At 41.5% G+C, this 144179-nt stretch overlaps 3 long non-coding RNA genes across 8 annotated transcripts; 1 reads left to right on the top strand and 2 right to left on the bottom strand.

Moving 5' to 3' along the window:
- Positions 1 to 17425: 17425 nt before the first annotated feature.
- Positions 17426 to 53437, bottom strand: LOC128141449 (uncharacterized). 2 transcript variants are annotated; one of them, XR_008235042.1, is made up of 3 exons: positions 52715 to 53437; positions 27357 to 27516; positions 17426 to 22899 (listed from the first exon to the last, which is right to left on the bottom strand). It is a non-coding gene; the product is annotated as an uncharacterized LOC128141449 (long non-coding RNA). The 2 variants fall into 2 exon arrangements; XR_008235041.1 differs by lacking the exon at positions 52715 to 53437 and adding an exon at positions 29525 to 35661.
- Positions 53438 to 57280: 3843 nt separating this feature from the next.
- On the top strand, positions 57281 to 137101 carry LOC128141448 (uncharacterized). The gene is made up of 5 exons (XR_008235040.1): positions 57281 to 57637; positions 84787 to 84836; positions 115379 to 115469; positions 132552 to 132646; positions 134074 to 137101. It is a non-coding gene; the product is annotated as an uncharacterized LOC128141448 (long non-coding RNA).
- LOC128141447 (uncharacterized) lies at positions 62823 to 107897 on the bottom strand. Of its 5 annotated transcripts, XR_008235038.1 has the most exons (7): positions 107748 to 107896; positions 106227 to 106349; positions 102927 to 103001; positions 100224 to 100294; positions 97035 to 97457; positions 74337 to 74488; positions 62823 to 62887 (listed from the first exon to the last, which is right to left on the bottom strand). It is a non-coding gene; the product is annotated as an uncharacterized LOC128141447 (long non-coding RNA). The 5 variants fall into 5 exon arrangements; XR_008235037.1 differs by lacking the exons at positions 62823 to 62887; positions 74337 to 74488 and adding an exon at positions 81949 to 82521; XR_008235039.1 differs by lacking the exons at positions 62823 to 62887; positions 74337 to 74488 and adding an exon at positions 93304 to 93778.
- Positions 137102 to 144179: the final 7078 nt, after the last annotated feature.

Genomic DNA, 144179 nt, shown 5'->3' with positions numbered 1-144179 from the left:
AAGAAACAGGAATGACAGAGAGCTGATTTGGTTTTGAAAATGTTAAAATCCTTGCCTGGAAATAACTTTTTTTTTTTTTCATTTGGAGTTTTTCTTTTTGGCATTAACTTGGTCTCATATTCAGTGTCATGATGGAATTCAATGTTGAAGGATCTCAATTCCATCTCCTTGGGTTTTACATGTGTAACACCTAAGTGAGGAGCGCCTCGTGCATGCCAGCTGACTTAGAAAGGGTGACTTGGAATTTTTCACGTTCAGTCTTTTTATTCTTTTTACACTTCTCTGTTCTCATCTCCTTCCCCTCAGCGTATTTCCTGTTTCCTCATCCTGTAATGGTTATGTACACTTAAACAGTGGATCAAACACCTTTTGAGCTGTTGTTGTCAAGTTTTATTAACAATTCCCACATCGTTTCCTGTTTTCATTCTGATACCCCAGCACAGGTCTGCATGAGAGAGCAGTGTAGCTGGTCAATACCTACCCTGAACTGCTGGTAGATCATTCTCTTCACAGAGCATCGTCCATCCCAAAAGATATTAAAAAGATGTTTCTGCAGCCATAAACTTAGTAGGCATTAAAGGAATCATTTCACCCACCCACAGAGTTCAGCCAGCTTTGAGGGAGATGCAATAAACTTTAAATATAGCAAGGCTGGACGTGGACCTAGGCCAGGGAATAGCAAAGGATGTTGCATGTGCCTGAAAACACAGGGGAGGTGTATGTTGGTAGAAAGTCTTTTCCCAGCCTGGCGTAGGCACGATGCCTTTCACAAAAAATGGCAAAAAATGCTATTTCGTTCCTGCAGGCTGCAGAACCTCAATACCAAGTCCCATTCCTGAGCTTACACTTCCAACAGTGCAATGTCCCAAAGAGCACTGAAGACAGGCACTAATAAATTTAAGAGAATAAATAAAGTTTCCATCAACTTCAAAGCAGCAACTGCAAGAACAAGACTTCTTGAAAGTGCCAAGGTCTGCTAATACCATACTTAGCCTGCAAGATGCCCCAGTCTATAAGTATGTAACACCGTAGTAAAACTGATTGACTAGTTGGCACCAAGCAGTGACTTTATGGAGGTTGTTACATTGCTCTCCCATGTAATCTCCCTGAAAAATACAGCAATATTTCTCTATGGAAATACAAATTATGTGTGTCAGTAGGAGGGAACAAACTGAGTGCTTTGTGTTAGCCAGCAATATTAAAAGCAGCGGACACATCAAGGCGCATTCAGAATATGTCAGACAGTGACTGAAAGCAGTAGGGAAAAAAAGCCTACGTTCTCCCACATCAAGCTTCAACAGGGTTTGAGGGAGGGGAGGGGACCTTTAAATGGTTTGAGGCTTAAAAAGAAGCCAAATCACAAGAGAAAGCAATTTCAGATCCAGTATGTCTGTTTCTAACCCAAAGTCTGTGTAAAAGAAGGAACAGAGAAGTGTGTTTTTCACAATTTTCTCTTGTGGTGTTTTGCTAAGGCTGTTACTTCACAGGATGTTCTATTGTCTTCACTGCCACGATGCGCAGAAATACCCTGCAAAGCCACTGTGGGCTCTGATACAGTGCCTGGCGACATGAAAGATGTGTTTTTGCTTTCAAGACCAACAGACTGAAAATCAATATCTGAGAGCTTTGCCACCCACACCTGGCAGACAACCTTCCTGGTTCAATGAGATTTTAATGTAAAGGAGAAAAACCACTAAGCCCACTGCATCCAGGTTGGTGTTTGTTGGACTCCTGAAGTCCTCTTGCTAAAGAAATCCCAAGATTCAACTATAATTGTGCTCTTTTTTGGTTCCCAAAGTGCTTTATATGAACCCAGGGTGGGGGGTGGAAAGAGGTCCACTGGCTTTTCAAGCTTTTATTTACTGTGCTGGAGCCAAGCTATTTTTCCAAAAATATTCACAGCTGGGATCGCTGCGTAGTCAGGGGCTAGGACTACAAGAGAAAGCAGCAAAGCATTTCTGCAAAAGTCATCAGCACAGACCTGGCACTCCACGACGGTCAGCAGCAATCACATCTTTGCTCTGGTGGCCTGAAATGAAGGTCCAGCATTGGAGAGCAGGAAGCCCAGACCTTGTACCACAGAAAACAAGATCCCTTTGTGCTCCTTAACCCAAGGGGGACCTGGTTTTCCCCATTCCCCATGAAGAAAGGCCCTGAAAGAGTGGTAGGTAGAGATGGGAAAGGGCTGATGTCCAAAGATCTGGGACTATGCTGCAAGAGAAGGAGCAGACCTAGGGCTACGCTTACCTCCACCGAGACCTATGGCCACCATCCGTCTGCACACCCGTAGCGAGCGGCAGCTTAGGTCGAAGTGGGCATTTCCAGCTGCGTGACTTTGGGCAGGTAAGGAAAGCAAGCCCTGCTCATGTCAGGCTCCCTCTCGAGCCAAAACCAAAAGGTCCTCGTGAAGAATAACTTCGATAGCCCCTTGAAGACCCAAATCTACCTCCATGGACACGTCCTTCTCCCCACCAACTGGCCCATGAGCTGGCTGGGATGAATCCTGCCCGGAGCCTGCCCGCCGTGCAGGACCCTGCAAGGGCCAGGTTGCCACCCCTGGCTGTGCCTGGGCAGCCCAGGAAGAAGTCCAGGTCCCCCCTGGGCTTCGTGGAGACCTCCAGCAGGCAGGTGAGACAGGCTGGGGGGCTTCTGGGAATCCCGGGTCCGGGGGCTAGGTCAGACCTCTGCGTTAACAACGCTGTCACCATACCCCAGCTTCACTGCTAGCCCACCTGGAGAGGCCGACGTTGGAGAAGACCACCCATCACCATCAAGACCCCTCCATCACCGCTATGCAAATCTGTCCTGCAGCGCGCCGCTGCCGCGAGCATCCCCACCAGCCCCCTGACCTTTATTTCCACCCCATGCCTCCAAGGACCGGGGCTTTCTTAGCTCAGGCAGCCCTCCTTTGGCAGGTCTTTTCCCCAAAACCGCTTGGCTCAGCATGTTCCCGCAGCCAAGGAGCCGTGCCTCTCCCCGGGCAGACCCCGTGGCAGGGTGGGCTTGGCAGAGCTCTCCCCCCCCAGCGCTTGAAAGCAGTGTAGGGTTTGCAGCTCTCAAATGTCTGCGATGCCAAGTGTTTTGCAGATAGCTAGCAGCGCAGATCCCAGAGAAGCTGTTGGGTTTGTCTGCTTGCCCTTCCCACTGGTCGTGCCTATGTGCGCTACAGCCCGCTCCAGTTCGGGACACTAAACGTACAACAAAACTCTCAAAGAGGGGCGAGATGAGCCAAAGTGCCGAAATAACACCCCTATGTGAGCGAGCTTGCATTCAGTTTTAAGGCAGCTACGTTTTGCAACAGGGGGTTAAAGGCATGGGGGGAGGTTAGTCTGTGTCATAAAATGTCAGTAAGCTTTTTAAACAACCACCAGAAAAAGTCTTTTTGGTTTTTTTTTACACCTACAGAGTCTTATACGTTGTCTTTTAGACGCCCCAAAAATTCCCCTTAGCACTTTTATCATTCAGCATCACTCCAGAGTTTAGTCAGCCAAACCATACCCTTTTCCAGTCTTAGATAAACTGCATCTTGAAAACAGCACAGACACTAATATCACATCGTCCTAGAGCTGAGCCACATGTGAAATCTCTATCCTGTTTTTCTACAGAGATGAGTAAGATTTTCCTGTGTAATTAATATATAATATCTTTCTGTGTATTTGTGTAAATATATAGAGCAAAGATACCACTGTAAAGATAACAATTTGCCAAAGCGCTTTTTGCATTCTTTCAAATGTGGTTATTTTACTTGCAGTTTACTGCATTTTAGTCATGTTTTGACATTTGAAGATTTTTCACCGAAAATAGACCTAGTACTAATAACAGAACCAGACATAAAACTCATAGTAATAGGGAGCAGCAGTAAACAACAGATTTACTATTTATTGCATACATTTGTTATGTATTAATGTAATAGAGTATTTAAGTAAAATGGAAATAATTCTAGTATTTTTATAACGAGGCTAAAATACATAAAGTTACTTGCACACATTTAACAGTAACAGTAATTATCATTGATATGCATTTTTGGACAGATATGTATTTTTGGACAGCCACTTTCAGACATGTCACCCTCTTAAAGATAACAGATCTACATCTATGAATAAGTCCTGCATATTGTGAGGAAGGCTGAAAATTCTCTAACAGCACAGAGGTGAAGAATAATTTACAAAGACATAAGAAGACAAAGTCCTGATTGAAAGAAGCTTATGTTCCTAGGTGTTTAGAGCCAATTTTCTGTTTTCCGCTAGCCCATTGCCACCGAGATCTGCAAAGAATTGGGAATTCTGTCAGTCTTGGATTCAATTCTTATTTAATAATCCAACAATTGACCTAGAACGACCAAGCAAAGCAAAATATTCAATTTATCAAGTGTTTTTACGAAATAAGAGTTGCCTCATGATAAGTTGAGATGGAGGACCTTACGGAATAGCATGCTTTCAACGAACAGCAGGATAAAATTTTCACTGATTCATGAGCAGCAAATAGGGGGCATAGAAAGCCCAGAATATGCAGAAATATGGACAACCAGCTCTATCTCTGGGACAGGAGGCATTTGTTCAAATGCATTCATTTATAGCGGGAGGCTTTTTCGTGTTACTTTTCCTTGGGCTTTCCTGGAAGTGTGGTCCTTCTAATCTCTTGCGGCGAGAGCAATTTTTTTTTAAAGCAACATCTGAAGCACTGCAGCCGGGAAGGTCACGGGGAGGCTGTTTGGCTGCTCGGCTTAGCCAAGCCGGGCTCAGCCAGCGAGACACTAACTCGGCTCCGCTGCTTTGAGCAAGGGCCTTCCTCCTCTTCCTTCCCCCTTTTAGACAGCCCTTGTGCCTCCCAGCTTGAAGTTTTCATATTCAAAATAAGGCTGCTTGCAGTCGCAGCTGCAGCTGCAGTCACCAGGACACCTGCTCCCAGCAGTGCCAGCCCTTTGCTTTCTGTCCTTTGGGCGGCCTTCTGCAAAGCCATACAGCCCATTTATGCCCCCCGGTATCTATTGTCCCCCTTTGCTAACTGTAGGACACATTAAGGTAGCGCAATTCATTACGCCCGTCTTTCTGTTTTGCTCTAAAACCTGAGCAATTACAGCAAGCAAAACAGTTGAGCAACGTACCATTGCCTTGGCTCTCGCCCTCTGTTCTCGCCTTTTTTAGGATTCATTTAATTCTTCGTTAACAGATGCAGGCACAAAGCCGCCCGCGTGCCCCATGGCTGCAGCCCATGTGTGCCAGCAGGTTGCCGCATCCCATGGCACGCTCCTGCCAGGAGCATCCCACCAAGGGCAGGTTCAGGCACGGAGGCCGACCAGATCTGCCGGAGGAGCACGATGTGGAAAGGGAAAGAGCATCTCCCAGGAAAGGTTTGGGAGTTTGAATTTTTTGCCAGCTTGGCTTCAAATAATTAGCACTGCTCGGGAACACAAGCTGCGCCATCAGTAGGGAGTCGTCTGGTTACACGCACTGAGGTTTTTTTCCACATCTGCTAGCAGCATCCAAGATCCCAATGCAAAGCACTGCTCTCCCGCACACACCCCGCCAGGGCTGGGCAATAGTGCAGGACTCCCTGGGCTCAGCAGTGGGCAGGAGCTGGCCATGGAGCCGGCTGGCACATGGAATGGCCACCGTCCTCCTGAATCGGGAGGAAAAAGCCAAAAAAAAAAAAAAAAAGAAAAAAGGCCATTTATTTCAGAAAGGCAGATCTAAACATTCCCTTTTCCCCTTCTTCCCCACCTCGGCACGGCCCCATCCTCAGAGCGAGGGTGAGGAGGGGTCCCGTGCGGTGGGACGTGCTGCAAGAAGCATGGGCACAACACAAATGTCTTCTCAATGAAGAGCATCTGCCCTACTTGCACCGCACTGTTGAGCCGTCAGATGTGCCTGTGTCATATGGAAACTAGGTTAAATGAAAGGGGTGTAGCTCGGTGAACCTTCATTTCAGCATTGTTTCCTACCTGCTGGGTCAAGATCCGAAGGTTTTGGTCATTTCTGGTCCAGATAGGAGTAGGTCCGCAGGAGGTTTGTCTGAGTGTGAGCTAAGGCAGGAATTTGGGATTTGGGCTGCTGCGAGGAAAAAAGACACCATCCTGGAAAATAAGCCTTATCAGCCTAAAAGTGCTACTGTGTGTGCAGTTTGTTGTGTTTTTAGCTGCCACACCAAAGCCAGCCTTCCCAAAGGATGCGTCAGAGCCTCAAGCGGTAAAGCTGCCCATACCCCACCTTTCCAACCGCTCCAAGTCTCCCTGTCACAAAAATAAATATTTCAGATAAAGCCCACATTGTGCTGGGGGCAGGTGATTCCCCCCACCCCGCTGCCGGTGCAGGCACAGTCCCCATCCCTCGCCCCTCACCTCCCCGGGGCAGTGGCAGCTCTCGCATCCCCTTTCTGCCCAGGGACAGGGACCACCTTCCCAAAATCCACAGTTAACGACCCCCAGGGACACGCCACACCACGACGTTAAAAATACCATTGCGTTAAAAGACGTGGGAGAGCCGTGAGCGACCTGAACCGTAACTCCGGGCAGGTTATTCGTGACTGACTCCTACACGGGCCAGATCTTACTCAGCAAACAGGGGACGGGGGCCCAGGCTGCACTTTCACACGCAGTTCAGCTCAGCAAGAGTGAGAAAGGGTGCTTTATTCATTGTGGCAATGAAACGGTAAACAGCTTTCTCTGGTGATATTGCACCCACCGTGCTTTCGGCAATCCCCATTTACACTGGGAGAGCAGGGAGAGGGGGCTCGTGCAGCCCCGCGCCTGTCTTTAGAGGGAATATTGCCCTGCAAAAGGTGATCTGAAGTTTAACTGAGCAGAATTTAATCTTAAAAAAAACCTTGCAGCAGCCAAAGCCAGTTTGCAATTACTAAACATCACTATCGGGATCCTCTTTGCTCTTCAGACCATCAGGAGACACTCTCCCACTGACTTTCAGGTGGTGGATATGAGCCGGGTCAGTAAGTTGCTTTACACTGTCTGTAAACTCAGGTTTTATTGCAGGTGAGACATTTAAATGCTGCTTGTTCATGCTGAACGCCGATGACATTGTGTTGCGCTATTTGTTTTTCCACATGTATCCGTAGTGTGGCCATCGGCACCAATTTTGGTTTTCATGGTCTGGGTTACAGCTTTTCTTTGCTTTCCTCCTCCAAACTGTGCTCGGTGGTACCAGCAGCTATTTAAAAACAAGCCCATCAGCAGATTCACAATATTATCATCTCACCTCTGTACCCTTCTTTTCCTTTCCCAAAACCTCCGGCTAACATGCTGCTTACTACATCTAGAGAAGAGGAGAAAATTGTCCGTTCGCGTTCGAAGCCCAAATACCAACTGAAAAGATTCCGCGATATTAAAAATTATGTTTACAATGTGATAACAGCATTTTCCCAGTGTGAATGGTACTGGTAATCATAAAAGCAAACACCTTAGGCCATCTCTATCGAGCGCAGCTTACAGTATTGGTCCCGGGGGAGCGCGAGTACTCCAGTGCTCGGCGGAGGAGCTCTGGTATAACATATCCACTGACCTGCACTTGAACCCACCACTTGCTGTTTTCCTCTTATAATCTAAATCTGGAAACGCGCTGTCTGGTCAGTAGCGTACTACCAAATCATTCAGCGAAATGCTCTAGATGCCATAAAAGCGTGCCTGCGCTTGCAGCGCCGGAGCAAAACGCACTTGGAAAATACAGCCCGAGCGCAGCTTGCAATCGCCGGCGGCCCATGTGCTGCCGCGGAGGCACCTTTGTAATGCAGCCAGGCAGCAGCTGTGTGCATTGCAGACATTGTGGGTGGCTGTCTGTCTGTCCGTCTGTCTGCGCGCTCAACAGCTGTCCCTGCCGCCGCGCTCGAGCCAGCCACCGGCCTCCCCGGAGAGCGAGCACCCTGTTTTGCTCAGCCGGAGCCGACGGTCGGAGCATCCCGTGAGAACGGTGCCGCTCGTCGCACCCCATCCTCCTCAGTGGGGGTTTGGTTTTTTTTTGGGGGGGGTGTGCGGCAGCCTCTGCCAGCGGCTAGACGAGAGTGGGCAGCCTGCGTGCGGCGGTCGCCGCTGGGTAACTTGATGGGCCGCCGCGGCCGGCTTCGCAAAAAAAATGACCGCAGACACCGACTATTTTGTGGACATATTTGCGCTAAAAAATACCAGGTGGTAAGCTGCAGCTTTGGAGTTTTGCCCTTTTTGTTCCCCAGCCCTGAAGTTTAGTCAAATCCATCCCCTTCGGTGAGCCTGCACGTTTGCTGCCTTCCAGAAAATCCTGTGCGTCGACGCTGCTCGCACCGACCTCACGCGCGTGTTTATGACTTCGGAGTTTGCAAAGGGTGCTATGAATCCCTCCATAAACCTTCTTGCCTTATGCCATTGGGTAAGAAAAACAGCCTTTAGTTTTTGTTACCAAAAAAAAGTTCAAAAGCCTTCATTCCCATCAGTGGAGGGATGCTCTTGGCCACGTTTGTAGAAGCCCCCGGCTCGCAGCGTGAGGGGGCTGGGGCAGGCCAGCGTCCCAGAAACATGAACCTTCAGAACCGCGTCTTCTCGCTGCAATTCAGAAACCGCTGTAGCAGCCGTAGAGGCCACCGAAGGCTTGGATGAGCACCGAGGACGCTGGCAGTCGGAGGGAACAAAGTGCGTGACCTCACCTAAAACCGCCTGAAATCACTCTGCGTCTTTCTATTGACTTCAGTCATCTTCGCCTCCCTCCCCGAATGAGTATCAAGGATCCCCACATGTTAGGCAAGTGAGATGCATGCACTGACAGCCATAATGGTTGTAAAAGCGCTTACTTATGTTTAGATATTTTTAACTTTTCTAGAAGAGGCTGACGCTCTCCGTGAGTCGTCATGGGTTTGCTTCTGGGGTGTTTTCCAGTTTCGTAGCAGAAAATCCCCACCAGCCGTTTCAAGCGCTCCTGTGAGAAGGGAGTATTTTTCAGTGTGAAGTGTTTTTTTCAGGCTGTATATTGCATTGACACTTGAACAACATTAAGCAAACTGTCGACTCTTCTTAAGCTGTAATGCATCACTTAAAGCTTTTAAGCAGGACCATACACTTTCTTCGCTCATTCTGATTAAAATACTGGATTTTTTTAAAGCTGTACAATATGCAGGAAAGCACCAACTGTGCAAGCGAAACCTTCTTTTTCCTTCCCAGGGTGACTGGATGAGCTGTACTGAATTTTCCGTGCGGGCGATGCGCTCTGGCTGCAGGGGCAGGGCTGTGACCCCTTTGGGCACAGGGGGTGGCAGGGCTGGGCACACAGAGGTCTGAATCCTCAGGACTATTTTGGGAGTACGCAAAACATGAATGTAGAGCCTGATTTTAAAAATAGCATCTTCTTTACAACTGTCAAGACTGAAGCTCCTGCTCAGGACAGAGGGATTGCAATGAAGCCAGTGAAGGTTAAGCAGCTTCAGCGCAGGACCTGGAAACTATAGCTCTAAACCCTTCAGCAACACCTGACTAAAAAGAGAATAGAACTTCCTACAGGTTTAATGTCATACTGAAGGGGATTTTTCCTAGGCTTGGAAGAGCAAGGGAAGGTGGAAAAACGAACAGGCTTTTTAATAAATCTTTGTCTGATTTTTTTTGGGGGGGGGTTCGCATCAAAAAAATCACCCTGCTTCTTTCCTCTCCCCTTTTCTGGCAAAGCAGATCTGTTGTCCCAAAGAGGGGCAGGCACGGGCTAGGTATGGGGGCGGCTGGGCAAGCCTTCCTCATCGCCCGGCTGAGGTCCTTTCTCAGCCATGAGGCTGCTCTACTGTGTGCAGAAAAGCCTCTTAAAACTAAACTGAAAAGGGGAAAGGAAAACTGAGTTACACAGAGGTTTTCTGTCCCGCTTGCTCCCTTTGACCAAGCAGAGGGGAGAGGCAGGCAGAAGAGAAAACAAGCTCAGAGGAGCCTCGGCAGATGCTTTTCTGCTGTCTCAAAACCCCCCTTGGCATTTCCTGGTGCAGTGGAGATATCTCAGAGCTCATCTCCAGTGGCAGCACAAACACCATGTGTCTCAGCGAGCCTGACGCCTGTGCACAGCTTCGTGATATTGGAGTTGCTCCACTTAGATAACAGCAAACAACAAGCACTGGTACCCATGCGTCTCAGCACGCCTTCAGGGCTCGGCAAGGGGGACACGGGACCTCTCTGGGGACGTCTTTATCCTTTGAAGAAACCAACTAAGAAGCCAAAGGAGACAGGTAGATCTGCTGCTTCCAGTGAGGCTGCGGGCCAACACTAGAAGCAAACCTAAATGATAAATCACATACTGCATGAAATTATTAAATCCTACACTGCATGAAGAAGTATATGTTAAGAAGTGTCGAGAAAAAGTTATTTTCGTTACCCACCGAGGACCATCTATCTAGCCACTGATAGACTTTGGAAGTTGTTTCATCAGCACTTGCCAGACACCCACTTCTCTTATCAGACCTTTGCTCCCAGGGAGCGCGGGGCTGGGAGAGCCCTCCTGTGCTCACAACTTTTTCTTGGATCACAATGAATTCTTTATATTTACAGAATCTTTATTAGCCTCTGGAGGCCCCAGATAAAGACAAAAGACCATAAAAACATCCATAGGAGGTCAGACCAAAGGTGCCTCTAGCCCAATATCCCATCTCTAATGCTGGCAATAGCAGATGCCTAGGGAAGAGTACGAGACTAGGGCAAGCCTATAATAAAACAACCGCGATATACTCTGTCAACCTCCAGCGATTTGGAGGTCAGGGACTTCCTGACCTAGATACGGTATGTTTGTGTTTGGAGGCAGAGAAGGATTTGAACCTCTCTTCCAAGCATTTGAATGCTACAGGAAAAAAACACTTAACCCAGCTGGTGAGAGAAATAAACGTTCACTATAAATACAAAGCTGGTGGAAGCAGACCAAAAGTGCATTTCCAGGCCCAAGACATTACCTCCAAGAAAACACTCAGCTTTCTGAGGGCCAAGAAGCATCTTTTAGCCTTAGAGGCTCCCGCTGCTCGGCATTCCTGGGGCAGCGCTCACCCAGACCCCCTTCTCCTTCCAGCTTATCCCCCAGGAGAAAATGGGGAGGATGAAGAGCTCTCAGCAACACGTAGGACTGGGGCATTCGAAGCCTTCCTATTCAATAACTCAACCAGATGCTAAAGGTTCTTCTCAAGAAAGAGCGGGTCGGGTAGGTGTTTCCTTCAGGCATCAGACCAAAACGGTGTATCATACTGAAACATGGTGGGCAAGCGAATTATTTACTGGCCAGAGCACAGCTGTCATCCCAGCTGCAGTTAACGCAAGGAAGTAGTTGCGGCATTGAAGCCAAGGGGCCATCACGGTGGCCCGAACACTGGCCATCGGGCAATGCCCACGCACTAGCGAGGATGCACCGACAGTGCCCTGGGGCCACGCAGCCCCAGCAAAACGCTGCCACGCCGCAACCAGCAGCGTCCGGACCCAAGTCACGGGGACAGCCACCACAATAGGTCTGGGTAGCGGCAACGAGAAAAAAAAAAAACAAGCGCGTGTCCCTCCGCCACATGAAAGGCTGCGCAAACATCCATTCCCCTGCAACATTTCTGCAGGGCCCTGGCGCTCGCATGAAAGAATAACTGCGCTCCACTCTCCTCTGTCAGCCACCACATCCCCTATTGAAATCATTTCCTGTTTTATTTTTGAGATTGCTGCTGTCATAAGCTGTTGCCGGCGTGGGGGTGGGGATGGGAAGGTGGTGCCGGCCCAGCGAGAACAATAACCGGCTGGACGAGGGGTCAGCGCCGCGGCGGCTCTGCCAGACGGCATGGTGGCGGAGGGAAAGCCGTGAGGAGGACGGGAAGGGTGATGCTCGTCGCTTCATAGCATCTCTCCTGGAAAAAAAAAAAATCAAGGAAAACGGGCTTGATAGGACACGGGGAGAGGGCCTCATCCAGTGCTTTGACTACGGAGGCGATGTTTCAGATCCTTGTGGTGCAAGGCAAAAAAAGCTGCGAGGGACAAGGGTACCTGTTTGAGGATGAGCCTCTGTAATTGGAACAGAGATACAACATGCAAATCCAAATTCTAGCAGCAAGATCACAGCCGGCGTAGCTGTCCCCTCTCCTTCTGGTAGGCATAGCGGAAAAAGTCAAAAAAGGGAACTTCAGCTGAAAATGCTGCTAAATGATAGCGTTAAGCTACAACAGCTGCGTTATTGCTAGTACTACCTTTGCCCCTAGGTCCCAGGTTCATGTTCGATTTACACTGGGACAAGTCTGTTGGTCCATCATACACTCCCGTGGGTTTTTTTCATTTGTCTTAAAAATATACAAAGCGAGTGGCATGGTTTGAACGAGGTGAGGGTCAGATGGGAAGGCAGAACTGAAATTAGTAACAACCCAGCTGCTGGAAATTATTTCGCAGGCTCTGGAACAAACTACTCAGTTTCACTAGGGGCCACTGTGCAGCACAGGATCGGCCCTTTCCACAGGGCTGGTGAGAAGGACCAGCATCACGTCATGGGCATGACTCAGGGCGGGGGGATGAGGGGGCTTATGTTCTGGTGCAACAAATTGATTTGCAAAAAGCCAAGATTTTTGCTCGAAGGAACTTTTTAAAAATTCACCAGCAATCCCTTTCCAAAGCCAAACTGCAAAATTTAGCTTTTTTTTTTTTAATGCCAGAACTCATGTAATTTTCATGGCTGTGAATCAGAACATCTTCATTCTTGTGGCATGTTTTTCACTTTTATGAACACTAATTTCACTACATTTTTAGAGTGGTGACTTTAGCCACAGCGTGGCTGCTGCTAAGTTCCCACGGCTACCAGTAGGACTTTTATGTGGGAAATCTGTGGGCAGCAGGGAGCCTCCCTGTTTGTATCAATATGAACTTCCCAAGCACATCAGACTGACATTTTCTCAGCCCGAGAGCCGGAGCACACATGCTCTCACTTAGAGCTCTCTTTTCCTAAGCTGAAGGACATGTGTGATCATTTTAATTTCGACAGTTTTCTAGTAGGCCTTTAGCACACACAGAAATCCTGCCCAAACGAAGTTTTTTTTTGCTTCAGCCGGCAGAAGCCCAATCCTACAAACTGCTGAGTGCCGGTTGTAAGGCGCTAAGGGACTCGAGCAAACACCGGGAGACGTACGGAGCATCCTTCCAGCTTACGTGCTCCACGCGTGCCAGAGACCCTCCGCGCTGCGGAGGCATCCGTGTTCCCTCTCCACCATCAGAGCTCAGGCTGTCGGTGCTGGCCGGTCATCGCTGTCACAGCCATCCCGCAAAAGTTTCCCAGCCTTTCACTCCGTGGCTACACATTCCAGAGATGACCAGACACATAAACACATCTCCTGTACTTGCATACTGGAGCAGTTTCTGCAGCTGGGTAGTAAGTCGAAGAGCACATTAAAAGCGTATATATTGTCTCCCCCGGTTGAAAAAAAAAGTTGATTTTTCCATCCTCAGAACATAAAAATGCAGTGGGAGGGCAATGGCCGAATTGCATGGCTTCAGCTTTATTAAAGATAAAATATTGCAGGGAAAAATCAGCTGTGGTGGGACGCTGTATTTAGTCGACGTTTAGAGAAGAGCACACAACCCACATACACAACAGGACCACGCTCGGTGATCGTATCTCTCTATTGCTTCCGATTTGCAGAACTGCAACCACAGTAATTGTGGAAAGGTTTCAGGTCCATAATCACTAATGATGGACATCCGTACTCAGGAACGCGAGGCACTGGGAAGCAGAAACCCTCAATCAATTGTTTATCACTTCAGCCAAAAAGGCTGATTTCTTTGTCAGTGAGAGATGCTCCAGCTTTGCATGAAGTTGAAGCCAAAAGAAATCTCCAAGCCCTGATCCTTCAAAACACTCACAGCTCCTCGTTTTTGATCTAAAGTGTCCAACTCCTTTATGAACCCATCCTTTGGCAGCCACTGCAACTTTCACTCCTCATACCTGGCTGCAGGTGAAACCCGCATGACACTGCTCTGGCCATCCTCATCAATGTCATGCCACGTGTCCCACGTGAAGAAGTCAGGAATATTGTGAGATACACTGCTCTTCAGCTAGCAGTGAGAATGTCAACGTAGAATTTAGAGGGCTTGAAATGGAAAAGAAAATAAAAAGCCGAAGGTACTTTTACTGTTGTCGCAGCCAGGATAGTCTAGGGCTGTAAGTGAGGTGAGGTTTGCGGAAAGAGGTAATACCTTTCCGGAGACCAACAGATACATTTGGGGGAAAAATAAATAACCTTCCTCTAGCTCAAAACTATCGCTGCTAGGCTTTGAAGTTCTCCAACTCTGACTACTAAAACCTGGAAACTGTTTCCCCAAGCAGGATGAGAGCCCGTCAGCGTGACAGTCGTGCTCGCCATCGGCTTGCAGCGGCACAGGGAGCGTGTGCGGAGCTGCGGAGCAAAGCGCGGGGCTGTGCCGTCGCTTCGGGATCAGAGGGAGCCCTGGGCACCCCGAACACCCGCGACCTGGGGCAGCAGTGGGGAGAGGCGCGGCCTCCCCAGCCGCTCGCTAAATGGCGACTTTAGCGATGCTACGTTTGGGCAGTGCTTTATTTAAAAGGCCCGGGCCAATGAGATTTTTTTTAGGAACAGAAGTGTTGGAGAGTGTACAGCAAAATCCAGAAGCTGAGGTGCACCGGGAAGATTTAACACAGGACAATTGTTTAATATATCTCTTATAAGATGGATTGAGCCATCTGCATTCTCCCTTATTCTCGTTATCTCGGATAAGGAGACCGGTAGCGCATCCCAGGTCTGTTTCAATCCTCTTTCAGTGTTAAGTCAGAAAGAGAAAGGTGCAGAGACAGCACATCTGGAGCAAAATCCCCGCTGAAAATCCTCACCAAAGGCTAGCGTAACCACTAGTGCAAGAACACCAAAAAGGTTTCTCTGTTGTCTATAACTTAGCCCCATTTTGTGAGGCAGTTTCAGCGTCGGCATGTGCACATCTGTGCCCTTCCCGTTTGAAAAGTGACTGAACTCCTTGGCCAAAGAAGCCAAATGCAACAAATATCTCAAAGTTACCAGCATTTCTAAAAGCCACATGAAAATAATTGGCCAAATAAAAGAAAGGAGACCCGTACACAACCTCTATAAGCACTTGGACTGAAAGTGGGGCTGTGGTATGAACCTATGCGTTATTATGTCCCCCGACACCCACTGCAGGGGGAAGGAGCTATAACACTTCAACAGGGAGAACGGCTTCAACACCAGTTTGTGCTCACGCATTATACACATCCAGCAGTCCCCACGTTTGAGCTGTTCCTTACTGACATTAAAAGCATGCTCATTTTCAGGGTACGGGGCTGGAGTTGGGGTTTTGCTGGGGACTTCACCCCATTGAGTCCCTCTCTACTGACTCCCCGGCTGCAGATGACATCTGCGGGCAGGAGGCATGTGTGGAGGTGACCCGAGTGTCCGGCTGGTGAGAGGGGCTACAAAATGAGAAATATGCACAGGGAAAAAGGGGAGCAGCAAAAACAGGGCAGAAGAGAAGATGGAGGGGTGCAGGAGATTGGTACTTTGGTCTCACTCTGCAAAACTTGTAAGGACTTTTTGGTGTCGAGTCATATGAAGGGAAAGTGGGTGGCTCTAGAGAGACAGTAAAAATGAGATTAACTCACCTACCAAATTCTCAGTCGTCATCCTCTTATGACCACTGCCAGGAAGTATGAATAACCAATCTAAATTTAAATAGAACAAAAAGGAAAATACTATACAGTGTGACTAGTCCACGAAGAAACCATGAATTTGCTCTTTTAATAATTAAAAGTGACCCAGCGAGTTTTCCAGAGCAATCATCTCTTGTTCATGGAATAAAAGGCTATCATCTTCACTGCCCATGTATGCAGAGCATGCCGCATTATCTGCCCAGATAATTGCATTATTTTGCCTGTTTGGATGAAATTACATTTTGTGAGAGTGACAAAGTAATTCCCCAAGCACCAGTTATTTTTCTGCTTAGAAAATACCATGTAAAATTCTTCCATTCATGGAAGAATTGAAATGCTTTAACTACCTACTTGCTCATATTTTGTAAATTATGGAAGAAAAAAAAGTTCATTGCCACTGCCAGCAGGAGACAAATGTTTCACTGCATTTGACCAGGGCTGACAAAATTTCCACTCCAAGCCCATTTGAGTTCAGCTTGGGACATGCCTTACAGACTTCTGCTTTTACTTTTTGCTGTGCAGAACCAGTATACTCCTACAGCTTCAGCTAGCACTGTGCATGCTTTGACCTTCAAAACCAGATTTCTAGATATCTTCACCCTTGGCTATTTTTAATGCATTTGCTTCACTGAATATGAGAAATGTCATTAATATCTGCCTCTCGAGAGTTCTCCACCGGATCACGTCTGAAACGTAGCTCTCCGGGAGCTATTTGGAGAAAGACTTCACCACTCTTAATCCCTTGCAGCACAACTTCTTCACGCAGGTCGGTGAGAGTAAATACTGTGCAAAATGAGTGAAGGTGGCAGGAGTGAGTTTCCAGGCAAACCCCCCCTGTGAGTCAAACCGTCCCCCAGCCACCACACAAAATCACCCCGACAGAGGTGAGATTGCGCGAAAGTCACGAAGGGCTTCGGCTCCTCAACATCCGAGAGTGTTTTTCTCGGACGTGAGTGTGGTCCCAGATCTGAAGTCCATTAAAGCCTTTCAATCCCTCCGGATTTGGCTTTAGGAAGGAAGGGCAGTTTCCAGCGTTGGGTTGGACTGCAGGTATTGAAGCAACCCAAGTCATTGTGGCGTTGGCCCCGCTGTGATGGAAACAACGAAGGAAGCAGAGCTGAAGGGACTTCTGAGAAATGTCACAAACCAGTTAACCGGCCAGGAATTGAACAACCTATCAAGCAATATGGAAAGAGGCTGGTTCCTAGAGATATGCCGCATACAGCCATTTTGTTCATGCAGCGTCTTTCAGTGCTCCAGTAATCAGAGCCATACATAAGGGTTACACTACTGGACAAGAAAAAATATATCCTCTAACAATGTCCATAAATTAGAGGCATAATCAAAGTAAAAAAATTGCGTCTCTTTGTTGCTGTACCACTATGCACAACAGCTCTCGACTGAAAATTAATAACGTATTGCTTACCGTGCCTATATACTGAATCTCAACAATTCTAATTTCATGTTAAAATCACTAGCCTTTGCCTTTTATCAGATAGAGAAAACGGAAATTAGCACTCTCTTTTTCATGTTTCAGAACAAAAGTAAGAGCTTTGAAGTTCTGTATTTGTGAAAGAAACCGTCGTGGCCTGTTAAAACAAGCTTTTGGTACAGAAAAGGTTAACTAATTTGGTTTCCCCGATAAGTTTATCTATGATCAGAACTGAGTCATACAGAAAATACTCCTACAAGATTTGACCTTTTACTTGTATCCCACACTGAGATAATATTATACTTAAAATGGATATCAATAAGAACTTTGTTTTAAAAAGTATATTTAAAATAAATTACTTTTAAATAACAGAAACTGTTTTCAATTAGCCCTGTTAAAGGAAATCAACTAGAAAGTTATGTATGCTTTTTTATTTTCTTTATATAAATTATACCCAGGAGTCCTATGATAGCAGCACTGTACAAACTATGCACTACCTTTATATTTATTTCTTATCAAAATAAACTTAACAAATTAGATTTGTTTTTACAGCACTTTATATCCAATAATGACAATGTTGTATTGGTCCCAGGATAAAAACAATGAAAGTAGCAGCTGAATGGTATTTTTATTAAGAGTTAACAAAAATGTCTTGTGCAAACAGAGTGTATAAAGAAAATTAATTCCATAATTCCTCACGATGAAGGCGTCCTTCTCTTTTTTTCTTTTTTTCTCACAATATCAATCTCATTTGGAAAGATCATTTCGAGGGGAAAACTTTAAGTTTTAGGATGACTTACTCAGCAAAATGATATGGCTGAACTTAAACATTGCTAGGATTTAATATTAGGACCTGGCAAATGTTTTGATAACTTAATACTTTTTAAAAGAAAACTTGTTTGTTACTGAAGATTTTGGGAGCCCAGAAGAAATATAATCTAAAAAAATAACAGAGCTAAAGATCCAAAGAGATGTTTCTTCTTTTTCCCAATTTTTTCCATTTCCTCTACCTTGAACTGGTTCCTCTATGCTAGCATTTTAGAGGCCTTTTTATTGGTGGCAGATTCAAACATCTCTGAGATACTCACCGTACGACTCAGCAAGAGTCCACGTTTTCCTCCAGCAGTGGAAAAATGGCAGGGCTAATAGTCTGGGGTTTGTTACTAAAAATGAGTCCTTATACAAAAAAAAAAAAATTAAAACATTGTTTAGAACATGTGGTTTGCTGCTATTAAGTTAACAGTGGAAAATCTCATTGCTTTTAAAGTTAATTTTATTTTGTGGTGGGATTGTTCTCTAGGCTGAAGCAGAGTTTCTCTTAAGCAGAGCCTCTAATCCTACCTTACAGTCTTCTGTTCAGCAAGTCACTCTTTGCATAGCTTGCCTAGATGCATGTTTTAAGTCAAAGTGCTGAATTAAAAGTAAAAAAAAAAAAAAAAGAGAAGAAAAAGAACTTTTTCCCACACGTGCCTCCAGGGCTGCTAGCAGGCACTCGTGTGCCATCTTCTCCAGCTCTTGCTCTGACTAGAGGAGTTCTCCAGTGAAGATCTTGGGTTAAAGGTGCTCTTTGAGCAGTGCTAGCCAAGTTTCTGCCTCTAATGAAAGATTAGATCTGCTGAGTGCTCTGATGGGGTAAATTAGAGGTTGGACAAATTCTGATGCCAGCTCCACGCAGGAAGCACCATGGAGAAGCAGAGGTATAAGAAAGGTGTAACATGATTTCTTGGACCAAGGGTTCTGAAAATCAAAGTGCCAAACAGAGAAGAAAATAGAAGACTCTAAAGGTTTCTAGTTCGTGTTTCTTTTAAAAATTGGGAAGCACATAATCTGACTTCTGACTTTTCATTGAGGCTATAATGATTTGCAATAACAGAGAACCAAATCTGCAATTTGAGGAGAAAATCACCCCAAGGCAGAAGCCTTGCTTACAGCTTGTGTGCTCTATATGCATATACATACCCTACTTACAAGTTACTATGACTCAAATCTGAAACTCTCATGGTTTAAAATACCAAGTGAGATTCAGAGTCACATAATATTTACCTTCCACCAACAGCCCAATGGTATTTTTCAGTAACATAGGCTCACACCATATAAAATTCACTCTTGTGCAGAGGTGAGCCATTATATTGTAAATTCCACTCACAATAATCCATGTGTAACTCAGTCTGTGAGCTGTATTTCAAGATATCCTTAAACCTTCAAAGCCAGCCATTCCCCTTGCACTCTGCACTTTCCTAGGTACCATTTCACCACGAAAATTTGACATATGAGTAAGCAAGCTATATGCACACAAGATCACTGATTGTCTGATATTCTTTTTTTTTATTATTCTGAACATCACTCTAGTTCTTCTCGACAAAGTTGCCAAAGTCAGAGATCTACATCTAGAAGCTGACTCACTTAGCCCCACTGCTGCTGATGCCTTGCTTCTCCGTCAGTAATAATTTTGGAAGCTCAGGAGTCCAGTCCCTCAATATTTTGGGGGGAAAGAAAAGGGATCAGCTGCCCAGCAAACAAAGGAGCCCTGACCAGTCTGAACTTATACACACTCACCAACTAAAAGTATCTCTGTCTCAGTGCAGTTCATAGGTTCATTTCAAGCCAGTTGCACTAAAATTTTACAAAAAGCAAAAGCAGAGCAGAGGATTGTTTGTTGCTTCACTATAAATAAGAGTGCCTTGGGAGGAGGGGTTTGATCTTCACAAGGACATGAGCACCTGCAGCTCCGGCACTAGCGAGGAAGAGCAGCAGGTGTTCAGCATCCTGAAACTACCAGAAAATCAAGAAAACTTGAAACACATGAATCCTCAGATGACCTCACAGAGGTGAAGTGACTCCTGCCATTTTGGGACTGGGTGCCATTTAGAGCATTGTTAGAGATTTAGGAAATGAGTTCAGAGCTGGATACAACTATAAAAAACATACGGGCTGGGATTTGGCTCTTACCCCAAATCCCTTGTTTTACAGATGAACAAAAGGTAAATGTTACTAGCCTGGGGCTGAGAAAATTGCGTCCCTTAGCAGATATCTAAAGTATCAGCCGAGACAGAGAGGGACACCTTGCTCAGACGGAGGGTGATGCTTTAGAGCTGCAGCATTCATCTGTGCCACGGGGTAGTGAAACCAACTCATTTTTGACATCTCGCACATCTGCAATTGAAAAGTGAACTTGCAGAAAGGGGTTATTTCAAGAGCTGAGTGAAACTAGCTTGTTCAGTTTGCAGTGTTTTTGTGTTAACTTTCTGATGTTTTGCTTCGTATAGTTCTATGCCCCGGGAGTTTTGCTTTGAGTTTTAGCTTCAAACAAAGCAAAACTGATTGTAAACCACCATATTTTGACTTTTCATGTTGAAACTATATCTCACCCAGAAAATTTCAAAAGCCAAAGTGCAGAGTACCAGTAGCCTGGGGTGTAGCTCAGCCTGTGTTCAAGCTGTCAGAGCGAGGGTCAGAGACAAGCTTTCCCTACATGCAGCGATGTTGAGACCTGACTTTTCTGTGCAGTCCCATGTCTGGATAAAACTACTCAAAACCACCCAATTTTATGTAGTTTCTTCCAGGAATAACAGGCAAAGCCATCCCAGAGTTGTCAGATTAAACTAACATTAAATAGTGGCAAATTAGTAATTGTTATTTTTAGTAGATTTGTTTCTAGCTAGGTCCAATAAAATTATTATAAAGGTTTGCTAAAACAGGAATCCAGAGGTACAGATAGCACTATTTACTGCTAAATGAATGCTGTTTGCTTACCTTTATCTTAACAGACACGATTTGTCAGAAGCAGTATGGTAGTGTCCAGAAACACCTTCCTGAAGGAAGCTTTGAAGAAACACCTACTTAAACATACTTTTATTTTATCCTCTTGCCACATTTATTTTCTTAGCAGCCCTTCAGCCCAACGGTTAACACATTGGATTACCATTCTTAATGGCCACAGAAAATCATTCCTGTCTAATTTACAAGAGCACTTATTATCATATTTCCATGGTCATCATTTAACTTTCCACTATATTAATAACCAAGACCGATTTTACCTAGCAAGCAACCTAAACCCTCTAACTTGACAAAAATATCGCGGGCTTATTTCTCTTTCTAACCATCAAAGAAGGTCACTACGACGACTCTGGGTATCAGCATTTTTCCTGTGTGATTTGCTTATACCAGGCAAACCCTCTAGACCTACATTTTTTCCTTTTTTGAATTTCTGCTTAACCAATAGGATCAACAGGTCCCCTTCTCTGTGGGTGGTGATAATGTCAGTACACCACTGCCCAAATAACCTTTCTCTATAGGGAAATGCTAACATTTAATTCTTTAAATTTAAACCACATGTATTTTGGTCTCATAACTGCACTCTGTATTAACTGCCTTTTGTTATTAATTTGTATCACTAAAAATCTTAAAGAAACCAGTTATTTAAATTGGAACTGTTAAGTGCAGTAGACATCTAAAATCTGTGTATGAGCTATAATACATCAAAATATTTAAATAGTAACCAAATATTTTACCTAACCATTGTAAACACATTTTCAGAATTAATAATGACACAGCTCTGCATATGTTCAGTGTAAAGCTATGTCTCGGAAGAGCTGTTCTTTTCAGCCCATTTCAGGAAACATAAGCAATGGCTTTCAAATGGTTTCTATACCTTACCTTCATCTTATCCAGAAACTAAAAGTGTCGTTTAAGTGCTGTCTACGTGCGACCTCCACTAAGAAGAGCAAATTATGTGCAGGTTGACCACATCCAGTTTTCCTCCTGGTGCTCTCTGGAAGAGGCACTGCCACTGTGTACATTCTTTGCATACGTTGCTGTAGGGTGACCACAAATACACAGCTGCCAGTGGAGTAAAAATACTGGTATTTGGGACAAATACTCAGGGACTTCTTGTTCAAACAACACAAACCACAGTTGGGATAAAGTGTAACCGTTTCCCCAAACTAAATTGTTCCTTGGTAAAATTTAACATGACTGCAAATATTAAAAAATGAATAGACAGATTAGCTCTAAAACTGCAATTATATTAAAAATTAGGGTGGGTGGAAGGACTGTATAAAATTTTGAAGTGTTTTCTGTAACCTCTAGAAATGAAATAGTTTATTTAATGCTTACACATATGATTTAGATAATATTTACATAGTTCTATACTTATAGACATTATTTTAATTATACATTTCACGTTTCATCATACAGTTGTGTTATTTCATACATATAAAACTGTAAACTTTGATGTTGCAGATAACAGACTTTAGATATAAGCACATTGTCTTTTGAACAGCATTTTTTAAAACATGTACCACCTCCCAGGTACAAATTCATGCTGCCTTTTTTTTTTAAAAATCTGAGTTCTGTAGCTAATTCCATAAACTAGATGTTTCACTACCCAGAATACACTTTAGTTCCCTGGACGAACATTAATAAAAGGAACGTCTTTTCCCAATCTGGCTGGGGGAGCTTACTGGGACTGGTAAATTATATCAAAAATAACAGTCATCTGAGATGGTTCCAATAACTCCAGAGATATTCTGTGGGCTTGGTCGCAAATTTCAGGGTGCTTAGGTTCTAGCTCTCCAAGGCTTCCCGCAATGCGCATTCTTTCCCGTTTCACAATCTTTCAATTAATTCCTGATCCATAAACTTTTATCACATGCCCTGGCATTTGGTAAAAACATTAAAAATGCCATTATACCCTTCTTAAGGGACAAACCGTTCCCAGTTCCCTGTAGGAGTCTTCCTCCACCTTTGTGCAGGCTCAGATTCCCAGTGATCAGTGAAATGAATGACACCAAGAGTGTATCTGTTTCTTGTTTCAAACAGCCATTGCTAGCCATGCCTTGGGGGTTCATCCTGAAAGAGATTGATAAAGACATAAAAAAAAAAAAAAGAGTACCTGAAAACAGTTCTTCTGCTTCATTTGCAAACTGTAAAATAATATTGTACACTACTAAATCAGATTTTATGACTGCTTTGTAAGTCACCCTACATCATGCCTTTTTCCTGTAACGATTTCATTTTTTAAACTTCAGCAAAAGTAGTCCAAATTCCTACTGAGCATAATGCTAGTGACTGATTTAAAAGAGCTCATGGGAAAGTGTTCTCTGTCTATACAATCCAAATTAATGCCTGTGGTTAATTTTATCTAGAATTTGCTACCTTGCTTTAATTTTATTTTGAGTTATATATTTATTTTATACATAAACAATATATATTTTCATATATTACATACAACGAATTGTTCTTGTTATAAAAGAAAATTCAGCAACGCTTAACCCCACATTGTACAATTCATATATAACTACACTAACTAATATATTCAAGGTTTTTAACTTCCCTCTGATTCAGTAGACCATCAAAAATGGACCTGATTAACACAGGTTTCTAATTGCCTATGAAATTAATGCAAGTATTCCTCTAATTCCCTCTGAGTGCCCTGGTACCTGAAATTACCACTTTCTTCAGCGAAATTAGTTTGCTGCATCATGCCCAAAACTGAGGAATTAAGCTTACTTTTGCCAGACTCCCAACAGTCCTGAACCTCAGACCGCTCCTTTCCTGATGAGAAGCCCCAGATTTCTGGCCAGGACCTTTCGTGGTGCGTACCCTCAGCAATAGCAGCTCCCAGCTCACGCACAGGTTCGGCTCCGCCACCATAATTCAAAACAGACTCTTGATAGCATCCCGTTAAACACAATAACTCTGTACTTGTTAGATATGAAATTACTTTCCTGCCTCTATGTCTTGTTAAACTTAAATAAAACACCTTAGGTGGAATTACCTTCACAGCTGCGCTATCTTTAATTTTGTTAAGCATTTGTAGAGGCATGCTACCTTTTACAGCATTTATCTAAAGGAGAAAGTCAGATGCCTAAAAGAAGGTACCTAATGCCTGCTGGAATACCCTGGAGTGTCCAGGATATCTGTGCAGGGCTGGCAGATATGATGTGGGACCTACAGGAGACCCGCGCCTTTGAACTGGCAGTGAGAGGCCAGGTGGGATCCCCAGGGGCTCTAAAATGACCCAGGAGGTCTATGTTTGGGCACATGCATTTCTTCTAAAATTAATAAAATAAAACACTACAATTAAAAAACAAAAAAGACTAAACAAAATTTTATATGATTTCACTTAACTAAAAACACGAAAAAAACCCGTAAAAACTCCAGAGAAATAATTTTGCCTACATCTCATACTTTACTGTATAAAAACCTGTGGGACATCATCACCGCCTGTTATCTAGGTTCTATAAAAATAAAGGGCATAATGAACTAGTCACATTCACAATACTTTCATACATTCTAACCACTACATTTTCAAAGTTAAATACTGAAAAAGTCAGAAAACACTAATACAGGCTTCACGCAAACCCAAGATTACAGCTTTTAGCTATTTTAGAGTGAAGTTTTTAATTCTAAATTTATATACTATTTTTTCTCATTCGGTAATTGAGTGCTGAAACTGTTCACGAGAAAAGCATTGTCACATTTGTAGTTAAATAACATCTTGAAAAAGATATGGCTGCCTACAGTACGATTATTTTACATCACTTTGTTGCAATTATAAATTCTAAAAAACATAAAATTAATTCCCACTTTAATGTGCTTCTCACAGCCAAGCCTTGGAGCTTGTTCTCCTGTTTTTCTTCAAGCAAATTTCCCTTTGATTCCCAGAAAAGTTTTGGTGGAGCATCATATCACAGTAAGCAAATAGTCCTTTGTAGTAGCACTTCTAGAAATGGCTGAGGAGAAGACAAACCTGGCTGGACTTGTCAACTGGAAGATGACCACAACGAAGATACAAGAAAGGCAGATACAGCGCTAAGATGCATCAGGTGAAGCATTTCTAGTAGGGTGTGGAAGCTGTTGCTTTAATGTTGCATGCAAGGCAACAACGAAGGATGCACACTTCTGCTTGCCTTTCTTTAAAAAAGATCAATTTAACTTAAAGTAATGCCGGGGGATGGAAGACTAAGCTTCTGAAAGAAATCTGTGCAAATGTTATTGGTTCAGTCTGGGATGCTCAGGCCCAAACTTCCCAGCTACATGCTGATGCAAATGGTAGGGGGAGGGGCCCCCACAACCCCCCCAGCCCACAGTCTGCTCTCGGGGAAGGTCAGCGTTGGGTGAGAGGAGCCATCCTGGCAGGCTGTGCCTGGCACGCTGGACCACAGCCTAGCACCTCCGGCTTACTAAAATCGAGCCTGAAAGGGAGTGTCGTTGATTTTCCTAAACACATCAGCACGGAGAAAACCTCACTAGAGGGGAAAAAACTATTTAATGTAAAAGGACAATATAGGCATGGGGACCCTGGATAAATTTAGGCTGAAAGATAGCAAAATATTTATAATCATCAGAGCTGTGATGGGTTGGAACAAACTTCCAGTAGGATATAGGGTGGGCAAGACACCTTCCGCACGGATTTCATCATAAGTTTGTTTTTAACAGCCAGAAGACTAGGTGCAGTAGACCAGGACCTCTCAGCGATGAACCAGCAGGGTCTTGGTTCTTTATAACTCAGCCATAGCTTTCTCACTGTGATTACGAGAAATCAAAAAGAACCTCTTCGTATCAAAGGAGGCTGCAGCTAATACCCAGATGAGCACTTAAAGGAAAACATAAATATTATAACAGACATTAAAATGGTTATGTGATTATTTTCTGCTTGAGGCTCATTTATGGAGTAGAAAGTGAAATACTACTTTTGGTCACTTCAGACTAAATCCCAAGCAATTCTACTGATTTCAGTTAGCTTCAATGAGATTACTTCAAGTTTACCTTGAAGTAAATGAGATCTGAATTCAACACCTTAATTCTGTTTCCTTTGGGGGAACTAAAGCCGAAAGCCCATCATAAAGACTGATGAGTATCACTGATTTTATAGTCATGGGGGGTGAGTAAGCAGTGGTGAAGATATCACAGAGAACAGTAAAAAGCAGACATTTAATTAGACATTGGTTTGCCTTACCCATCGTCTGCCCTTTGTTGGTTATATGTCAGGATTACATGCTGCACAAAGATTATTAAAAATGCAGACCAGACAACTTTTCTCTTGGTTTTTATTTGGAATGAAGTATCCTTCAAAAGCTATATTTTAAGCAAACATATTTTTTTTCTTCTTTGTCACAGCCAAATTCGCCAGTTCAGGAATTTACAATATTTTCCTTTTTCCAGAATGACACCTGCTGGTGGGAGAAGCATGGATGAATTGCAGATACTTTATAGGTTTGATTGTAGCTAACCTGACCGTATTCTCTGAGCATGCTTATCACCTGTGTCCAGGCAAACTATTGAAAACAAAGATCTGGAAACTGTAAAGGTGATATAAGGAGTATGATGTAGAAGTAATACAGTTTTCCAATCTGATTTAATATTTGCTCTTGATAAATCACCAAGCTACCTACTACTAAGATGATGCTTCATTGGTGTCTCAGTGTTGGATGATAGCGCTATTTTGGAAAGCCCACAGCATTAACATGTCAGGTTGAGATGAAAGCCAGAAGGAAACCCTCCCTATCCTACGCAAAAAGCTGCTGCGCTACTTCAAACCCTCGAGTGCAAGTAAAAGCAGCTGCTAACGCAACTATTGGTGCTTAACACCCCAAAAGATTAGCATCTCAAAGAGAAGTATTGCACACATGTTCCTGACTCGGTACAGGAGGACATAGCTAGGAGAGACAGAAAGCAAGCGGTACCTTTGCCAAAACGGGGACAAATACTCCTCGATACACCAGGCAGCATTAGGCTCTGTAATGGGCTTCCATATTCATAGCACCTCTGTTGCCTGGGTCTATTGGCATAGCCTCCCCTCCAGCTAAACTGGAGCCAGGCTGGAGCTTTTGATGCTTCCAACACATTTACAGCAATATTTCCACAAGTGATTTCCAATGCTAAGAACAACCTCATTAGGAATACACAACTTTATTTCCTTTTTCTGAGATGTCAACTATCCACTGTCTCCTATAATGGCAAGCTGAAGCATAGGTGCTCAGGACCCTGAAGAAAACTCTGAAGTGGGACTCTAAAATATCTAGAAATACGAATTATTGAAGCTACTCTGGGATATTTTTGGACAGTAGCTTGCGTTAATTTAATAAATCAGATTTTGAGAACTGTATGTTTTAAACACGACTTACAAAGAAATATTTGTGAAAAAAATGCCCAGTTATAAAGAAAAGAGTATTAGAAATTCAATTCAGAATTAGAATTCAAAGAATTCTTTTGAACTATTTACAAGAGCATAGGCAAACATACACATTCAAATGTGTTCCCCTTGGGTAAATTATTAATATACAGGTATTGCTATGGCATACCTCATTGTAACATCAGAAGGCAAACTTTCTTGTTGATTACAGTATTAGATGGCATTAGGCTGCAACTTAGGAGACTTGGCTTCTACTCCTGGATTTGTCACTGGCCTCCTTCACAGCTTTGAGCAGATACTTCACAACTCTGTTCCTTCAGTTCTTCCATCTGTGAAAAGAAGATAACATTGCTTTATTGTGATAGTTAAATGACCGATTTCCAAAGACTGTTTTTATTTTGGTAAATACAAACACATGAAAAGGGGGTACATTGCTGTAAACTCACTGGTAAATGTAAGACACATGAGACTGTTTGTTTCAACAGATATTTGAGATCTGGAGACTTTCTTTAAACATATTTCTTGCAGAGCTGTTCAAAGCTTCAGTCCTACCTATGGTTGTACACACTTCTGTTTATAGAGTCCTTGTTTGTTACACATATAATTGTGACAATCAAAAGCCGGAACCTCATCATAACTTCGGTTTATCCTCCTTAAGCTCCTTAACAAAGCGATGACTTCACGAAGAGCCCAGCTACATCCCTGTGCCTTCAGAGTGGGACCTCAGCCCAGGGTAAGCACTTTGCTGAGAACAGAAAGACCGATATAATCCCCAAACCTGTGATAGCCTGGCCATCCCCACAAGGTTTGAGCTAGCTGAAAAGCAGAGAGGAAATTGCAGAAGAGATGCTTGTGCAAATATGTTCCTACTATTTACTGCCGGAGCCTGAGGAGCTTTACTGGAATGGGTTTTCTAGCTGCTTCCACTTAGCTCAAGGAGTGTCTCCTTGAGCACATCATTATCGACAATTGACCGTGACCGTCTCAGTTCTGTGCTAGAATCCAGCAAAAAGACACTTTTCATCCCAAAGCGATAGCACTGCTTTTCTTGTCAGATTAGAGGTCAGCTTGAGTTTTGAGCTCAGGTTACTGCTCACCCTTAAGGAGTCTTTCCAGTTTTTAATGCTACACATGGCAAATGAAATGCATGCATGGGATAGAAACAGCCTGGGATTCAAATAAGCCTCTGCAGAAGGATGAGAGCTCCGAATCTGGCCAAATTTTTCTGCTCTCTCAACTCTACTTATTGAAATCACACAGCATGGAATAACCTTGGCGTTGGGATTACTTTCATGTCCCGTTCTTTTTATTTCACCTAGGACATTCTCAACATCAACCTTTTAAGCCTTGCTCACCGAATCGTGAGATATGTGTGATTGCCATAGACCCGTCCCACTTCTTACTAGGCAGCTACGAGGAAACTGGTTTGGATCCCAGCACACCAGCTACAATGCTTTTAAGCGTTCTCATCACTTCTGGTAATGTGTTACCAGCGTCATTTCCCATAGAAGTCCTCCCATCCCTTCCCCCACAGAACAGCACATGCCCTATGACGAGTCCCAGCTCATCCAAACTCCCTTAGGTGCTAAACCACGCTATGACCAAAAAGCTCCTCCTCGAAGGCATTCTGGCTTCAGCTGACCTCCTTGGGGACAGCCACGGGCTCTGCAGAAGTGATCTCTTAACAACAAAGTTAAGCATTACTTCAAACTGATCCGAACAGAACAAGAAATAACAATATATCCTGCAGTGGTTTAATTTTCGCACTAGTTTTGCATGTGTAGCTTTTTCTCTGCCTGCTGGACGTGCTTTTCTTCCTCCTGTAACCAGCTTCCTCCAGCTTTGGTTGATTCTGTACTTCAAAGAGTACTTTCTTCCCCCCCAAAAATATGTAAATACGTCCTTACCTTTCTCTCTTTTGTCTCCACCTTTCTTTGTTTGTCTTACCCACATAATTTCTGTATTTGGAAGGGACTTTATCAGCACGTACTTTTTTGTTGCCTCTCTCAGAGAAATTCCTCTCCTTCCCACCGTAGTCCTTTGCAGCCAAGTCGGAGGGAACTGCTTATCTCTAGGGCACAGTAACTCCTTTGGGCTGCTGCAGCCCCTTCTCAGTGACCAAGTACTTGTCCCACAAGGATGAATACCAACGTAACTTCTGTTTTCTGAAGGCCACTTACCCTATATCGGCCCAAAGAGGTCTGGAAGTCTCAGGTTTGCAACCGGGGCAATGAAATGCTGTGTAGGGAACCAGAGCTCCCGGAAACCTGAACCAACCCATCCGTCTGCACATCTGCTTGTGGGACAGATCTGAAGGCAGCCACGAGTATGTCCTACCTTCACGGCATTTGAGGAAAGCTCGCTGTGCTCTGTCCTGGGCAGACAGTCTCCCTGCCCGGACCACGGGGCAGCAGAGGAGGTGTACACCGCTCCTTCCTTCCCTTTAGGAAGGGTTGGTGCTATGCGGGAGTTTGAGCCACAAACACGATACAGACCCAGAACTGCAACAGTTCCCCCTGCACAGAGTAAGTAAGAAGGTTCCTGAGTGTTGCATATTTTTGTATTTCTACTTTTTGCATTGCTTTTTTTTCCCTTCTACTCTGTTTCACATTCTCCAAGTTGTTTGTCATTTTACAATGCTACCACCAAACACCAGAACCAGTTATGGTTTTCCATCTAAAAACATACACTTTCAGCCAAAATGTCATACATTCTAAACTCTGGTAAGAGCAAAACAAGAGAGAATCCACACCGTGTGTGCCTTCTGTGTCTGCACAGGACTGCTAAGCACTGCAGACTGCACAGGATGTAATATCAGTCCCTGGAGAAAAAAAAGCATAACTACCTGACCCAAACTAGCAGGTAAACTTGATTAGAGAATTGCTACTTCACTACCCTTCTCCTCCTCACCTGCCCCCCCTACTTCCCTACTCATCTCCTCCTCCTCAGAGAAAAATATTTCCTGGGGACATATCAAATATGTTGCTGTACCATAGCAAATTCTCCACCGAGATCCAGAAAGGTTAGGTTTTGCAAGATGTCACTTTTCCAGCAAATCAAAGCACCAGATTTGCATACCACACTCAAGGGAGGTTTTTTCCAATTTTTTTTTTTTTCCTATTTACTATATAGAAATTTCTTTCCTTCAAGATCTGTTTTAATGCTTTGCACCCCTGAGGTCAGATTAATAGGCCTGCTCTTGTCCACGCAACTCTCCACACCCTTCTGACACATGGTCCCTTTTCTCCTTATGAGACATTCGCACATACGGTTTCATGTACCTGTTCTGCCTGAATGCTGGAACACCAGTTATCCCACTCCCCCGACTGGAGCCCATTAATTGTCCTGAGCTTTGTTCCCCCGTTGGTTGGTTGGTTGGTTGGTTGGTTGGTTAACTGCCATTTCCATACCCTCAGTAAGCCTCCAGACTTTGCCCTGTTGCTAGATCACCATCAGTTTATCCAACGCAGCTTATAGTTCATCTTCACGGCACAGGACCCTTTCTCTTTCCCACATTTCTTCTAGATGAGGAACTTTTTGGTACTTCTCTCAAACTCCTTTCATTTGTTTTTACTTTATTCCCACATATCCTGCCTTCTGAGACACGACTTTCTTTGCTGATCCCTCTTTCTCCTCTGCCCCTGCCTTGCCTACCAACATATTTTCTGTGATGATTACCCATCAAATTAGATACAGTGTCTTTTCCGACTATTTTTTTTCTTTTGTTTGGGATATAAGTTCTAGGTAGTTTCACATCTGAAACTTTAAACACTCTACACCTCCTCCACGTTTCAACCCCTTGGCTCCTCAACCCAGATGACTGCAGTAATTAATTCACGTAGTTTATCAAAATTTTCCTTTTCAAAATCAGGAACCTTAACTACAGTCCTGCTTCTATTTATTCTTCTATTTAGTGTGAACACAGTAGACTTGTGAGTACTTGTTTCAAAGCTGCTTTTATTTTTATTCTTCCACAGAAGCCATGGTGCTCATCACAACAAAGTCTAAATAGGATTGGTTGAGAAGTCACTTTGTGAAGAAGTATTTCATGTACCATGTTAATAGGTACCTTGAGAGATAGGTCCCTACTTCTGCACACCTTCCTCCAACCTACATCTAGGAGTCTAAGTCTCCCATAAAGACATAATTTCCAGTCGTTATTTATTTCTCTAATTATACTACAGAGATCTCTGTTCACTTCTAGATGATAAAGATGAACTAAGGGCTACAGCAGCCATCCAGAATGATCTCTACAGGTTCTCTTTTAACTAACTTTTCCCAAAGTAATTTTGACACAGACAAATTTTGTGTTAGGCCAGCAATAAATACTAATAACCGCTTTTTTCCTGAGGGAGAATTTATGACACACTGGGTTTTTTTGAGCAAGCCAGTATACGATATTTCCAGCTCCCTCCCAAAGAATTGCATCACTGGACAGCACAAACCCCAGGGCTGCTGCGCTCCCGGCTGCCCTAACACTGGGATACCTCAAAAAAAGCAGCCGCCTGTGAATCGGGAAGCCTCGGGGCTGGGTAGCCTGGAGGGGCTGCAGCCTGAGGACCCGGGAGGCTTGGGGAGGGGGGGACCAGAAAGGTCTGATCCCCCACCAGCCTGGCAGGAGGCGAGGGGAGAAAGCCAGAGAGCTGCCAGCCCACCGCACGGACAAGGTGGGAGCTGGCGGTGCTGGGGCAGGGGGAGACTTGGGAGAGGGGGGCAACAACCAGAATTTACTCCCTTTTAATTTTGGCGGTGGAGCTTTTGTCCACCTTAAGAGGTGACTTTACCCACTTTGTTATTTATTGCCACGCCAGTGGTCTGGTTAGCCCGGCGGAGACCCGAGGGGTGGCTGGCGCGGGCGGTGGGGACGGGGCAGCAGCCCCCCGGCTCGGATCCCTCGGGGGCTTCGGTGGAGCTGATGCAGCCCAGGGACGGCATTTTCACCCCGCACAAGTGGCATTTTCCAGCTGAGCATGGCCCCATCCGAAAACTTTTGATGAGCTCTTGTGCGCAGCGCGCTACCGGCTCCAGTTACCAACAAAATATTTAAATCTTTCACAGGCATTCAAAATGTGAAGCAAGACCAGCATTTCAGCCACCAATGAGTAATACCTCTGAAGCAGACTCAACAAGAAGCTTGTGGGAATTTTTGTCTAGCATTATTTACTACTACAAATTACTTACCAGATCTAGCCTGTTCAGACTGCTGCTCTTGTTACACTAACAGAAAAAAAGCTGAATTAGGGGAGTCTTTTTTTGTTGTGGTGTACTCTCACTCACTTTCACTAACACGATACAAAAATGATGCCTGGGATTACGATAGCGTTATGGAAACTTTCTACTACACTTCAGCGAACCTTAAGGGAAAACATCTACATATGCGCTACAGATATTATGTGCCTTTCCAGGAACCTTGTCAAAATTGATCACATGAAAAAACCCGAGACAATTAGGAAGAAAACTGCTTCATCAACTTCTTCCATTACTCGTACCATGGGGCAGATGTAAGATCAAAACGAAAAGCGTAATTCTCAAAAGCCTTTTGAAAATTTGGCTGGATTTCCTACCATGTCACCTTCGTGAGCCACACAGAGAATGAGCAGTCCGTGACCTTCTGAGAAGCAAAACACCACCTAAAGTAGCGACGTGGTTCAGGATTAGGTCCAAACACTGAATTGTTTAATTCAAGAACAAACCGCATTGTACTTTGCTTGTGCATCTGCAAACAGAATAGGACATGATGAAACAGAAAACTCTCCTTGTGGTTTTGTGTATATCATCCTTGCCACTTTCATAATTAGAGGACGTAGGCTACCATTAAAGTCAATTGCAAAGTTCCCATTGACTTCAGTAGATGTAAACCAGGCATTAATATTATGCTTTTCAGTTTTCTTGAGGTTTAAACACCTCATAAAATAAATTTACAGATGAACTAGTAAATGTACACTTACAAAGAAACCTCCTAAGGAGTCCCTGAAGCCATGTTTTTAAATGCTGCTATTCATTCAATTTATATCGGAGAGATTAAGGGACTATCAAACAAGGGTGCATAGATCAAGAACAGCAATAAGGAACTCTGAAAATATATTCCAGAAATATAATTCCAAAAATATCATTTGACATATTTGACAAAACAGCCTTAGAAGAGGGGTTTATATTATGCAACATATTTCACAAGATCAGAAAACCCTATCTATTTATCTGCCTATCCATTTCAGTGATCTGTAAATGAAAACATGTACAGTATATGCAGCAAGTTTTTTTTTCCAGGAACCCTTTCAAAACCACTCACATAAAAATGCAAGAAAAGCTAATTGAGAAAGAGAGAAAAAGTGAGGGGGGAGAAAGAGTCTAACCGATGAGAAGTCAAAAATACTACCATCCGGAGCTGACATTTTCTTCTATAGAGCTATGTGCCCATTGGGCATAATTTTTGATCTCGCAGACTTTCCACATGCAAAACTCCAATTGACTTCAGTGCAAATGAATGAACTGCAGGATCTAATTAAGCCTGCTGAGGTTTGAAAAACAATCTCATATGCTGCCTGAACATTTCCATGAATTTCAGAGATTTTCGAGATAGTTTGCCTGATTCACTGCCAAATAATCATTTATAAATAATTATAAGTATAATGTGTAAATATAAATAGAAGGTGAACATTAGATGATAAACAGATATAAGGAACTAACAATTACCTAACCTGACTTGATGAAGGCTTTATTAAATGGAATGTCATATATGACATTACCAAAGAAAGAGTTGTGACTGATGGATGACATTTGCACAATCATCTTGTTCCAGATACTACTGGCACAAGCAGAAAGGCTCTTCTGGCAATTAATAACCACTTGGGAAATGTTTGCCCATTACCACACAGGAGCATGGTAGAAGAGGCAAGGATACTGTCCAGCTCTCCAGAGCAGAATTCCACTCCCTTAACCCAGAGACCTTGTTTTCTTTTTCCCACCATGCCCTGCCTCATTCAGAAAATACCTTGCACCTTCTCAACAAGTGAGCTGGAGTTCTGCAGTTACTGTCCACCAGTTCTCCTCGATACTGCTTCAGCTCCAGAGCAGAGCCATGCTAGATCCAGGGATGAAGCCGTATGGGAAAAAACACAGTGCAGTCCCCAAACTAGAGTCAGTGTTCCAACACAAACATATGTCGGAAGCATACGGCTGCAGAGATCATTATGTCATTCTTCATTTTAGGATACTCATCCACGTAGCTTGAATATTATCTTAACGAGGCATTTTGCATATACTTGTTTTTAAAAACAAACTAATGAAGACTATTCCCACTATGTGCATCATACCCACAGAGACCCTTCAGCTAGGATGGTGCCTTCAGACCCTCACAAACTAATAGGGAAACGGACAGCAAAGAATCACAGGACCGTGGACTAACTCGGGGTGGAAGGACCTCAGGAGCTCATGTGGTCCCACTCCTCGCTCAAAGCAGGAGACTAATCCCAACATTAGATGTGGTTGCTCAGCGCCTTGTTGAGGTTGTCCAACCCTCTACGTGCATTGAGGCTAACGGCAAAGAGAAACTATGCTGGAGGCTTGCCAACAGCACACGAAGGATAAAATTTGGGAGCCCTGAGTTGCGTTCCAGCTCCGGAGGGACAGGATCCCTACTCTCGTGGGATCGCTGCAGCTCACAGCAATGCCCCGGGACAGCACTACGGGGGTCGCCCCCAGTTTGGCCTCTGGTGCACCCAGCTAGTGACTGCTCAGTCATTCTGCGAGGACGGCATCTGGAAAGTCTGATCACGGGAAGGAGCTGTGCGAGGCGGAGAAGATGAAATCTCTGGAAATATTTGCTGTTAGGCTTTAGTAAATCTCTATGGAATATTTGGTAACCGTGGTTTTTTCCACATCTTGAAACAGTCGACCAAATTTGAAAGGCTTTGTGAGGATGGCAAAAGGCACATACCTGATTCAAAGGCAGAGAAAGGTCTGTCTTTGCTGCAAAACCTTTTAAAATACAGGGGTCAGATTTTTTTTTTTTTTACATAAGCAGAAAACATACTTTTTGCTAGCTGCATTCTTATAAATAGTTCAACCACTTTTCAGTTCAAAAATTAAAACAAAACAAAACAAAACAAAACACCTAGAGACCGGCATTGGATAAAAATAAATTTAGCCTAAACACATAAAGTTCGGCAAAGCTCTGAAAAAAACAAAACCAGAATCTTATAACAGGAAGCATTAGGAAACCTTCACCATGGGCAGAGCTGCCCGTCCTGCCTGTAATATTGTTTGTTAAGCACTTTGGAATCCTTAGAAGTGAACAGAACTGCATAACTGAAGCTGCTGGACTGCATTTCTCTGCTCCCCATCTCTGCTGCAGTATCTTACTGTTAATTATTGTTACAAACTGCAGCTGGCTGGTGGGAGCACCAGTCAAGTATGTTTTCCTCTGGAACTAAACTCCAGGAAAAGAAAAAATTCTGAATATGCATTGCATCAGGATTAAAGACAAATTTTGAAGTTTGCTTCCAGAGAAAATGCTGGTGCACTCAAACCTTATTAATGTACAGGGGAGGGAGTGCCAAAGGACGAGAGCACTCCACAAATACAGCTGCAATTCCATGAAGTCAGAGCAAGCAGCTCCTAGCCCACAAGATGAGGTAAGTAAGGGATGTAGTGTAACAGCCCACATAACCCAAACGGATCTTGCAGCTCTAACTATCTGTACCGTGAGGCCCCAAAACTAACAATACTGAACCTATCATACGTATAGCTTTTGCATTCAGCTTGGATTTTATTTGTGGATTTTATTTGACAGTTCTAACTCCTGATTTTTTAAAAGTATTCTTTCTACCGTCGTCATTATTAAGGGGTTGGTTTTCTTCTGAGCTTCCAGTATGGAATGTCGCTAGCTGGTAAGGGATCACTGATGAACCCTCCATCCTGTCGTACTCAGCAGAAAGTTTGCTACTGGTTTCAGAGGAGCAAGATTTTCAGCCACAGGAAATCAAGGTAAGTGGGAAATAATACTCATTTCATCCAATTAAATAGTAAAGCTCACACGTTTTCAGGATCTCAGTCCACAGACATTTCCTTTTTCTGTCAGAAAAATACAGTTGGGAGGATATGTAACATAAAGTACAAAAAAGGTGCTGTAACACAGAGTGAGACAAGGGGGCCAAAGCTGTAAATTCCTTCCATCGACGTGGTAATCTGTATTTGTAAAAGGCCAATATTGAGCAGGCAGTGAAAACAGAAACGCATAACCACATCACATCATTCCACTGCCAGAAACATTCATACTAATTTCCACCATCAAACACACGGTATGATTACTTAAAGGTTTTTTTAACCAATCCTACTTATAAAAACAAAATCCTCAAGATGGTATAACTTCACATTTTCATATTCTGTAACTTGAATATACATCAAATTGGCAACAATCTGTACCTTGTGTACAAGCCTCCGTCAGGGTCATTAACACGGAATCAACTCCTTGCAGTAAGTAAACACTTCTTTTTCTTGGTTTTTATGTTAAAAATTGAAAATTAAGCTTGCAAGTCATTCTGAACCAGCAAAACAGGGTTGACAAAGCAAGCACTGTAGTCTGATATCTTTTATTAGGCCAACTTAGCGTTCAAAAATATGCAAGCCTCCTTGACCACACACAAGTTCATGTATGCAGAACTGCAGGCTGGACCCATAAAATGTATTAAACTACTTGCTTTGTCACTACATATATATATAGAGAGAGAGTATATATGTATATAATGCATATGCATACACATTTGAAAGGCTTCAGAATAAATTGTTCATTGACACAAGTTTAAAATAACAACTCTGAAGGACTTCTGTGGGTTGGCATGTAATCTTGCTATATATCACTGGGTTTAATAAAGAAAATTTAGCAGCACACAAAACAAATCCTGCTTCTGATTTCTGATGAGGTCTAATTCTTATGAAAAAACTCATGACTCTTAGTAATACTGTTAGCAACCATAGGTCCTTTGCTGCTAATAATAATAACAATGAGAATACTCGGCAAAGATATAGCATTGCGTTTCCCATCAAGTGTTTTACAAGGAACAATACAGAGGGTCACTGACCTTGTAATAGCTATGATACGTCAGGATGCTTTGTGCAGGCAAAACCCACTCTAAATGGTATGCCTCTTCTGCATAAGAATTCAAATGTTTCTAATGTTGCTATGTGCCCACAACAAGGTGTGTGCATAAGCTGCTCACCTCTGCTTTTCATCCCACAAGCATGTAAACAGATCACCACCCACTTCTTCAGTCCCCACGACAAGCCTTGCACCCGGGGAACAGAAGGGCCGGTTGTGGGAGCTACACACAAAGAACATATTGAAGAATTACAGCAACGAAGGCAACCACTCTTCTTTCTTCAAGTTCTGGCACCGGTGAAACTCCTCCTGGGTGTTTCGTTGGGAGTGCAGTCACACCAGTAAATGCGCGCTATCCATTGGAACGAGGAGCGAAGAATCAGTGTCCTTCAAGCCTTTGTGCTACCAGCACAAGTACTGCTTCGTAAATGTGAGCACCAGCGATCGCATGGTGCCTCTACAGCCCTCAGCTACTGGAACCCCGCCAGCAGATGCTGTGGCAGTACCTTGTGCTCTGGTTGTGTATGCCTTGAGATGGGTTGGTGGATCTGCTCTGATAACATCAAATGTGGCTCTGATAAAGTCTGCTAGCTCATTTCGAGTGAGTTTGAAGTTGAGGTTACGTCTTTTTAGATTTGATCCGGAACAACAAAGGCTGTTTGAGACCAAAGAGCATCACAGATTTGCAGAAGAGCTTTGTCTGGCTAAGGCAGTGCGTTCAAGAAGGATCAACATTTTGATCCTTCTACTGGTGAGCTGGCTCCTGGGAAAAAATATCGGTAAGTGGATATACTGATAAATAAGAAGTCTGAAACCACCTTTAGAATAAATTTAAGATGTGGCCTCAGTGTTACCTTATCCACCTGAAAATAATATGGAGGATTAGACATAAAAGCTAGAACTTTATTTATCCCTGAGCTGAGGTAATGGCTGCGAAAAATGTGGATTTCATTGACAGATGATTTAGTGAACATGATGACAGATGCTCAGACGTGGCTCCGCTAAAGATAAAAGCAACATGCTTAAATCTCATGAGGAGGGATTTTTTCTTATTGGTAGAGAATATATGTCAAGACCTTTAGAAACCTAGGAACCACATAATGAGAAAATAACAAAGAATCAGCACTCATAAGTGTCTGGCTGAAGCTCCCACTAAATGAGCTTTGATAGATCATTTTTTCCTGACAACAAAGACACCAGAAGGATTGGCTGGATTGTAGCTCCTCACTGCAACCTATGATGAAAAATAATTCCTGTAGCCAAATGGAAAGCCAAGGAGAGGACTTTCTCTCTAGAAATACGGTTTTTCACCCTTCTAGAGTGAATCTAGTCCAGAGATATCATCTGAGAACATCAATACTATCAGAGGCAGAAGGAGGAGATGTAGTTGTAGTATCAGACAAAAATATTGGGACACTGTGTTCCTTGAAGATGACAGTTTTGTCAGTGACTGGGAAGATACTAAAGATCTAAAAACTAAAATTAGTTATGCTTTTGCTTCTGAGAGTTCAACCTCCACTGCCCGTTGCAGTGCCAGCTGCGATGCACTGGCTCAGTCGGCCTCACTGTTTTGTGTCCTTTTCTTGTTTGGTATCAATGAGGGTGACCAAAAGGCTACCCAAGAGCTGTCCTCCCTTTCTCTGTGGGCCTCAGTGGCAACTGACTGCTGTTACTGGACTGGTCTTCTGGAAACACTGGTCTCAGATGCAGCTGGTGAGAGTGGGTGGCCTCAGCCCTCTTGTTAACAGGACACTAGAGGAGAGAAACAGACACTTCTAACATGTGGTTCTTCTCATCATAAAGAAAATGTCAAAAATGGGTCAGATGAATAATTCCCCAGAATTACCTACTCCTCTCCATTAACCATAAACGTTACCTAAGGTGACATGCTTAGATACAAACATCCATATTGCAGACATCTACATTTAGATTAGAAGAATCCCACCCTAGACATCTGCACTTCAGGGAAAACATTGGTGCCTTATGGCACAGATGCATCTAGGAGGTGATACTATCATCATGGTCTTCCACACTACAAAGACCAACAATTTTGACTCCCAAGTCTTCTCTGAGCATTCACAATGAATGTCAAACTGCACATTTGGAAGGAATGTGGCCTATTTCTCAAGAGCAGAACATAGATTATAGCCACCATGCCATACTTCTTTTACATATGGCTTAAAGCCTGGCAATTTCATAAAGCTGACCATTAAAAGAAATCGCACTTATATTAACTATTATTTTATTTATTTGCCAACAAACACAGAGAAACACCTACCGTAACAAAAAATACAGCAACAAAAAGTACGGTAGTAACAAACTATCCCTAACTAATATATGCAAGCAAACACTAGGGCTGATCTACTTGTTTGCCAAGGAATCAAAAGGTAGAGATTTGCAGAGTTTGGGGCTGCTTTTCACCCTTGGATGGAGTCCTGTGCAGAGAAAGTATATGTTCTGTGATTTAACAGACTTGGAGAAAAATAAGCTTTTTGTCTTGCTTTGTAACAAGATTCCTCCATAATATTTTCGTAATTAAAAACTAGGAGTAGGCAGGTGAGAGGCAGAGCTGTTCCATGTGAACAAAGAGATGAGAAAGAAAGGCATAATTGGGGCTCCTACTTCCAGTTCCTACTGCACAACCTATAAAATTGCTGTAATGTCTTTCTCAGAGAGCTTTATTATGTTATTTCATACTGTCATCCAAGCTAGAGGAGGCCTACAGACCTCCTTTGATATGTTTACACTGAATTAACATTAATTAATGATGAAGGGTACCATGAATAATCTGTTCAGCTGACCAAATGTAGATGTCTACGTAAGAGTGAGATGAATTGTCTCTAAGCTCAATTGATTGTATTGACTAGTTTGACTACACAGGGTATTTAGACACCCAACTCACGTGTGGACACCTATATTTACCCCAAAGTTAAGCGTCTAAAATCTCTCCCAGGCCTCACAACTCTCTCTCACAGATAGGTGAATATTCCAGACTAGCTTAGTAATGAATGAAATGATCTTGACAAAATGGAGAAATGGTCTGAAAACAATAGGAGGCAATTCTACTGAGGCAAGAATAAAGCTCTACACTTAGGCAGCACATGAAGGATGGTGTATCATAGGCTAAGGAGCAGTTCTGAGAAAAAAATGAATAAACTGAAGATTAATCAACAGTGTCATCTGGTTATGAAAAAAAGCCATCATAATATGATGGGATGTACACCTGACAAGCCATATGAAGGAACCCTTCCATTCTGTTTGGCACAGGTTACATTGCATCCAGTTTGGGGCACTGCACATCAGGAAAGATGGAAAATAAAAGTAAAGCTGCCAGAATGGCTGGAGGTCAAGAAAAATAAGTTATTCTCAAGCCAGTTCAAGTCAAAACCCAGAAGAGGTAGCAATGGGCTTAACTTGCAGCAAAAGATTCAGGTTACAGATCAGGATTGTACATATAACTTGCACGTCATAAAGGACACTTTTCTAAAATGATTAAACACTGGAGTGAACCACCTTGAGAGGTTCTGAAATCTCTATTCTTGGAGGTCTTGGAAAGCAGGTTAGTCAAATACCTGTTAAGGAGAACACAGGTATATTTAATTCTGCCTTGATCAGAGGGAAGGAGTAGGTGACCTCAGATCTGCTCTAGCACTGCTTTCTATAATTCTGTGATAACATCCCATTTTAGAGATACAGAAGCGAAAATATGACTTGCCTTTGACTACAACAATGCGGCATATCCAGAATTAGGACACTCTGACTTATCTCACTCTTTTAAATAATACCAGCCCGTAATATTGACCTAGTCTTAAGAAAAAAAAAATCTCTTTTAAATAGCCACATTTTAAAAATAGATAATAGAATCATAGAATAGTTTGGGTCAGAAGGGACCTTTAAAGATCATCTAGTTCCAACACCCCTGCTACGGACAGGGACATCTTTCACTAGTCCAGGTTGCTCAAAGCCCTGTCCAACCTGGCTGTGAACACTTCCAGGGATGGGGCATCCACAGCTTCTCCGGGCAACCTGTGCCAGGGTCTCACCACCCTCATCATAACATATTTCTTCCTTATGTCTAATCTAAATCTACCCTCCTTCAGTTTAAAACCATCGCCCCTTCTCCTTGTTCCATGATCTTCCCAGGCACCAAGGTGAGGCTGACAGGTCAGTAGTTCCCAGGGTCCTCCTTTCCACCCTTTTTAAAAATAGGTGCAATGTTTCCCTTTTTGCAGTTACTGGGCACTTCACCTGACTGCCATGACTTTTCAAATACCATGGAGAGTGGCTTGGCAACTACAGCAGCCAATTCCCGCAGGACTCTGGGATGGATCTCGTCAGGTCCCACAAACTTATGTATATTCAGGTTCCTCAGGTGGTCACAAACCCGATGTTCTCTTACAGTGGGAGGGACTTTGCTCTCCCAGTCCCCGTCTTGAAGTCCAGGGGCTTGAGAGATGTGGGAAGGGAGATTACCATTGAAAACTGAGCCAAAAAAATTGATGAGTACCTCAGCCTTCTCCATGTCACTTGTCACTAGTCTTCCTGTCTTATTTATTGGGGGGGCGGGGGGAGAGTACCACTTGCAAATTTAAAAAAGTGCATAACTACATTATTGTTGAATCTGTAAATACAAATCTGTAAATAACTGAGCAATTTCATTATTTTAATGTGTAAAAATCAGACTCACATTTACAGCCACATCAATTACTTAGCATAGTAAATAGATTACGTAGCAAAGTGATACAAAACTGTGTGTGCAATTTCATGCAGTATTTTTGTATCTTTTTATGTTGCCTCTAAACTCCCTGAAACAGATACCAAAGAAAACTTGAAAGAACGCAGCAGTATCCTCTCTGTCACATGTAAAGATCGCTTTCATTTTCTTCAGTGACTTCCCTGCAGCATAATGCTAACACAGACCCAGAAGTATGATCTCATTCTGACCTTTTCAAAACAGATGGGTTGGGGGATCACCATGAAAACTGCAACTTCATAATATTCTAACTGTTAAAGCCATGTACCTTCTCAGAAACAATGCCAATCATTTGAACTGAATTAAGGCAATTTTCTGGCATTATCTTTCAATGACCTGGTGCCCAGGGTCGAAAAAATACTTTGTAATTTGTTCTAGATGGCCCAAGCATATACTCACCACTTCTGTGGGGTCCTACGGCAATATGACAGAGCCTTCCAGCAAAGCAACGTTCGGGAGCAGGAGAAGTATAAACACGGCAATTAACATTTTAAAGCCAAGTGGTTTTTTACATCTGCGTGGGCTTCACCTGCTAATGCTTCTTCCCTTCTGCAATGAATTATCATGTTACTGTTATCTATTTCTTAGGAGTTTTTACCAAGTTTTAGGATTCAATTGAATTTCCCAATTCAGTTTCAGGACAGACATTCTTATCTGCATCACAGAAGTCTGGGGGAAAAGTCTAGCACAAACGGGGTGTCTTGTGCTCTGCACACTGCTATAACTGAATACGTATGATGGCTCTTCTCTGTGCCCTGGGAAAACCCCCTTCAAAATTGTTGTTCAGCATGTTGGGCTTTTATATGCCAAGCCTAAAAGAGTAGTCACACATCCTAGCAGACTTTAATATTTGTGACCGTATGAATTAACAAGGTCATCAGATCTATCAGATTACAATAAAATTCCCATGCCATTTTTGGCTTCTATACCCCCTCAAGTAGCAATGTAAAAGCCAGTGGCTCTGGGACTCTCCGTCAGTGACACTCGCCATCCAGATCCACAGGTACCGTAGCACAGACGGTTTAGCTCTGTTATCAGGCCAAAGACATGCTCAGGATTTGTCTAGACAAGGCGCTTTGAGAAAATTAATCTGGATCAACCAAATGAAGTGAATTATATGATATTGGATTTACACTCTGAATAAGTGTCTGCGCAGGTGTTTAATACTATTTAGTATATCTGCATTAGAAATCTATTGAGATTAACTTCCGTGTCTCACAGATAAGAGGTTTTTGTGCTCTGTGACTGGCAGTTTCTTAACAGGAACTCCCTAATGCGAGCCATAAAGCCTTCCTCTTTCTTAAGATTTTCCATCTAAACCCGCAGTTCTTAACCAGACAACAAGAGGAATGATGGCAGTTATGAGAGAAGTGATATATCCAGCAGATTAGAAGCTTATGCTTATATTTGGAGTTATAATTGGAGGCATTTAGATACTGCACATGTAAATAGTGCCCTGCTGATATCAAGCTTTTCTAAAATTCAAATTAACAGGGCATTCCCAATGTGGAGATATTGCCCCTCTTTCCATAAGAATTAAGAGACCAGAAGTGATTTGTTATGCATCTGACACAAAAAGCAAAAAATGCATAACTTAACATTAGACATATAAAATATGGATGTCTACAGCCGACAGGTCAGATCATGCTCTGCACAAACGGGTATTTAGGGGTGCACCTCCTCTCTAAAACAAACTAGAGGAATTTTATATATATATATAAAATATATATTATATTTATTATACTCAGAGTACCTAATTCTCTCTTCTGACTATAAAGAAGTGTGATGTGACATGGTGTATGCTGTACACCTCTAAAGATAAATGATATCTACATGCATCAAGTTGTCCCTAAGAGTTGTTTCACCTTGGCATGCCCTACTGAGGATGATCGAGTTAATGACTGGAGGTTTCAGATCTCTGGCTGCATGTTGTACTTCCCCTGTCCCTCTGCAGGACATCTTCTGCGCATTTTCATTATGTATCTGCACAAAAGTCATATTTTAATGGTTTCTTTTTCTTTTGGTGTGTTCCAGAGATCCACCTGGTTTCTTTTTCTTTTGCTACAAATAGCATCTGAAAGTCACTTGGCTCAAACACTAGTGCCTCAAGACATCATACTCACCTGCAGAAAAGACAGATGGAAAAAGGCTGTAGGGCAGCGTCTCACATCAGATTGCTCTAGCAGCCCCACTGCCCAGGCTGTGACCCCACATTAACGCTGACAGCTGAAGTTCAGCTCGTGAGCCCCACTTCTCCGCTCTGATTTCAGCCAGGTTGGTGCCTCCCTTCAGAGGCAGTGCCTTCACTTGAGGCTGTAGTTTGGGAACTGCTGCTCCACACCGCATAAAGGCTTGAATTAAGCATATATAGTCTTTTTGGGGATAAGACTAGGTGGTGACATACTAATCTAGTTTCCTTCTGCAACAGGGTAACAGATGGGAGAAGCAGGAGGTGTCATATCTTGACTGTTTTTGACACTGACATGGATTATTCTTCTACCTAAGGCAAAGAAACACAGTTTAGAGGAAACTAGTATAGGATGAGTACAAACTGCCTGGGAAGTCATTCACTAGAAGCATTTATCAATGGTTAGTTATTGAAATGGTAGAATGTATAGAGTGGGATTCCCCAGGAGCCTGTGCTAAATTTGGGGCTTCTCAGTATTTCCATTAACAACCTGAATGGGGGAAGATAAAATGTGCTTATTCATCACTGAAGATAACCTCATGCTAATAGAGGCTGCCAGCTCACTGGAAGATAAAACTGAAATTCGGATTACCTTGACAAATTGGAGAAATAGTCTTAAAAATAGGTGGCAAACCAATAAGGACCTATGCAAAGCCCTGCACTTTCACACTGCACAAATACAGGCTAGGCAAGAATTGTAAGACCGCAACCCTGTAGAAAGGAGCTAAGGGAGCACAGCCGGGCCCTGCTGCAATTAAAAAAAAAAAAAGCAAACTCCGTAGTGGGATACATAAAGAGTAAGACAGCCTCTAGGAGACTTGAGTTGTCTGCTCCCTCAGCAGCAGCAAGCTCTTCACTCAAATACTGAGTCTAGTTTGAGATACGGCAAAAGAGAAATTGGACAGAGTTCAGAAAAGAGAGATAACAATTGTCAGAGGTCAAAAAAAAAAAGACACCTATTAGGAAAAAGCAAGAGGACTGGCATGGTTTAGTCTACAGGTGACTACAGAAAACATGCCAAGAAAAGACTACCTGCGTGAAGGATGGTTAAACACTGGCGCAGATTGCCTGAGGGGTGTGTGAAACCTCCACCCCTGGATGTCTTTAGGAACAGGCTAGACAAATGGGAAAGATAGAGGGACAGCAGGTCATCAGGGCATAGGGAGAGGTTCACTGATCTCTGAGGTCCCTTCTAACGCTATTTTCTAGGATACAGTCATTCTGCATCTTCTAAACTTTCTGTTGTGTGTAGTTGCGTTCAGAGTAATTGTGCAAAGACCAGCATTTCTCATTCAGCATCCTTGGAGCTGAATGAACCTGAGCTTTTTACTTGTTATAAATTCAGTAAGTCCGCTAGTTCTCAGAGTTCACTGCACTAAAGCTAAGGCAGTTAGACAGCCTGCTTTTATAATGCTTTCATTGAATAAGTTTGCAAAGCTGCTACCTAGAGTCTACATTATTGCTCAGCACCACTTTGTTAATTTGGAATCCAGATCTGGTGACTGATTTAGGAAAACAGTTCAGCTAATCCCTAGTGAATAGAAATCCTCAGCCTAAGATTGTATGGCTCACCAGATTCCCACACGTGCAAATGCAGCAGCTGCCTTGCAAAGGGAAGTTAAAATATCAAGTACAAACTTTAGGGGGTTTTCACATGACATGCTCATTTTCCTTCCTCGGAGATCTAGGGCTCCAAAGGGAAGGAGTAGAGACAATCACAGATTTTCCCAGTAGATGACTTTTGTAGTAAGGTGGCAAGAGCACATATGTATTCTAGAAAGCTCTTTGAGGGCAGCAATTCTGGCAGGAGAACGTTCAGAGCTACTGTTAAAAAACCCTAATTCTGCTAATTAGCCTTGTCTCATTTCTTCAATCAGCTGATACAATTAGCGTGCATACCTATGTGATATCAGTAACCTAGGTATTTTAAACTGGTTCCATGTAATTGCCTTCTGCATGATAAAACACATTCAGGCAGAGTACTATGAATTCTAATTCCTCAGCGAGAGCTTCTGGGAAGGCACTCGTTGTTACAGGAAGGCCCCAGTGCAGATTGCTTCTTGCCTGATAGGAAGCCCTTGATTGACCCTCAACCTGTTGAGCTTTGGGAGACCACGCAAGGGCCATTTCTTCACTCAAACTTGGCATGAGGTGGGCAAGCAGCTGATTTTCCTGGGACGCTGAGATAGGCCAGTCGGTCAGACTGATGTTATATCCTGTACCTGCTCCTGCAGTAGCCATCCAAATTTAGAAATAAACGAATAAATGTAATGAAAATAACTATTTTAATTATGACAACAATGAAAAGTCTTTTCTTCCTCAAAATTATTATGAAGACGTAATAACTGCTCTCAGATAAGGCCTCCCGAGTGGCACTGCATTAGTGAATGGCTCCAGTGCAGCTGAAACTAGTTTCTACTGAAGAGAAGCACAAAACTTCCACCTCCCCATACTCATGAAAATATCCCCCAGCTACGATTCTTTTTATTGTCATATTATTTACAATACGAGTTTTGAGAGCATTAAGTTGCCCAGTTATATATTGATTTATATATGACCCTGGATATCTCAGACGCACGCCTCCCTCTTCTCATTCTTGTCGTGCCACCCCACTTTTTTTCACTTTCCCCCACCCATACTTTCTTCCACCCTTTCTGAGGTTTCTTCTTTTTCCTTCCAAATGAAGTTGTATGGGCTTAACATTGGAGGCTCTAAGTGCCTTTTCAACAGACTGATGCTTCTCCGCTGTTCTCGGGAGCGAAGAGATTTACTTCTACAATAGTCTCACCTCCTGCCAATTACAAAACGAGGCTCAGTTCTCTAACCGTGCAGTGCAGGACACTAGACCGGAGCAGCTGAAACCCCTTCATTAGAAGCAGGATATTCCTGTCCAGGGTTACTTTCTAGTAAATGCACATTTACAGGTGCAATGAGAGATCTTTGATATAATGCCTAAGAAAAAAAACGAGGCTCAAAATCTAAAGCTACTCAGATACTTACCTCCTACTCCCCGACAAGAAATACTTAAACAGGAGTCAGATGCCCAAGGATCCCAGATGACATTTGGGGATCCAGGGCTATGGTCCCATCCGAGCTACCCAAGCACCAAATAATTCAAGATGCTCTCAGATGGATGAGAGTCTCAGGTGGAAAACTTTGCCAAAGTTTCCAAATGAAGCATACTTCTGGGCAGTGAATCAGGTGTTGCTGGTCTCTTTCCTGAGATCTGTACCAGAGATAGCCACGGTGTACTAGAAACGGTTGTGTGTTACATGTGGAAAGCAAGGGTCTATACAAAGATGTGCTGATTGCATTAACTTAGAGCTTTTGTAGTGTCACACAGAGTTGAGCCACCCCTTGAGCTGTAATAAAAGGCAAGTTGCATTTACTAAAATAAGGTAATGATTTTGTGATGGGCAAATACCTTCTGAACATCATTTTACACTGACATGCTTTTAATAACTAACAAGACTTCCTTTTCATATAACATTTTATAATTTTTATCTGTCTTGCTTACATCCTTAAGCCATTGTGGCTATGGCATGACTTACATTTTATAAGCACGCTACAACTCTCCATAATCACTGTAAGTCAGTATACAGAATTGCTCTAATGAGTTAGATGGTTTCTGGGCTCCCCAAAAGTGATCTTACCCAAGTAAGCCAAGGAGGCAACATACAAACAAGAACAGGATGTAAAAGCTGATGATAAAAATAATTTTAAAAATACCTATTAAAGTGAAGAAATGCTAATCCTGAGGACACATTCTTCTCCTTCAGTTGTTTTCCCCAACACCCTTTTGTTTCTTTGTGGGGAAGAATGACTGCAATATAAGCTCAAAGAGACATAACTGGTACAGTACCAATACACTAGATGCTACCATATCCAGACTTCGGGGACCTAGCCTCTAAGGTAGGATACAAAGTCCCAGATCAAGTGCTTCAATTGCTGTGAAATACGTGAGAAAATCTGGACTCTCAGAAGAGTGACAAATATGTAGTTGCACATTAAGTCACGTAGGGTTAGGTGATACAACAGGCCAGGCATGTGAAGCTTCAGAAATCCGATTTCTCTCTCGAGTTGGCATACCTTGAAGCAACAACTCAAAACCAGTTTGAATTCTAGGCTGGAACCTAGGGCCGTCCTAAAGCCCTGAGCACGGCTAGTACGCATGAGCACTTCAGCAGGAGCAGTACTATTACCTTTGCACATTGCAAATCTCCCCGGCCACAAACACATACATTTCATTGCCCAAACTACTTTCATTTTTATCTATGCAGATGTACGTTACAGATATTAAACAAAGTTTCTCCATACATTAGCCCTTTAGTACACTAATCATTTGGTTACTCTTCCCTGAATTCCCTCTAGAGCGCTTATTAATTTATGACTGAGAAGTAATATTTATCTATTAAAATGAGGAAATATACATTCAGATATATGCAGAGAAGCATTTTTTTCTCTGTTTACTCTTAATTTACATCTTGATGAGTCAAATCCCCACTGTTACATTGCCAAGTCAAATAAAATTTCACTGGTGACTAAAGTTGTCCTGTGGGATTGTACGAAACACACATCTTTAATTAATTTGGTCCGCTAAATGCACATGGCCAAGAAAGACCTGCATTTTGTATCGATATCTAAGCAAAAGTAATGAAGAAAACATCTTTTCAGAGCCACCGGCATTTCAGAGCGCAAATAATTCTCAAGTTCAATAGATGAGTGATGACATCTTTGATATAGCTCTATATAGTAAATGTAGATGATAAATATGGCTCTAAATAATAAATATACTGCTAGAACCGTTGTCCCACACTCACAGATACAGAAGGTACTCCGGCAGCTTTCAGCTTGCTCGGGAGCTCTAAAAGGCCACGGCTGAGATGCAAACAGAAGTCTACGTTGAAAAGATAATTTGAAAAAAAAAAAAAAAAAGTGTATGGCAGTTTTTTATCTTTGCCTTTTGCCCTTTCCCTTCCAGCTAAGGGGCCCCATTCCGCCACCGCAAAGGGCAGGGGCAGGAGGAGCTCTGTTAGCCGGAGCATTTCGGGGTGCCGCTCCAGGGCAGCCACACGGACGGACCGGAGCCGGCGGGGGGGGGGGCGGCAGCCGGGGGTCTCCGGGAGGGAAAATTAAAAAAACCCCAAACCTCCCAACCAAAGGAGGGAGGAGACGGCCAGGGGTAGCGGGGCAGCAGCGGAGGAGCCAGAAGGGGCCGGTGGGACCAGCCGCCTTTCCGAGCTCGGGGGCTCGCCACCGGCGTTTGCCTGGAAGAGACCCGGGCTGCGGGCACGGACCGCCGCAGCACGGCAGCCCCTCGCACCGGAGGGCGCGGGGAGGGGCGGCCGGGGCCGGGGGTGTCCCCGGTGAGCTCTCCGCTGGGACGGGGGAAGCCGAGCTCCCCCGCTCCCTGCCCTGCCTGCCCCCGACCCGGCTCGGCTGCTCACTCCTCCTGGCGCTGCCCTCTCCCAGCCTGCCCAGCACCGTCCCAGCACCGTCCCAGGATGTCCCGGCACTATCCTAAGTCTCCTAGGACAGTCCCAGGACAGTCCCACCACTATCCCAACTGTCCCAGCACTGTCCCAGACTGTCCCAGAACAATCCCAGGACCGTCCCAGGATGTCCCAGCACTATCCTAACTGTCCCAGGACAATCCCAGACTGTCCCAGCACTGTCCCAGACTGTCCCAAGACAATCCCAGCACCATCCCAGGATGTCCCAGCACTATCCTAACTGTCCCAGGACAACCCCAGACTGTCCCAGCGCTGTCCTAACTGTCCCAGCACTGTCCCAGACTGCGCCAGGGCAGTCCCAGACTGCCCCAGCTTTGTCCCAGCACCATCCCAGGATGTCCCAGCACTACCCTAACTGTTCCAGCACTGTCCCAGCACAGTCCCAGCACTATCCTAATTGTTCCGGGGCAGTCCCAGACTGTCCCAGCACTGCCCGAGCACAGTCCCAGATTGTCCCAGCACTGTCCCAGCCTTTCCCAGCAGAGCCGTAGACTGTCCCAGCATAGTACCAGCACTGTCCCAGCTCCTCCGCGGGTGCCCATCTTCCCCCCACGCGTCCCCCCCCTCGCCCCGTGTCCCAGCCAGGCGGGACTCGGCGAGCGCACCCCTCGGTGACAGTCCCAGGGCCACGGGAAGGGTTAATCGTGGCCCGCGACAGCCCACGGCCACTGCCGCGGGGACACAGAGGGGGAAAGGAGCCGGGGGCTCTGCCGATGGGACCCACAAGTCGCTTTGCAGCCTGGCTGTACCGGTTGTTTGCAGAATTACCGTGCGCAGGGAAACGCCAGCAACGGTTCAGCCCCCCCCCCGGGGAACTCCGAGCACGGATAAACCCGCAGCTGGGGGGGGTCCAAGCTTGCAGAAAATGGCCGAACACAAATTTCTTTCGCATTTTCCTCCCGGGGAAAAAAAAAAATAATAATAAGCTGAACCCGGGAGATAAAGGACTGTCGGGTGGTAAGTACTGACCAGCAGCAGCAGCTGGAGCGGAATCACCGCGCTGCCAGCTTTTTAACCACAGCCTTTAGAGGAGAGAAGGAGAAAAGCGAGATCTCCGCAACTGCCTGCACGCCCACTGGTTTCACTGGCTCGAGTGTCTGCGAGAAAAAGATAAGAGGCTGGTGCAGAGAAACTATTAAAAAAAAAAAAAAAAAAGAGAAGAAAAGAAAAACCAAAAAAACTAAGAAGCACTAATGACTTGAAAGTAGTTGCAACCCTGCAGAACGGCTCGTCCCGGTCCGGGGAGCGCAGGGCAGATGACGAGGGGTCCCCGGTCCCTCTGCCCGGCACAGGGCGGCCGGGGGGGCCGGGGGGCAGCGGGGAAAAAACGAACACCGGCCGCTGGGAGACCCCGCTACCGGGGATAGGACGCACCGGGGGGCGGGGGGGGTTAAAGGAGGGGTGAGCGAAAATAGGCGAGTCTGAAATTGCCCCGAAGGGGCACATTTTGGATTGAGCGGAGCGGGGTGGCAATGACTGTCGTTAACTACCAGGTCCTGAAAGTTCCTCTGGCTTTTTTTTTTGCAGGGAGTCAGAAGTGACTCGTCGGGGTGGTCTCACTCTCGGTTCTGTCCTTACGGATTTCCAACTCACCGGAAAGTTTCTCACCCGAGCTTTTGAATATTTTATGAAAATTTGAATATTTTACCGTAACCACTCATTTTCCCGGAAGCCCAAACGAAGCCTGGGGAGCAGATCTGCTCCCCACCCCGCTTCGCCCGACCGAGAGCTGAGGGGCGGCATGGCTTCAGTGCTGGGACCCCCCCCAACCTCACCGGGAACCGCCCTGGGAGCAGAATCGGGCCCCTCGGGAGCTCGGTATCTCCCCCGGACAAGTAAATAACCGAGCGACCTCAAGTCCAAAAGGCGGTTACATTTGGAAAAAAAAACCCAACAAAACACCAAAAACCCCGGTTGTTGCTGCTTTTTTACAGCGATATCCCAGCTTTTCCCGGCTCTAAACTTTTTTGCTTAATTGCACCGTTTGACCTTCTGCTAAAAGGAGGCGATTCTTCGCTTCTTTCTATATGTCAAATAATTCCGTATGTGCCGGGAGAAATAAAAGTACCAGCAGACACCCAGGGTGCCGAGTATTTGCATTTGGTATTTTTAACGACGAGATTTAAAATCGCTGAATTTAATTATGCCAAAGAGGAAGACAACACGGTCGACTGCAGAGCTCCAAGTACCTGAATTTACGCCCAAATCTACGCGAAGTTTGACAAGAGACGAAACCGCTAGCCCCGGTGCCACTGGGGCGGGAGAGGGACGGGGGCGGGGGGGGGGACACACATAAAAATAGGGGCTGGGGGACATCTCCGAGGGAAAAGGTGTCCGAAAACGGGACGCTGAGAAACCTGACGTTGAGGGGATGAGCTGGATGTTGAGCCTGGGACGAAAGCGAGCCGTCACACAGAGATTTAGTTATTATCAGTCAAATCTTTGGACCGGGGAACGAAAAGGGGAGAGAAACTTCGTATGTGCGGCTGGAGAGAAGCGGCTCGGGGGCCCACGGCGGAGGGTGGCATTTCTGAAATGACAGCCCCTGCTCCTGGCCACAGCTTTGAAATAATGAAAGTTTAAAAAAAAAAAAAAGAAGGAAAGAAAGAAAAGAAAAACCCCAAACCCAGGAAAAGCCAAGTCGTCGCTGGGACCCCGCTATCCCAACCCAGGTTACTGGACTTCTGTCGCTAAGGGTTGTCATTATTCGCTGTATAGACCCCCCCGGCAGTCAATCGTGACGAGCACGTTTTAAAGCCTCCACTAATTTACCCAGAACAAAGACACTTTCCAGCTACGCTAGGAAAGAAAAAAACCAAAAAAACCCAAAACCAAAACCAAAACTCGACTCAATTAAAAATAACGATTTTTCTTCTTGGACAGCTACCAGCGTTTTGCCCTTACCGTCCCGGGACTTTCATTTAACCTCGGTAACATCCCGAAAGGCTACAATCATTTTGCGTACATCGCATCGTACCTTTTCGGTCCCGCAGTACAGAGCAGTCCCGAGCAGAGAACTTAGTTTGTTCGGGAAAAGAAACGCGACGAGGCGGACGGGGCTTAATTAAACCTTGCAGAGATCCAGTTGGTAATGAGCAAAAAATCATCCAGACTTTAACAACCTGGTCGCACAGGCTGGATATAGACAACGGTGTCTGAAAAAATAATTACGAAATTACGCAGCTCTAGGCACACCCAAAAAAAGTTTCCAGCCCGAAAAAAATAAATAAATAAATAAAAGCCCCAAAATCTCGGTGGAAGTGACTGGTGTTAACTGCGGCTGCTGATCCTTCAGCTCCGCTCTCAGGCGCAGGTCACGTCCGTTCCCTCCACAGGTTTCCCCCAAATCGGGCTTTTCGAGCCCATTTCTGTGGGCTTGCCCGCGCAGAGAGCCAGTTTTGGGAACGGAGGGGGCTCCGCCGCCCGTCCTCGGCACCCACGCCCCCCGGGGGGGGGCTGCCCGAGCCCTGGAGGGGTTGAGCGAGGGGCAGGGGGAGGTCGGCAGGTCCCGGGGCTGCCCCGCAGGGTGCGGGGGGGTGCGGGGCGGGGGGAGCCGGGGGGATTCCCAGCTAAGCGGCGAGGAAGAGAGTGGGATGAGGAAGAGCCGCTCCCGTTTCGCTGGAAGCGGAGAGGGACCGTGTCAGCCCCTTCTCACCCCCCTCCCCTTCCTCACACCCCTCTCCTCCCCAGCTAGATCTGACTTTGCTTTTTTTCCTTTTTTTCTCCCCCCCACCCCCCCACCCCCACCCCGAGCACAAACTCCTTCTCCCCCGCCTTTGACATTTGGGGCTTGTGAGCGAGGAGAGCTCTGCCAGTGACGGTTATCACCGCTCTCTTTCCGTGACACTACGGGGGAATTTTAGGGGTTCTTTGGAAAAAAAAAAAAAAAAGAATAAACGGGGCGGGGGGGGGGGAAGCCAGGAAGGCGAAGGCGTTGGCTTTATTTGGCGCAGAGCCGGCGGTGGCTGCGCGACCCTGGCTCGTCCCCAGGGTGAGGCAGCGGGAACATCCCCCCCCCGTGTCCAGCTGCAAACCCACCTGGAAGGGAAACGGGGCTTGGAGAGGTGCCACCTCCCCACCGAGAAACAACCCTTCCCCGAGCCCCCCAAACCAGAACTCTCCCCCCTTGCTTAGGGGCACGGGGAGCTGCTTTCGATCGCTATCTCCGAATTTCGCTGGTTTCTTCAGAAATACCCCTGCTGCAGGAAACGCAGCTGCTGAAATTCTGCGGGTAGTGAGGAGCATCAAATCAACTCCCCACCACTGCCGTGGACAGTTTCTTTATTTTTTTTTTTTTTTTAAGAAATAAAGGACAGGAAATGGGATTTGATTTCTCCGTCCCATTTCGAAATGGGGCGAGTTGCCGTACTTGGCCAATAAAATCCTCAAAGTTTGCAAAACAAAAGGTACCAGGAATACCGACAAGAACACCAAAAGCAGCGCTCGGAGCGGAGCGCAAACCTGGCCGGGAAACCCAGCCATTTGGAGCTGAATTTTGGCGTTTCAGTTTGCTGATGTCAACGGCGTGTCGATAAATAAGAAGTGAGAATTGAGGGGGAGCGGCGGGGGGGGGGGGGGGCAAGGGAGAGGCAGCAAGCGGTTCTTTCCAAAAGGCGGAGGGGTTCTGAGGTCATTTCATCTCCGCTCTTTTCGTCATTTTGATTAGACAAGTAAGCCGACTGCCCGATTTGCCGGAGTGATGCGGTAACTTCGCGCAGAGATTACTTTAATCAAGATGTTAAAACATTTTTGGTTCTTCCCCTGATGCCGCCAGTGCGTTTAATAAAAAAAGGTCGGTGCGACTGTCCCAGCTCGCTGCGGACTGGATTAAACCACGAGCCCTGAGAGTGTGGACATTCGGAGCTTAATCGTTGCTAATTTTATATTACACTAGAGGAGGAATGTGGAAAGCTGTTGGGTAAGCTTTTGATAGGAACTTCAGAATTTCCTTCTCTATCTTAAAAGCGAAGCGGCGTGCAACACGTACTGATTTTTCCCTGCAAGGAATCCACCGCCCAGTGCAGGAAACAATCCGTACCCCTCCGGAAAATAAAGTACAGCTCTTAAAAACTTGGGAGGAAAAAAAAAAAACACAACCCCAAAATAACCTTGTCCTCCGCTTAAATTCTCTTTCCCCCTCACAAACCAGCCGGTAAACCACCACCGAAGCAGGCACGCTGCTCTGTCCGCAAACCTGCAAAAAAATTTAAAAAAAACCCAAACCCACCCACCCAAAAAAAAAAACCCAAACCAACCCAAAACGCGGAGGCATTCCTGACGGCAGAAGTGAAACCGTCTCGATCCAAGCGAGTTTATTTGTAAACCCGGGAAGAAGAAGGGAGCCGGGGGGGGGGGGGGGTCGGCTCCCCCCGGGGGGGTGGGGGGTGGCGGCGGGAGCGCGGACGGGCCCGCCGGGTTTGGGGCTGCAGCTGCTGACTCAGAAAAGCAATGTAGGTCATCCCGAGTTTCCTTAAGTTACCTAAGTTCGAACAATTCAGCTTTTCTTTAGAGACTTCCCCAGCGCTGTTGCAACATTTCCGAACGCCCTGGCTTTTGCCGAGGTTCAGCCCCCGGCTCCGGGTTGCTGGAAGGAGGGGGGGGGGGCGGGCAGGCGTGCCCGCTCGTTGGTACTTACACGTTCCACCTCTTCCCTCGCCCATTTCCATCGCAACGCTACTTTTTTTTTTTATCTTTTGTCTCAGAGGCGTGTTAAAAAAAAAAAAAATTTGTGCCAGCGCGTCACACTCCCATTTTCCCCTCAATTTTCAGAGCAGCAGCAAGGGAATTGCCTACCTACCCTCCATTCAGTTCGGGTCCCTCCAGGAAGGCTTATTCACGGTTCCCAGTTTGGATCTATTCTTTAGTACCACTACTTACTACTTCCCACCGCCCCTCAATTTTTACACCGTCACTGCAAGGGCTATGAAAAGAATTCACTTTTACCACGGGGTTTGTACGCAAAAGACGAACCGTCTTTTGAGCGACACCGAACACCGTCCGTCTTCGAACTAGGTAATTTTCGTTATTTATTTTTTCTTTATTATTTTTTTTTTTTTTAACCATAGCAGAGCAGTCCCGGCGGAGAACTCCTCACCGGAGGATGAGCAAGCGTCGAGTTCTGTCGCAAGAGCAGCGAGGTGGGACGGGGAGCAAAGTTTGTCGCGGAGAGGAAAACCCGGGCTCGGGGGCCGCTTCCGGATGGGAACCACGCTAACGGATTTGGGGTTATTCGCTCCCAGCATTACCTGAGCCCCGCCGCCAAGCGGGAGGGAGGGAGGAGATCTCCGAAGGGCTCGCACTGCCCCCTCACCCCCCCCCCCCAAAAATCATCGTGGGGAAGGCAGCCGTTGTCACGAAGCGTTACTACGAGGGAAATTATCCGGGCAGAGATTTCACGAAAGCAAGGAGCGGGGGGGAAAGAAAAAAAAAAAGAGACAAAGAAAAAAAAAAAAAGACCCGAACCTCGCCCGGTCCGACGGCGGTACTTCTGCGGGGCGCGGGCATCGCCCCCGTGTCCGTCACGGGTGTTTTGGTCACGGTCACTCACGCCTCCAGCCTTCCTCCTTCCCTCCAGCTCCTCTCTCACCCCGCAGTGCCGCCCCGCCGGCCCCGGGGCTGGCAAACCGGGATTTCCCCGTCTAAACAGAGGAGGTTTTTTTCTCCGGGGAGGGGGAGTCCCCTGAAATCTCCCCCCCCACACCCCAGCAGGTCCGCCGAGCCCCGAGGCCGGAGCCGGGAGCGGCCCCGGCAGGCTCGGACAAGCCCGCTCCCGGCCTCCGCCCGCCCGGGGCACGGCGGCCCGGCCTTCCCGGGACGGGAGGGGCGAACCTTCGCTCTCCAAGAAACAAAAAAAAACTAAAAAAAAAAATACAAACCAAAAAACAAACAAAAACACCGAGTTGAAAGCAAAAAAAAAAAAAGAAAAAAAAAACCAAGACGACGCTTTTCGGGGTGGGGTTTTGGGGTGGGGGTTTTCTTTTGAGGCTTGGTACCCTGCACCGTCCCCACCGGAGGGGTGACCGTGGGCGCTCAGGACGGGTGGGGGGGGTCTGGGGGGGGGTGAGCAAAGCTCAGCACCCGTCTGGGAACGGCATTCCCCAACCTCGGCGGCGGTGGAAGGCCTTCCTCCCGTGTTTGCATTTTTCTTTGTTTACATTCACTTTAGAAACATTGGCCAGCGGCCAGAAAAGTGCCACCCCCCCCCCAAAAAAAAAAAAAATTCTTTTCTCGGCTGCCGATGAGACTAAGTTTCACGCTTCGCCCCCCCCTTCCCCTTTCCCTAAATTAACCCTTCTATCACCTCGCAAAGAAAAAAAAAATAATATAAAGGGGGCTGGACGGTGCGTGCACCTGCCCTCCCAGCACCCAAACGAGGGGTCCCGCAACAGGGTCCCCGGGGGGGGGCGAGGGGGCGAGGAGCGCCCAACCGAGAGGCGGGGACCCCCGCCTGGGGGGGGGGCCCGCCTCTCGGTTGGGCGCTCCTCGCCCGGTTTGTATTTCCCCCCCCCCCGCCCCGCCCCTCCACCCCGATATCTTCCACCGCCCCCCCCCCCGACGAGGAGTAAGTGCCACCGCTCCGCCTTCTCCTTTTCGCAATGTTGACGCAATCTATAAATAGTGGAACAAAAGGACCAACTTCCTCGCAGCTTTGCTGAAACTGCACAAAAAAAGGCAACCCGGGGGGGGGGGGGGCGGAGGAGAGCACGGTTAATTTTTTTTTTAATTTTATTTTTCTCCGGTGAAGAGGCGAAGCCTCCCTCCTTCCCCCCCCCCCTCCGCCCTACGCTACTGGAAGATTATTTATTTTTTTTTTCCTCGCTGTCTCCTATACTGGCAACGTCCTGCGAGTGGTTATTTCGCTTTTGCACCGAGAGAAGGGCTTCCCCCCCCTCTTCTGACAGTAAGTGTCATTTACCTACTGCCTTTTCTACGGCGGGGGGGGGGGGGGGCTGCCTGCTTGCCTACCTGCCTGCTGCCCCGGAGAGCGGGCAGGCGCTCCGGGGGGGGGGGGGTTGGTTTGGAGGTGCTTAGTGCTGGGGGGGGTCAGCGCCACCGCGCACGGGGGACCCGCGGATTTGGAGGGGGGGGGACGCGACACGGTAGCCGCTGCCCGCCGAACAAAAGCTGCTATGAAACGGGGTTTTGTTAGGGGGAAGTGTGGGGGGGGGTCACCCCCCCCAAGCAAGTTAGACTTGTTTACCGCTCGGCACAGCGCAACGCGGGGCTCCCCCCCCCCCAAAAAAAAAAACAAACCAAACCCCAAAAACCCTTCCCTCCTCCGCACCCCGCTGCGGGGGGGGGGGGGGGGTGATGATCGGAGCGGGATTTAAAGGGGGGGGGGGGAGATGTTGATACGATCACGCGTAAAACAAACACCCTCCCCCCCCCAAAGCTTTGCCAGTCGGATCGGTGCAAGCGCAGGCAGTTACTGGCCGGAGGGAGAATGACGTCATCCCCTGCCCCAGTGATGCTACCTTTCGTGCCGCTACCATGCGCGTAAAGAAGCAAGCGGGGGCGCGCCTTTTCCCACCCCCCCCCACCCTCCCAACCCCCCCCCCCGGCCCCGGACGGGGCCGGGGGGGGGGGTTGGGAGGGTGGGGGGGGTGGGAAAAGGCGCCCCCGCCCGCCCGCGTGTTTACAGGCGTATTGTGACGTCGCTTGAGTGACAGCCCGACGCGCCCCGCCCGCTTCGTTGGGGGGGGGGGCAAGGTGGGAGGCGAGGGGCCGGTCTCCTTCGGGGGGGGACATGCTCGGGGGGGGGGGCTCGGACCCCGAATTGTCCAGAGTGGACAATAAAAAGCTGATTTTTAAATTTTTTTTAAATTTTTTTTTTTAAATGGGAAATAGATTGAAGCAGCGAGGACAAAAATCTAAATTTCACCCATGGTATGCTTTCCCCGGTGTTACAAGTGTGATGTTACAGGGTTAGGAACTTGTTGCAGCGTGCTACTGGGGGGGGAAAAAAGTGGGTGGTTTTTACTTGGGTCTGTGAAAATACTGAAGTAGTACTTACCCACGGCACAGTCAATACATCCGTATCACACTAAAAACAACAAAAAGCATTTTACAAACTGATGCTTGGCGAGAACGGTGTGCCAGAACGCAGCCGCGTAAAATAATTACTAAAACATCAGCACTTACTCCCTGCAACTGCGAGCCCCCGTTTAGTAGTACTCGCAGGTTTGAATGCGTTAATGGTTTGGGCTTCTTCAAAGCGTATTACTTTTTGAAGTCTGGGTGTTTCTGTATTTGTGCAGAAAATAGACGGAGAAGCTTTGAGCTCCTACTGTTACAAAAGTTAAAAGGAAACGGAGTTGAGCTGCGAAGTCGGCAGTCTGGAATGAGTCAATAGTATCTCCTTTGTCCTGCTAGCTTTCTCTGCTGCGGTGTATCTTTGCTCTATTTCCTCTGCACGAGCAAATGAGGTTTTCTACCCTCAGTATATTTGATAGTTGGGCTTTACAGGTCTCCTGGCTTCTATGTATTCCGACCTACCAGTAAAATTCAAGCGCATCTGCCTTTCCAGGCTGTATACAACAGTCGTGATACTGTCAATGACAGCACGCTTGCTTCTTTAACCACGTAGATACTTACACGTTTTCCATTATCTATAATTAATGGGGCAAATTATTCTTGCTTTGTTGCAGTAAGCCTTCGTAAGGGAACAAACGTTCCTTTTTGAAGTATGCCATCGCCTCTTGTTTTTACAAAAAAAAAACCCCAAACCAAAAAAGAAGATTGGGACGGAGACACGAAGGAGATGTAAATACCCCTCTCCCCGCCCCCGCCATGTCCTTAGGGATTCCCTGGGAGTCTCGGAGGGCAAGGAGGTAACATAGCTGGCTTTTACAACAGGATCACAGGTCCTGACACGGGGTCACAGGGAATCTATGCTTGGCTAGCCCTGTGCTCCAGTTTTGTTTAGCTGGTAGCTCGTCCCTTGAGGGATCAATGTCAACTTGAGCATGCTAACTTCTGCGAGCAATGGCTTGGCCAGTGACCGAGAGCTGTAACCGGCTCGAGGGCTCCCCAAGTTCTGCGGCTCTTGGGGCTCGAGCGCTGCTGCCAGGCTGCTTCTGCGGCTCTGGAGCTTGTCACAGAGAGACATCAAAGCGGCAACGGTATAAAGCAAACCCCAATACTGTCCGTCTTCTGAAAACAAAAGGTGGGTAGAGGCATGAGGTGGAAAATAGATGTGTTATTGGAAAAGCAGCTTGGGTAGGGAGGTGGCTTGTAGATTGAGGCACAGGAACTGGAGCCAGCTTCCGTCACCGTGAGCTAAGTTTCTGTGTACCTCGGACCCGCTTTGCTCTCAATTTCTGGCCTTGGGATTGGTATTAGTCATTCTGCAGATCTGCCACACTCCCAGAGATGATAAACAAATGTCAGTTCAATATCCCACATGTAAAGGTGTTAGTGTTTAGCAAATAAAATAGAAGCATACTTTCTCTGTATTACCTCTATGTCTTGAATTAATCCATTAAGGAAGGAGGTACATACATATATAGAGAGAGAGATATAGATATATGTATGTGCACAGGCATACACACCTCCTCACATTAATAGCACCTTCGGGTTTAACTATCAAAAAGCACTGGAGACTAGAGTTGGGTTACTAGAGTACAAAGAAAAGTGAAACTGTATTAACTCACTGGGAGGCTGAAACCTGCATTCTAATACATACAGGATGCAGTTTTTACTTAATTTTATGTTACAGTACAAAGGCTTTTTAGGTCTGCAAGATCAAGATAATATTTTTCTCAGTTTTATAAAAATAAGGCTTGTTTATTATTAATTTATCTAAGCCTGCTTTTCCTTTGATTACCCAAATTACATACAAGAGTAATTTAGCATATGATTATCTGAACGACCACTCCTTTCCCTTTTCACACTTGAAAAAGATTATCAGTCAACTTCTGCTGTAGTATTGCTTCTGTGACCATTCTGACTGTACCATTTGGTGTCTGATACTTTCTCATTTTTTTGTACCGTAATTCTGTACTTCACCCCCCAGCTTGTTTAAAAAAATGCAGCCTCGTAATTCCTAATGATAACAAGCCGTTTTCTCCAGTGACCATAAAGGCCTGTGCTATGAATTTCTACAGCTTTCATTTAAAACTCTAAACACATTTCTATCTTTTCAGTTGCAAAGGGTCTTACTAACTTGGGTTTGGAAATTCAACCAATACAGACGGCATAGTCTTCCTGGTTCTGCAAGCAGGCAGTTCCAGTGTTTCAGTTTTTGCACAGTAGCACTTTAACAAGCAGCAGCCATGCATAACTAACAAGACTGCAAGTCCAGTTACTGCTTTTTAGAAGCCTGTACCCAGCTCTTAAGTTATCCAAAATGTCCATTTTATATTGTTGCAGCCGTATGACAAAACTATTAACATCAGGAAAGTGCAGTAGTTATTCACAATAGATAAGACACGGGGAGAAAAAAAGTTTTTAAAAATGGAGCCCGAGGCACAGGAAGAAAGCAGCACAGCTCCAGCTATCCTTTTATAGTAACTGGTGTTTTATGGAAAGTGGGAAAGAAAAGAAAACTCTCTCTTCCTTCCAGCAGCTAGCCAGTGATGGCATGACCCTTCTAACTGAAGAGAGATAGTGTTCTTGGAGAAACCTTTACGCAGGTTTCATTTCTAGTGTCTGGAAATGAGAAGTATTGTTTTCCCAAGCTTTGCATTAATGCTTCATAAAAAGTAATATATTTTTCAGAATATTTTAAAGTACTGTAGTAGTTGTCATGAATATTTTCTGCGTGTACACTTAACAGTCTGAATACTACATATGTATAGATGATATTAGCCCATCAGGGCATTACTTTAAAATGTGTACCGAAGGTGTACACAAGATACACCTAGCACAGACTAAAAGTGCTCTCAGCATGGATTACAGCTACAAATAGATCTTTTGTAAAAGAGGAATGGAAATCAGGAAATCAGTAGTCGTTCATCAGATGAGAAATACGCTCTTTAGACTGCACAAAGAAGTAAAAAATAAATACACCGGAAACTAGGCAACACTAGCTGGCAAAACAGAATATCGAAACCACTGTACCTTTTCAGGACTCTCAGTATCCTTGTTTCTGCCTGAACGTGGTATGCGCATGAACATCCTTTCTTATAAAATAATAAATTTCACAAAGATTCCACTGTATGACAGTGTACTGATTGGCTGTCACAACTACTGACTAAATATTAATTTTGGTAGTCTTTCCAAGTTAAATCTGTGAACTACTATATCTGGATAACTTTTAAATCCCTACCCACATGTGAAACTCCAACAAACCCATTTCCTGACTTGCACATTGTCTATGCTTGCTTGTAAAGATTTCTTTAGTAATCTACTTCAGTTTGTCAGTTTTATTAGCTGGTTAGAGAAATATCAGATAGTCTCTTTCGATCCAGAGTTTATTTCATTTTAGTTTTACAACACTAAACAGTGCGATGAACCCTGCAGACTAACTAGAAGGAGCTCCACATTAGTGCAATCACTTCAGTTTCGTAACTCCTTTGGATTTTTATCCCTTACAAGCAATGATTTACATACCACTGAGGGAAAATGAAAATGAGGGGGAAGCTCATTATAACCCTGTAAGGGTACTTAGTTTCTCCTAACACAGACTAGATTAAACCTGGCCTATGTCAGAACTGCGAAGGCTGAGAGCAAAGGGTCCTTTCCCATAATGGTCATGCACAATTAATGCTCTCTTCACTCAACCGGGAAAACCAGACCCAAAATTGGAAGAAGGATCTGGGCTACTATCCTTTCACCTTCGCTCCCCACCCCTGCCCTGCGAGCTGTAAGGAAAGGATGAGGCTGCACTATTTTAAGAGCTGGTGCAGGACACATGCTTCCTCAGTGTATTGGGGAGCGTGGGGAGAAAATCTCTCTCTGAGCTCCCTGCGGGAGCACACACTGCTTCTCAACATCCTTCACTCAGGACTGTGACTTATCGCCAGAGCTGAGCCTTCAATTAAGTGATGAAAACTTCCCCTGTAAATGTACGGTGTTTTCAGGGGCATATACAAATAAGAATATTATTGAACTAACTTACCTTTGACACATGGTTTTGAAAGCTTCACGCTTGCCCCAAGTCGTAAAAAACAAACTATCACGATAGCTCAGCACTACAGGTAAAGTAGACCTGTAAATAAATAAATGACACAAGAGATCAGGTGACTTGGCATAATTTCCTGAACATGCTTAAATAAACTGGATTAACACCTTAAAGAATATAATTGCTCTCTCTTTCATCCCACTGTCTGAGCGCAGACTGCTAGTTACTGTTCCTACAGACATTTCAAGTTTAATCATACAGCTGATGTTAAATCCGTATCAAGGTGGAAGATGGATGGTGTTTTGGCCAAGGTTTGGAGTGGGAGTTCAAATGAGGGCCGTAATCCTGTCCCTGACTCAGAATTTCGCCAATGGCTTTTCGATTCTAAGAGAGGGACAATTAAAACTGTCCTCCCTCTCCCTGAATCTAAGAGACAAAATAATGCTTACAGGATGTCCCAAGGCTACATATAGTAAGGTTATAAAAAGTCTAAACCAACCTAAGGTCTGAAGTATGTGTTCAGCAACATTTTGCTCACCCATGTATGTGTCTTTTCAAAATACAGAAGTCATAGTTCCAGAGGCAAGGTGCCTCCAGAATTCAGCGGTGCCTCCTGAATGTCAAAAACCTAATCCAGCTAGGAAGATCTCCCTTAAAGGAGTTCTCATGTTGTATCCTACCTCCACATAAAAGAACCAAAAATGACAGTGATCGAAATCCTCACCAGCCTCCCACACTCTTCAAATGAGATACGAAGACCTGACTGGGAAAGGGCCCTGTGAAAGCCTCGCATCTCACCCCAGGGAAGGATCCTTCTGTGGGAATTGTGGAAGGAAGCCACAAGCCTCCTCCTGTTGGAAAAGGGGAAGTTTTGGGTGCGGTGGGAGAATTTGCACAAAGCTCTGCACAGATGCTGGGCTGAGTCAGGGGCACGCTGGCGCTGGAAGAGCTGTAGCATTACGGTATCATCGGTCAAGCGGCCCAGCGGTGAGAAGCTATAAATGGGGTTTAATCTTGCCTCAGCCACTTCTACCTCAGTGCTGTGAGTTTTAAAAGGAACAAAGTCTCATTCCAGGTTGAGATCTATAGATAAAAAGCTGTGTATTACATCTAGGTATTACTGTCGTAGTTGTTAGTAATACACAATTTCAGCATACAGACTGGCAGACATTTCATTTGAAAGCAAGAATTAAAATAATGACAGGTTGTGTCATATGACAACAAATTCACAAGTAGTAGCAAAACTGCCCTTTTTGCATGCGTAAGATTCATCATTCTAGAGGGAGAGCCTGCTGGAAGTACGCAAGAGGCACATGAAAATGGAGGGAAAGATAAGAAGTTTAATGGAAGATGCTGAGCTGGATGACTGAAGTCTTCACCAAATAAGAAAGCAGCATCCTATTTAATTTCTGATGCTGTGTAAATGAATGAATCAAAGCCCACACATTCTCTTGCAAATCATGTCAGAAGGATTCTACCTCTCTATGGCCCTGAGGTCATGAGTGACCATGTACTGACCCCTGACAGACTCCTGCCCCCTTTGCTTTAATACAGCAAGCATACACCTCTCGAACCACTTGAGCCCATACAAGTGCTATACGTCGCATGCTGCCTCCCCTTCCCTTTTTTTATTTTAGCAATCTATATCCCCCCCCAAAATTTCCTATCATCTTTTACATCTCTCTACAGCCTTTCTTGCACTGAGAAGTTTCTCAGTGCCTAAGCAGACACGTGTTAAGGTATAAGGAAAAACATAAAAAGATAAGATTATTTCAGGGAGAGACTCAGCAGCTTTTCAGAAAAAGGAGTACTTTATTTCAAAGAAAATAAAATCTTTTTCAACTGGAAGAGGCTTATGTTTATATTATCACTAAAACTTTTGCTGAACGGGGAAGAAACAGTAACTGTAGACAGTAGGTCAAAAGGAAGTTCTGTTACAGTACAGACCAAAAAATTTAAGTTCTTACAGAGTATAAAACATGTAATCAATGCTGAACTTCTGCACATGCCTTAAACACCGAGCTGTGAGTGGGGACTGCTCTTTAATGTGTCCAACAGCCTTAATGCTGAAACCTGTACAAGGAGATAATTAATACGATAGCCTTCACCAAGCACAAAACCGAGATATTCTTTCACTGAAACTTCTCCAGCCCTAACAAAGACACCATTCAAAAAAAAAAAAAAAAAAGCATTTCAAAGACCACTGTAGATGCTGGACATAGACCGATTCTCGAGTTAAAGACAGACATCCGCTAGCCAAAAGGAGTAACTCAAACAAAGGAGAGACTTTCAAGTTCCAGACTTTCAAGTTGGAGACCTCTGGTTTGAACTTATCTATGTTTTCACACATCAGTAGGTTCAGTGGAGTTAGAAATATCCAGTACGTGTAATGAAAACAACCTCTATCAGTGGATACAGCATGAATGCGATAACATATGTTTTGCAAGCCTAGAGCAATTGTCAAGCAATTACTATTTGTCAAGGCAACACACTTGATAGTCAGGGTCCTCTAACCCCAGGTCATCTCCTTCTACCTTATTCTGAGGCAGGTCCCGGTAACTCAGCTGCCCAGCTTGCTTTAATTTGCTCTGAACCCAGGTTGCGGAGGCAGGTTTCCCTTGCTGCGCGCAGGGAGCAAGCCAGGGGAGGCAGAGGCGGCGGCGAGGGCTGCGGCTTCTGCACCACCATGGCTCGTACGAGCAGCGGCTGCCGGGGTTTTGTTCCAAGGCGAAGGAGGGCCGGCGCAGGTCAGAGGGGACTCCTGGACAACTGATTATTAGCCAGGGCTTTCTAAAGCACTTGCAAGGCCCATATTGTGTTTGCTTAGGACCCAGAACTACAAGCGCATGTTACCGGCAGGCTGGGTGGCTTGGTTTGTGTCTCTGAGTCCAGTTATCAATTCTAGCTACCTTTGAAAACAGAAAAGAGAAAGACCTTGTCTTACGCAGTCTATTTTGATCTGGTTTTACATTTGCTTTTCTTCTTTTTTTATTTTAAAGGCCCTTATTCAACTAAATATACCCTCTTTACAAAATAACGGTTCTTTTTGCTATCCAGATTGTTATTTCATGCCTGTACAATCTTTATTTAATCATCTATATAACTAACCTCTGATTCTTCAATTTTTACATTTTACGATAGAAAATTTAATGGCTTTTCTTTACCACATGATTCAGCCTTCCAATTATAGTTCGTAAACTGTGTGTAGATGGAAAATGGAATTCAATTAAAATGTAGCAAAAGAGCACTTCATTTTTCATCAGTTAAATTAAATAACCGTAGATGTACATAACACGTAAGAAAAAAAAATTATTGGAACATACTGCACTGAAAGCTGATTTATTCAACAAGGACTAATCACTGCTGGTTGGTGAACTGAAGTGATTGTTTCTGGTCAGCACCACCATCAAGACTTTAGTACTAATACATCTCATCCTCATAACAGTTTTCATTCATGGACCTGATGAGAAAAAATGAAATTGCCTGCTTTTTCATCTCCCGGTGGATTTTTCAATTTTGAACATACTAGTCATTATTATAAAGTAGATGAGTACATTAAAAGAGAAAAAAAAAAGCTATCGGAAGCAGGTTCAGCATTCTGTAGGTTATAGGTCCAACTGCTCTGCCAGTGACTTCCACCCCTTCAGTGGTTTGACTTTCTCTAAAACTCTGGCATCAAAAAATGTGTTGCATAGTATTTTTATTGTGTTATTTTAAAATACTGTAGTAAATTTAACCTTAATACCAGCTGCCCTACTTCCATACTTAATTTTAAGTGGTCTTGTTAAAAAAGAAACATTTAATTTAAATAAAGCGTCCATATAGAACTCATTAAACATATTAATCACTCCAGGAGGCCACAGGAGTAATAGAAAATGTGGATTCCTTCCTTTCTGATTTATCAGCCTTTTATGCTATAGTATGTTCAGAACAGAATGGGTTCCTACTGTGCCTGCTGGTGTACATACAAAGTTAAAGAGACAGAGCCCTGGCACAGAGGTTTGCCTTCATTTGCTCAACACCTGAGGTGTTAAAAGTAAAAAGCCAAACAAGAGAGGCTTTTTTTTTTTTTAAGCGCTGGCTCTTCAGGTGCAGATTTACCAGCAGCAGGAGGCAGAGGGTGAAAGGATGCTATGAAGGGCTCTAGATCCTCCCGTGTACCTCCATCCCTTCCTATTCCCTTCCTCCTCGAGCTCTAGCTGCGTTCACCTATGCCTATCTACTGAAAATTGGAAGAACTCTAAGCTAACCAGGGAATTGAACGTAAGCATCGACCACCTTAATCTCTGCTAAATATAGAGACTTCCCATTGAATTTCCTTGTCCTTGCTAAGTGTCTTAGGAAGATAAACCTACTGTCAGGACAACTCCCCAAGTTGAAAGGAGGAGAAGGAAAGTTATTTCTGAGAATGTCCAAAGGTTGTGATCCTGGCTTGCTGAATTTTGGAACATGACTTACAGATTTGGCATTACAGATTTGTGGATTTGATTTATTCACTTAACAAGGATCGGAATGAAATTCCTCCTCCCAAATTACTGTGATGTAAACAACACTATCCCATGGATTTTCTATTAATTTTCTCATGCTTTTCTTTGGTGGGCTCAAAGATTTCCTCTCTGTAGTAGAGAGAATCTGAAGGCCAGCATAAGGAACAAGTCACTGCTTAAAATTACAGTGGTAGCAGCAAGTTTCTAAAAAGATAAAGATGAATGAATTTTGGTTTTACGTAAGGGCATGATGAAGTGAGGAAAAAGAGGTGAGGTGGAGGCATTTCATTAACATATGTCATAAAATCTTTGACATACCACAGACTATGTAGTTAGCAAAGCTGACAGTGCAGTAAAAGGAATGAGAATGACTGACTAAGGCTGGCTCTAGTTGGTTGAATTTAAAGAGGGGAAGGTCCTGAAATGATTTTTGTTCCATTTTTGCAAAGACTGCGCGTAGGCCAAGATTCATAAATAAACCTTATTTTAAGAATACAAGAGAGGTCAGACTGGTTCAGGCCAGGCATGCACTTGGCCCATTTACCTATCTCCAACAGCAGGCATGAGCCAATTCTTACCCAGGTACTCTCTCGGAGAACAGCAGGACCAGGACAAGCACATCTGATAATGCCCATGGGTTCCAGCATCCAACTTTGTTTTAGCTCGGGGGGGTTTCCTGAGCCTGATGTGGTTTGTCTAGTCAGTGACCTTTACTCCATCTCTCTTCCAAGGTCTTGTGCAGTCTCTCCTGAGATCCATGTGAACTTCTTTCATCCATACTGTCTTTAGGCAAAGAATGGCATGAGTATATTACCCATGAACATATAAAACAATATAATTTATGGTATTATTTGCTTTGAGCCTGCCTACTGCCAGCTTCATCTGATGCACCCTCATTTTTTTACTGATGGAGAAGGTGAAAAGTCGATCCCTCTCCATCCTTCATGGGTGATTTTAAAACATTTATTGCTGTTTTGAACAAGTGTTAGAGGGGTGCTGTAATTAAAGTCTCTGAAGAAGAGTCCATTGCCCCTGTGCTGGAAATCTATTTCTTCTGAGCTCTGCCAATCAACCACCAGTTTGCCTGCTATCTGTGGCAGATGCTGAAGCTGCTATTGCACAGAAGTCCTTCCAAGATCCTGGGGAACTGGAAGCTTAGATGAGCACATTCTGAGAGAGCCATTCTTTCCCACTGTTAGGGAAGATGCATTAGAGGAAAAGATGCAGTCATGCATATTGTGCTCTTAAAACCCTGCTGGTCTTTCTGCAAGCAGAATCTAAAAGAATAGTAGGGAGTGGAAATGAAGAGAATTTGCCAACCCACAGAAATCAGCCCCATTCTAAGAAAATTACTTGCTAAGAACTAAAGCTCAAGGAACCAATGTAAACTTTATCTAAAAACTGAAGTAGAAAACCAAAGATGAAGTAGTTCAAGCTTCCTCTAAAGGAGGAGGGCATTGTTTCTAGAGTTTGGCAGTAGACCTTAAGTGGGCACAGTTAACATCATAACTAAAACAGCAGAAGCTTGTGAGACTTTCCTATTATTTCAGCAGGAGATTCATAACCCATGCAGTACACTCCCATTTTCCCTGCTATGTGTTTTACAAGGCACAGGAATATTTCTCAGACAGACAGGAAAGCCCAGTTTCTATTAGTAAAAAATTGTACGAATAGGTAAGACAGGTCTCCGTTCTTAGGTAAAAATATAAACAAAGGCCTTTCAGAAAACTCACTACAAGGTAAGTTACACTGTATCCCTGTACAGAAGAAGATAAGCAGCTATTGCAGAAAAATGCACTTCTAGAGAAATTATGTCAACTCCAGTTAGTGTCAAAGCTATTAAACAGTCCCTTACTACTGAAGTAGAAGAGGCTAAGGGAGACTGACGATGCTAGGATACTCAAACAGAAAGTCTTTTCATTTAGGTTTGTGAGTAACTCTAGTTAAAGTGACTCTATTTGACACAAAATGATCTGTTGCAAAATAGTTTCTGTCAGCAGATTTCACCTAGGCAACGCCCAGTCAATCTGCTATAATCATACTGGGTTTGGCTGCACGATCTGGTTATTATTTCGGAAGAGCATGTTTGGCTAAGCAGGTAAAAAGACTGTACTGAAAATTTCACAAGGCACAAAGAAAGGTTAAAAAAAAAAAAAGGCATACAAACCCCATGTTACTAAAGAGGTAAACAAAACATTTTTTCAAGAGCTCTCAGCATCCCTGTAGTTAGAACAGGACACCTATTCGTGTCTGTTATGGACAAGCACACGTTTAGGAGTCCCCATTTGACAAACGTAACTCTGGAAGACAGGTCATTGCTGTTGACTCCCCGCTACAATGGTGAGATATGCTGAAGGTGAGAAAGGCTCAGAGCCTCTAACGTGACCAGCTCTAACCCCAAGCGTTGCCTGGTTCTGACTGGCTTAATGCAGACCCATATGTCACACAGAAGTTCCTGAAGATGGTCTTGCCCCTCACTGGCTTGTTGACAAAACATACAATTAATTATCACATTGACTATCGGCACTTGCTTGGTATGTCCCTGAAAAACAAAACCGAATGTACTTTTTATTCAAGGCAGAGGGTCCTGACTCTGAGATGTTTATATGGAGACAAAGCATCCCCTGAGCATCACAGAGATTCTGAATGTGAGCAAATCCCTCTCTTTGAACAGACCTGTCTGTCACCCAGACCCTTGGTACATTAAAGTATGAAGACAGCACTGTACTGAGTATCGTTTGTTCGGAGTTTTATGAGGAGAGGACTTCTTTGTGTACCATAGACATCTGATGTGGCATGTACCAGGTAGTTGCAAGGCTGTGGTTTCAGTCAACTTTGTGCACAACACAGATGAAGTACAGAATGTTTTGTGAGAGACTATAAATGCCGAGATGTTTTCACTGATCTTAAAAGATGACCTAGAAGCTGATTTAATTGACCTGTTACTGTCTAGGATCTCTCCTCCAGGAAGTAAAAAGCTCTTGCTACTACAATGTGTATCAAATCCACGTTGCTGTTTTTGGAACTCTGAGCACTATAGATCATATAGTTTTAGACCTGTGTGAACTGAATCAATCACCTGTCGCGGTACTACTCTTCAGTCCTTCATCTTCAGAGACAGGCTGTGATGACGGCTACTTTTTCAGGGAGGAGGCAGGGGGAACACAAAACCGATAGGAAATTCCTGCTTGGTTCAGGAGAAAGACTGAAGGGCAGCACTCTAATGTAGCCCAGTGTTCCTATGAGGAATCTAATGTCTTTTCTCTGCTGCATGGACCCCTGTGTAAAAATAGACATCTTGCAGGCTGGCAGTTCAAAATCACTGAGGATTAGTGATTGGTTAGGAGATTACAGATACTACTCCAGTCTGAATTTGAAATAGCAAATGAAAGTGCTGAGGCACTGATAGTTGACACTGAACCGCTAGCCCCCTCACCCTTTCTGTGAAGTTGTAGATACAGAAGGCTCTGTCACCGATTTGTAATGGTACAGTTGCTTCTGCAGTCAGTTGTAGAAGGGAATCTATTTCTGGTGTTTATTGTTTCTAATAAGCCAGATAGCTTGCTAGAGAGTATGAGAGAGAAGAGCCACAAGACCAACAAGTCACTCAGCGCTATGTACAACACAGTACTGAAAATACAGTCACTGCTATTGGGGCTATAAATACAGAAGGCACTCAACACAAAGCCAGTCACTATCAAGGTCCCTGCAGGGAGCATGCAAGTAATAAATAGGTCTTTTCAGGCCCTGGACTTTAAAATACACGAATCAAAGACACGCCATATTGCTGATGAATCTGTGATCCCTTGCTGGGTGCTTGGGCAGCAACTTGTGCTGGGAATCACGCTCCTCTTGGCTCCATCAGCCTTCCCTGCCAATACAAGCGGACCCTGGCAATGGATATGTCCCAGAAGCTCAGAATCACAGCTTTTAGGACACTGAATAACAGACACTGTCTTAAATCATAACTATAGCTTTACTTGTGGAATTCAGAAATAAATAGATTTCTGTGCAAGGGAAGTCATCTCCCTCCCTCCCCTGCTGTATGTTTCCTCCTGGAGAAAGGAAATGTTACTACGGGACGTGTTGCTCTCTGAAGAATCACCCTAGAGAAAATCTTAAACCCCAGTAACTTAGGACTCCTTTATCCATATATAAAGAGATATATCTAGTATGTTAACTCAAACTGTATTTTGCTAATGGTCATAAGGAGACTTAATTTACTGCATGAAATTAATTATAGTATTACATATAATGTTAAATGAATCACACAGTACATATACTGCATTATTTCCATCTCTGTGGTACGATGGAAATAATGAACTGATGAATGTTTGTACTCACATCGCTATTTAATGCCCTGAGGAGAGTGGACACGAGGGTGCTTCAAGTAGTAGTCTGCTGATACCATCTAACAGACTCCTCAAATTGTCCACATACTTTGTCCTTGCACTCATGGGACACATACGCACCAGCAACAAAATCCATCTACACAACCACTCAAAGCAGCAGCCAAAAGCATCCCAGATGAGTTAACTCTCTGTGCTTTGGCCAACGTAGATGGCAAACTGGGCTATACGAATTAACACACACACGAACTGCATTAAGAAAGCAGCCATCTCTTTATACTGTTACTGCACATCACGATACTAGTTTGGAGAGCCCAAAACTACATACAAATACACTTTCTAGTACTCCACAGAGAATATTTTCTGAATTCTGACATTTTCTTACTTGTTTCTCAAAATAGGCCAGAAAACTTCTGCACTCTTAAAGGCTAACACTTACACTTTCCAACCCATATCCAACCATAAGATTGTGTTTCTGAAGTACAGTTTCTACTACTTTGTCCAGTCCAGTTGCAGCTATGTTAAATAAGGGGATTACCACCACTTTAAAACATTATTACATCTGCTAAAATAGAATAACTCAGAATAACTGCACACCATGTTTTCCCAATTCCACCTCCAATTATACATTCTCCTGCCAACTTAAATAAATATCATTCCAGTTTCCTTGTACATGGTTGTTTACCTCACTTAATCAAACTGCATATACTCTTTTTCTTCCTAACCACCCTTTAACTATTCTTACTGTTTCCAAATGTCCTTATTTAATCTTTAAGTAATATTTCCAAAATTATTAAATGATAAATTCACTGGCACCTTTGAAAATGGGGGGTAGGTCCTTCTATATTATTAGCTCTACATTTTTCTGAGTATCATACTACCCAAAATAGACACAGGCACCTTGCTGGGGGCTGATTTCTGTAGTAGCTGCATTGGGCCTCTGAAGATATGCAGGAAAACTAAATTTCTCGTCATAATAAATCCCCTCTGGTTAAGTAAATATTTTCTTTAGTCAGCAAAAATTATTTCTAAACTGTTAGATAAAATATTAAATGGGAAAGCTGAAAATATAGTTTGCATTTTATAACTTCAAACTATAAATATAAATGTGAATGTTCAATTACAAAAATTATTAAATTAATATACGTGTTGAAAAGCAAGTTCTGAGAAGTAAAACCAGTCACCCTTAGATTTCAATTGTAAGTAAAAGGAGCCTCAGGAGTTCTTTCATTTTTCTCAATTTGTTCAATTCATTAAGGCATCTCACAATTTAGAACTATGATTTGCTCTTCACGAAACATCTTGGATCATAAGCTACTTCTCTGACTTTCATGAAAAGTCAAGTCACTCAACTTTCAGAGGCCTTTTTAAAGCAGTATTTCACTTCTATCCAGGAATTATATTTTCCTATCCTTGTAAAAAAGTGAGTTAAACATTCTAAAGTTATTTCCTAGACATGTTCCTCCAAAAGCTGCTCTGACCTGTACTGTTTTTCTTCTCTATAAACTGTATTAATATAAAGGTGCAGTGGTATGTGATTCATATTCCTGAATAATTCCATTCAAGTTGACAACAATCTTTCTCCAGACTGGCTTGTATTATAAAGGTTTTAAGACTTTGGTGGTCTCTTTCTAAGTTAATTCTCAAATAGCACAAGTAGATGTCTCCTACTTTAAAACAAACCCCAACATAAACCAAAGCCAGGTAAATCTAGATGATTCATGTGCAGTATGAAACAGAAACGTTATACTGGAACCCCTTGGTTCCATACCACGATAACAAGACAGAGCGAGCTACAGAAGTGAAGGGGTGCTAGTTCTCTTACTTAGATCTTCCTCTCTGGGAGGTTAACTGAGTGAAAGCCACTTGATTCTCTGTACACTATTCACATTTTTAATACAGCTGCTTCTAATAATTGAAACGTTTCTAACACAGTTTGAGGGAAGAAGGTACAATAAAATGTCCATTTGCAAATGTTCACAGCCTTTCCTGTCACAGACCCAATACAAGAAAAAACACTGGAAGATAAACACTTTAATTTGAAGACTTTAATTATTGTTTGATATGAAACCGTAAGTCCTTAAGCAGCTAACAGATTATCACAGTAACAAATAAAAATGGTTTTCTCATCAGCCTGCAAACTGAATTTCTTAGAAAGAACAGACATGCTAGCCAGTATTCTGAACAGCCTGAATTCTGTCTGTATTCTGAATAGGCAAATGATCCTCATGCCTTCAATATCCTTGCTCTCTTATGTTACATATTTTATGCTCTAACAAAAGCATATACACGAATGATTCACATTATAATCAAGGCCATGAATGTCGGTAACATGAACCATACACTTCCTTTAATGTTGTTTTTGAGTACAGGAAAATAAAATATCTTGAGGTTTGGAGCAGAAATAGAAGTGATACTTTCTAATATCACTAACTAATTTCACTTTAGGGTTCCATTATCACAGCATAGATACTAGGTTGCATTTTTATTACTAACAGGCTTTACTTATCACAGTAAAAATAGGCTGTTAACCACGGAAAGTAAAATTCATCACCAAAGTTCTGGTTTTGTTTAGGAATCAGACTTTTTCAGCTATTCTGTCAAATAATAAACTCTAGTTATCTATATGTGACTTAAAAGAAACTACATGTGTTTTGAATGCACACTATTTCCCCGTAATATCTACAAAGCTATACATACCTGAAGAGCATGTGCTAGATAGAACTAGAAGCCAAGGAAAAAGGGTATTGGCAATGCTGATACCAGCTTCCTGCCCGGAGGATCGAGTAGCGGAAGCAGAGTAATAGTACTGCTTGCATGAACAGGTAAAATGCTTTACCCTTATCGACGATCTGTAAAGAGAAATTATATGTATTTGAACTTTAAAATTAAAAGAAGTGAAAATAAAAATATAAAAGGCATACAAAATACAAGCATACACCTATTGACAAAAAAAAGATACCTGCATTTTTGATGATTTATCGTGTTCAGACTATCCAATTTCATCTCCACATTCTGAATTTATTTTTCAAATTACTTCTTTATAGTCCACATTATTTATTGAGTGGGGCCAACAATTATGAAAGAAGATAGATGTAAGAGCATTGTGATGACAGAAACTTTTTGTCTAATCTGTTCTAAATTGCCTGTGAGGAAGATGCTCCAGCATCGCCAGGTAGCCTGGTTCCAGTCTTTAATTGTATTTAACGTAACTTTAACTTCTTGTACTTAGAAGGATTTTCCAAATATGTAGCCTGTTCTTCTTCACTGTAAACTAAGATAATTTTTTCTTGTCCTTCCCCAACTGGGTACAAAAGACAACTGATGACCATCTTCTTCACATAATCTTCAGGTGTCAGATTATTTTCCCCAGTCTTCTCTAGATTAAACAAATGCAACTCTTTTGAAACATGCTTATACATCTTGCATTCCAAAAACCTTTTCACTCATGTGCTCTCCTATGGATTCTCCTTTACCTGGAAATCAAAATAATTTTCCTTTTCCAGACTTTATTTTAACACAGAGGTACAACAGTTTTATTCACTAACTTTTATTCTGGCCATTTTGTATGAGCGTTCTTTGATTTTGCTCCATCTGTCAGACTAGGTAGTATCAATGTTATTTGGAATTCGAGGTACTCTAGAGCAGCAGGCCCCACAGACCCTTGAAACAAAATACATCTGTCCATCTCTTCAGTGACTTTTTTGGAAATCAGTAACGCCACCTAATTTTCTTTGAATGTAGACTAAGTCACTTGTTCTTATTTTTTTTCCTTTTCTTCAAAGAACTGGATAAAACAGGGATTTTGTATACCTTCTACTTAGGAATACTACAACTTTTACATTTAACAGCTAAAATAAGAAGTATAATATTCTTAATAAATAAGCAGACAGATAGATGGATGGGCAGGCAGGCATAAATCTAGTTTTCTTTGAGAATCAAGCATAACAGAATGAACATTTGACTCAAAGCCTTTCTCTCTCTCTATTGTCTCAAAATAGAGAATGTCTGCTGAAATGGAGGTAGAAGGACAGTGCTAGTTGAAGTATACTATGGAGTCTCTTTTTGATGCTTACACAGTTATTAGTTTGTGGTCAAAGTATGTCATGTTCTGCATTGTTTTCAGTGAGTTTTGTCTGAATAAAGCAGAACTATTCTGGACCAAGAAAAGTAAAACAAAAGATGTAAGATAACAGCAGATCAAAGAAGTGCTCTAAATGCTGCAGTGGCTGGCTGTCTTCACATTTATTTCCAGATGCCTGCCTTTAGAGAATCTAGTCTCTTTACCTTTTTTTAACCAGAGATCATTTACCCCAGGAATCTCCAAATTATTTCCTTGGAAAGAGGAAAATAAAAAAAGCAAAAGTGGAAAAACTGGGCAGTGGTTTATGACATCTAGCCCAGATTTTCTGCCTCTTTGCTCTACTTCACTTGCACAGACTATGTAACTATACCACAGTCGCATATGAAAGTTCTTCTAAGAAGTGGTTTCTACGGTTTGGTTTTGCTTTTTAATATTCATACAGTTTATTCATAGGGTACTTTCATAATGAATTCCTGAAATTTAGTAGTTGTTCTTTGTAATCTAGTTAATCTATCCATCTGCAAAACACCCAAATCTCACGATAGCTAGGTGTGCTCTCAATATACTAAATAAGTAAATGGGCTTAAGGGCTCCCAGCAGCATTACACTCCTGCTCAGAGCCACCCATTCCCCATCGCCAGAAAAGCCTTTTTACCATTCCTCTACCCTTCAGCCAAAATCCTGATGTAGTCAACTCCTCCTTGCCATGCTCCAACTTAGCATCCAGCAGCTCCTAAAAACTACGTCCCCCCACTTCCTCAGGAAACACAGAAAGGCAAATCCGCAACAAGTGATTCGTTAAGCAGGGGCAATGGGCACAGAATGTATTCGCAATGAAGAGAGAAGCAGTTTATGAACACTCCTCTAGCAGACAGTCATACCTGCATTATCTGCCATAACATTTTTCAGAATCTCTTTTCATGGAGGCCTTAAAATGACTTTTTTCCTCAAAACAGGAACTACCAGTTCCAGCAGTGCAGGCGTGAGGTTTAGAATATGTAATGTATTCAGAGAGAAGTGGACAACTTCAAATATTTTGTTTGGTTGTTTCATGTCATCTTCTAAAACTAGGCTCAAGGGGATCATAACATTATAATTTTATATAATGCATTTGCATTTCAAAATTAACAAGGTCATTATAAGAAAGAACACTTCTTTTTTCAGCTAGGTATGTAATATATGTGACAGATTTGCTTTATGTTTTTCTCCATCTATGTGTATATAATTCTACCTTCTTATATTTTTCATTTATATTCTCTTGCTTTTTTTAACATAGTTTCTATAATTTGCAAGAATACATTTCTGTTATTTGCAAGAACATAACTCTACTGAAGCCAAAGCAAGCTGAAGGTACAGAATCATACATTCCTACTACAGAAGGGATTTTTCCCAACGTAGTTCCCCACTGTGTTGCACATACGGTTGATGGCAATACAGTAAAGCCAGAATAGCCAGTTAGTTCCTCCAGAAAAGCTGCCTGCACTTCTGCAGGACTGCTTCTCCAAGTGCTTAATCTACAGGCAAATTTACTGCTGAATAGTTGTTATGATGGTCTATTTGCTTCCCAGTGTTCCATTAAGAATAATTTCCTACAAAGAATTGTTTCCAAACACCTACTCCCAACCTTCCTTCTCAACTTCTGGCCATCTTCCTTTGATCTATAGCATCCTAAAACTTTGTTCAATTTATTTATGTCCTTTCTGTCCTCAGCACTCACCAGAGGAGCTGACCCCCTTTCAGAATCTGCATATAGTTTTTATTTGAGCAGTTTATTGCCTCTCTTTACCTCTGAGAAACTTAAAGGGCAGTATTCAACTGAATGCTCACACATTATGTTCTAACAGTGTCTGACTTGCCACATTTTCCCTTCCCTTTTTATTTTCTATCTTCAGACTTAAGCAGTTAATCCTAGGTCACAAAGTAGTCTACAAATGTAATTTTATTTCCCCTTTTTGTGGATCCTGCACATAGTTTTCTACAACCTGTAAAATTAAAAATGATCATGAAAATAACCGGTGACCTCACTAGGTCAAAATATGACCTGGAACCTCATAGTAATTACATCACATACTGGAAAACTGTCCAAGTAATACAGAGATTATGTTAATCCCAAGATATTATTGCATATCCCTTTTTGACATCTGTATAAATATTCAGTAAAGCACTTATGCCATCATGTGCACGATGAGGTCACTATTTTATATTGAAGTGTGCCCACTTCAGCATCAGGTCCTTCTCAAAAGTCTCAGAATAAAACACCATAAGCAAATGCATTGTATTTCAGGCTTTTATCCTGCAAGGAGGTCCACATAGGTGGGACCCAAACTGCATTTTAGTAATGAACTAAATCTATTTACCCAAATGGTCATATACCGACTTCTTTATTCTAACCTTGCTTATTTCAAAAAGAATATTCACTTGTCTAACTGCCTTTCCAGTTTCCATTTAAAAATACTTCCACATCAGATAAGTACTGTTTTGTCTTTTACTGTCCTCCTCTGACTTTCTTCATTTACTGATTTATCAGATGTTCTACGCTTTCTTTCCTTTTCATTAAGTCACACATTACATCCAAGTTTATACATTCATTGACATTTCTGTTCACGAAACAGTAGTCTGAAAGATACCTATAGATTACTGGTTTTCATGCCATTGCGATTTTAATTTAGAAGAGGCTAGGACAGCTGTAATTATTGCCAACTGGATGTCGTTCATAAGGTTACATCCGTGTAACTGAGCTGAAGAGGGAGGGCCCAGGCACGTGCTTGAGCTCTACCGTGCGATAATCCATGCCATTTAACCGTTAGCATGCTCTTTGGCATGCTTTTGGCCAGGCCAACAAGCACTCAGGTAAGACAGGGCAAGGTTTGGGGAACAGCATGGGTTAGGGACTGTTCTTAGCAGGCGATAGGAACAAGGCTACCCTGCTTCGGGAGAGCAGATGGGTTAGCCAGGTGAATGCGAGCTGTAATTTGCTACTGACCCTTGACTGGGCTGTGGTCCATTTTGTTTTCTAGTACAGATGTCATCTAAGAAATTAAGTGCAGCTGAAAATTGGTAGAGAGCAGGCATAGCTTCTTACGCTCCCACGACCAAACCCGTGCAAAGGAGGAGAGCTGTTGGCATGGGAGAGGGACAGACCAGCGTTAGGCTGACCGTGACTTCCCCACGGCGGCCGTATTCTCAGCCTGTGAGTAGGAATGGATTTTGGATACCTTGGGCTACCTCCAGTGGGCAGAACAGGGGTACAGAATCTGGACCGCTTCATATTTTCAGATACTTTTCTATATTTTCAATTACCATTTTTGTTTGCTGTCTCTTCAACTATCTTTTCAAATAAATGATCTGATTGGTAGACAGTGGTCTCCGATTTCCTTTTATTCAGTATTACTCTATTGGAAACAAAGAGAAAAATGAAAAGTTGAAGACATTTGAAAAAATCTGCTTTCTCGTGTCACTTTAAAAGTTTCACATATTTTCAGATCATATTAGCAAAACTATACTAAGCGGATAATTAGGCTTTCTCAGATAGCGTCACATGGCCCGAGCTTGCTTTCCTTTTTATTGTATCTTTGCGTGATGGCAAGCTTAAAGTTCCCATTTCCAGTTCTGTTTTCTTTTCCCCTACTTTATACTTCACTAAACATTTATTTACAGCAGAATCTTGCTCTTAGTTTATTGCAATGTTGTTTCTGAACCAGCTTTCTGCTATTACTCTTCAAACTCTTTACATTTCTGTCAGTGATTTTCACAACATGTTTACCCTTTTTCTGGTCTCTTTACTAAACCAAAAGTATTGTACATTCATAAGGTCTTCATTTTAGATCTAGTATCTTTTCTTTTTTCTGATTGCTATCAGATCCAGGACTGAATTAACTCTCCTTACTTCTTCCAGTTGTTTTAAGTACTATAAAAAAATATCCTCCTGTAGCTTATTTTGAAACATTTCTTGCACGTAACTCAAATTCCTCTTTTACAGCTTTTCACACATTTATTTCCATATATATATATCAATATACGTATGTATAATATACGTATAATATGTGTGTGTATATATATATCTCATAATCATAGAGATCCTCATAATCCTAGAAAAGTCAAATGAAACAAACCTTCAACACAATCTTCATGGATTTTGCTTCTTCCATTTTCATTTGTGAAATTATTTCTGTGTCTGCCAGCCACGTGAATTGCAGGATCTGCAAGCTGGGTGGTTGTTTTATAAATTATGCTTCCCTCACCTTATCTTCCTTATATAGCAACAGATAGTTACATTCTATTTATGTCTTAGCCAGACTTGTTTGTAATGCAATCAAAGAACATTTCATGGAATTTGTAGTGGTACTGCACCTCGCAAGACCACGTGTACCTAAGCTGTGTTTATGAACAGAAAGACCTATTTTTTCATGATTATTTCCTGCAGGACTTTATAGATGAAGTATGTTTTCACATCTCAATGTAGCAATATTCACTCAACTTTATTCTCCTCTTGCAAGTGTTTCCCTATGGTTACACTTACTCATTTGCTGAAAAATCTTTCCTGTTTTGTTAGTATTTTCAGCTATGCTTTCCTCACTGTTCTTCATATATTAAAAAGAGAGACATTTTAACTGGCTTAACTGAGACATTATCACCCAAAAATTGCAAATCAAAAATACATAAACTTGAGTGTAAAAATAATTTTATCTTCAAACTACAACTTGAAATTTTAGATTAGTAGTACTATTAAAAAAGCAATAGTTTTGTAACTTAACAAGCGATATCAATACAGTACTCTCAAAACCAAAGTAATTTTCTAAAACTATGCTAATGCAAGTCAGTTTGATGTACTTCCTTCTAACAATAATATGCCATTGTTAGAATTGTATTATTTCTCATGATGAGTAAGACCTTATTCCATAACCACTCTACTGTAAAATGAATACAAGTATTAAGTAAGGGACTATTACAGGATCTGTATTGTATTATATAGTTAATAGAAAGGACAACTCTTCAATAAGCAGTGGTGACTTCACTTTATGCATGCCAATTTATGCCATTTGAGGATATACCCCAGAAAATCCTAACGGGTTTTACATACTTCCTAATATTCTTTCTTTCTTTTTCTATGGATAATTTTCATATAGTTCATTTTTACAAAATTAGTTACAGTTGATTCATTCTAACAAAATACTTATTGCTACTACTGTACAACACAAAAAATCATCATCAGTGTAACTGGTTTAGAGATTCCCAATTTCCTCTGCTTTCTAATCCCTGTCTGTAATGTCATCCTCATGCTCAGTAAATGAATCTGGCAAAGAAGGTGCTTTTTTAATGGGCTCAAAATTATGCAAAGTCTTGCTTATAACTACTCTAGTTAAAAACTTTTAGGCACCATAAATTACATTCTCAGCCACACCTCCAAGCATTTTCTAGTAAGTTGCTATTATTACTGTTATTGCAAATTACTCTAAGTATCAGAAGAGGTTTCAGAATCATACTTTACACATCTAAACCGAAAAGTTCTGAACTTCACTATTTATGTTTTCTCATGTACTTGGCATTCATTCCTTTTATTGCAATCCAAAGAATTCAGATTATCTAAAGAACATTTAGTATAGATAATAAAATATGTAGGTATCTACCCCTCCGAAACTTTTATTTACTATTTCTGCTATAACAAAACATGAATTGCAAAAACTCTCCTGATTTTATGGATGTACGTCTTTTAGATGTATTTTCTTTTTTTTAAACTTTAACTGCTTCTATTACTACCAATACAAAGCACTCTTCCCATTAGCATTTCTCTTTATCTGCAAATGAAAACTGAAAACTTTTGCCATACCATTTATGAATGCAGCATGTTTGCTTTAATTCAGATGCTCTTTTTAAGTTAGCATTCCTATACTGAACAAGTACCATAAGTCCGTATTTGTACAGGAATGTTTATCTCTGTCCATAATTATTATTCCGTTGATGTAGGTGGCAAGGTACTTTGATCCTATGAAGGCACATGTGTCATAAAAAACTTAAAATGCTGTCTCTGAATTGTTACGTTTCTCATCTGGTTTACTGTAACTCCTAAAATAGCAGATCCATCCAGTGTTTAGAAGCAAATATATTCTTGAATATATATGATCATGCTTAAGGCAACATTTTAGGCAAATGGATGCACACATGAAAGAAAAATGGATCGGTATTGAACCAAAAGAGTTAGGAGAGTCCAGTGCAGAAAGGAACAGGAAACGTAGGTTAACAAAAGGAACAAAAAAAGGGAGAAGACAGAGAACTCAAGAGAAGGGGAGATCTTTAATAGGTATAAATCAAGAAAATATTACCATAGGGGAGAAGTAAATAATTTCACCTTTTAAGAAGTCAGACTTTACCAGTATACAACTTCTTAAATCTCTCCCACTTTTTGCAAGTGAGCCATGTAGGACTCAATTTTAAAAATAAAGACTAATGCTGTATTTTGTTAAATTTAAATGTCTTTAATATGGATTTTATGTTTTTCACATTTGATTTTACATTTCTACAAACATCTTTAAATTACAAGTACATTGGGAAAACCACATTTTATATGAAGGCAGAAGAACAATACTTCTTGACTATTAAAAACCATTAAAAAAATCCATGAGTGCCATATTCTTCTTTTTCTGTCTTCACTACAGTACTATCTCTCACAGAAAATACTGGTATCAGCATCAAAGGAAAGGGTCAGCAATCTTCCACATCAGAAGTTAGGACAATACTCTCAACATGGAAGGTAGGATGGTCAGAGAGGTAGCAAGTGAAAAGCTTCAGAAGAAGAGATGGTAGCTAAAAAAAGTCAGGAAAAAGAAAAAAGAAAGAAAAACAACAGGGAAAGATAAGATAACAGGATCGAAAAGGACAAGAAAAAATACACAGGCAACAGCAACAGTAACAGTTGTGCTTATTCATTTTAGAAACAGTACAAGAACACTGACAGAAAAGGTGAGGAATAAGGCAGCCATTCTGAAAAAGAGACACGTCTACAGAAAAGACCTAGTATGGTATGAAATGCTCAGTTATTCCTCTCTTAAGGTGACAGGCCACTCACTGAACTTTTAGTTTGAGCTAGTCAGTTCAAAGCAGGCTTCCCATGAAGTCAGCAGACTGAAACGGGCACCTCCAGAGGGCGATTCATCCCGTCCTAAGGTCTGAATCCGAGACTCTGAATCACCTACTCGAGATGTAATTCATTTGGTCAAGTTCACTAGGTATTTGTGAACCTAGCAGCCTATCTTTAAGATGAATACTTATAACAACGTTTGGATTAAAATAATATGAGAAACAGCACATTTTCAACTTCCTTTACTCTGAACAAAGAAAATTAACTAATGACTTCCATCTGCACAGAACATGTAACAGCTTTGTGCTGCATAATATTTTTTTATTACTGAACATTACTCGTGTTCACTATACTGAGCACAAAAATGAAGTCTGACCCAAATAAAAGAAAGTTTGCTTTTCTAGTAGGACTAATTATGTACTACTGGGGCTTTAAGTTTATCTGCTGTAAGTAAAAATCAAAGCTTGACATCACTGGGATTCTATATTGCCAACATTAAGACCTGATTCAGGAAATATCACATTTAACTGATGCTTAAAATGGCACTGCTGATAGTTTAGTAATTTGTTACTCCATACAGTAAATACTGTTGTAAAAAAATGCTGAAATGCTATCTCATAGTCAAGGACTCTTACATTGCAATGGTTATTTTAAAAGGACTGTAATTAAACACAAGAGTCATGGGTGAAGGGCTGGTTTTAAAGTTGGTATACAGCCCAGCCTCTGTGCAGGAAGCTTCAGTGTGGAGCAGGTCTGCGGGGACAGCCTCGTTCATACCACCTTCACCAGCTTGCCAGCCCAGATGCAAAAACAAGACTCCGCTCTTACAGAACTGCAGGACCAAAGTCTAAACAACCAGAGAAGAGGATGGGAAAGGGCACTGATCGGGGCGCTGGGATATACACCAAACGGACAGTTCACGGTCTGCACTTTCTTACGAGTACGGAAAGTCTGAGAGACATAATCCTGGGACTGTGCAATTCATACTTCCTTGGAAACCTATGCATACAATGGTCTGCCATTAATGACTGCTTCAGAGTACAGTCATCCTGATACTGCCTATTACATGAGGACAACACAGAGTTGTCAGTTACAATGTAATTAAAAAGATATCTTTAAAATCTAAATATTGGTCCACTTGAAATGCGATTTTGCACTGAAGAATTTATATGATCTAAACAATTACGGAGTCATGTAACACAAAATACTGTAACACTAATGCAAAACAACGTAACAGTAAGGGCTAATTATAAAATACAACATGAAGTCTCTTATTTAGAACTTCTAAAAGTTGTATCTGCATTTAATTTCATTTTCCTCTTAGAATGGACATAAAGAGTACAGCTATCTCAGTTTTTCAATATTTGTATCTTCACTGGGTACCCTTAAAAACCGCTGCTCAGTGACGCAGACACCGCACAGGAGAGGGAACCCTATCGCACAGAAATTTATAGCGTAATTCTTATGCAGACCTCTCTCTCTCTCTTTCTCCCTCTCAGCGGAAATTAATACACTACCTTCCAAAAAGTAGATGTTACCACTCCAAAATTATTTGTGAATTGGCACCATAAGGCCTCTCCCTGCTACACCCATTTTCATTCTTTCTGTCCCCAGTCAGCAATGGGGCAGTCTGGGAAGGGATGGTACTCTGCTGTACATCAGCTCAGGGCTCAGTGACACTAAAGTGTTGCTCAGGCGGACAGTTGAGGTGTTTTATGCATACCACCAAGTGAATATAAGAAAATAGGAGGTCCCCATCTCTGTATTTAAAAATAAACAAGTTTTTAGCACAGTAATTCATGAAGACCAGTTATAGTCACTATGCAAATACTAGTTAATTGCTCAGTTTAAAAAGTGCATCATTTATCATTTCCCTGCTATAATACCATATACACTCAGGGGAATCATGCAGTAAGTAAGCACGTAAATGAACAAATCACTGAATTAAACTTTTTTTTGCCAATTTCCTAACTTATTTTATTTTATTACAGCTTATGGATGAAATCCACACACTGATGTCTAACCTGCAATGAAAGCCAATGTAAGTAATCCGTTGTTCTACAGCTACATTTGGTTATGAATTGACTTTGCCTAGTCCTGTTGAATAATGATTAATCAGCAGTTTTGATTTTCAGTTTTAGCATTATTACAATTAGGTTTTGCACAAAAATTTTGCCACTCTTAAGTGTTACTGCCTGCCTGTGCCCTGCCCCAAATGCTGGTGACTAGAATTAACAAAAGCAAGATATATAGAAAACTGGCTTTGATTTTTTGATGTCTAATGGGGGGGGGGTTTAAGCACTAACTTGGGAAGGCAGAATGTTGAGGCAGTCATCACTTTCTAGTAGGATAATGCATTTTGTGATTCAGGTTGGCTCTGAAAGTCAATTTAAAGCCTTCCTTAGAAGCAACTGTGCTAAAGCAAAAATGCACAGAGAGTAAAGTACACAGCTCAGCACAGCAGTTAGTCAGAAAGCTGAAGTCTCAAATTTGTTTTCCATGCAAGCTTAAAGCTTAACATGTCTGAGCACTAAATACAAAATATTAGTGTAAATACTTACCTGACTCCTCCCTTTTCGCCCTATTATTTCTCCTATGCTCATTACATTGTTTTTCATCTTTCCCTTCCTTCTGTAAAGGAAAATAATTTCCCCCTCTGTTTCAGTTTCTTCCTTTCACATTTGCTTTTTCCCACTCACCTGCACAATTTCTGAAATTCCAAAATTTAAAAGGGCTATGGATCCAATCCTGGGGTGAAATACCATGTCTTGAAAGCTTTTAGCATGGCTGAAGATCAATGACTTAAAACTTAGGTGTTTGTGTTCTCTCATTTCCAACAAAAATATAAAATCACCAGAATAAAGTTTAGCAATGAAAATCTATTTAGATAACTGTAATCTTAGAATGAGATCACCATTCTGTGAAGAGCTCGGCTCATACAGCAAAACATAACAACAATTCTTACTGATTTGGAACTGTATTATTATCTCTGATACCTTATTTTTATGCTTAGCTGTTATGAGAAGCGCACATCCACTGCTCTCCTTTAGTAGCCATTTTAAATCATGCACTGAATGTTTCAACAAATTAAATGATTCATGTCTTTAAATACTTTATAACCAGCTTATGATAAGATATTTAGGAGATAAAAATAGCTAGAGTTAAGACTAGCATACTGTACACACATGTAAATATTCTTTCTTCTCCTGTAGCAATTCACAAAGAACATTTATTACGTGTAGCCATGACATACATTTTTAGATGCCAGCTCTTCTAAACACACAATCCATCTTTGCATGATTTTTTTCATTATATCAAATGTTGTTTCACACATAGTACCAACATTTGATGTTTCACTGACATGGTAACAGAAAGTCAGCTCAGTGTAAGTTACTTTGTAGAAGATAGTGCCAAAACTTCAAGGTGTTACCTCTCAGTAATCATGAATTCCTGCAGTCTTTAAAGATAAAATGACGTATGACAAGCAACAAGAGTAGAGCCAATTTTTAGGGACCAACATTGATTGACTAAGGAAAAGTGTGATCTCTATATCCATATAAAAATCTGCCCAAGAAAGAAACACCAAAATAGTTTTCCATTAAAATGTACCCTCTAACAACAACAAAAAAGTATGCTTTATTTTATTATTGTTATGGTGATCTTGCTACCTCACCTATTTGTATTGTCAGGTGCTGAAAGGCTTATTCCTTACTGAATTTGAAACGTTTACAGAACTGATGCTTCTGGCTAGCAAAGTTTAGTCATAGACATAAGTATGCAATCATATATTAAGAAGGAAAACTGTTAAATAAAACCTTAAGACTTACGAAAAGATCTGTGTCAAAAAAAAAACCTGCATTTAAAAAAAACCCTTGCATTTAGGGGGATGCCCTAAGGCATTGGCTTTCAATCTTTCTGCAGACTCTTTAGTCTTCGTGAAAACTTTTAAGGAAGGGATCTGCAAAATAATAATTAAGAAAGCAATCATCCTGTCAGTAAGCTCCAACTTATCACCAATAGGTGCAACCATCCACTGGATTAATTATTTATTTTTAGGAAGGTCATAGATGACAGAAGAATGCAAATTAAAGGGACCAGGCTTTAGACATACGAGATTTTTTTCTGCCGTTTAGTAAGACAAACACTATCTAAAAAATCATAATTCATCACGTGGAAAAAAAAATCAGCACATTCTCATGAGTACTACATGAAGAGGGGAAAAAGAACAAAAGAATTCTCAGCAGATTTCAAGTGATGGGAGATGTCCCACTTGGAGAAGATGCAAACTGTATGTTGGAAAGGAGAGGCGTTATTATTTTGCACCCAGCACTTCCACAGCATCTCGTTTGAGTCCCTTTTTACTTGGCACTGGTGAGACCGCATCTCAAATACTGTGTTCAGTTTTGGGTCCCTCACTACAGGAAAGACACTGAGGCGCTGGAGCACGTCCAGAGAAGAGCAACGAAGCTGGTGGAGGGTCTGGAGCACAAGTCCTATGAGGAGGGGCTGAGGGAACTGGAGTTTAGTCTGGAGAAAAGGAGGCTGAGGGGAGACCTTATCGCTCTCTGCAACTACCTGAAAGGAGGTTGTAGTGAGGTGGGTGCTGGTCCCTTCTATCAAGTAACTAGTGATAAGACGAGAGGAAATGGCCTCAAGTTGCGGCAGGGGAGGTTTAGATTGGATATTAGGAAAAATTTCTTCACCGAAAGGGTTGTCAAGCACTGGAACGGGCTGCCCAAGGTATTTAAAAGACGTGTAGATGTGGCGCTTAGGTACGTGGTTTAGTGGTGAACTTGGTAGTGTTAGGCTTACAGTTGGACTTGGTGATCTTAAGGGTCTTTTCCAACCTAAATGATTCTATGATTCTATTCTATGGTTCATTTGCCTGTCTGCACCTGCAGTGCAGAACCCCATAGGCAGGAGGCAGAAAAAAGCGTAGTGGGACAGAAGAGAAGCTTTAGATGGGAGGCATTTGTGGGACCATTTGTACCTTTGCATGTAACTGTTCCTGGAGTAAGCAGGAAAGTAGGTTTTCCACTTAAAAGGGTCATGTGCAGGAACTGGAGAAGAAGCTGGGGTTCCAGAAAACAGAGGGAAGGGGGTAGCTAGGGCAAGTGTGGAGTGAGCTAGATTCAGATAGAGCGCTGTAGCCGTGTTCTGTGGTAAAGTGACTTCCAGCTGACCCCAATATATTGATCCAACTGTGATCTCTCCAACTCTTACAGAAACCCTGTTCCAATCCCTATTCCAAATTCTGCGTTCACATACGCTCATCCCCGGTCCTGCCCATACACCCCATCACTGCTTCTGTACCCATATGCCTTGCCTAGACTCATGAATCCCTCTCTCCTGTCACTCACAGATGACACCAGAAAATAACCTTTATCCTCACTACAGCAGAAGTCACTCTCTCTTCCCTTACACATTCCTTTCTGATACAAGGCAAAGATTTCCCTCGATCTCATATTCAGCTAGTAGCTTAAGCCTGAGCAAAGACAACTTCAGAATCATGTAAGTTAGCAACAGGCATTTAGCAAGGTAATACAGAAACACGCACAAACCCCTTCATTTTCCATATATGTATCAGAACACACAAGTAAGAAATACAGAACAAAAAAAGGTTACACAGACCATGCTCGCCTGCCAACTTTCTTTAGTTCCTTTTAAAACACTATTGTCAATAACATTTTAATAGTTTAATAGTTTAACATTTCAATAGTATTTTGTTTAAATTTCCTAAAGTACACTACAGTAATTTTAGATTAGACAACTGATTTCTTCAGGATAAACATATTTATACCATTTGAATAAGGCTTATAATATGGCATTTCTCAGATTTGACACCACCATAATTCCTAACATAAAGAAGCACTGTATGTTGGAAAAGACAACATCTCTACAAATTACTTACGGATGTGCTTGTGTGGTACTCAGGACAATGGGAAGTAACATATGTCAAGGGCAACTAAAAGCACTGATAATACAAATACTTTATGATTCTGGAAAATTTTCAGTATGGAAAAAAAAAAAAGTAGGAAGAGACCTGATATGAGGACAAAGAAGATTTTTACAAGGTAATATTACCATTCAGGGAGCTGACATAAATTAAAAGAAGTTGGTCAAATAGGATTGGAATTTTTTAAAAAATAATAAACAGATATTGTAGTAAGACACGCTAATACTTGTAACGAAAGTTTACCTCTGTTAATGATGATAGAATAGAAAATTTTAAAATCTGTTTTTCTGGCAGTGAGAAACCAGGTATTAATTCAAAGATGGATATATATGTTAATCTAGTGGAGTTGACAAGTTTTATCTTTGTGTGATGAGGACCTAAGACTTGAAAAATTATAATAACTTCTCAGAAAACTAAATCTACTAGTCATGAGAATATATGAAAAGTAGGTGTAGCGAAGACTTTTTAGTGATACTCAAGGACAACGCAAAGATTAAGAACCCCACAATTCTGTTACTGGGGAGAGCGTGGTGGGGACAGAAGGGTTAATGCTACCAGACTGCTCTGCCTGGCTCCTTTCTGGGAACCTCTCCCTCTTGCTTCTGGCGGAGAGGCACGCAACCTGTCTAAAGCTGAGAGAGTGGGGAGTGCTCTCTACCTTTTCCAACACTCCAAAACAGTGGTTCCTGTATTTTTGGAACAACAGATCGTTATCAGCCCTTAACATTTTTCAAAATCCACCACACCCCCATCTGATCAAACTTTTAATTGGAAACACTATTTAAAACACTGTTAACTATGGTTTAGCCAAACAGCTGTTCAACTTACCATAGCCTTGTAGTCCACCAGAGGTTTGTGGACCACAGCTTGGAAACCATTCCAGCTGTTTCAAAGGTACAATGATGTCTTCTACTCCATCCCTCCCTCCAGACCTTCTGGTTGCTTGGTGAGATACTTCTGCTTCTTTATCTGATTTCCCGTGGGATTAATTTTAGGGCCCGCTACTGAAGTAGCAGCAAACTGGCATTCTCCATTGCCCACACGTTTGTAAACAACAGAAGTAAAACTGATCTGCCCATCCATAATATTGCTACTGCCAGATAAAGGAACAAACAGGAGCAGAAGATAAAAAAATATCTGCAGATTTAGGAAAATGGGACCAGTTTACATTTGATTCATGTTTCAAAATTTATCATCAATCAATTAGGACTACAAACTTCTATTTACAGTAAAGCCGTAATTCTGCACAGGTTGGATTTTGGCCACAGCTGGTTCAGGACAAGTGGAGTTTTCAAGACCAGTAAACAGCTGGGTTTTGTGCACTTGAAAAGATGTATCCACAAAACTATGGCAGATAAAACTGGTGCTAAGCAGCCTTTTGCCATCTTAAAGGTCACTTAAATTAAACAGAACAGTGACCAAAGGCCCCTTGTTCTTCTGTTTTGAGTAACAGGGAGCTATAGTCCCCTATTAAACACTTCCATGTACTCACGGTTTTAGAGACCTTTCTCACATTACCTAGTCCTCAGCCAACATTATTCCAAGCTGAGGAATCCTGATCCATTTACTGTCCCTGCAGAAGAGCTATGCCATACCTCTTAGTCATCCTTTTCTATATCATACACAGTTCTCACCAATGCTCAGAACTGACCGGCATGCCAGTGCCACTTCTCTGTTTCAAATACCATTTTGCCACTTTTTCCTAGCATCCAGTCCGTCCAGAATGATTCTAGAAAATTAGCAGGAGCTGCTAAAAATCCACGCAAACACCAGTAAAATGGCTTGAGAGCCCTGGTTTCTCACAGCAGCAAGATACTACCCATCAGTTTAACGGTGATATTCCACCCCTATGACAGGCAGGAACTCCAGGACCAAAACCTGTACTTTAAGCTCGTCGGGGCTGTAAAACCCTGAGACATAGGGAGGAAGAATCTTCTCTTCAACTTAAGCTTCTTCACAGCCCCTGCTGTGGTTAGAAAGAACGGCCAGAAGTCCCTGCCTTCCTGAGCGGCAGGACTGGCCACAGCCCGCTGAGCTCACAGCTTACGGGGTGATGGCTGCTGTAACCCAACAGCCACTGCCTCTCTCTGCTGATAGATACGGTTGAACAGCGGGGTCAGCGGTATCTGGCCTCTGTGACAGCCATGGCTCCTGGATCACCACAGGTCCTGCTGTGAGATCCTTCTGCAACTCTTCAGGGTCAACATTAGGTCTGACTCCAGCTGAGTATTTTCATTTTATCATCTGCAATCTTTATCACTGCACTTTTTCAAACCACTTAGGAACAGGTGGACCAGCAAAGATGCCAGTACAAATCTTTGTGAGGTAGCACTGTTAAAACTGCCCATTAGTTGCTATACGGTTCCTTATCTTGTAACCCTTTACTAATCCACAAAGAATTTTAAATAACTCAACACTTCATTTTGTTAACAGTCGTTGGTTACGGAGCTTTTTTCAAACTTTTGGGTCACCCTTTCCTGTGTATCTGTTGACTCCTCCAAATAACTAGCAAAGCTCTAAGACATACCTGGTACAAAAGCCAAGATGATGGCTGCCTACTACACCTATCCACGTTCCTATTAATTATGTTCTTTATCATATTCACTGGCATTTTGTGCATCATGGTAGTCAGAATTATTAGCCCATGATCATCCATAGAATCCTTTTTAAAACGAGTGTCACACTTCTTACTTTCCATTCCTCTGTTATCAAGGCTAATTTAAGTGATAGATTATACAACACAGTTCATGGCTTACCAATTTCATTTCTGAATTTCCCTCGGACTACTGAATGAACAACATGCTACCTGCCAATCTGTTACTGTTTATTCAATCAATTTGTTAAAAAATCTTTTATTGGTATTTCAAATCTGAAATATTCCCTATAAAGAATAACTTCTATGCGGGGATGTCCCTAATCTCCCCGTAATAAACCTTGCCAATGCAAAGAGTTCGTTTGTTTCTTTCTGCGATGGCTTTGTCTTTAAATATTCTCTTTATCTGCAATTATCTATTGAACTCACCTCCCTACTAGCAAAATTTACACTTGAAAAAAATGGGGTTTGGCTTTTAGGATTTTAGCCTGTTGCATTTCAAAATCTTTTTGTTCTGCCTTACAATAGATCTACATTTAACTTGCCAGAATTGTGCTCTTCTCTGCTTTGCTTGTTTGGATTTCACTTTTTGAAAAACCTCTATTTATTTCTAGTAACTCCCTTTACTGTTCAGTTGTGTTGGACAATTCTTATTCAATTGGGTCAGAATCAGAAAGCAAAGTCCCTGTGTCTCTTTTAAGATTTACTTAAACTGTATCTTCATTTGCATGCAATTCTTCTTTTTTAAACAATACTGGACATTTTTTTATCTTTTTCTCTCCCACAAGTATGAGAAACTTGAGTACGATACAAGATATTGCTACTGAATGGCTCTTCTATAGTCATTTCTTCTGTGCTAATCTACACTAAATCAAGGGCTGTCCCCCTTCTGGATTCTCCAGCTGGTTTGTTCAAAAAGTAGTTCTTGATGATACCTAAAATACAGCCTGTGCATGGTGGCCTAATGTGGCCTACTGTTAAGTTTATCCAGTCTATATATAGACAACCAAGAACTCTTATTACAATCAAGTTTTCAGGTTGTATAGCCTCTCCAGTCTCCCACAGTATTTCACAGTCACTGTCTCTGTTCCATCAACTAGTCCAGAGCTCCTACTAGACTTCTCCTATTCAGATATAGAACCATTTGTAATTACATTTTGTGGTTTATTCTGATAAAATTAACTTATTTGACTATATTTTCTTCGGTATATACAGCGTCGTTTGTCTGCATAGTCCAGTCTACCATCCCTGTATCAGCTAGGCACTAAACATTCTATCAGCTCTGTATAATCTGTACTCTTGACATTTCAGTGTCCCTTTGAAAGAAAGAAAAGGGATACATACAGACCCACTTCCAGAAAGAGGGTGACATACCTGGGGAATTCCTGATAGAATTCATGCTTACCACTCTTCTGAAGAATCATTACCTTCAAGGCACAATGGAAATGGAGCACTACAAGACAGCAGTGTACCGAGATCCCAAATCAAAACTAGTGTAGGTTCCTTCTCAACAGAGATCAGATGTGAAAAAGGACTGACCAACGGTATGGCTGGAACAACTGCTTGTGGTTATTCAAGATTTCTGTACCAAGAGATGCTGTGTCAGGAAGGGAATGCACTAAGGAGCAGAAGGATACTACAGAAGTATAAAAAGTCCTTTAACCTTTTGCACACACTGCAGAACTTTGTAATATTTGTGTTTACTTCCTTCTATGAGAAGGGAGAGTCTGTTCTTACTGCTGTGGAGAAGGGAAGAGAGGGATGTTTTCAGGATGCAATGCCAGTAGCTATTGACTTGGGTTTGACAGTTGAGAAGGCCTCTGGGGCTAGCATTTTATCTGTTGGCTGCAACTCACTTCTTCTTTCCCTTTTGTGAGGCCTCTAGCTGGAGCACCTTCTTTCTGCGTTAAATATGATGTGACATTAGGCACAGCAGAATCCAGCAGCTACACTGCAGTATCCAGTGGGTATTCATTATCATTTATTTGAATTACCATAAATCTTGGGAGTGCTCACCCTGGACCATTTCTCATTATGCTGGGCCGTGAATAAACACACAACAAAAAGTAGATGTGCTGGAATTCTACATAAAGAGACAACGGAGAAATTATAGCAGAGTACAAACACAGTGAAACAGTACTACTGTGATAGGCATTGGCATTAATATACCTGCAATATAACTGTTGCCTAGTTGGATTGTTTTAAGCTTCACAGTACATAAAACTTTTAAGAAGATACTTAAAGGAAGATAGTAAACGGTTCTGTTTACGAAGAAGTCAACCAACACATGAGAGGCAGCTGAGGAGAAAACATCCAATGTGGTCTAAAAAGTTAACGACCGAATGACGGAAGCTGGCATCATATGTTGATCAAAACCAGAGTCAACCTCTTGATACTGAAGGAGAGGTATCAGGTAGAAGTAGTCTTGATGGGCCTTGAAAATAAAGACAGATAGCTTATCTTTATTGCTTTAAACTGAAGGAAGAAATTGAAAATACCAAAGGAGTAAGTTTGGAAACTGGTATTTACAGCAGAGTAGCACTTTTTGACTAGATAACAAGCATGGCAAGACTGCATTTGTCAGGGCAAAAGAAAAAGACTTTCTAATAAAGATATGATCCACGGAAAACCTGGATGAAAAATATTATCGTCTGACAGAGAAGAAAGACCATCCTTAAGGGGCTGGAAAAAGATTCCCAAAACTCAGGTTTAGCCTAGATTTGATGGCTTAAAACAAACGACAGCATGATGGTGTCATTCATAGAGGATGCAGAGAGGTTTTGTGAGGGCCCTAACCTAATTATGAAGAAAACCTACCAACAAAAGACCAATAGTTGTAACTGGAAATAAAGAACTGAGGGCACTACTGAAGAAAATTTTCATGCATTAGATCTGCTTAGGAGTGGAAAATAAGATGGGAGGATGTATATGAAACACGTAAAACATTGTTTTTCCTATAAATACTGTGAAATGAGAAAATTCTTTCATGTCACATTTATTACTAACTTATTACAGCTATCTAGGCTACCATGTTTTGACTTTCAAGGGTTGAAGAAAAACAATGTTCGTGACGTTATAATATGATGGGTGCCTCATTCAACATTAACAAAAACATGCTACATCCAGCTTGAAGACAGGACAGTCACAATACAAGCCAAGTGCAAACAGCAGCAGAGAAGATCTCACAACTTAAACTTAGAACTACTAACATGCTGAATGTTCAATGCACATTCCTTGGCTCTTCCTTCTTAATGCATTGAACCAGGGCTATCGCCTCAGTTTGCCACTAAAGGAAACTTACTTTCTGTTGCTGTAGTTTGGTATTCCAGCTCTTGAAGTATTCCCAAGCCCACACAATGTGTAGCTGTGTAGCAAATGCCCACTCCCTACATTCCACAACATCAACTCCTTCTCTTGGTATCTGCTTTCTTGCTGTTCTCCTAGTTTCAGTCATTTACGGCATCACGGCATGGGTTAAACCAAAGAAACAATCAGATCAGGTGCTCAGCAATGGGGGTTAGCAGCAGTGAGTAGTGGAGAGCTGGTTACAGCAGGAGACAATTCAGAGTTCCTTTTCTTCCAAATAGTATTTGTAGCAGCGCTACCGCACGCAGGACAGAGCTGTGCCCTGACGTTATCTCCCTCAAAAGTACTGATAAGTTGCCATCACAGGAAGGAGAAGCAGTCACACCTAGGTGATCTGTCTCTCAGTGGTGATGAGTGAAAAACGTGGATACCTATGAAACACCCAGGGCATTCCTCATACCCCACTCACTAGCATGTCACTTTTCTCCTCTGAAACTAGATCTATTCTGAGGCACTTCTTTTGATCTGGTTTGGGGCAGGGCGGGCAGAGCTAGAGGGCTGTGTTTGGGGTTTTTTTGCAATCACCTTAATCTCCCTCTCCTTTTTGTTCTTTTACCCAACTTAGTGCAAGTAAGAATAAATATGGCCCACAGGATTAAAAAGTGAAAACAGTAAACCATTAGGTCTAAACATTATAAAAACAAAATATGCTGATCGAGATTTTTTTTTAATGCAAAATGAAACATCCAATGTTCTCAAATCTTGATTTCATTTCATATTGAAAAATCTCAATTTCATTTTATATTGCAAAATCTCAAAAGAATCACTGTTAAGTTTTTAAACTAGAACTTCGAAAGTTCCCATCCTGTAATGAACACAGTTAAATTGTTTTGAGCTCTGTTGAAGATGATACATTTCAAAATCATTAAGTTCTGTGTTTGAAGAAGAAATTATGGTTTCTGCTTAGCACTAATCATAGTTTAGCATACATAACCCATTGTCCTCTGTTCTTAGCTGTAACTGTCATCTCAAATCTCCAATTTATACAGGTAATTCACAACTAGTCGCTGAGTCTTCTTCAAAGCCCATATACTCCTTTCCAGCAGAAAAAAAAATTTATAGAAAAACACTTACTGAAAGTTTTAAACGTAAATCTATCACATATTCAGTGCAATGAGAAATACCAGTAGGTATGCATTTAGTTCTCCTTTTGGCCATATTTTTGCCATCCATTTTCTGGTTTTTGGTTTTCCTTGTTTTGTTTTTTTTTGTTTGTTTGTTTTTGGGGTTTTTTTATCTGGACTCTCTAGTCTGCTTTTGATCTGAGTTTATGATTTCTTCTTTGGTCTTGCTCTTTCTTCAAACTTCATGCTGCTCTTGTGCCAAGCAAAAAAAAAAAAAAATCCTGTCCTCCTTAATCTTTACTTACCAATTATTATCTGTGTCCTTGCTCCATGGGAAAGAATGTCTAATTGTCCTTACATACAACTCCTCTAGACCCAGCCCCTTAATAATTATTCACAAATTCAACAACATTTCCAGTTCTTCCGTTTTTCAGATACTAAGACCCCATTGAAAACACTCGTATATTTGAATACCAGAAAGGAAATACGGCATCACAAACAAGGGCACGGAGTTTATAATACCCCTTTTGTTATACAGGGTAAACACCTACATGTAGTTTTTGTTCATTTGTATATAAAAATAGGAGTCATAGCAATGACTGTACCCATAGCTACAGGAAAAGAGCTTCCTTCTTAATCCAAGCATAGATATTTATAGTTATTTTGGGTGAATCCACTGACATATGATATGGGTAATTATTACTGATTAAGCACAAAGTACTTAGGTACAATAAAGTATGTAGTTCCTGCCTAAGACTATAGCTAATCAGCATGCATCATCAAATTCACTCATAATGCCAGCTCAGTTTAGTTTAATTTAACCAAGTTACATTGACACAAGTGCAAGTGTATATTTATTAACATTTCAATGTTCAACTCAGCAAGACAATTATGTTAGTAAATCAGTGTGCAATATCTACACAAATATTGGTGGTATAAACAGTTTTTATAGATCTATAAATTTCAGAAAGTTTATGGGTGAAAATACAGAGCAAGTCAGAGACACACTATTCTGAAAATAAAGAAAACAAATAAATTAAAACTCCCTGCCTAACAGCAGCATGGAAGGACTCCAGGTTCACATGGTGAATTACCCAAGAGTAACAAAATCCTTAATGGATATATTTTATATATTTTCTAAAAAGAACTGAAGTCAATTGACATAAGTCAAACCTCTTGATTCACCTTTTTATCATTATTAGTTTGTCAACATAAGTAAAGACTAACTATTGAAAAATTCAATCATTTCAATGTACTTACAGCTGAATTTTCTCATCATGTGACCAACTATCCACAAAGCCTCAGTGCCATTAAGAAGTTTTGAGGAATATATTATTTGGTACTGCCAAAAAAACATAATTAAAAGAATGCATGTAAATTATACTAATTTTCTAATTAGAAATGTTTTATGATTATTTCATGTCTAAAGTACATTTGGGGGAAGAGCAGGACTTACATTATCCCAAAAGGCAGGTTCCAGCACAATCAATGATACACTGACAGAATTCACAGTAAGGAGTCACAGTAGGGTCCTGATCTTGCAACTGAACTTTCACAAAAAGAACCCTGCACTATTGCAGAATCTCCTGAATTTCAATAGGGCCCTACCCACACATAATCAGTTACAGAGTCCGCGTATGTGGGAGTAGCAACAGCGAGAACAGAACCTGTTCCTCCACACACCTGCAAAAATATCAGGATAAAAAAAAATTAAATTAGTAACATGCAGCAAAACCTACTGATAGCCTGTTTTATTACAGCATTTAGCACATAATAAAGGAGTTCTATACATCTTTAAGTTGCATATTATTTATAGGGATTTGCAGCTCCTTCTTTAAATAAAGTTGGCTTAAAATTGCTTCTGGATTTTACATGTAGTGAGAGCACAGTATGAGAGCTTTTACTGATATGTATTTGAAATATAATTTTTTAATTATTATTTTCTAAAAATTAATTATCCTAGTTTCTTTGGTCTATGATGCAAGTCGCTTTCTAATGCTTAAGCCTTCTTAAAATCTGTCCCACCCATTTTGGGCACACAGCATAGGCCTGTGAATTTACTGAGGTCTTCATGATCGTGAAAGTATCTGACCACATATAGCAACATCCAAGACCAAGGCGAAAATACATGATAAAAAGTAGTTTAGTATTAGACATTTTTAGACTAAAAAGGGACGGCTTTTTAAAACAAAAAAATCCTTATGAAAATCAACTATAATTAATTATTTGCTAAGTTTAAGCTCTTAGTGAACACCATTTAAAGCACTGGAAACACACAACATAATGTTAAACAAGAATATACCACCACGTTGCTGTTCACACAAAACTTAACATTCATGATCTGACCTTACTGTTCTTATTAAAAACACATCTATGTTGATCTTTAAAAGGAAAATATTGTAAGTCACAATGTTTTTATATATTATAAACCATTTAAAAACAGGTTAGCCATAGGTTCAATGAAATAATATTTAACTGGTGACACTATGCAAGAGTACTGGTGATAAAGGTTATAAGAACAACCACTAGATCCTAGAAACATGCAGAAGACAATTCTTCATTCCTTTAATACAGGTAGCATTAGGGAAACAACGATATTTTTCTTAAAAAAAGCTGGGACCAAATGAAAGGATTTGAGAATCTAACAGAAGAACCAAAAGTTCCATAAAAATGGAATGCAGACTTTTTTTTTTTTTTTATTAAATGACCAGTTGTTCTCTCACTGGCTTTGACTTTTTGAAACAACAGACATGAAAATAAGCAGAAAATGGAGAAGAGTATCACAGTTTTTCATTCTTTGCTGCCAGGCTGATGGTTTTCAACTGGGCAGGAGGACAAACAAAAAAATTTAAAATACACATTTCAGACTTTATGACAAATTTCAAGGCAGTTGTCTTACAACATTGAATTAGAAGTGCTTCTTCTCATGTTACTGCTTTTAAATTTTATGTTTCATATGCATGAGACTTAGGCTTCTGTTATTCTGAGAAATTCAACTGTTTCTAAGGAACAGTGCTACAGTGCTAAGTTCTGTTTAAAAAGTGTATAAGGTATCTTGACCCCCATCTAACATTACGTAGAAAATTTAAAAATATCAGACATCTGCCAAGTTAGCGCTGCCTACCTGAGCCTGCAAAACAAGTGAACCAGTACCTCTGGCAAGTGTGATCTGCGCATTTCTCCCTGACTGAGAGAAATGGACAGACCATACCTTTCGGGACAATCATGGTGCCCTTAATCATGCAGCTACAGATTTAGCATTTCCCAAGTTGCAACGTAACGTGGCAACTTGATACAGCCAGATCCTAATATTGTTTTCTGTCCCTGTGCCTAGCTCCACATCTTTCTTCACAAAGGAAGTTAATTGGAATACAATGCATGTTTCCTGCACTGCTCCAAGAGTGTAGGTTGTAGGATGGGTCAGGGACACATAGCTGCAGTCTAAATTACAGTCAGTTTCTGGGGAAAGCTGAAAACACAGTTTTACAATTTTGACAGCCTAAGGAATAGCTCAGAGCTGACATCCAAACAGTCAAAGAAATGAAATACTGAAGCTGTCTCAACAGTTCCCTTCTCTGACGTGGACAGGAAAAACATGCATCTAACCCAGGTATAGAAACTACCATAAAATGGAATGATTCACAAGTGGTTTGGGAGACTAGAAGGCCCTGGCAAAACCAAGAGTTTTTTCATGACTAGCAGAAGTAATGAAGTCTAGTTACCTATCAGCGTGCTTGTGCGTGCCACCAACACACTTGTGCAGTAATCCCAAGCTGGCACTACGCTGGCTGGTTTCCCATTCCCTTCTAAACAGATTTCCTTAAATTCCCACAGAAAACACCAGCTTCTGACTTCTAGGAGAAAAAGAGGCAGCTCACATTGTGGCTAGGTCTGAGCTACGCATGCGTTGACTGCCAGACCAACCAAGCACGCTGACTGGCAAGTCAACAGGTGGAACAGAACAGAAAATTTCCGAGTCCATGCTGCAGCTTTTTCTACCCCGGGGGCACTAATTTGAGTCCTTTCTCTACTCCCAGCTGCTAAGTTTCACTCAAATTGTAGAAACTTGACTTTGTGACCTCTCTCTCTATATCAAATGCAGCTGAAACTAAGCGGTGGATGCAAAAGTTATTAGGAGACAACACAATCCTATATATCTTGTTTTGTTCACAAACTGGGCATGAAAACACTGTAGCATAATCACTGTGAAAATAACTAATGAATTTTATGTCACTTATTGTTTTCATTCAGGAGTTACACCACAAACTCAGCTATAATAAAACACAGATTTTTACGTGGTGATGGCATAAATGAATCCAGAGAACGTAGAGACTGTTTCAATAAAACTGGCTTTGTTTTGCCACTGTGAACAGGGCCCTAAATATACGTTGCTTCATAAAGGTGAAAATTTAACAGAAATAAAATTTTATATATATTTTTTGAACTTACCAAGACTGTAGTTGGCTGCCCTTCATGGAGACCCCTGCTTCTCTTCCAATTCCGTGCTGTCTCTCCTAAGGCTTAAGAGAGGTTCAGTGATATGTAGCTCAATAAAACAACACTGACATTAAGTCTAATGAATCTATTCAGTACACCTGGCCTTTTCTTTTGTGGGGTTTTTGGTTGGTTTGGTTTTTGGTTTTTGTTGGTTTGGTTTTTTTTTTTTTTTTAAGAACAAGCATAGTGATTTTTAAAGAATCACCTTAAAATCCTGATCCTACTGCCTGGATCCCAATCCTGATATCCCAATCTAGGGAATAATTTTTAATAATATGCAAGTCCCAGTTCCCTTTTTTATAAATGGCATCCACAGTACTCTGCTTATGCTTTCTATCGATCTAGCACTAAATTTTGACTTGTGTGTTTCTGACCAAAAACGCATAGTTGAAATCAGAGGGTTTTATTTGTTGTTGGATTCCAGGAACTGATGAAAGAAGGAAAGAAACTGAAAAAGTACAATGACCTCTCCAAAACTCCAGTAAAAAGAAGAGACAAAGAATAGTCAGTGTGGAAAAGTTAATAGAAAACTGGACATTAGAGGAAAGATTAGCAGGAAACAGTGGGTATAAGAAGAGTCAGGGCAGTGAAAGTGATTTAACCAAAAAGGGGATGGAATAAAAGAAACAAAATTATCTTCTTAGCAGAGCAATGAGAATGGGCTTTTCAAAACTGTTTGACGCTGGCCTAGCTCTTCTTTTACTGAAGCAAAAGAATCACATCAATTCCAAAAACGCTTCAGGAAAACCTTTAAGCCAGTTAACTTGAACCATTTAACTTTAAGCATATGGAGTATCTAAACTCTGCTCAGCTAAACAACTAAAAAAGTGCTTAAATTTGAAAATAAATTTAAATCTTCTTATAATCATTCGCTATGTCTGTAGTATCGAGCACACATTCAAACCTGAGCCCCAACTCCTTACCCTGCTAACATGCAGACTCACACCTTGGCACTAGTCTGGATCCAGCCTACTGGTTATCAGATAGGCAAAGTCAAGTACAAGACGCAAAGGACTAATGTGGATTCAAACTCTTCTCTCAAAAGCCATACTCATGCAAGTATTGTGACTTAAGTACAAGATTAATTGTTTGATGAAGCAGAATGTAAATAGTTAAGTGCTTAAAGTTAATTCAAGAATCAGGTCTCAAAAAGAAAACTAAAGAAAAAGTGGCTGAGAAAGAAAAAAAAGAAACAGATTGTTGGATCTGTATTAAAAATAAATGACCTCTGGGCTATATCTCAATGCACTCTGCCTCAAAACTACTGTTTCTTTCTGGCTTAAGTATTAAATCTTATTTTTAATACATGAAATGGTAAATAACCCTAGCAAAGGTTAAATGAGTTCAGTGGTTAATAACAGTACTAAACTAATTCTTAACCCAGGGTGTAGTTCAGTTATTGGTATAAAGGGCTCGCCATCTCTCCTGTCTATTTAAACACACTTGCACTTCCAAACCCAATTTGGTAAATAGCTGGGAGAGGGTTAATATCCCGTATTCCAATCTCTATGGTAACAACCATAGAGATAGGAGAAAATGTGGAAATCATAAGCCGCTAGTAGGGTTCTGTCCCTTTTACTCCTTACTCTACAATACAGTTACTAAAGGAAAACAGAAATTGAGCCACTCACTTCTTGAGATACCAAAAAAAGGTCTGGGGCACCTCTCAGCATTCTGTGAACTTATGATCATTGTGATCTGTGTCCTGAACTATGGATCACTCTGTGCACCATTATTTTAAGCTGTCCCCTATCTAGATGACCAGGAAGCCAATATCAACACTCTACAACTATATTCTTACACACATAACCCCCTGCTACCAATATTCCATCCTTTATCCATAGCTGTTTTTAAGATGTATGCTTAATAAATCCATACATATAAGAATCATTACTTAATGAAGGTAGGGCACTGGAGTAAGACTAAAGACCTGATTAAGGCAGCGAGATAGAATTAGTTCCTCTATAGATTCAGTCACCTTGTCATAAAATGGTTAAATAAAATACTGTTTTGCTCTTCTCAGGAGAATTAGAAGCATTACTAAAATTTTGTAAATGTTTTGAAGCTCGGATTTCAAAATTTCACAGAAATTGGGAAACTAGAGAAGCAAATGAACAACTTACATCAAGCTGTCTTAAAAGAAATAAATTGAGCAGCATAAAAGCAAACAAATTAGTACCAGCTAAAGCCAGATTTCCAGATCCCTCATGCCTGCATTCATTTCAGTAGCGTTTCATTTAAATGCAGGCATACGTATCTGCAAAGTTTAAGCTTCCATCTTTCAAACAATTCCACGTATCTGAACTTCACTCCTCTAAGTAGTGCTACTGACAAAACTACTCATGTGAAGAGAGTTAAGCGCACACACAGGACTAAGGCTAAAGCAAGTAATAAAGAAATTAGCTAATGAATTCAGTGCATCGCTGACAATTGTTTTTGAAAAGTCAAGGACAGCTAAGAAGATAGCAAAGCTTGAGAAATTAAGAGCTGAAATACTGGGGGAGGGGGAGAAGTTAGGTTATGGTCCCAGCAACTACCCTACGAAAATCTAACTTCAATACCTGTTAAATAACAGAATCAATGCTAAGAAGAAAAAAAATAATACGTCATCCCCTCAATAACTTAATAGTCATGACAACCACACTATTTTCTCACCATTTGATGAGTCCTCTTCAGTTCAAGGCTGAAGTTCATGGGTGCTGTGGAGAAGATCACTTGGCAACTGCTCTGCTGTAATTAATCCACGAATAAAGAATGGGCTTCAGTTTTCACAGATACCAAGCCAGCACTTTTCACAACCATTAAATCCACAAAAATATTAAAACATTCAGAAGTTACAGTTAGGCCGTTTTAGCAAAACTTTACCACAGAACCTAAGTTTAATAACAAATCTTTCTTAAATCCTCAGGGATATGTTCATTATTATGAGTCAGGCCTATAGCTATGTTAGAGTGGGTATTATAAGATCTGAACGAAATATAGTGAGTCCAACCTTTCGACTACACCATTAGTCTTTATGCTACGTTGAGCATTTCAGAGGCTGAAAAAAACCCTTAAATTGAAAGTCGGCTATTGAAAACTCAGGAGGTAGTCTACAGTAAAAAAAAATGCTAGGTTGTTTTTTTTTTTCATCTGGAAGTTTATAGGAAATCTAATAAAGTAGATGCAAGTCCTAAGCCAGCACATACTTCTGGCAGTCCTTACTGCCTACAGAAGCATCCCTAGATCAGGTCTATACTAGCAAATTCAGAACTCTGTTTTCACTGTACAATAGTAAATGCTGTCCACTTCAATCCTTTCTAGATTACAACCTCTATCATTGCTAGCAGACTGAAATTGCAAAAGTAATGAATTCCAAATCCTGTATTTGTCAGGGTAAATCACAAAGTGAATGGCTACAGAAGGAAGTAGAAAACTCATACGTGGAAGAGGACGTTCAACTATGGTTACTAGGTTATTAAACTGAAACTTTAAACTCCAACTGATATCAAATTTACAGAAGAGGTCTGAAGGGAGGCTTAGATGAATCTATAACAGGGATCTAGAAGGCTGGACGAGCATGGGGGGCAAGGCAGGGCTCAAATTCGAAAAATAAACAGAAAAAAATATGGAATTCCCACTGGCTGTATGTCCATATGCCATACAAGCACAGGATACCAAAATAATATGTAGATGTGCAATTATTGAAGAGATTATTTCAATTACTAGATGTGGGTGTACCTTGGTGCCCTCCAACTGGTCTAACTTACCTAGGAACTGGACCAGATTAAGGTAATGGAAAAACACGCAAGTACTCAGGCAAGCCAAAGAATCTAACTAAAAAGTTACACGGTAATGACACGGTGCCAGTTTTCATTACAACAAGTTCCTCTAATCCTCATAGTTGTAAAATAAATCTTAGAAACACATAGCTAGGTAATTTGTAAAGTAATGTGTGCCTGAGTCAGAAGACAGCCTCCAGCTTTCTAACCACCCCTGACTAGCTGTGAGCTTCTGTGCCGTTTTGGCAGATAAGTACCTTGCTTTGGTTTTGCCACCTCTCAACTGGACCTAGGCAATTCAGTATATCCAAGCACAAAGTCTGCTGCATATAGGAAACTCCAAGTACAGGAAGCTGAGGGGATGTGGGTTATTGTTAAGTCCCTCTCTTCCGCTCTATACTGATTTTCTCTAGAATTTTAAATTACAAATTCAGGGTGTCAAGATCCTCCGGGGCCTAAATCCAGGATTCCTAAAGAAATGCCTACTAGGTCTCCAGACTGGATCCAGTTGTCAACAGTTTCCCTCTTCTGACATAAAAGAACTTGTGCAACAGGAGGGGGAAAGCTATCATTTCTAGAGACAGAACTTTCTCGGGGCTGGTGCAAGTCTATGGAATGAATGTGCCTAGGAGCTAAGAGCCATCAGAAACCTAACTGCATTTTGCTTGAAGAACAAAACACATTACTTTGACCTTGCCTCACTAATGTAAATACATAACACGTATATGGAAGAAAAGACAGATAAAGTAAACCGAAAACATTCAACTGCACATACTCCTTCCCCTGGCAGCAAGAGAACAGATAATATGACAAATGCTGGTCATGTCACTTACTACAGTGTGAGGGGAGTCTCTGACAGTATAATGACACTCTCTGAGGAGAGGAATCTGTAACAGAGGACAGGCACTACTAGAAGGTGTTCAGGTAGTGCTGTAATGAGAACTGTGGGAGGAAAGGAGTCCATTATAGAAACTGCAGCTTAACCTCATACTTGCTACCACAGCAGATAAGACTTCCACCACTCTGATGAGCCCAAGTTGCTTGGGATGGAAATTCGCTCTGAAGAATTGACATCACTTTTGGTGAGGCTCAAAATCCTTTTCTCTCCCTTCTGTCCTCAGCTGTGTTCCTGCTGTGACTTTCTGGCTTCACTAGTCACTGAGGAAACAAACTGATGATCCTCCCCCAGATGCTACAGCCAGAGAATGCAATACCCACCTCATATGACATGGATTTTTAGACTATAGCAGTTGCCTTTCTCACTTGTTCTGATACTCAGTTAAATATTTACCCATTTTGATCCTTAAATTATTATAATTGTGCATTATTTAACTTAAGAGATATGAATGGAAGATGTAAATCAAGACTATTACGTTAGGTTTATGTTTCGTGCAGTCCTAAGTAATACTGAGAATAATGGTTGTGTAATATCACTATCAGCTTCTTAAGTCTGAACTACAAGAGCATAATAACGAAGAGAACTACTCAGTGTCCTTACACATAATATTACACATCTCAGTCTGTACAGGATCTGGGCCTGTGTGCATCACGTATGGAAACTGAGAGCAAGTATTAGATATATTAGGGGATTTAAAATTTTCACTTTTATCAACAATCTTAATGAAACCTTAGGAATGACATCTGAAAGGACAATACTGCGATTCACATAAGAGAGTATCATGTCCTGTTAAGCAGAACGACCTGCTATCTTTTATAACTTATATTATGGCTGGAAGAATGGGTGAAAAATAATAACTGGAATTACTTTAGGGCAAAACTATACATAACCTAAGTACAGGGAAGTGGTATTGGCAACATCATATTTTTTAAATTTTTCTTTACTGCTTTCATTGCTATTTCTACTGCAAAGTCCTCTTTCCACAGGCACATAACCTTCAGAAAAAAAAATTATAAGACATTTACTATCATTCTTTTCAGTTGAAAGGCACACTTTTTGAAAATTTCACTCACGGTAAATTTTAATAAGAGCAAAAATGTAAATACACCGCAAATCATTTATATTTCCTCCTTTTTAACAGAAATGTTTTACGAACTGAAGTTTTTTCATCTGGCTAATTTTCAGTGAGAGCTTGGTTTAAAAAATTGGGAATCGGTTTCTTTAGCAACACCAAACTTCAAATCCGAGGAAAATATAATAGCATAAATGCATAATATTAGCTGTGTGATTACTTACATGTTGCTTTGCGCTACTTTTTCACTAAGGAGCTCCAGAATTACATATTTTCTGAGCAGCAGCAGTAGTTTTCGTAGCCATGATGGTCTAAGCTTTTCGAGCCCAAAAGCTTGCTGTTTTCAACTGTGTCAGTTGGTTAAAAAAAAAAAAGAGAGAGAGAAATTACCTCTCCCTTCAAAACTTGTTCTGCTTATATTTTTGTCAGTGCAGCTCTAGAAGGGAGCAGTGGAATCATGAGAAGCATTAGGCCCTGAGCCTGCTAACATTTCGTCTGCAAGCAGTCCAGCTGAGTTTAAGAGGACTACCTCACAGACGTGAAGATTTTGAAAGTCAGTGGGAACAGAGCTCCCAAACTCTCATTATGTATTTTTGAAAATCCTCCCCAAAGTCATGGGAACAACAGCTTGCAGGTCTGAGGCCTCTGCTTTCCTTTTCCCTCTTTAAAAGCGTATCGGATGGGAAAAAAAAAAAAAAAAAGACCGAAAAAAACACACCCCACTGAAGTCAAAAATCCTGAGGAGCCGCTGGCAGCGATGCCTCGGGTCTCTCCGCGAAGGCAGGGGTCCGCACAGCCCGAGGAGAGCTCCCAGGACGGGATCCTTCAGCAGTCACAAAGTCAAGTGCAGGCTAGCGCTTCGGGCGGCACGGTCGCCCGCCTTCCCCCTCCGCGGCTTTTCAGCCGCTCGCCACCTCCGCCTCGCTTTCCCCGCCTGCGGGGGGGGGGACGGGGACAGGAGCGCTGACCCCACCGCCAGATACCTGACGGTCAGTCACAATTTGGGACTTGGGCGGGGGGGCGGCGGATTTGGGGTGTGCGGCGTGAAAATGAAAGTTCACGGTTCCCCCCCCCCCCGCCTCCCCGCCCCGAAGCGCTGCGAGCAGCCGAGGCGGGAGCGCTCTCAAGAGTTGAACCTCGCTCCCTCAAGTTCCTCCCAGAGATAGATTTTTATATTTTTTTTTTTAATTTTTTTCTTTCAAATGACCAGCGTACGGCACTCCGGGCCCAATCTGACCCGAGATGCGCCCACACAGCACCGCACAGGCTGTTCGCAAGCCCGGGCGGGGGAGGGAGCGGCGGCGGGGGGGTTGGCGGGCAACGGGGGGGGGGTGGGTGGGGGGGGGTGTCTGTGCCGCCGCGGCGGGCGGGAGCCGGGCCGCTGCCGGTGAGGCGGAGGGGGGGGGGGGAATCGGTGGCTGCCAAGGCGGGATCGGGCCCGCGGGCTTGCCTCCGCGCGGTGTGGGCAAGCGCCGAGCGCTTCAAAACCCGCCGGCTTCGGCCCGGGGGGGGGGGGGGGGGGGGCTGCAACCTGAGCGCTGCGGGAGCCGCGGGGGTCCTCGGAGGCGCCGGGGGGGGGGGGGGGTGGTGAGCGGGGGGGAGGCTCTCTTCATATTTTCCTCAGGTCCTCTGGCGCATATCCCCCCCCCCCCCTCCCCCCGCCGGCTTCCTTTCCCTACCTTCCCAAAACGCGCTGCCCCCCCCCCTCCACACAGACACACACCGCCCCCCCCCGGCGGCTTTACCTTGACAAGTCGGCGGAGGTCTCGCTCCCCTCTCTCTCCCCCCCCCCCCCCCAATCTCTAACGCGCCACCTCTGCCCCCACGGGCCGGGAGTCCGGGTGACATTTCTCTCTCTCTCTCTTCCCCCCCTTCTTCTTCTTCTTCTTCTTCCTCCTCCTCCTCCTCCTCCCCCCCCCCCCCCCGTTAGTGGCGGTTGGGTCGGTAGCGCGGGAGCGCGCGCTAGCGGGGAGGGCGTGGAGCGCGCGCTGCCTGCGAGCGGGAGGGAGGGAAGGGGGGAAGAGGGAGGGAGGGAGGGGGAGGGGCGGCATTGACAGCGAGCGCCGTGTCCGTAGCGCTGCCTCAGCCCGAGCGGCTCGCGCTCGCTCTCCCCCCCCCCCGCCTTTCCCCGCTCCACCACCGCCACCCCCCCCCCGCACGCCCCCCTTCCCTTCCCGGCATGCCCCAGGGCAGCGGGGCTGGCTCTAACGAATTTGAATGAAGAGCCCTGCTCTTTCGGCGCCATTTTCGAGTGATGCCCGATCGCATCGCTGCCGCGGGGGAGCACAGCGGCTCAGGCGGGCCGCCCGCCCGTTCGCTCGCTCGCTCGCCCGCCCGCCCAGCTGCCGCTAAAAGTCATCTCCCTCCCCTCCTCTCCCCCTCGCCGCCGCTACCAGCGCCGCGCTTCGGAGCGGGTGCCGCCACCGGCATTAGGCGGTAAGAGCCGGGAGGGACCGGGCGCGGCTGGGGCAGGGGGAAGCGGGCGGGCGGGGGAAGCCCGTCTTCGGAAAACGGGGGCAAGCTGTACCCCGCCGGGAAAAGTCTCCTCAGGAGCCCGGCGGGCGGGAGGGAGACTCCCGGGGGCGGCGGCAGGTCTCGCCGCTGGCTCCTGAGGCGGATCTGTCACTCGCTTCCCTCAGCCTCAGAGGGTGGGAGCGGGCGGGAGCGGCTGCCTTCCTCCGGCAGGTAACCCCGCTTCCCCGGGGCGGCGGCGGGCAGCATCTCGCCCAGGCGGGGATCCCGGCAGCCCCGCTTACACCCCCGGCGGTCCGCCCCGGGGAGAGGGGAGCGGGGGCGGGCGGGGAAGGCGGGGGGGGGGGGGAGAAGACGCGGGACAGCCGGAGCGGAGGGGTCGCGCCGCGGCCCCGGTGTGCGCCCCGCTCCCCCGTGACATGACATGACAGGCTCTCCTCTGATCTACCCCCCCCCCCCACCCGCTCCTTACCACCACCACCCCCCCCCCCGCCGATCCCTCCCTCCCGCCTTCTCCCCCGCCTCTCCGCCGTAGAAATTTCGGGGCAGCGCTCGGGACACGGCGGCTCCTGCTTCCCGGCTCTGCAGCAGCAGCAGCAGCAGCCAGGATGACTTCCCCACTTCCATGCACATCTCCCTTTCTCGCCACCAGCCCACCCCCCCCCCCGCGCCTCCTCCTTCCTCTCTCCCCGTGTTTTCGTAACCCGGATTAATGCCCCTTCGCTCTTTCTCTTCCCCCTCCCTTCTCCCACTCCCCCCACCCCCCCAAATAAGAGGACAACCTTCGCATTTTTTCTCCGTTTGTTTCCTTTCCATGTTAGCAGATTAACTTCTCCGTTTAAGCGCTTTCTCCACCTCCCACTTAAGCGCTTAATTTCCCGTGTCACGATATCGGAGCCGCCTTTAGCAGAAACCTGGGTGACGGTTATGCTGCCACATGTTATCACATTTATCATCTCTGTCCCTTTGGGTATTAACGGAGGACCAAAGTGCTGTTCATCGCGTATTGCACAGGGCTATTTTTTCCCCCCTCTTAGCGTTAAAACGCGAGTTTCCTTCCTGAACTAGAAGGGGGGGGAACATAATCCGAGGCCATTTGAATCGTGCCAGCTATTTGTAGGTGTTTTTCCTCCCCTCCTACACACCCCAAAAACGAGTAAATACCCTCCCCGTAGATAGCCCAGCCTAATACTGTGATCAGAGCTGGCCATTCACCTCCTCTTCTCCGCCTACAAAATTCTCCGTCTCTGTCACCCGGGTCGCTATTTGTCATTGGCTTAGCTATTTTTTGGTGGCTGTTTCTATGTCATTTCTCGGTGGCCAGCAGCTCTTGGTCAAACGTAGCTGTATAAGGGCGATCGTGCTTATTGTGATAGGTGCCGAGATCTCTCTCGCAGTCGTATCTGCCGAGCGATTTCCGCCCCCCCCCAGCCGCACACACAGAATATGTGACACGGTGCCTTTTCCTCCACGACGCCGTTTAACCCTCTCGGGGCTGGCTTTGGCGTGGGCGCTCGCGTTTCGGAGTTGCACGCACCCAAGACATCTTTCTTTTTTTTTTTTTTTATTGTTGTTGTTGTTGTTGTTGCGGCGGTTCCTCGGTGGGAGGGCGGGCGGGGATAGCACCGTGCGGCGGGGCAGGCAGCTCCACAGCAGCGCGGTAAGCTCAGGCGCTGGCAGGCCAGCGGGCTCCTTCCCAGCTACAATTTCTAGCGTTACTTTTTATTCCTCTTCCTACTTCCCTCTTCACTTTCGCCCGCCCGGCCGTTTTTCGTTGTCGGGGGTGGTTAGTTTTTTTTTTTTGTTGGTGGTTTTTTTTTTTTTCCCGGAGGCAGGAAGGCGTATGGATATTTTCCCCCGTGCCGTGGGATCGGCGGGCGCTGGGGGCTGCCGTCGAGCTGGCGGGGCGCGCAGGATGCGCAGCGAATGCAGCAGCATCGGGCCCCCGTTAAGGCGCCCGTTCAGCGGAGACTGGACCGGCTGCTGCCCCCCCTGGTTGCCTGAGGGGACGCGGTGCTGGGGCTGGGAGGTTGGACCGGGTCACAGCCTTTCCCCGCTCCTCTTCACCCCCCCCACCCCTCCAACCCCCCCTACCCCCCCTCGCACATCCCTCCGCGGCTTTCAAAGCCAGAACCGGCCGCCTTGCGCTTAGCACCCTCGCCACCGAAAATAACGAGTTAACCGAAGAACGTAGGAGGGACGTAGAGAAGAGTTGGGGTGCAGAAGTGCTGTACAAAAGATTTCTGTGTACATGGCTGAGAGCGTGTAGTCTTAAAGTGAAATGCAAAACTTAGCGTTTCCAGCATGGCAACTGGATTGTGATTCAAGGTATTTTCTGTGTAACGCAGAAATACAATAGTTCAAGGAGGCTTTTCTGCCTCGAGTCCTTAGTTTCCCTGGAGCCTCTTAATCCAGTACACAAATTACACTTTTTCGGACCTTTTTTCCTGGGAATAGCTGCCTCGTTTGCCTCTGCAATTTATACCTTTATGCCCTGATAGCTAGAAAATTCAGTTTAATCTCTCAAATTGTGATACTAGTAAGACCCTATTGAAATTTAGCCCTTGTTTCTTTAGATTTACATCATTACTTTCAGAGTGTTTTCAGAAACGTTTTTAACAGTTAGTATGGGAATGTGCACAAAGCTGTTTCATTGTAGCTGGGTATACTTCGAAATAGTAGAATTTGAAGAGATTTACACTATTCAACAGTGGAAGTGCACTCACAGACACTGACTTTCACTTTCAAGGAAATAACTGTCCTGACTCATAGCTAATTTAGGAAAAAAAAAATCTATAATTCAGTATTGTACAGGTGCGTATGCATTTTTTTCCCCACTATTCAACAGTCATGTTCAACAGCATGCAATTTGTACCTATTTTTCATTTTAATTAAAATCTGTGCTTAGCACCTATTTGACTACATAAAACAACTGTTCTTTTCAGCTTTTTATTTCTCAGCTGCACCATTCCCATATTTTACAATTACATAAAGGTGGGTGTGGCTAAAATGAAAGCAGTAAGCAATCTAATACCAATATATAGTGTATGTTAAGTAGGTTTTCCTTTCTGGTATTTTATGTACTCCTTATTTTGAGATATTTGGGGGAAAAAATCATGTAGCTTAAATAGACCCTTGTAGAACTGCTTGCATTTTTCACCTTAGTTAAAATGTCAAACATTAACTGGGATTACTTGGCCCTGGAAAAGTTACATTGGGAGGAAATATCAAATGAACTTAAAGATCTAAACATATATATTTATATTATATCGACAAGTGAAAGTTAAAGTTCTATGCTTAATAGAATATTGCTTAGATATACCATGTAGCAGAGTGTTTGTGTATTTTTTTTAATTTTTTTTTTTTTAATTTGTTCTTTTCAGTCTAATCCTTTATCTTGATTCTTAGGAAAAACATCCAAATAAGCTTCAGTTGTCTCTTTTTTTTTTTTTTTTTTTTTAAGCCCATTAAGTTCTACTGAAAGTTTCTAAGAGCTACGCTTTCATTTTATAGATATAAATCTACTGAAGCTTGGAGTAACTCTTGAGTTTTTTAATTTTCAGAAATAACAGTAATTTAAAAGTGTGACTATATATCTATATGACTTTTTCATGTGTTAGGGTAATATTATATAGGAAACTTACTGTAGTAACATTTTAAAGGCAGACTATATATACAATAACAAGGTGTCATACGGTTCTTTTTCTGTTTGGTTGAGTTTTTTGCTTAGCTTCTGGAATTCTGAACTTCTTACTATTCCATCCAAAATGTAATGTCATGGAAGGAATTTTGCTGCTAAATTGTAGTCTTTATTTCCTTTAATTATCCTTATGAATAGTAAGTCAGATTCTGTAGTGAAGTGCAACTGGGACTGCATACACACTACCTGTCTATGTACACCCTGCCTGCGAACACTGTAGGGAAGGTGCACATCTCATCCATCTTGAATGTCAAAAGCCATCCTAACAGGTGTATCAATGCTTTTCTGTAACACTTTTACATGTGTACAAGCACACGACCTTTCTTTACATAAAAAGTAGCCATGTAACAGTTAGCATTTCTTTTATAGGTCCTTACTGGTTTTTGTTATTTGCATTGGGAAGCAATTAACTACTGAATATATAAGGGAGAACTGAGAAGCTTACTCTATTCTACGAATATGTTGCAGGTATTCTGTTTTGTAGATACAGTCATCCACCCACACCCAAAGGCCCATTGCAAGTCATTCCAGTAATTCGCATCATTACAAACTGTCAAAGGTGGAGCACATCTTGGACTAGTTTTGTCTCTGTGAAAGAAATAGGGAATGAAATTGTAGGCTTTTGTGTACAAACAGAAAAGTATTTTTATGATAAAGTTTTTAAAACTAAGAATAACTTTATGTACAGCAATAAGTGTTCTCCACAGATTTTTAGTTTGTTTTTTTTTTTTAACATATATATATATTATTACAAGTTCTAAACACTTAACATCTAACACTGGAACCTGATCTCAAAAATTATGATCTCTTCTATTATCAGTAATACTTGGAAAATTTTGTTTGAACAGGCTGCCCAAATTACTCTTGTACATAGTCCTCTGTGACTCCTTTCACAGTCATCTATTTTTTTAATAGAACCAGTAATGTATTTTGAAGATAGGAAACAAAAAAATTGATATGCCCCCAAAGACGAAGGGGACATCAGACAGAGTGGAGATGTGTAGCCACAGATTTCCAGCAACTTTTTTTCCACTCAGTGAAAATGTTGCTTTGCAATTTTATTTTTGTTTTGTGCATTATTGGCAGGAGTTACGTGGAATTTTTAGGTAACTGATGTGTTAGTACATAACAAGCTAGATAAGTTAGGTTTCAAAAGGAATTTCTTTACTGAAAAATATCTTAATTTTGGATACTGGACAATTTCAGAAATGGTTAGAATGAGCTAGGTATAAAAATTTCTGCCCATGTTTAAGAGGGTGTAAAGCAATGTCTGTACTGATCATTTTTTTAACCCTTTATTGTAAGTTTTTAAAACACTCTAATTCTAATAAAGAAACTTTGGGCTATATCTATTCACTAGGCAGTTGATAGTACCACAGCTGAGGAATAGTTTTGATCTCAGCTTCGTATGTTGTTGTGTGAGAACTCCAGCAGGCTTGCATGAATATTAGAGGAGGGTAGTAGAACTTGAGCTCTAGTGCAGCTAACACTTAAAGTTTGGCAATTTTTTACTTTAATATTTGCATCTAATAATATTTTAGTGTATCATTAATAAAAACAGGTTCTCTTTACAGAAAATGTTATGTTTTATAACTTTACATAATTCTAAACACTTTTCCATATCTCGGTAATGAACAGTTGCTAGTGTATAAAGATGACCTCACGCACACACATTTATTACCACATATACACAACAGTAGAAAATGCAAATTATGTACATTTAGCTTTCATTTTGTTAGCAGCTTCCTGAGATGTCTTCTAAAACTGAAGATGATATTGTTATATTGCTCAAAACTGAAAAATAGCAGTGACTTTCAGTGATCGTTATTAATGTCTAAAGGAAACCACTGTTAGAAATAGGACCCCCCCCACCCCGTGACTATTTAGTTTGTTTTCAGACACTGCAATAAGTGTATCCATAGTAAATAGATTATTAATAAACTTTTCAACCTTGAATCTAGTTGCAACTGATTATTTTATTTCAGATTAACTAAAATTCACTTGAAGATTTGGTCTGAGAAAAAGATAATTACACATCGAATAGGTCTTCAGCTTGTATTTTCATTTTAAATGGTTTTATATAAGTCCAGTTTCAGTATTAAGTATGTTAAATCTCAATATAAGTATGGCGGGGGGTGGGGGCGGAATTTTCAGAAGAACTTTCGTGTTTCTGGGTTAAGAACAGAAACTTTTTTTAAAAAGGTGAAATAGAAGATGTGTGGAATACATGAAAATAAAGACAAATTCCTTTTCCTTGTTAAAGCAGGGTGCTTATTATAGTTCCATAGCTGTGAGGGGGTTTTTTTAGCATTTTCTGGAATACACTTAAAGAATAAAGAACAAACTTATGGAAATATTTGTAAACAGGTGACCTGATCTAAGCATCTGCTACTCAGGCATAGGATGTGTCTTGTCATCGTATCTACAGTGAAAAAGTCAAAATAAAGTCAAAATAAATTTAAGAATTTGCCTGTGTGAATGCATTGTTTCCTCCAGTAGATATTTGACTATAGTTACTACCTCTATCAAGTTATACTCTGTTCTTACCTGATCATGGCTAATTAGTCTCATGGCTGGTTTTTTTTTTTTTTTAAGGTTTTAAAATTTTACTTAATCTCTCAGAGTGTATTATGACTGTAATATTTCCATTATATGTTTTTAAGTAGCTAGTATTTGTAGGCTACACTTGAATAAAGCGAATAATGGTACTGCTTGGAGAGCAAAAAAAAAAATTAAACCTCCTTAAAGAAAAACACTAGAAGTTAAACACTTAACAGTCAATAGCATATTTTAGGAAATATGACAGTAGTAATCGCACATCCATTAAGTAGTTTACACTTACCTGTTTGTTTGTTTGAGGGTGAAGGGAGAGACTGGGGGGGAGGTGGGGGGGAGAACAACACCCCCCACCCCCTTTTTTTTTTTCTTCCTCTTACTTTCAGCTTAAAATGCTGCAGGAAGAATGAAAGCAGAAACATGCTAATCTGATTTGTTTCAGGAGGCTTCTGATAATAAAAAGGCATATCACAGGTGTTCCTAATCAAGTCAGTTTGCTTAAAAAAAAATAAGTATTTTTAAAATTAGGATTTCCTGTAACATAGACAATGCGAGGGTCAATTTGATGACCTACACCTATGTTTGGGGATCAACCATGAAACTGTGGGTGTTGGAAATATGTTATAATACATGACATTTTTATTGCAGGTTTCGACCTTTCAATAGAGAGCTGATTTTGGAGAACAGCTTACTCCTGTGATTGAAAAACTCTCTGGAAGGTTGATGGAGCATGAGCATGGTATATATTATATTAACATTTCTCTTATTACATATGTTCTTTATTTTAAAAAATGTATATGCTAGTATAACTTATTCAGATTATTCAAAATAGACCAGTTCTGCTTGGTTTATTCAAGATTTTTTTTATTTGTTAAAATAATTCTTCTTTACACTCCTTCTGTAAAATTATAAAAGACTAAGTAAAAGTATTCGCACAAGCTGTGCTCAGAAGGAAATGAAGTGGCCAAAAATATGCATAAAAAGCTGAGTTTGCAGTAGCCTTGATCATTGGAGTTACATAAATTCTCCATATAGTATTGTTCTCATATTCTTGTCTTGGGAATTACTCCAACTGAAATGTTGCTAATCCAAAAGCAAAGTATGGATGATATGGTGTTTATTTTTAAATAACTGTATTTTTTTGTTGGGCGGGTGTGTTAAAGAATAGAATAGAGAGCTAACTGCGTGCATTTCAATGTACTGTGTAAAATTTGTTTTTAAAGGCATTAATAAACTAGCTACCTGACAAGCAAAGAAGCAGAAAACAGGAAAAAATGGTCTTCAAAGCCCTTCACCTGTATCAGAATAGTCAGAAATTTTACTTATTTTATCTGTGGGTAAATAGGTACTATATAGTAAAACGGTAAACATTTAAAAATAATTGATATGGACTATGCTACACTCATATTGCAAGTCCTGGTTTGCACTAAAAGTACTAATTTGGCTGAAACTGAGAAATCTATTCAGAGTAATCATAACCTATCTACTTGTATATGAATAGTCTTAACTAACCATTTACATAAACAATTGAAATTAAAATAGTAACTGCTCTTGGATTGAGTAAATTTGTTTAAATACTAAATGGAGTAGTAAAAACTGTAAGACTTTATCGTCAGCAAAATATATTACAGTACAACAAATTTTATGAACATGTCGTGACTTTAGCAATTCCAGCTTTCAGCTGGAATCCAGTTTTTATCCTTAATCAAATCTGTCTGTCTTCAAGAGCACATTTTTTTGTAGGAAGTAATTGTACCATAAAATAAGAGAAGTTTTAAAAAGCAAAATTTTAGATTATCCCAGTAACTGCTAATTTATACCAAGCAAATCCAGTGAGGTGTAAATTTCATATTTCCTCGTTGTTGTAACTAATGGCTAGTGTAACTGAAGAATTGCTGGCTTTTACCAGTAATACACCTCCTGTTATAGAAGTATTTGAGGCAGACATGTTCTGAATATATTTTTCATATAATACTATGATTTTAGGGTAGTTAAGACCTCCTATGGAAAATTATCAGTTGAGAAACAAAACTTTGAATACAGAAAGTATAGGGAGTGAAACATAACTTTTATATAAGCTTTGCAGTTTGTGATTAGTGAGTAGGTAATTCTTTTAATTTTTAATCTTTTCTTTCTGTGATTAAAAATCACAGTGAAAGTATTTTCATTAATGCTGTAACAGTGTTTGGGTAACATGCCTAACATGCTACCAAATAAATAAATATTAAACAGTCTGTCCAGAAACTGTGCTCTGAATGTACTGCATTTCTGTTGGGTGGGTGGTTGTTTTGGGGGGGTTTTTTTTTCCTTTTTTCTTCTAGTTTTCTTAGGAATGTAAGGATTTCACAGAACACTTCTTTGAATTTGTTCATTCTTTTTCTTTTTTTCTGTACAAAAGAAATTACATTCTTGTTAATGAAAATCAGGATTATATTGCAAGGCAAAGGTATCTAAGGCTCCTTTGTGACATATTTAAAAGGTGAAAGTTTGATGGAGTGTTCCTTGGTCTGACACCAGTTCAGAGTATTTCTCATCGATTCTTATTCAGCAACAAAATATGGTTTCTGGTTCACAACTGTAAATCAAAGGGATTTTAAATTTAGGGCCTAATCCTGCAAACTTTTAAATACACAAGTAGCCCTAATGACTCGCTACCATGAATAAGGATTTGCAGAATCATGTTCTCATTATATGCAAGCTTTACTTCCTTTAATGAATAAAAGATATTAAAGTATGTTGAACTTTGAGACAAGTCTAAATAATTTTCATAAAGTCCAAAGAGAAGAGTTTTGCAGTAATGCAGTAATTGAGTCTTACTCATTTACAAGCTCAAATATCTTTCAAGAGTGCTGCAGTTGTCAGTTATCATTAGAATCCACTTTCTAAGTGTTGATTGGCTCTAGAACATTTTTATGCTGAAATTTGGCCCTCTTTTTTTTTTTTTTTTTTTTTTTTTCCTAGAACTGTTTTGTATTTGGTAGTCAGCATGGCTGTTTCATGACCCAAAGAGTAGGTGAAACTTTCAAGAGAGATGTGGGGTGTGTTTGTTTTATTTTCTTACTCTTAGCCTGTGCATTGTAGTTCTTATTTAGCAAAACTACCTTTTTTTTTTTTGTTGGAAGTTGAGCCTGAAATAAGGGCTGCAGTGCTGGCCCCTTAAAAATTGTTAGTGTGGCTATTGCAAATTGTACGCTTGACTTTGTAAACTGTTTTGCAATATCTAATTGTAATGAAGCTGGAAAGATAAAAATGTACAGACTTTGCTGACGTGCTTCTCATGTAATTTTTCATGGCCAGTTTTACTGTTCGTACTGTAGGTATACACTTGAGGCTCTACAGACCTTGTTGACTGAATCATAATTTGAAAGCTGACAATGCATGCTTATTGCTCATCTAACAGAACTGTTGCAGAACTTTGTCAACTCATCTATGCTTTCTTTAAGGACTTCTCTTGCTTTCCAAAGGCAACTTAAATAATTTTCCTGAAGGAGATATGTAGCTATAAATGCAATCCATGCCTAGTTATTACAACACATGTAAAATCAGCCATTGTTTGAAACCCTATGATATCTTAGGCATGGCTGTTCTAAGTTTTGAAATCTGAAACAACTGAATTTTCTGGATTTTGTTAGTTTAAACTAGATCTGGCCCTAGCATTATTTTTAAAATGGAGTTTTGTATACTATTAGATTTAAATAGACATTAACTTTTATTATTAGATTAGGCATTTAATGAAACATGTATATAGGAAGGATTTAGGACTGGTGTACTTACACCTCATTTTTCCTTGTCTGTTGATAAAATCGTCTTGCAAGGCAATAGTAAAAGTAAAATAAATGACATACAAATTCTTCAGGAAAAATACTTAAAACATGCTAATTGGGATATTTAAATGCTTATTCTTCTCACTCAAATGCAAATATATGAAAGTAAGGTATTGCCCCTTTTTAAATTATTTTTTATTTTATATGTTTATTTAGTTATTTCAACAAAAACCTAAGTAGAAATTTATGTAAACCAATACATTTAAGCTGTGGGTGGGGGAATGAGAAATGTAATCAGAGTTCTTAAATGTTCAACTACTGTATTGATGGCTCGTTAATCCACCTTTTTTTAGACTGCTGTTCACACACTAACATGGAAAGGGGCATGTATGAAGATGCAATTGCTAATCGAGTAGTGTGTTTGAATAAACCACTGTTTCTAGCTTTGTTAATTTTGAATTTATTTTAAATACATGGATATTCACAGTAAATTTTTTCTGAGTTTGTTGGGGGCAGGACTTTTTTTTTTCAGAGAACAAGATTTTTCTGTTATGTTATTCTCAATTTTTACAGCAATATTTTGAGAGACTTTTTTACTGCTTTTTAGCCTAAGATAATCTATTCAAAGCAAGAAATCAGCAATATCTATTTTTTTAATTTGTGCAGTACTTAAAAATCTTAGTAATGTGCAAATATCTCTAAAATATTTACACCTTTCCATTAACCCACTAAATTTTAAGAGCTTGCTCTTTATTTCCTGTGAGTGTCCTATGGGTTTTTTTGTCTTGTGGGTTTTGTGGCGTTTTGTTAAGCCTTCAGGGCAAAGATTTTCATTATTTTATCCATCTGCTTCTTAGTAGATATGAAGAGTGATTTTTTTTTTTTTTTTAATTCCCCCCTCTCCCCACAGAAAGAAATGGATTTAAGTATTAATATGAAAGTTAACATAAGCATTTCAAAAGTATTGTAATTATGAAAATGATTATTATAGTCCCAACTTGAACTGATAATTTCTTTCTTCAAAGTGGGTATAGCATAATATAAGTCAGTTTTAGATTTAGGCAGGATTTCCAGTGGATCCAGTGGATCTGATAAATCAAAACGTTTGCATCAGAATTTCTGTATTCTTCTGGAGCAAAATTTTCTCTTGGTAGAATGGGTAGATACTGTGGTCTTAAGCGTGTTATCACTTTAGTAATTCTGAAAACGCTTTACTTCTTCCTGTTACAAGCTAGTCCATATTTTAGTCAAGATCAAGAATCAGAAAAGGAGAATGCTCCATCTGTTGTGAAATGTTGTAATGGCTCTTATGAGAAAGTCTATCTCTAAATCAAATTATGTATTCAAAAGTCTACTGCAGAACAGAGTTCTCTGTTGATACCGTCACACTTATGTCAGTATCTTGCACAGGCAAAAAAACTCCTTATCAAAAAGAATGGTTATGTACTGGTTACCCTGTTCCCATGTTCCCCAAAACCAAAAGATTTTTTCCCAGGTTCTCAGGAGAAGGGAGAATGATGCTTTTAATGCCAAGCACAGGGGTTATACAAGCAGCAAATGTGTATTTTTCTTCATCTGTTTTATCACCTAAGTCTAACAATAAGTTTCAGTTCTCAAGCAGAGTGAGTATTAGTTAGGGATTGTAGTTCTGTATGACCACAGTAGTTTTTTAAACAAAGGGTCATATGTTCATCTTTAATACTATGTATATTGAAATCCATAGCCCATATGATATGCAAGTGTTACTAATATGTTCTCCATGCTTCTGTAAGTCCTAAATTCATGGCCTTTCTAATCAATTCAAGACTAGATAAAATATGGTTTGAAATAAACTCACAGGAAAATGCTTGCACTTTTCTTTCTGGAATTACCAGGTTTAAAATTTGGATCTTCATTTGCATGGTGTCTGTTTTGCATCCAGGTTTAGAGTGTAACTAGGAGACTCTTGAATTAGCAGTGAGAGAATAATTCCTTCCAGGGTATTAGTACTGCTAGACTGTGTTCTGTTTTTACACCAGCAACTCCTCAACTTTCATTAAGGTTTTGATCCCAGCTATGAATTTGGCTGTGAATACTGAGTGTTTGTTTCAGAAACTGATATTTTTGTGAAACTGCATAAGAAACTAACAGAAATGTAAAATACAGGAGTGTTCATTAGTTATTTCTTAAATGTATTGCCCTTGGTTGTTTGGGGGGGGGGGGGGGGGGTTGCTGCTCTTTAGATACACGGATGTCTTCTTGCATTTTTGGTGTGTAATAGCTAATTTGTCAACCTCACAGTCTTCTGACCTGAAAATGATCATTCCAAATGCTGCTCAAATTTTTGTGTTTGTTTTATTTTTAGATTAATTAACTTATGTTGCTGACCCACTTTCCATTATGTAAAAACCTGAACAGAATTTGTCATTGAGGTAGGAATTCATGAAGGCTAACACTAGAGGGCAATTCAAAGCAGCAGTTTACCCCAGAACAGTTACGGGTGCCTGTGGCCCTGTGTTGAAAAAGAGGGAGCCTACGGAGACTTTCCCAGGGTCTCCCCCAGGCAAAAGCTGGTCTTTGTGATTACCCTCCTAAATCATTTATTTAACTCGCTTTTCATATCCTTGAGTGCTCCACTGAATGAGGAGGAAGTTAAGCCAGTTCTTATGCTTTGCTGAATTAGAAGTTAAGAAACATCTTCCACAGTGTCTTACCTCACTCACTCTTGCCACTGTCAAAAAGGCATAGCTTATTCAGTGGTGTTTTCTGTTCGTTTTTAATTTGCTCATGTGCTACATTGAACCCTTTGTCTGAAAGATAACTGGGGTTTGGGAGGTAAAGTAACATTGCACTGAAACTTAAATGCCTGTTGTTAAGTATCAAGGAAAATTGGATATATGGTGAGTAAAATATATTCTTACAAATTTCTTACAAAATACTGCAAAGTTATGCAAATTAATAAGATAGTATAAATAATTCATTTCATAAAAAAAACCAAAACAAAAACCCACACCACAAACAGGATAAGGTATCAGACAAGTACGTTCTGTCCATAATTTCATCAAGGAAAATATAATATATCGAATGTAAAAAAAAAAAAATTAGTTGAAGTAAGATGAGCAATCAGGTGCTATACTTAATATTAAACTGAGGAGGAGAGATCATCCCTATATATTGTGCACAATTTAAACAATTTATCTAAGTGCATTATATAATAAATTGCAGTTCTCACAGTTGCAATGTTCGTTATAGATTTACAGAACATCCTGAATGCTTGTAAATAATAACCTGTAATGCAAATGGTGATGTCATGGTTCTTGAAAAGCACTCAAGAATTATTACTTTAGCAATGCAAATTCTCTCATTATATTGAAATATATGCACCCAGCCACATAAATACTTGTGCCACAGTACAAATTTCAACACAAGCGCATTTTATAAGTGTGTGTATGTGTGTTTATACCTATCTATCTAATTTTATATATACATGTATCCTATATTATTATAAATTTTATGTGTACTTACATATAAAAAAGCTAATCTAAGATTAAAATGGCATGATCATTCCAATACTCTGTACCAGTTTATCAAGTAGAATTATTTTTGCATTCTTTTGCACAGTTTACTATAAATGTCTAAAACTTATTCTTGCTTTAACTGCTCTCACGGGGTTTTTTTATAAAGAATAGTTACTTACAATCACTCTGGCACTGCCACAAATCAATAGAAGTACTACAATGCATTGTTACAGTAAACATTTACACCTGTTTTCTGCAGGTCTGATCAGCAACTCCAGTGCAATTTGAAAATATGTAATCTGCTGGCAATGATGTGCCCAACCTTAATCGGTGCTGGAGCCTTTGGAAGAGAGGTTGTGTCACCACACTGTATATAGTCCAACAATGACTGACGTTGATGAATCTGTGAAAGAAGAAAATAGTTTTCTCGCTTCTTAATTTGCAAAATGCGCAAAAGAAAAAAAAATGGAACATGTGGAATTTAACCCACTGAAGTTGTTAGATGCTCTGGGGTTTAGGGGAGGTTTTTGATTTTGTTGGGGTGTGCATGTTGAGGAATTAGTTGATAGTCATGTACAGCGATAAAGAAGTCTTAATCACACACATGAACTCTTGATTTTGAGAATGTGAATATTTATACAAAATCTAGCTGAATACTCAAGTAGTACATGTAAGCTTTTACGGAATTGAATCCTTAGTTTTTTGCAGGTAAGACACTACCAATTTTAAGAATAAGCCTTTTCATGCCAACATGACTCATCTTTTTTTTCCATTTACCAGCTTGATTTTTGGCCTTAAATCAAAGAAATAAATTCTGTTGTTAAGTTAATGTTAAGGCTGTCTTCAGAATTTTGTTTATTTGAACAAAGCAAGAACAAATGTGTAAGTACCAGCAATGTGCAGACCAATATTGTAGTATTGGTCTGTTCTATCTTTAAGCAGGTGGTTTCATGTGGCAGGCTGGAAGAGAGACTCTTTTTCTTCCCAGCTTTTGACAAAAAGATGACGCATATGACTCAGAATTAGAAGGGGAAATCTGCCAGTTTGCATCAGTTCCTTAACTTGTGGGCTGCTATTCACCACAAGGAAAATCAGTATACTCGTACCAGTGCTTCTTGAGAGATGAGGAGTAATCGTTTCCTTCAGAAAGTGTAGGATGATTGGAGTAGGCCTTTCATATGTTACACTAGGCTCTTCCTATAATAAGATATTTTTTGATGGTATTAAATTTCTAGGAAGAAAAAAAACAAATAATGTTCTTAAATGCTACATTTAATGTTTAAAATAGGAATCAGACATATTATAGCTTAATGCAGAGTAAAAGCAAAGGTATCTGCTTCCTTTTGAAAACATAAAACTTCTGTTTTGCTGGCACTGAAACTCAAAAACCATTGTAAATCTCCACAGTCGAAAGGTAAGTTTTTTTATTTTCTTTTTTTTTTTTTTTTTTAAAAAACCTAATTCCACATGTCTGAATCTCCAGTTCCAGCTTTTAAGTTAGTAGGACTGAAAAAGATTAAATATAGTAACTTTGAGGGCAGAAGCCATCTGTTTTGAAGGGGAAAATAATTACTTGAAGTAAGGAAGACCTGATTTTCAATATGTCATGCTTTAGACCTGCTGAAAAAGATAGTACACAACTTAGTGATAATTCTGATTCTTTCATATAGATTTGAGTTATGATGGAGAGAGACTTCTTGCAATACTAATATTTGCTCAAAGAACATCCTGTCAGCTAGCCTTTTATTTAAAAAAAAATAGTCATGCTAATTGTTCAGAGATTAATGCCTTCTTTTTGGTTTGTGGATATTTACTAGACAGTTTGATAGGGCTGAGTACAATTCTGATTTTTTTTTTTTTTTTACTACTAGTGTGCTTTAGGTATTGGATTATAAATCTTTTTCTTAATATATTAACTTCTAGTTAATTCAGCATGGTTTTACTTTAAGCTTGTTAGTGAAATATTGAAAATCTAGCTTAATATAAAGCCATAAGAGGCACCCAGCATCCTTATCTCTTTTTCTTTTTTTTTTTCCAGTGGATAAAGTTATTTTCATTTGGCAAAACTATTGTTGTTTTGAAAAAGCATATCGTAAGTGAAGTTCATTTTGTAGCTAGAAAAATGAACTTCACTCTTAGCAATCTGTGTCAGCCTTGGAAAGCACCGTTTTATTTTGCATTAGCTCAGTTCTGTGAGTAGTGGGTCCCACTGATGGGGAAGTGGGGAACCAACCCATAAACGTTTTTGAAAGGGAGTATACAAATCTGTGTATTAGATGGTATCTCTTCTATGAATATTTCACAGAGGGGTGAGGGGAAGATTAAAACAGTCTTCTGAGTTGCTGCTTCTGCATATTTCCTCAGCTACCATTGAATAAACAATAATCTAAGTAGATAATATGACTAGGAATCTGCACCCCAAAGGTGTTAAGGACACTTGAAACATCTGCTGAAGTGACTAATTAAATAATGAAGTTGTAGAAATACAGCTAAGGGTTGGAAAAGCTGTAGCAATTACTAGGAGGTGTTCCTCTGCTGTTAAATAGTGGATTCCCTTAACAGTTGAGTTGATTTCTTCTAACAGTTGTCTCACCTTTTGTAAGTCATACAGTTGTCTGGCATTTTATAGAAGTCATGTAGGGATGATGTCAAGAAAAAGACAAATTTACTGTCTAAGCCAGAAGGCAGGCTTACAAAAAGCAACTTCTTTCAGGACACGAAAAGCTCTTTGTTCTGTGGCCTTGGTCTTTTTGTGCTTTGACCCTTATTTTATAGCATTGTCACTCTGACCCTAAATCTTTGGAAGCAGACATGCAGCAAATTTAGCCCTTTACAAGTAGGGTTGCATTCTGAGCGATGGGCCTGGTTTTTGTCTTTAGGCATTGTGGTTCCATACAATGCTGAGATGTAACAAAATAAAAATTTAAGATTTGTGGTTTTGTGTAGTGCAAGTAGTATTACTTACATATTGGGCCAAGGGGGGGGGGTTCATATATATATTGCTATATTATATATTGCTATATTACTGTCCTATTATTTATTATTATTTACCAATTTCAGATAAGATAGCAACTAGGAAGGCAGTCTGGTTAACACTGACTAATGTATTTTCCACTTTCCCAGCAATACTTTGGAAACTGATCCTGTGCGGAGACCACCAGGGTTCCTACAAAATGCTGCTTGAGTATTAAGTATTCTGTTGAGGACAAGAAATGCTTTGCTGAACATTATGGAGTTAGAAAATTTAAACAGCAATACCTGCATGGCTTGCTTTCATGAAAGACTGGGTGCCAGCTTAGGAGAGCACAAAATTTTACATTAGGCCTGTGACTGCTTCCTGGGCTAAATGAGCAAGTCTTCTGAGAATTTAATAAAATTAACTTTTTTTTTTTTTTTCTTTAAGAAAGCTAGAAATTATCAGCTATTAGTTTTCTGTCCTTTTTGTTATGTTTTTAATTTTTATCTTGGGGGGGGCAACAATCTAATATATTTAAGAGGAGAACCTGTTTCCCTCTCTTACAAACCAGCTATATAATGGAACGTTATTATTCTATGGGTATTGTTATTCGGAGACGGATTGTTCCATTTTCTCTTTTAGCAGCAATGATTCTATGTACTTTAGGTTGTGTAAACTTGAACTATAACCATAGGATAATCTTTTCTGAAGGTAATAGTGTAATAATCTAAGGATATGTTTATTGGAGAACTGGGGGGGGAGGAGTCTTGATTTTTTTTATTATTATTATTATTATTAATTTTTTTAATCTGAAAAGGTGTTATGAAATTTTTTTAAAATACTAATATAGAAACTGAAGTTGTACTTTAAGACAGACCTGGCTTTCTTTTTGGTAAATCCAGTAGACTGACTATTAATATTTTTTGTGATAAAATCAGGGGGAAAGGAACATTTTAATGACCACTATGATGAAATATAAAACTTACTTTGTAGAACTTAGAAAAATAGCTTCTTCGTTTTTCTTAATTTTGTATGTGTCCTTTCAAGCAGAAAGAATGCTGGTACAGATTGAAAGTGTTCACACAGTTTTCTTCCTGTGTGCATGCCAAAGGTGCAGGGAAGACAGATTTTTAAAAGTTGTGTGCAAGCTATACCAGTGCAATCAAGAGGGATCTGGAAAGCTTTTCTGAAATACAACTTTTACAAACTCTGTTAGAACCCAGAGCTTGTTACACTTTACAAGTTCCCTGTAAAGTATTTCATATAGCAGTCTAGTTAATGCATTAACATCTGACAAAACACTCTTTAGAAGCTGGGAAAAGAGGTGGGAGGAGTTATTCAATTTTATTTTTAAGCTAGAGTTGATACTAAGATATACTGATAATATACTAAAATATACATTGATAATATTTGTGTGCTGTATCAGCTTCCCTTAGTTCTGCTTTTTTAGCTAGCAGGCTATAAAAACTGTTTGACTGTTTGACATCCTGTACTTGTTCAAGTCAGAACTGACTACCTTTAGTTTCTTGCCTTCCACATAAATCCACTGCATTTTGGTTGCTATTCATTGCTCCAATAGAAGCATCAATATTGCAGTACCAAATAACTGACTTGGCTTTGGTTTGTTTTCATGACTGCAATAGGAGGAAAAGAAAGTGCACCTCATACAAATGAATATGTGAGTCAAGCTAGTATTAGCAGTGGTTGGAGTGCTGAAGTGAAGTAAAAAGGATGTAAAACTGAATTTGATGCTGGTAGACCATAACTGCACTTCCAAATTTCCAGGTATTTTTGTACTTCTGAATTTCACATTGGTTTTACTTCCTGGTTTTTATTTTTAGCTGTCTTTGTTATTTTATGTTTATCTCATGCAGTAGTTCTCCAGCTAGTCTAAATATGTTTGTTCGTGATCCTTGGAGAAATGGCTGGACACATGATATAGATTCTCCAAATTTAGTAACAGTAGATTTCAGTAGTTACCTGCTTAACTTTCTATTATTATTTTACATCGCAAACAACTTCTGTAGTTCCCCCAGTCTTTTGCCATGGTTATATGGGGAAAATTGTTGACGTGATCAGGAAATAGTTAACAGACAATCCCTTTTTTGTCAAAGTTTGTATGCTCAACCTTACTCATGATTTACAACCAATACTCCAGATCAGTGCTAGTTATCTCTCTTCAAATATTCATCTTTGTCTTCAGAAAATTATCCAAAGCGTTAATTGTGACTTTTTAACACAAATTGATAATAGTCTTAGAAATATTCATCTACTTGGTAGAAGGTATGGGAAGATCTATTATACATGGAGAGTGTGTATAAGCTTGATCCTGAATGACTGCTCCTTTTTGAGGTGAAGTGGGGCTAATTATTGCTGGATTACAGTCATTTAATAAAAAACCCAAAATTTAAAAAAAAACCAAACAAACAAACAAAAAAACCTAGCATAGAATTGCTAGGTTAGAGACAGACTGTTTTTTAGAACTGCAATCTTAAACATGAGTTCAAAATCTTACTGTTACTTTAAAAGAATAGCAATTAAGGTGTATAGTTAATTGTCTTAATTTGTCTTCTTCTATGACCACAAAGTAGCCTAAATTAAGTTGAGTGAATTAACTGAATATCATAGGTTATACCTGAATGAAATAATAATGCAATAGTAGCCAAAAGCACACTGATACCTTTAAAGTAATACTTTGAAATATTTCAGCTGAATCTTTTTTACTTTTTTAAATATATGCATATCACTTTAAAGGCTGCTGACACTAAGAATTAGAGGGAAGAGGGTTCCTTAACAAAAGCAACCAGAAGGCAGGAGTAAAAGAATGTACTTCTAAATGTAAGTTTTAAGAATGAGCAAGAGTTATAAATTCCAGTGTGTTTGCAGTATAAATATTACAGTTATGAGTAAGCATATGACAAAAATAAAGTGAAACTACTATTGTTTAAACGGATGGGGGCAGGGGAGGAAGTAAACAGTGTATTATCAAGATACAGCTACATACACATTTGGATCTTACAATTTTGATGCTTGAGAACAGCAGTGTTTATATTTCTTAATAGTGAAGTGAGATTATCCCTAATTCAGTTTTTTGCCCAAATGACAAATGTAGTAAAAAAAAAAAAAACCACACACAACAAAACCCCCAAAATTACGTATTTGCAGCAAGAGTTGAACTGTCAGTGTGTTTCTTCGTATTGAATGGTATATTAGTGGCACCGAACTGTGAACTCTGAGAGGAGAGCTTTGCAAATTCACCAGCAGTTGTCAAAAAAGCTATCACTGCAAAATGTCCTGTCTGCTATGTGAGAAAGTTACTCTCTTCATGGAATGCACAGAACAAGACACGCTTGTCAAAACTGCCCCACTTCAAACTGTGCCATCTGAGTGCAAACCCTATCTCATTCCTAGTTTAAACTAAGAAGCTAAACTGGGAGAACTGAGATAACGTGGATTTTCTTTCTGATGTCTGTGTTATGGGGGAGAGTAGCACTGGTGGACAAAAAATGTAATGCTTTAGACTGTGGAGCACTTAAGAGGCTTTCAGTATCTTTCACCTTCAGATTTCTAGTTTTAAGTTGAAATGATGTTGGGAAAGGGTCACAATGAACAGTGAAGCAATAGCCTTGTTTTCATAGTGGATCTGTGTTGCTTTGCATTAATGAGTAAGTAACACAAGCAATGGAGTACGGTTGTGTGCAAATGGTGTATCACACTATCAGTGAGAAAGGTGTTTTGGCCAAGAAATATCAAGAGAGCACTTTTGTTGTATGAGCAAAAGGCACAAGGTAAATGTTTAATCTTATGTCATGTTCTTGGGCATCTGAGACAATATACAGTGTTTAATAGAAAGGCTTTGATATGTTTTACTCCACTGAACTGTCAGATTGCTGGCTAGTGGTACCTTTTGGATACAATATGTTACACAGAATTTAAGGAGCTTATTAGTAGTTATAGTAGCATTTAAGGAGCTTATTAGTAGTTATAGTAGCCAGAAGTTCACTTGTAGCTGGTTTTCATGGGGTCAGAAAGAGACTGAATTGGGCTTGGTATTGTCATAAACTCTTAACCATAAACCAATAAAAACTGAACATGGTATTTTATATTAGGCTTGGTCTTTGATAAATCAACTAAGAAATACTGAAATCAAGGAAAGGCTCCTTCCTTGCTTCCTTGATTGTGAACACCCCAATCACAAAAACACACCTTTTTTTTTTTTTTTTTTTTAAACGATTTAATTTCTTTTTTTTCTAACAGCATTCCTGACTTCTGCAGATGTGTAGAGAGCCTGCTTCCATGGAATTTCAGTTCTGCATCTTCAGAATCCTTTTTTTCTTCCATCTTCCGCAGCAGAGTTCTCACTTTCAGGGGCTTAGAGGGATCTAACGGACCTGCCTGCATACACGATTCCCTGCCTTTATTGAGGTCTCCTCTGTCTGTCTGTCTCTCTCACCCACAGACCCTCATCTTAAGACACAAGGATAGAGGTAGGAAAAGCACTCTTGATAGCATGACTATATTAGCTTTATGACCAAAACATAGAGGTACAAAGCTTTGTGCAGACACTCCTGGATATCAGTAGATTTCTGGCTTAGCTATCAGTACACTTTTTATCTTAGTCTTCCTCCTTTCATCCTTTTCCTGTTCTTCAACCCCTTCTCTCACATACAATGTCTTCAATTTTATGTGAAAACTTGCTTATTCTCCTTACAGATAAAATGTATTTTTAATAGCAGTGTAGAAAATATACAGTTGTGTTGTGTTTGATTTTTGTTTGTTTGTTTTGGGGCATTTTTGGTAGTAAAGTTAAAAAAAAAAAAAGAAAAAAAAACACCAAAAACATTAAAAAAAACACAACCACAATCCTGTAATGCATGTGACGTTTTGTGTTCATGTTTTGGGTGGGTGGGGGGAATTACCTGCAAGTTCTCTTACTAATGTACTTACTGTAGAAAATAGAATAATAGTTCTGCCAAGTCTTCATTTCATGGTGTGTGTAGTTTAATTTTAGAGGGATTTACTTATGCAGCAGAAAAAAACTCCATGCTTAAACTAGAAGCTAAAAACAACTAGGCAATTGAAACAACAGTATCTAGTTAAACACACATAGTTTACAAATGAAGAATTTGGCCTGAATGTACAAATGAGAAATGTACTTCCAAAGGTATTAAATGTTGCAGCTGTCTTATTTAAATAATTTTTCAATCTTTTAAGGTAAATCTACAAGTAAGAAGTATTTTTATTTTTTCTTGCTGGAGAACATCTTTCATATTCTTTTCCCAGAAAGGTTTGAGTAAATCTCTTACTCCTGGCTAGCATTTTTGTTTGCATCTATCTTTTTCTTTATCTTTGCCTTCCACGTTATGTATATATGGTGGAGATTTTTCTTTACCTCTTCCTCTCTTGGATTACACCTAGCACAGTTTCTTCAGGGGGGAGACCAACTGTCAGAGCATACTTTTACCGTTAAGTTTATTTTGACTTTGCATTCAGGTTTTACTTCACCAAGGTACTGGGTAAGTTGTGCGTATATAATCTAGTTTGCCTATTTTAGCTGTCCGATTTAAAAAACAAACTAACATAGGTAGTAAGAGGGGGAAAACAGTGTAAATGTAGTTGTGTGTGTGTAAAATATACCAGAAATGGCTCTTTCATACAGTTCCTACAGTAGCATTTGTACCTAGATAGCTATGTAAAAACATCAGTGTTGCTGCAGCTACCTGTAAACTTACACTGGCAAATCTCACTTTAATTGGCACATTTGTAGCAACAGACCCTTCTAGAAGAGATCATCCTGCTGTATTATTGTAGGAACAAAAATAGGAAGAGAAAAAAGGAAAACTCAACAAACTTTCCCCCTCTGTGGCCTGCGAAACTTTTTTGTGCTTCCAGATAGCCCTGTTAATTTACAGAAGTTTTATCACGAACTGACTAGAAGGCTCATTACAATGGAATGGAGTGCTTGGGTCCATGCTGTGTAAGTAGCTTTTGTCTTAATAACTTGGTATAAAAACATTATAGAAAGCATAATTCATGTTATCTAGGGAACCAGTAAAAGTACTGTACACACTTAAAATGCTGGCATACTTAAGTATAAGGAAAGTATACCTGGCAGGGATGTGAACTCCAACTCTCTTGCCTACCTCTTCAAGTAAAGTAGCATGGTCATGCTAGGCTGGGGCAGATGAACTCCTGCTCCTAATAAGAGATGAGTTACTGTTCTTGCTAACAACCTGTTGGGGGGAGGCTGGGTTAATTTTTTTTTTTTTTTTTTTTTTCCGATGAAATGGGCTAAGAAGCACATTTAAATCTGTCTGCCAAAAAATTGTGGCAAGTGTAACCTGCAGAGGTAACAAATGGCTTGGGGACTGATACAGTACTTGCCAGAAGTTTATTCTGAAATCAACTCTTACTCTCTTATATATGAAAGTTGTTTTTTTCACATTAGAGGTTTCCAGATGACCAAAAGTTAGATTAGAAAATAACCCAGGCTTTTTCAGTTTGAAGTAAACATCTGCATAATCTTTAGTTCCTCTAATCAGACACACAATTGTCCAGTTCCTGGTTCATGTCCCATTAAGGTATTGTGCACAGTTGACAATAAAGTCTAGAGCTTCACTGTAAGTAAACAGTCAGCTTGGCAATGGACAAATGTTTTACAAACATTTTGTAGTTTATTAATACAGCTGATGTCAGTACATGAAAACTAACGTTCAGTAAGAAAATTCTGCGTTCAGCTTTCAGCGTATGTTTCTATTTCCTTGAAGTATGGTAGACACCTTGGCATAACGTAGCAGCACATAATGGTTTGTGGGTTTTGAAAAGGTGCAGGCCATATTGTGCTGCCTCAAAAATACAAGGATTTCATCATCCTGAAGAGAAATAGCACTTATGGATTAGTCAATCTTGTGACACTGATGTCTGTCATACTTTAGCAGCACGTAAATATTGGTGTTAAGACTGTAAATATCTCCAGTATTAACTGTGCTGCTGAAGTAAGGCTAGCCACTTCTGCATGTGAGTCATAAAAAAGGATGTTTCACGTGTTTTCTGATGCCTTTTTGTTGTTATAATTTATATGTTGATTGTTTATGAACACTTTCTTGGCTTATGTTTGTATTTTCATCTATTCAGAAACAATATTTAGGACTTCATAGTATCTAATGGTAAATATAGAATAGACGTGTATATAACTTTGCATTGGTTTACATGAAAGCTGAGTTTATTAAAGGAGCCATCTCAAGCTACACGTGTCTAACAATCCTTTGGTAAGTGTGTTTATATATATAAAAAAATTATTAAAATGGTGTTACTTTAAATGTCAGTATTTCTTAATTAAAACTCTTAAAACCGTGTGTTCATTTTTGCAGCATTTTCTTAATGAATGGAACTGGGAAATGTTTTGTCATGTTTTTAGCAAAGGGAGCACATAAAGCGAAAGTGTCTTCCAAAATTTTTAACAAAACTTATTAAACACTTCATTTCTTAAATCACTGTGTCTATAGACAGGTAACAGTTTTACGGTTAGAAGTTTAAACTATGTATCTGACTGTGAACTTAGTAATTTTCTTTTCTCATCTTCCACTAAGATGTTTCTCTTGCAGGGGAATTTTTCATTGAGATGATTGAAATCGCTGCAGTGAGAATGGAAATTACATGGGCTTCTTTCCTTTTAAAAGCTGCATGCAAGAACTGTGTGGTGAGTCAAATGTAGACTAATGGTTATGTAAATGTCACTAATTTTAGATACAGTCAAGATCTGAAAGTGTGTTTCCTTTTAAGATATTATTTTCTTCACTATCATGACTCAGTATCACTTGCTAATCTCATTTTATTAGCCCCATTATATTCTACCATTAAAATACACATGCCTTCTTCAAATAAGTGCTCACAGATTCAAGTTTATACATCATATAGATGTTTTAAAAGGAGGGAAAAAAGCTTATCTGCACTGGGGATTTGTTTTGACTTCAGGCTTCACAGGCCTGCTACTGGTGCAGTTGCACAGGTACAAACATGAGGTAGATGAATATGAATCCAAGTTGTTATAATTCATAAATCTGCATTATGTGACCGTATAGAATTTCAGCCTGGTGTATGTGCTGGTAAAAAAATCACACTTTTCTTGTCTACCTCTGCTATGGATTTGAACTGGTGAAATTACTGATGGCTAAAATTTCCAATTTAGTTCACTCCTGAGTGGTTCTCAATAGTAGAGCTGTGCAGTATTAGATAGCCTACAGCTTTTCATAAAGTAAACACTTCTGTGTGTACATTTACCTATTATGGGTCTCTTAAGATATGTGGCCAAAATGAGGTTGACTACTCAGAAAAAATACGCTATCTGGCTCAAAGTTGGATAGCTTTCTCACTGGGGCTTCTTTAAGTAGCAGTATATTTGTTTATCTGTAACTGCTTAATACTAAAGACCTGCACATACATTTCAGCCATTTGGAAACTTAGAAATGCTTGGAAAGACCAGACTCTGTGGGTTATAAAAGAAAGAGACATTATTCTTCCACTATTTCCCTCCCTTTAACGGTCACTGATTTTTGTTAGCACACTGCAGACCATGGTGCTTGCAGAGAGCCATCCATCCTGTTACTCTTGTAGACCTAGTATTTTAATGTATCTAGGCTTTTTTACCAGTACTTCTATGAGTAGATGTGAATCTGAAGAGCTGATCAGAAAGATTTGAGAACATGCAACAAGTAAGTCTATTTGCATGGCTTTGTCAAAGTCCAGTGGCCAAACCATTTATTCCTGACTACTTCATTGTGCCAGTGCAGGCCTTCATGTGAACAGCGAAACAGACTGCTTCCTTCTGGTTCACAAGGCAGGGGATGGCAGGGAGTGGGAAGAAGCAGAAGGGGAAAGGTTGGACTACCTTGTGTGGTGGCCCTAGCAGCTTGTAACAGTTTATTGACAAGATGAAAATACAATTTGAGCATTTGCAGGACCAGAGCTCAACTGAGGAACCAAAGTTCCTGTCTATGTACTTCAGGTACTTCAAGTGCTTATGAAGGCTTACTCAAATAACTCGGTTCCTCAATCTTTGAAAAGAATGTCATATTTCTTGCATGGTTTACAGTTGCCTTAAATAATATTAGCAATTGTATTTTCCAGGGTTTTACCCGCATGGGCAGTGCCATAGCCCATGGCTGAATGGAACTGCCTCTGCATTGCAGCTCTGGGGTCCTAAGGATGGTGCCTGATGCAAGAAAGGAAGGCTCGTTGTTTTCAGTTCAGGTGCTTATTTTCTGCTAGGCTTAGGAACTGTATGGGGGAAAAAAGATGCTTAATTCATATAAAAGGGAAAGAAAAGATAGGCCTGCGTGAAAATAAACAGACTAGCAGCTGTATAGGAGCGAAGACAACTAGTGAGAGGAGTGTGTCTAAAAATCTAATGTTGAAAGGTTGGAGCTGAGAACTGATAGGGGAAGGACAGATCTGATGAACTGGAAAATTGGAAGGGGGGGGGGGGGGAAAACCTGTCCAGGTTGAGCAAAGATTTGGGGGTTTTGTTTGTTTCTTGAAATTGGAAGAAGCAGCAGCCTGACAGAAGGGATCTGGCCTGAGGCAAAGAGGAGTCAGTCTTGGGGGAAAGGGGCTTGCACACCTTGGATCACTCCTAACGTTCATTAGAGCACTCTGCACTTCAGATCCAGAAGGGAATGCAGACTGTTAAGTAGTAGCTTTTGCTGTCATCTGTGAAATCACTGTCAGTTTCATCCCCCTCATCGTATTCCACACAGAAGAGGGCAACCTTATTAGTGCTCTCAGCTACTTCATGAATTTGGTCCTGAAAAGGAATCCCAAAATAACAGAATAGTTGAGGTTGGAAGGGACTTCTGGAGATCATCTAATCCGAGCAGGGTCAGGCAGAGCAGGTTTCTTAGGGCTGTGTCCAGTCAGGTTTTGAGTATCTTCAAGGATGGACACTCTGCAACCTGTCCTGTTCAGGTAGAATTTTGTGCTTGTTGCCTCCTGTCCTGTCACTGGACACAGCTGAGAAGAGCCTGGCTATGTCTTTTTCACTCTCCCTTATCCCCATCAGCAGGCATTTATAAACTTTAAGATAACACACACACCAGCCTCTTCTTCTCCAGGCTGGACTCCCAGCGCTCTCAGCCTTTCTTCATGTGAAAGATGCTTCAGTTCTCTCATCGTCTTAGTTAAAATATTTACTTCCACAAATGGGAATTGGAACTCAAAGGGGGAAATGCTTTTTGGGGGGAAAAACCAAAACACAACCTGATAACTAAACTGTAAAGAGAATATGAAGATCACAAAATGAAACACTAAGAAGATAGATAGCTCCAGCTTTACAATTCGGCAATCTTCATTTGCCCCCTTGTGTTAGTGTACTATGAAGCAGTCTTCGTGATCATACAGAATATTTAAACTAATGATAGGATTGACCTGGTGTGGTGCAGAGCCAGGGAAGATGTTTGTGGGCTGTGCAAGCAAGAAGCCTGATAGGTGCTGCAGAAATTGGTAGAAAATTCTGTAGGCAATGGAACAGAAGACCGCAAGTAGAAGCAGCCATGTCTTCATGGTTGTGTCAAATGAGAATTCCTAAGATTTGGACATGATGTTTTCTTTTTCTGCCCTTATTCTTATATGATGCTAAACAAGTTACCAGGCCATTGTTTTCGTAGTACTGGTGTTCCTCACTTCAGAGGGTGACTTAAGACCCTCATGGCTGACAGAAACACTGGCTGTTCACATTTGCAGCTGAGCTTCTTAGGAGTTGTCGTCTGAATTAAAATACTGTGTAACATGTCTGTTGACAGTCTTCTGTCTGCTTAGGGTACCTCAAACTGTTGCATACTATAGTTTCTACGCCTCCATATCACATTTAACATAGGGGTAATAGACACTTACCTTGAAGGGCTGTTGGGTTTTGTTTGTTTAAAAATCACTTTTATTTAGTAGCTGTACTCCAGTAATGCATTTCCTTATGGAATTTTCTGTGGCATTTATTAACTCTGATCTCAGAGGAAGAGGTGAGTATTGTGCATCTTTTAAAGCCCAGATCTGCAATCAACTTTCCTTGCTACCAGCTCAAGCTGAGAAACCAAGTTTCCATGCTGTTGATTCATGGTCTATTCGTACAGTCCTGTGAGCTCCAAAATACTCTGATTTGTGTCATATCTTGTCACTGATTCATTTTGCATATTTAGCTATTACTATTAAACACTTGTTTGTCCCATTTTTAGAATGTGGTTTCATGAGCAACACATTAAATATTCTGCAAAATCTTTTATACACTAAAGGTAATGTTCATGTTTGAACTTCAACATATTTTACAACAAATTTACCTGTAAAGAACTATGTTGCAGAAAGAATGAACTAGTTAAATTGTAACAATTTCTTATGTACAGTGGTAAACAGCTGATCTTTTAAAATGCAAAGTGACTTACACCTATGTGTTTAGGACTTCTACAGGCCATCGTTCGTCAAGTTTCAAAAGCAGTTTTCTTGGTGCTGCATATGGCACACTTACTGAGTGAGAGTGGTTCTGTACTTGATATTCAGATATAGAGATGTGAAAATGTTTCCACTTTTCCCTTAATAGTGGTATCTCGTTAAGTATTGGGGGAAGTATCTCCTAATCAGGTAGCAATACTAGCAGTAATGATTGGAATTTGAAATGTTTAGACTCCCTTTACGTTCTTCATCACAATCTCTTGTCATAGAAGTCACAAGAAATGATTGATATATTGATAGAAATATATCTGCAGTGGTGAGCTACTATTTTACCAGTTTAACTTGAAGCAGAAGTAGCAATTCTTCATTTAAAACAAACAAACAAAAAGTTTAAAATGTATTTGAAGGAAAACTTATGTCTGAGATATATGTGAATCTCCTTTCTAAGGTGGCAGTTGTGAGTGTGTGTCGGAAGAAAATGTTTAACTATAAGCAGAAATAAGAAAAATAATGGAGAAAATGTCGTGCCACAAATGACATTGTTCATCTTTCTGTGAGGGGGCTAGTATCACTGGGGTATTTCTTTTTCACTCTAAATTAAACAGTTTATTTCTGTTGGAAGTTATGTAATGGCTCTCACGTGCAACAACTCAGTATTTTTTTCCAAATTTGATTCACTTGTAATAGCTCTGTGTTAATAAATCAAATGAAATTCATCTAATATTGCTTCCGCCTCTTAATGTAAAATTTGAACCCTATGTTCAAAAGTTCTGAAATTAACAAATGAATTACAGCAGCATTTATCCAGTTTGAATCTTCAATCTTAAGTATGCAGTGCTGAGTAGCTAGAGGCTGACTTACTTAGCTTCTCTTGAGAGATGGGAATAATGTATCTATAATGTTTTCTTCTGCTGTTTATAGCCATAGGAGACAGCCATGGATAGAAAGTTTCACATTTCCCTATGGTTTTTGCAAGGCAAGCGTGTGGCTTTATTACCTATAAAGGAACCTTCTGTCAGCAGCTTTTACGCTTTAAAGTGGTTTTAAAAGTAAAACATTTTGGAGTCTCTCATAAAATACTCGAAAAAAACTTAAGTATTTTAAAATTTGAGCTATATAAGGCATAAATTGTAGAATATAACATCTCAAATGTATATACATTTTTAATATTTTATTGAAATAAAGGCAAAGGAAAAGCTTCAGGGGTTATATTATTGGACCAGCTAGAATAGTCAATAATAATATATGACTATGGCTCTACAGTCCTGTGATTCTCAAGCCAGACAAGTTTGGGACTGACAGAGTCTTCCTGTTTCCTTCAGTATTAGCCTGGCTCTGATATTTCCATGGTGGTTTCACTGAATGACTTTGGGTTTGGTTTTGGTAAGCTCGGCCAGCTGAATGTGCTTGCTGTGTGAGCAACAGTGCTGGCACCAAGGAAAAGTTCCCTCTGCTCTCAAGAATGGCAGTCCAGTATTAAAGTTAATTTCCATTTCTTAAAACCAATGTAAGGAATATTCAGGGCCTTATTCTTCCTTTCTTGATACTCCTACAGACAGATTTTGCCTATCTGCTCTTTAAGTCAGTATCAAAGGGGCTAACATCTTGGTCTAACTCCTTCCTTCTACAGAAGATTGCTATCTGTATATGAAACTAACACAAAAATGCTCATACAGATACAGCTGCTTAGCATATGGAAACAGCTGTGACACCTTTCCTGTCATCAGGAGAATGTGAAAGTCTCCCTCTTTTCCAGTAAGCAATATCTGTTATTTGCAGACATACCAACAAATATATAAACTATATTATCCATCTATGTATAATGAAACTTCAGGCACAAAAATAAGAAACTTACAGTAGTATCAGACAAAGATGAAAAAGAGCTCTACTGTTTTGGAGGTATGAAATCTGTTAAATGACCTGTGCAACAGCCAGTTTTAGGAAGCGTGCGTGGCTGCTAGGTTGTGTGCTCAGAAAAAGGGGTTTGCTGCAGATTCAGTGACATGGTGTAGCCAGACAGCCCCCTGTTGGCTGGATTGTTGTGGAGGTTCCAGAAAAATGAATTCTGCTTGAATTCAGCAATTTGCTGCACTCAACAAGCTATTTTTTTCATTCCCATATCACCAATAAAGAAAATTGGGGGGGGGGGGGGGTGTGCACTTGTAAAAAGATTACCTTTGAATCAAGTTTTTTATCCCCCTTGTGTATAAGATAAATGTCAAAGCTTGGTTAAGTAGAGTATCTGCACTCAGTTTCTTAATGTCTATAGAAGCTTATTTTTAAAGAGCTGCAGTGAAAATGTAGAAAGGGGACTTTGTCCCTGTGATCAAAATTTAAGACTAGCATACTTTAATATCACATCTGCAGCCTGGCTAATGCAAAGCATTTAGATAAACTTCTGTCAAGAATGCAGGTAATGGATTTTAAAACATAAACGTTTGTAAGCTAGCAGTGAACTAGCCATGTACAGGCTCCAGCCTTGTTTAATGACTGAGACTCTCTTGCAGACATGTCTATGAGAGCTTCTGCTATTTAATGAGGTACAGTTTTACCAAGAAGCTTGGGGGTTTTTTATTCATGTTAGCTTTGCTTTAATCTGTTCTTCTGTATGTGGCTTAAGCTGCTACCAATGCAGGTAGCTGCTTACTTCCAGTTTGGTTTTTTCCCATGTGTTAAGAACCAAAAACCTTGTTCTTCAAAAGAAATAAGTGCCTAAAATACTGAAAAATTGAAGGACACGTATTAGGTATTTTGGCTTTTTTGTTTGTTTGTAAAGGGAACCTAAAATCTGCCTTGCAGTGGTCACTGTATATCTGTGTGGTGATGGAATGCTGTGGGTACTGTATGAGTGTCTGCAGGCAGTTATTGTCTAGAATCTGATGACATACCCATGCTTAAAAGGCCCTGTGGTGGAAATGGGTGGCCCAAGGAACGTTTCCAGGAAGAACTCTGTCTCAGAGGCACAGGGTCTTCTGCTCTGAGATAAACAATACAGAGGTGATCTCTTTCTGCATCAGGTATGGCCTAAGTTATAAAAGCTCATCTTCATTTGAAGAACTGGATTTGTGGCTAAAAATCCATAGCTGTAACAGGAGTAGAGAAACTGATGGGAGAATTAATCCTCTACTACACCACAGAACAGAAGACTAGCATGATGCCGAGGAAGCCAAAGTGCTCAAGGACTCTTTTTCCCTTTCCCCTTTGGTACACATAAAGAAGTCAATTGTAATCAGATATTTTAGAACAGTTGGCAAAAACAACAGAGGGTAAGGATACATGCTGTGATCGAAGAGGGGGAATGGGAAAGTCAGGGAAAGACCAAAGAGCTGCTTAAAGATTGCCATGACTTCATAAAATCCATTGGAAGGGTTTAAGAAACTGGCTGAAGCAATCTCAAGGCGAGGGGACTCTTCCACGAAACTGAAAACCTGGGTTTCAGAAGCTCGAGGGGATTCAAGTTCATATCTCCTGCTTCCAAAGAAGTGCCCAGTGGTAAGTTGCCCACAGATGTTCCCCATCTTTCTTGTTAAATCAAGGATATGTGCAAAAAAGAATAGAAGTCACAAACCAGTTTTGTTCAAAGGTTGTTGGCAGTGATAACTATTACTGTTAGCAGATGAAAGCAAGCTGCAGGTAGGATTTCAAAGGGTACTGGAATTTGCTTTTATTGGACTAACTGTGCAGTTCCTTGCAAGTTCCATATTCTTTTCCTAAGATGTTTCCTGAAGTAACAGTAAAATGAGCATACAATAAATATAAGTACCCATTAAAGCTTACTAAAGGAATACCTTATGTTTCCAGTAGATGAACACTGAGATAACTGAATATTTGTGAATTGCATCATAGACCTCTATTATGCCAAAGTTCTGGCTTTTGTTGCTAAAGAGAGCACCAGTAAAGGTGGCTTTAAACTGCTTTGTGCTCCTACTTTCTCTAAAGCTGCTGAAAAGGGAAAGCAGGGAGCAACTAGCAGCGTTAAAGAACTTCATGGCTGTTCAGCAACCAGCAAGGGGATTCACCTCTTCCCTCCTGCAGTCTGCCCTCAAACTGTGTTCTTTTTTCTATGTTTGAAGAGGGTTTTTTGACAGGAGGGTTTACAATCTCCCTCACCAATTAGTGGCATTGATAAGAGCCTGTTCTGGGTTGAAGATGATTCAAATAATCTATCCTGATCAGAAAAATTACACCATTTTTCCTCTTCTGAGGAGTGGTTACCTACTCCATTTCCAAATTAGGCTTAAACTTTAGGACTTCTTCACGGTTCTAATTTTTGTTTTGTTCAAGCAATTCTAGCAGCTTGGAACATACAGGTTACTTGCAGACCTGTGATACTGTGATCCCCTTATTTTATGCTTATTCAGGCATCAAGTAAGTAGCCTGAGAAAGGCGCTACCTTATGCTATGAAAGTATCTCGGTTTCCTCTAAAACTGCACCTCTTTTTTTAGCTATGAGCAGTTGTCCAGAGCAGGAGGTATTTTTAATGGTAATGGACAAATTCTTAGCTGTATCCCTACTTTTTTCACATTTATTTCAGAGTTCTCGTAAAAATAGCACCTGGTCCTGGTGATTTATAGTGTTTGAGTTTCCCAGGCTGCCAAAAGGCTCTTCCTTTGAGACATCTAGGCCCGGTGAAACTGCCCTGATTCCCCGTAAAGCGTGTCCTTGGGGTAGGAATTTCTCTGTCACCCTCTATATTAAAACCGAATCATTTATACTGAGCTTCTTTACCTTTGCCAATTTCTTTCAGCCTCCTCTTGGTACTACATAGACAAAACCAAGAAACCTCCTGGATTCCGATATCTTTAAGAATACTTGGAATTCTTCCCCACGTGTCGCGGTACATGGGCACCGCCTGCAGCCGTTGGTACCTGCGCGTCTGATTCTCTTGTACGGGAGAACGTTGTTCAGCAGCACCTGAGCAGGGAATAACTGTGGGTCTTTGTGCAAGAGCGGTGTTCATCCTGCCGTCCCCTCGGTCGTCAGACTACCAGTGGCTACGAATAGAGCTTCTCGTTAGCCAATGTTATACCAGGTAGTCTTTTATTTATACTTATATACTATATATACACTATAATTTATACTTATATGAACACTTAAATAGCTGTTGAGATTGGGTTTAGCTTTAGAAACTGTAGTATTTCTATGATTTTTTTGTTTGTTGGTTTGGTTTGGTTGGAGAAACTGCTTTAGCCTAGGAGGAATTCCATATGGACGCATACTCCATGAACGAGCACAACCTCCCTAGCATTCACTTACTGCGTAACCTAGTGGTGCCATTAAGGACTGTCCGCATAAGATACATTTCACTTGGCTTGACGAGCATCGCAGGAATCTTCTATGAAGGCTGAGCAAGCAAAACATCTTGCCTCAAGATGTCACGAGTGCACCTGTGATGCAGGCACCCGGCCTCTGGCTCTGGTTTGCTGGAGCAGAAACCCTGAGAAAGAGCAGAACTCTTCTGCTGTTCCCGCTTCTTGCCCTAGGCTGTCAGCAAGTCTCCGAACGTGGCTAGACCTTGATTAGAAGGTGACAAGGAACAGAACATTTGCAAAACGGATCCTGATTTTCTCCTACGTAAATCCTTCTGAAGTTAAGCATAGCTTAAACCTGGGAACATCAGGCTGTTCGATGATGCAGAGTTGGAATTACCTCGGGTATTTCATGGTACGTGGTCTGCAGTTCTTAGATCCCTCGACAGCCGTGATGCTAGAGCAGAAATTACCAGTAACAATGACACTAAAATTAATTTTGACAAGTTCGAATCCTCTTTGGATCTTTCAGCTGCAAGCAGACAAAGCAATTGTATTGGGTCTGGCTGGGATGGAGTTAATTGTCCCCGCAGCAGCCCTCCCAGTGCTGTGCTCTGTGCTGGTACCCAGAAAGGTGCTGATAACCCACCAGTGGTTTGGCTACTGCTGAGCAGGGCTCGCACAGCATCAAGGCTGTCTCTCCAACAATTCCCTCCCCACCGGCAGGCTGGGGGTGGGCAAGATCTCAGGAGGGGACACGGCCGGGACAGCTGACCCCAACTGACCAAAGGGATATTCCAGACCATACGGCATCTGCTCAGCAATCACAGCGAAGAGAAAGGAGCAGCAGGGGGGCACTCGTTATTACAACGTTTGCCTGCTGGAGCAACCGCTACGCGTACTGAAGCCGTACTTCCCGGGAAGTGGCTGGACATTGCCTGCTGATGGGAAGTAGAGAATAAATTTTTTGTTTCCCTTTGCTTTATTAAACTGCCTTTATCTTGACCCGTGAGGGTTTTTTCCATCTTATTTTCTCCCACCCCCATCCAGCTGAGGCAGGGCAGCCTGGTGGGCACCAGCATCCAGCCAGGGACAACCCACCACAGCAATCCCACACCCCGCTGTCAAATCGGGCTGGGAATCACCCCTTATAAGCCTCCAAGGATGTCCAGCCTTCAGTATTGATTCAACCGTTCTCTACTCTGCTGGTACTGTGAGATTGTTTTCTGTAAGTTTCCAGCATCCTGTAGGACTAGTTCCATCGAAAATACTCCTGTGCTCAGTCAGAACCAGAAGAAAGGTCCTTCTGTAAGGTTCTCTTTGGCTGGACATCCTACGCTAGGTCGAGAGGTCGGGTATGGTTCACGTTAGGGTAGCGTACAGAGATGGGACCTTCCTGCATTCTTCAGCATCTCTACATTCTCATCAACGTTTCTTGAATGCCAAGGGTCCTCAAGGTGCCATCCAGACCTTCCAACTTCAGCTTTCAAAGCCAGCCTATGTCACCAGAGATCATAGTAGCGTCCGTGTCCACGTTTCATTCTGTTCCTCGCCACGAGGCAGCTCCTGACTTGTTACGTCCATCCAGTGAGTACAAAGCCTTCAAAGATCCAATTGGCGGGACAGTTCTACCGAATACCAAAGCCATTACTGAATGCCGTCGGACTAGAACGTTGTCTCAGGACAGCCTTCTCTGGAAGGAAAGGTGCCTCCAGCAACAGCAAAAATTGACACCAAAAGAACCAACTTCCTTGCGTGTAGCAGTTCACCTGCTTCTTTCAGCAACATGGCAGAGTGTCTGAACTGTTCGATCTGTAACATTCGGGATGTTTAAATTAAAGTTCTACCTTTTCCTTTCAACCACTGAAGTGGTTTTATAACAGGTTAGTGCCTACCAGCCATCACAGACGTGTGTATTCCATTTTAGTCACTCATTGACTCCATTCTGTCCCAGGATATTTTAATGAGAGCATGTTAGATCATTAGTAACATCACTTCTTTTCCTGCGGAAAACAGATCCCACTTTCTCTTTCAAAAAGGGAGAGGGACAGGCGGTAATGACTCAGTCCCAGTCCAGTGTTCGCTCTGGCTGTCCCAGATCCCAGGAGATGTGAATCCATACATCTGAAAGGTCAGATACGGAGCAATGTTTTCAGCTAGCATTTTTTCATTAGCAGGTTAAAATGCCCAGCTCTGAGCTTTCGGAACAGTTATTTCCACACTGTTCCCCACCCAGCCTGAAGGAAGGAGCTGTGTGGTCTTTGTGGCAGGAGCCATTGCCTCCAGTAGAAGACCTGCGTGCTTGTCACCGCTTGTTCTAGAACAGAAATCCACATAGTGATCTCCAGAACGCAAGTGTCCCTGTGCCTGTTTGTGCGTTTTCCAGCCAAGTTCTGCAGAGAATCTCTGAAACAAAAGATGAGTCTAGCAAAAAGATGATCTTTTGCCCATCCTTTTCCACATGTATCCGTAGAGATTTCGTGTGCAAATGAACACCAGTGAACTCTGGATTGCACTATCATGCTTCAATTGTCAAAGAAAACCCTTAG

The sequence above is a fragment of the Harpia harpyja genome, chromosome 4 (assembly GCF_026419915.1).
Source record: "Harpia harpyja isolate bHarHar1 chromosome 4, bHarHar1 primary haplotype, whole genome shotgun sequence".
Taxonomy (NCBI): domain Eukaryota; kingdom Metazoa; phylum Chordata; class Aves; order Accipitriformes; family Accipitridae; genus Harpia; species Harpia harpyja.
Note: the sequence above shows the minus strand (reverse complement) of the source record. Positions and strands in the feature narration are given on the sequence as shown.